General features: G+C 38.7%; 2 protein-coding genes across 3 annotated transcripts; one reads left to right on the top strand and one right to left on the bottom strand.

Moving 5' to 3' along the window:
- Positions 1 to 14,130: 14,130 nt before the first annotated feature.
- On the top strand, positions 14,131 to 94,814 carry caln1 (calneuron 1). Of its 2 annotated transcripts, none has more exons than XM_053507481.1 (6): positions 14,131 to 14,322; positions 19,198 to 19,322; positions 26,840 to 26,983; positions 45,601 to 45,713; positions 89,796 to 89,952; positions 94,621 to 94,814. In XM_053507481.1, the coding sequence occupies exons 2-6, from the start codon at positions 19,205 to 19,207 to the stop codon at positions 94,746 to 94,748; spliced, it is 660 nt and encodes a 219-aa protein (XP_053363456.1). In that variant the 5' UTR covers positions 14,131 to 14,322; positions 19,198 to 19,204; the 3' UTR covers positions 94,749 to 94,814. The 2 variants fall into 2 exon arrangements, with proteins under 2 accessions (XP_053363456.1, XP_053363455.1); XM_053507480.1 differs by lacking the exon at positions 14,131 to 14,322 and adding an exon at positions 15,430 to 15,532.
- Positions 94,815 to 100,322: 5,508 nt separating this feature from the next.
- Positions 100,323 to 111,539, bottom strand: galnt17 (polypeptide N-acetylgalactosaminyltransferase 17). Its single transcript, XM_053507430.1, has 12 exons — positions 111,041 to 111,539; positions 110,663 to 110,909; positions 110,401 to 110,584; positions 108,452 to 108,618; positions 106,939 to 107,113; positions 106,624 to 106,821; positions 105,595 to 105,712; positions 105,302 to 105,487; positions 105,045 to 105,182; positions 103,084 to 103,179; positions 102,499 to 102,660; positions 100,323 to 101,338 (listed from the first exon to the last, which is right to left on the bottom strand). The coding sequence occupies exons 1-12, from the start codon at positions 111,041 to 111,043 to the stop codon at positions 101,192 to 101,194; spliced, it is 1,821 nt and encodes a 606-aa protein (XP_053363405.1). The 5' UTR covers positions 111,044 to 111,539; the 3' UTR covers positions 100,323 to 101,191.
- Between the last annotated feature and the right edge of the window lie 16,357 nt (positions 111,540 to 127,896).

The raw sequence follows: 127,896 nt of genomic DNA, 5'->3' as shown, positions 1-127,896 counted from the left end.
TCACAAACAAAGTTGGTGATTTAGCGCTATCCTAACCCAGTTCCAATCATTTAAAATCTTAATAAAAATAGATTTCTTTTGTAAGTACTCTTATAAACAATTTATGCATAAATCGATTTCTATCCAGCTTGATAAATGTCTTAATTTAGAACCTTTAAAATAGCTTTTTTCCCCCTTCTATCAAAATACCACCAAAGAACTGAAATGAAGGTGATAAAGGACCACGTTCAACTGTGTGAACTATTAAGTGATAACATCAAGGCTTTCCCATCTGGCTTTTGGATCATGCCAAGCAGCCATAAGAGCATTAGTAAGCTCAGGCCTGGGGTGCAGTCAGAGATCAGCCATTTAGTTCCAGTGAAGGAAGATTGTATTGCTCCAGCAAACAAAGACATTGTGTACAGTTGTATGTGTTTGGGGAGGAACCACATATGGGTGTAATGGTTAAATATGTAGATATTTTTGGCAATATTATACCAATATTGGGATAATAGTGGAACCTCGAATTACGAGTAACGCGGTTTACGAGTGTTCCGCAAGACGAGCAAAGATTTTTAAAACATTTTTGGTTTACGAGTAGCATATATTACACATGCGCTTCTTGTTTTGACGCCGAGCGTCACGTGATCACAACTGAGCCAGCGGTTTTCCTTCTCTTGTGCTGCGGAATTTGTACGTAATCGTCTTCCCTTCTGGGTCCTAGTGCTCGTCTCTTACTGGTATAATCAACATTCGTGCACGTGTGTATTGTTTACTATAACACTGTAACCACCCGTGTGTGTGAAACATTTTATTTTGTGTTTGTAAGCGTGTTTGTGCACGCATATAAAGCAAAAGCAAGTCTTATTAAAGGGTAAAGATCAATTTTTTTTCTCTGTATCAGCCTGTCATGTTTTACTTTACAGACAGAGTGTGTGTGTTGAAAGCTGGGAGAAGGAGGAGGGGGTGGTAGGGGGGCTGTAAAGGCAAGAGAGAGAGTGTGTGTGTGTAATTTGACACCGCACTCCTTTACTCACAACACACAGCGCCTGCGTGCACAAACGGAAACACTTATCTGTCAGGATTTATTTTGACTTTTTTTAAAGTGCAGGTTAATTTTTTTTATTTTTAACTTTATATTTTGTATTAATTCTTTTTATGTATTTATTTTTTTCAGCTGTAGAACGAATAATTTGAGTTTCCATTATTTCTTATGGGACAATTACATTTGGTTTACAAGTGTTTTGGAATACGAGCCCGCTTCCGGAACGAATTATGCTTGTAATCCGAGGTTCCACTGTATACAGTGTATATCTGTATCCCTGATATTATATATAGTATTAAGAAAAATGTAGAGAGTTCACACAAGTCATTACTTCAAAGAATATGGAAGGTTAGTCACCCAAACAGAGTTATCTTTGTGTCTCAATTTTTTACTTTTATTTATTTTTTTTTTTATAAATGTAGTCCTGTCCAATTCTTTTTCCCCCGATTTTCTCCAGAAGTTTCCTCCGAACCACGTGACACCAGTCGACCTCTTTTTTTTCGAACTGCTTGCTCACGCATCGTTGGGGCGGCGTCACATACTCGGAGGTCAGTGATATTCGCTCCCTCCGCTTGTGCGAGCTTGCAGATGCCCCAAATAACATAGAGCCGTGCAATTTATGTGGGAGCACTAATACCTCTCATTCCTCCCCGCTGAGTGAGCTCAGCCAATTTAGCTCTCTCAAGGCCTCCGGCTGTGAAAGGTTACAGCATCACCTGGGAAGTGAACCAGCGATCTCCGGATGATAGGGTGAGCACTTTACCACTGCGCCACTCGGAGGCCTGTGTCTCAATTTTTATTTCAGCATGTCTATTATTCTCTCCTGAAAGATTTGGAACCAATCAATGGACGACACCATTTCTCAAGGCATAGCTGACCCCTGAAATATTTTACGAGGATTCTAAATGCTTATGTGTAGAATGCAAATACACATACATTACAGCTAATTGTACACTGTATATATGACATGTGACATTTGCAATGTAAAAATATTCATTAGCAATCGACCAAGTCATTACCTTACTTCCATATTTATAAGGGTCGATCTCTTTTAGTTGTTGTTTCAGTAATTTTTCAGCAGAACGATCAATCATAAAGGTGCTTTGCAATTTTATTATATAAATTTATCAACAAGATTGTTTGACAGTAGATTGGGCGTGAAATCAACAAATTCTAAATTCTTGCCATCACTGCTCCTGCTCCTGCTTGTGTCTACTCAAAATGCATGAGCACTTCATCTTTCTCAATTTTATTTCATCAGCCACACCCGCATTGCGCTTTACATGCTGTCGCACGCAGATCACGGACAGCCACTCCGGGACTACAGGACAGCTGGGAATTCTACATAATGGAAAAATGCTGAGTAGCATCCATTTAAATATTTTCATGAATTGAAATGAGGCAATGGGTTGTATTTGGCTCGCAGGCCTCAACTTTGACATGTGCGCCCTAAGGAATATTCTAAACAAATGCAAACAAACTGTCATTCTTCATGAAAGTATTTTAATTTATTTTGAGTTTCCAGGGAGTGGTTGTTGTTGTTGTTGTTGTTGTTGTTTAATCACTTAAGGTTGTTGTTGTTTAATCACTTAATCCTAAGTACATAAGCATTTAAAGCTACAAAATGCAACTTTTGAGAATCAAGCAAACTCTAACATGTAACTAAAATCCATTGAGTTTGCTTTGTCAAATCCTCTGTGTGCCCACTATGCACTGCTCTGGTCCACCCAGCACTTTACTCACCTCATTATGAACATGCCTGCACAAAATGTGACGTTACTGCCTTTTCCAACCGTTCAAAAGTGAAAAACGTCTTTGATAGGTTTTATAATGTTCAAAGAAAATATCCATGAATGCATGTAAGAAATGCATGGTGCATTAAGTTGCAGCTGTGTGTGTGTAATTTACAAGTATTGGGCCTAGGGAATGCCATGATATTGCAGCCGAAACCATAAATGGTCCACCCCCATGCTTCACTCTGGGCATGCAACAGTGGTACGCTTCTTTGGGCATTATTTGGCATTGGCACAAATGACCAAATGTTTGGTTATAGCAGCCTGGCCATGTACATTGACCCTGTGGAACTCTCGACGAACAGTTTTGGTGGAAACAGGAGAGTTGAGATGCACATTTAATTCTGCATTGAGTTGGGCAGCTGTGGTTTCATGTTTTTTGGATACAATCCGGGTTACCACCTGGGAATTCCTTTTAGACAGCTTCCTCTTGCGTCCACAGTTACTCCTGTTGGATGTGGTTCGTCCTTCTTGGTGGTATGCTGACATTTCCCTGGATAATGTGGCTCTTGATACATCACAAAGACTTGCTGTCTTGGTCACAGACGCGCCAGCATGATGCGCACCAACAAATTGTCCTCTTTTGAACTCTGATATGTCACCCAAAATGTTGTGTGCATTGCAATATTTTAAGCAACACTGTGCTATTACTCTGTTAATTAAACCTTTACACTCTGCTCGTACTGGTGGAATGTGCAATCAATTAAGATTGGCCACACACACACACACACACACACACACACAGTCAGCCAAAAAATGTATACTCTGCTTTTTCAATTTCATGAAAAATGTAGAATTTATTTGTATTCAGCTGCCTTCACTCTGGTACTTCTAACTAAAATCCTGTGAAACCAATTACCTTCAAAAGTCATCTAATTAATAAATAGAGTCCAACTGTGTTTAATATAATATATAATATAAATATAGCTGTTCTGTGAAGCCCTCAGAGGTTTATTAAAGAACATTAGTGTATAAACTGCATCATAAAGCCCAAGGAATACACTAGACAGATCAGGGATAATGTTGTGGAGAAGTTTAAAACCAGGTTAGGTTATAAAAAAGTAAAATAAAATAAATCTTCTATGCTTTGAACATCTCACAGGGCACTGTTCAATCCATCCTCTGAGTATGGCACAAAGAATATGACTTAGCCAGTTGGTTCCACTAGACTTTAGTTAGGGATATCAGAGTAAAAGTGATTGAATACAAATGCATGCCACACATTTTGGAATTTTGTTTATAATAATTGTTGAAAAGAATTTATAATTTTTCTTTCACTTCACAATTATGTGCCATTTTGTGTTGGTTTAAATAAAATCCCACTAAAATCCATTTATGTTTTGCGGTTGAATTGTGACAAAATGTGGAAAAGTTCAAGGGGTATGAATACTTTTGCCAGGCACTGTATGGGAATAGGATTACGAGCCTTGCCCAAGGGCCCAACAGTGGTAACCCACCAGTAGCATTGCTTGAACACCCAACCCTATAATTAGCAACCCAGAGCTTCAACTGCCTGAGCCACCACTACCCCAGCGGTGTCATTATATCACTATACAATATAATAAGATCATATAATAAAACATATAACATTATTACATACATTAAAGTTAGCATCTCTGCAGCTGTAGCAAATGCCAAACAAGTGACTGAAAGCTCCAGGCCCAGGGGAAACCAACAAGTTAGTGAAAACTAAAAGACATTCACTTAGTGGGGACTGAAATAGTGCAACTCATCAGACAGAAATTGATTCAGCCCTAGCAGCCTGGGTGGCTTGTGAATGAAGCTTGGTGTGGATGTAAATGGTTGGTAATCATAACAGAAAGTTAAATAATGCCACCTGAAGTCTTTCCACAGTAGGTCTGAAACTGTTCATGTATATATACACAACTGTGTAGTCTCACTCTCGACGGTGGCCTTCTGTGATTGGTTAGAGGGGTGAGCCTCACAAACAATCCTAAGGCAAGAACTCTACATTACTGCCAGGATGTTTGACGACTTTGGGTCACAGTACCTGTACCTCTCCACATTAAGATGATTTTTGGAGGCATATGAATATAACAAAAGAAGCGCTATTTGTATCGCTGGAGCTTCACAAAGCATCAGAAGAACATTTTAGTCATGCACACTGTTTGTTAACAAAAGCGGACTGAGGATGAACACCTGATACTCACATTTAGGAGATGGATCATGCCTTAGTGGCTAGTGGCTCAGGGACTCTTGTAACAATTGATGGCTTTCTGAATCATGCTTTGTACCAGGGATGTCATTTATCAAAGTGCACATAGAGCAAGTTCTAATTCCGTATATAAGAAATGAGAGCGTACACAAGAAAGCCAACATTTTTCACATACACGTACATAGAGGTGAACACAAGGAATGTTAAATGTTACCCTGCAGAGATCTATTTAAATTCCACTGGCTAAACAACATACACTGTATGGTTTCACTTCTGATTTCACTGTTGTAAGCACAACATTCACCAATTACTCTTTCATTAATGCTAATATCAATGAAAGGAAGGAAAAGGAAAATTCCTCCAGGTACTCCAGTTTCCTCCCACAGTCCAAAGATATGTAGATAAGGCTAATTGGTGTTCCTAAATTGCCCATAGTGTGTGAATAAGGGTGTGAGTGTGTGTACTGTATGTATGTGTGTGTGCCCTGCAATGGATTGGCACATGTTCAGGGTGTACCCCGCCATGTGCCATAAGCCTCCTGGGATAGGCTCCAGGTCCCTGCAACCCTGAATACAGGATAAAGCGGTATGGAAGATGAGTGAGTGAGTGAGTGAGTGAGAAATTCTGGCTCTTTTTAAACACAGTATGAAGAAATGAGGAGTGGATCAAGGTGTGTTTGCACAGTACTGTGCATATAACTTCTGCACAGTAATAACACACATTTTATGCATATAAACTTGTTTACAACACAGTAAAAAAAAAAAATTGCATATTTCAGCTTTTTAGGGTTAAAGCCAATGTACATAGACATTACATGCTGATATAAAGATATTGCAGCTGTATTACTATATGTCTTTCTTTCTTTTAAAGATATAGTGCCTGTTGTTCATAGTGGAGTGCATGAAAAACTTGACCTGTATGTATGATTTCCCATAGCTGTGAATCCAATGTTTCTTGACCTTGTGACAGAGTCGTGTTATCCTGAGGTTTCAGCTTATAGTGAAAAAGGGAAAGCTTTTAGTCGCATAAGCTTTTATCTGCACTCCACTTCTGATACACATGGACTTCACCTAAATATCAGAAAGATTCTTATCCATATACACTCAATGAGATGGACGAATGGTAGGTTACTTTAAAACAAATTTCATTTTTTCCTGCAAACCAAAATAGAGAGAAAATGTGGGTGACCTGTTCTCTTACAGGTTTCAGATTTTTTTGTAGGAAATCAGAAAATGATAGAACAGGCTAATATAAAGGAAATAAAAATGCCAAATTCAATATGCTTTATGTTTAAATGTAAATTATATATCAGTTTTAACATTATATAGGGTCAAAAACCATTGTTATAAAAATCTGAGTGTAAATTCTAAAATATATTAATTTATTATTAATTGGCTCACCGGAGGAAATAGATGTTAGGAGAAACAAATGAAGATGACAAATAATTTATCTTCAAGCCTTTATTATGTAGTAAAAAGTACTACTTTGTTAACAGGAGCTTGAGAACGAGCATCAAAATAATTTTTACATTCATTATAGTTTTATGGTACAAAAACTATATAAAACTGAAATTATTGCCTGTTCAGTTATGGATTCTTTTAGTAAAATCAGTCTTAGCAACACTAGTCCTTCAAAACAGAATAACCAGAGCCAGCTTCATGGTTTCTATGTAGTGCTATTCGCAGGAATCTCATGGTGATCTTTTAACCATCCATGTAGGACCAATCTTACAGTGAGTTATTCCATTTTCAAGAGGGTTTCCTGAGTAAGCTTGTGAACATCATTACCAAAAGGAGGGATCTGTCGCTGTGAGAATAGACTTCCTGTGGAGAGAACCCTGTGTACTATACCAGGTTGTTATTTTGTGTGTGTGTGTGTGTGCGTGTGTGTGTGTGTGTGTGTGTGTGTGTGTGCACGCTCTATGAGGATACGTTTCTGGCATGTTCAGGTAGTGATCCTGCCATCAGAGTATTCACACTGTTCCTCTCCGTCTGGTCTATGCAAAGCAGAATTGTATGTTATACAACTGTAGGTTTTAGCATTCAGGCTAAAAGATCACAAACATTCAGCTGTGTGAACACATGGGGCAGTTACGCCAGGCTTTGTTCCACAGATTTCAATAGAAAGGGTGCCAAAACCCGAACGCTGTCACCTGCCAACACTGAAATAGCCTAACTAAAGTAACTGCTTAATAGGAATATCTGGGCCAGCTGGACATAACCAATTACTTAAATGAGAATGGGATGAAGGCCAGACATTCTGCTTCTCCACACTGATGTCTAACTTCTTCTACTTTCTGACTGGACAGTGAGATGTGCTTTAGACACAGCTAACCTGGATGGAAAACTTTTACTTTCAGGCCCCAATAACGTAAACAAAAAAGAGCAGAATCTAGTTTCTGGGTATACACAGTAAGAATTATTGCTATGCCACCTGATAATTTAAACAATGTTGCACAACCTGTAAACAGAACTTGCCTAAAACAAGTTCTAGGTTTTAGTTATTAAACCTGATCACATCCATGACATAAGGAGTTGACTGGACTGAAACATATTCATTTCAATACCTAGTATCCATTTAGCAGATACCTTAATATCTCCAAATTGTCCAAATATATAATTTCGAAACTGATAGCCGTCCTCAACTTAAGAAAATAACAATGTTTCAGATAGCAATAGGAAAAGACTTGAGAAGTGTTTGTATCACACCAAAATCCTACCCATGTAGACCTGAACCACTGGGCAGCTACGTACCAGTTACTTTGGGCAAATTCTTAGGCCTAATGTTTAATCCATTACAACCCTGGGGTCCTATATGCTGTATCCCTACCCTTGAACCCCATTGGTTTCATATGTAGATACTGTATATCTGTATACTTGTCGTTCAATTTTACAGGAACACCTGTACACTAGCATATTTATGTAGCTCACCTGGCAGCAAATCATGTGGCAGCAATACAATTGCATAAAATACAAATGCATAAATGCAGATACAGGTGTAAAGCTTCAGTTAATGCTGACGTCAAACATCAGAATGAAAAAAAAAAACATAATCTGTGTGAATTTCACTGTGGCATGGTTGTTGGTGTCAGGTGGGCTGGTTTGGGTAGTACAGAAACTGTTGATCTTCAAGGATTTCATGCAACAGTCAGAGGAAAATTCCCAGATATAATTTATTTAATTATTTTTACAACCACGATAAGCAGAAATGCATCTCAGCATGCACATGACAAATAAGCCACAACTGCAGCAGACATCAGGTTGCACTCCTGTCAGCCAAGTGCAGCTATCTGATGATATAATGGGCTCAGACTCACCAAATCTTGTTCTGGGCTCATGGCGGGAAAAATCTGATGTTGTTATTTGCTGTTACTATTGCCCTGAACCCTAAACCCTCGCGCCTAAGCCCACCTCCCCCCACCGCCCCCCACCGCCCACACACACAAATATAATTAAATAAATAAATAAATAATAATTATCAAAAAAGTTTAAAACGCACCATGATCAGGTATATTCAGTTTGGGCTCCCTATCAAAAAAATAAATATATATATGGTCTATTACAGTATATGCAATTCAAGATTTAAGATTCAAAGAACTTTGAATGAAATGAGAAGGAAATTGCTTATTCTTGGGTACAGTTGCTCACAGTTGTAAATAACTACAAAAGTAATAAATAACTCCAAAAAAAAATTTAATAAATAGAGTCCTAAAACATGACTAAACGGAAGAATTTTCCCCATCACAAGAAAAAGTTCAATTACATTCCTCACTAGCCACTATGTAATTTATTTATTTTTGGTTAACAACTAGCTTTTTAAAGACTGAAAATGGTTGTTTAGTCTACTGTATACAGTATATTGTGTTTTCAGTTATGTTGGCTCCATATGGCTGCTAAACTTATTTAGAAACTTGCTGCCCTGATAATCTAAGCAACACCAGGCACATGCACATGATCCTAACAGCTTCTTATGAATCTTTTCATTTTTACAGAATCTACCATTATATTGTTTTCATGTGCACAGTCTCAACATGAATGTAATAATGTATTAAACATGTTAATATTTTAATCTTATTATTGTATTGTACATACAAAAGACAAGTTATGTAGATGGATGGTTAATGATGATGATGAAGTTTAAAAATCTGTTTATTTTGTTAAGTTTTCATCAGAAATAAAATAAGACCATAAGCAAAGAGTAATATAAAATGTTCCTTGGTTGAAACATGATTATACAAAATTATTTAATTAAAAAAAAGAAAGCCTAGCTGTGAGAACTAAACATTGGCTACATATCCTGTTTCAAAATTATAATGTCATAGTTTTATTGCAGTGCCAATGTAATTTTAAAAAACACCTCTTCTTAGTGGAGTTAAACGTTTTGGAAATAATACTTACGAGCAACAACTTTTTATGTTTCATAATTTTTGCCTGTCTCATCAGCTTACCATCAAGGTCCCTAGCACTGCTTTTTAGAGTTTTTTTTCTCCATCAAAACCCAAATTATGCCTGGAGCAGAGCTGTCTTTTAAAAAATACATTATGCTGTTGGCACCGGTTGTAATTCTCAGGGCAAGAGTGTTATGGCTGAGTAAATCAAGAGCCTAAGCATTGGCAGCTTGTAATGGATGACATTGCACCTGCCAATCGTCTGTGTTGCTTATCTTCTGTTTGGCAGATACCTTAAAACTTGTAAGTGTTCTCCATTCCCTTTTGTTTGTTAAGTAGTGTACAAATGAACTGCCATATTACTATAAGAGCATTTTTTCTGGTTCATATCTAATGTGATTGGGTGTACTGGTTTGACACTTTGCTAATAAGAATTAATGAATCCTCATTTTTCAATAATTCATTTATAGCACTCTTACTTTCATGCACTGTATACTAAACAGAATCAGAGTGCTAACATTGCCTCTCCAGTTTAGCGAAGTCCTTGTATTCACAGGAATTTGTTTTCGAAAATAGTACTGGAATATTTCACGAAGAAAGGTGACTGAATATATATATATATATATATATATATATATATATATATATATATATATATGAGAAATTGTTGCCTCTTTGTCCTTTGATAAGGCATTCTTAGGAGTGGATGGCCCCATCCCATATAATGGCATAATGTAAATCACTGAATGGTTTGATGAAAATTATGTAAATCATTACATTTTCATTTTCACAGTTACCAGATCTCAACCCTCCTGTTCCCTCCATGAATAGCCTAAAAATCTAGGTTGTGGATGACATTACTATGGATGGTACCACATACAGTATAAGTCATAATCAAAATCCTTGGATAGCATTATGACTAGAATTGCTAAGAACAGTCTGACCTTAAATTTGAATCACTGGATAGTTTGATACAATACGCATAAATGTAAAACTGCTTCCGCCAGTTTGTTTTCTGCCATTTGTTTCATGTATCCAGGGATCCACATGATGGAAAAGAAAACGGGATTCATCAGACCAGGCCACCTTCCTTCACTGGTATGTGGTTTAATTCTCACAATAACATGCCTATCTTAGCCACTTTCAGCGGTGTACAGGGGACAGCAAGGGTACTCCCACCAGTCTGCCTCTTTGCCGCCCATTTGCCCTTCCTTGGACTACTTTTGTCAAGCATATAAAACTGATCCCCGGGAACACCCCACAAAAGCTGCCACTTTTGGGACTCAGTTGACTAGCCATCACAAATTGCTATTAAAGTCATTTAGATCCTTACACTTGCCCATTTTTCCTGCTTTCATCACATCAACTTTGAGAATCAACTTTTCACTTGATGTTAGATACATCCATTCCTTGACATGTGCTCCTGTAATAAGATAGTCGATTGTATTCACTTCACTTGTTGGTATTTTTATGTAGATTATATAGAATTGACTGAAGGTTTTCAGTCCTATTTCAGTTTTCCACATTTTGCTGTTTCAATTAATTTAAATCCTTTATTTCTCATTATTCTACACATGATACAAAGTGAAAAAAACAAGTGTTTAGACTAAAATATTTCACATACGTAATTATTTAGAAACCTTCATTTAGTACTTAGTTAAAGCAGATAGTTATAAAATAAAATGTTCCTTAAGGTGCTCCCTACAATAGCTAGTAATCCATAGAACATATTTACCCTTATACACGGTGTACTTGTCCTCATCATCAGTTGTCAGACGGTTTTAGGACTGTATTTCGAGGTCAGCTGATTCGGTTCATCTCTGTGATTAAAGATATCTGAAGTACTTGTGTCAGTGGATGAGTGAGTGAGCAAATGAGTCAGCTGGTGGAAGCATTTAGAAGACACTGTGGCTGAGAAGTGAGGGGGATTCTAATTATCACATCATATCATCACACTGCTGTTCTGTGTGTATTAGTGATTGAGAGAATTATTCTTTGCACATTTCTGTGCAACTGGCTGATATGCTTAGAATGTTCTCTCCATGTCTTTGCTTGCCTTTTACTAATTGGTAAAAGCCTTCGCCATATTATCATATTGTACTGACAGGTAGTCCAACAAATGTTGTTTTGATAAGCTAATTAAGCTAAACAAATGAATAATATGTTTGAGCGATGTATAATAGAGTCTGGTGATTTATGAGCCTTTCTCGTATGAACAGGGTTTCTCAGGATGAATAAACACTAAGAAGAGAAATTACTCTTTAGATGGTGATGCATAGGGCTGGTGTACTTCTCTTTTAATGCTGATTAATGAATACATGCTGACCCACATTCAGATTTCAATAGAGTCTGTGCAATACTAGAACTGTGCATTTCACTTTGCTCAATTAAATGGCAATTAAGCACCTTTTTAAATTACCTTCATTTTTTGAATGAAATTCAATCTTTAGCCATCTCTCTCTCTCTCTCTCTCTCTCTCTCTCTCTCTTTCTCTCTTGCTTTGTGGCAGAGACAGATTCTATACATTATTGATGATAAATATTTTTGCAATTATGTAAAAAAAAACAATAAACAATTAGATATATGATTATATGATATATTCTGCAAGTTCACATATTATGAATGAAAACATTTCATTTAACAGTTTTTTGAGAGAAATAAGTAATACATTTTCTCCTCTTTGTTAGTTTAAAGTTAAAGAAACAATGAGCACACATCAGGAACACATCTGGGACCATCACCCCATCACAGGGCACCACAGACACACACATAGTGGTTGACCTTGAAAGAGCCATAAATACAGTACACTGTAGCTGCTGTATTACCGTGTCACTCTAATAGAATACCCTTTACTCATTCATTTATATTCATTTATATTCATTTATCTTCCGAACCCGGACCCTGGAGTGTTAACTTTTACGCCACCATGCTGCCCCAATAAAATACTATTGGTTTGTAAATGATAATTTTTTTTAAGTAAGTGGCCTACAGTCTATCTACTGTATGTAGCAAGTACCAAACAATCTTTTTTGCCTCTTCATTTCTTTGCTCTGGCTCTTCCTTTGTGGATACTTTCCTTTCCTTCCGTACCAAATTATTTGACATACTGTAGGTATACTACTGTACATACACAACAACTGATTGTACTAAATACAATACACAGATTTGTGGATACATACAGTAATCATCATCATACTCATGTTAGTTTTTTAAACACAAAGCTAAAAGCAAAAAACTGTATTGGATGTACAGTACAGCATTAATAGCTTTACTGGAACTAGGGGATTAATAGTTCCAGTATGCACCCTGTGCACAGAGTAAAAAAAATGTCCAAGACCTCTTTGTCCAACATCATCACCTTAACATTTTTTGGCAGGAGGGGCAAATCTTCCCAGCCACATTTCAAAATGTGCTCCAAAGCTCAATCTTTGCAGGTTATTATAGTTCTACTTTGCAAGCATGAAGATGGCCTGCATTTAATCCAAAAGTCTTTTACTTTGTGACTTATGGCTGCAATTACTCTGATTAGGCATGAACAGGTATATACCCAAATCTCTGTCAGTCTGCAGTAAATCACAACAAAGTGTACTTTATATTAAAGCAGCTGCACTGTTGACCTTATAGCACACATTTTTATTTCTTTAAAGCTGCTTTGTGACAATATCTAATGTTAACATTTCTGTACTAATAAAACTGAACTGAATTGAATTACTAGCAATTTCTGGAACTGGATGTTCAACAAGCATCCATGCATGTGATGGTCAGGTTCCCACACACTGTACTCACAGCATATACTGTAGTGTACTGTATTATTATCTTGTGTTGCTGTAGTAATGCGTAGTGGTGTAGTGGTTAGCACTGTCCCCCTGCACCTCCAGGGTCCGTGTTCAATTCCCTCCTGTGCTTGGCGGGTTTCCTCCGGGTACTCCGGTTTCCTCCTACAGTCCAAAGACATGCAGGTATTCTAAGTGTGGTTCCCAAATTGACTCATAGTGTGTGAATGTGAGTGTGTTTGCCCTGCGATGAATTGGCACCCCATCCAGGATGTACCCTACCTCAAGTCTCCTGGTGTCTCCCCCTGTCATAGTGTATATAGAAGAAAGCGTTATAGACGATGAGTGAGCTGTACTATTTAAGCACATCATTTTGACTGATACATGTCTACCTAATATGGGGTAAATTGACTGAATAGTACACCTCCACAGAATGTTGCATACTGTTTGAGGCTATGTTCTGTGCATTCATTAGGCATGGACTATAAATAGTGTACATATAGGGTACTGCTTCTTTTCTGTCTGCCTATGGACACGTAGGCAAGTCATTTCATATTAATGTAATCATTTTGCTAAGGGTGTGCGGTGGCGTAGTGTTGAAACCCATCATGTAGCCCGGTAATGCTGGTGTAAGAGCCAGGCATGGGTTAATGCTAGCTGTGAAGGTAACCGTGGGAAAGCAGCAGCAGCGCAGCGCGCGCGCATCCATAACGTTAGACAAAACTCCTGTGTGTGTGTGTGTGTGTGTGTTTATTGCTCGCAGTTTTCCCCTCCGCCGAGTTTTAGTAGTCACCTTTTTTTTTTGTTTGGTGAGAAGGACTTTCCTGAGACACCTTTCACCTGTCCACGGTCAAAGGGAGGAAACAACAACAACAACAACAAAACAACAACACCCGAGTCGCGCGCGCGGCTGATGAGGCGGTGATGATGGAGAGCCGCGGGAACTGACGCGAAGCTGATTAACCGATCGATTTGCGCTGACGCTCAGGAATTAGGACGCGTTTTGACTCATGCCGTCCGAACCAGTGGAATAGGCATTAAACCCACACACCACTGGACAGCTATCTCTCAGTCGTGCATTTTTTTTCTCTCCCACAGCTCAGTTAAATCGGATGTCGGAGCGGATTTGAGCGGGCATCACTTCCAAACCGTGCATATCACTCTTAAAGGTGAGCATTTAAAAGTTTGAATATAAATAAATACGTGCAATAAAATTTGTTTCATACAAAAAAAATCCCTAAAGTTCATGCACAGTGTTCAGAAACGCCTCTGTGGCAAAACCTTTCATTTGAGAGCTCCAGCACCTGTTGTGTGATTCATTTATGCTTACTGTAAATCCAAACCATAACGCACACTGGTTCACTTGTTCCTTTCTGAAACGCTTGATTCATTATGAATTTATCGATTTATTTAGTTCCAGAAAGAAATAATGCAAAATAAATAAATAATCAGTTCCTGTAACATTTTTTTAAAATCTAGGAATGCATCTTCATCATCATCGTCATCATCATCATCATCATGTCCAGGTTAAGATTTTCCTGTTTCATGGATGTATTTTAAAGTTTGGGGTTTATTCCTTATCTGTGTGGAAATACAAGGAATACATATTATTAAGGCATTCACTTGCAAGTGCACTACTCTGATTTCACCACATCAATATACATCACAGCTCAGACACATCAGACTGCTGATGAGTGCATCTTGTATATGTTGCAATCTGCAATCCAGAGTAGAAAAGAAAACGTTTTATAGCAATGTTTTCAGCAAACAACACTAAAAGTGTTATCCAGTTAAAGATATGTTGTCTCTAAGCCCCTGAAGGCTTTGTAAAAAAAAACAAAAAAAACAATGAAACATCTGTTAAATCCTATGTAAGGGTGAGGATGTGTCTTGAACCTCACGTGACGCTGATTCCCTTGATAGCCCTCTAGTAAGTGCAGCTGTCTGAAATGGTTATAGTGACTCAAGAGGCACTGTGTGCTGCATAAGTGCTTTATGGGAGCGCCTTGACTCGCAAATCACTACGGAGCTGCTCGTCTTGAGGCATTACTGCACCTACACTCTGAACCGCAGAGGATGATCTACTCTAATCACAGAGCTCGTCTAATGAACTCGCAGCTGCTGCAGTTTCATTTGAGCACAGACAAGTGACTACCTGCTGAAATACCAGCCTGGGATTTAACACTTGTGCTCCATGCTCCTTTGGGAGAGGAGCTGATACAGGAGGCGGTCGGGCTGAGCTGCCCGGTGCCTGCTTCTTTTCTGTTCAATGGAGGGCACCGATCCAGAGAGGGAAACAGAGGAGCAGCCGGAGGGAAATTGGAGCAGTGGAGAGGAGGACGGGACACTGCAGTACCCTGAGGAGTGCCATCAGAATGGGTAAGATGAAGCAGGGTGCAAGGGCTGAGCTTAAAAGATGCATTCACTATAGAGATGTTGATGCGAGGTGCTAGAAGACTTGAATTACTTTGCTTCTCTTGTTAGAATATTTTGTGCTGTTGTTATTGTATAATTTACCGATTTTCTTTTCTCCATAGAGCTTACTCAGTGTTTAATCGTCTGTTTTTATTTTATATGATTGTTTCTTAGTGGAAACATATCTCAGTTGTGTTTTTTATAACTGAGATATTTCTGTTTGATTTGTTTTTACATGTATGAGTTTTCCCACTTTGTTATCGAGCATGGAATTTTTTTTTCAAGAAGATTATATTTTATACTTTTAGATTTTATTTAGCCTGCACAATTGCTCTCACATCTGTTCCCAAAATTGAATACACTGCTGTTTCTTGTGAATGCTACTTTTGGATACTCAGGAATATTTTAACAGATTTAAATATTCTGTATTTTAGAGATATAATTTATAAGACAGCATGGGGAAGATTTTCTTTTGTTACCCAAAATCTTGTGCCTAGCTGGACAAAGTGCTTATAATCAAAGTTGCTGCCAGCTGTTTCGCCATGTATTTCACCTGTGCTTTATGATGCATGTAGAAGGTGTTCTCAGTGACCTTTTCTACTTAAAAATGTGATTTGAAAGGCTTTGCTCTTTAGCAGAACAGCAGTTGGATTAGTCATCCTCTTCTCAGCTCAAGGTGTTCTCAAGACACTGCACGGGGGGCTCGGCTCCAGTCTCCTCCAGTTTAGACACTATGGATTAAAACATATTAAGAAATAATTATACATTCTGAAACTACAGTACTGGGAAAAAGTCTTAATCTGATGCTTGTTTTTATTTTTTTCATATATTTTGCTTATAAAGAGCCAGACTTTCTTGAATTTTTAATGTAGACTTGAGGAATAGTTCTTCAGGCTTCCCGAAGGACGTTTGGCTCTCATTTTTGGCAAGTTTTTCACTTTCATTTTCAGTCCATCTCATGCACCTTACCATTTTTATAGGAATGTTTTTTGTTTGGTAAGCCACACACTGACCTATGAATTATTCAAGCACAAAATCGTCTAATTTAAGGCATGAACCAGAAAGAAACAGGTGCAGATGATGACATATGCTCAGGCAGGTGATTAGTATACTGGTGATCCTGAGTGGTTGGAACAGACGAGAGGGGAAATAAGGTTGCTGCTGAGATTGTTACATAACCAGACAATCTCAGAAATTTTTACAGTAAATGTATCTTTAGGCACTTGCCTAAACACATTTGTTCCAATTTCTTTAATTTAATCTACATCACATTCGGGCATTTGGCAGACACTCTTATCCAGAGCGACTTATTAAATTTTTATATACATTTTTATCTCATTATACATCTGAGCAGTTGAAGGTTAAGGGCCTTGCTCAAGGGCCCAACAGTGGCAACTTAGTGGTTGTAATCCAATGCCTTAACCACTGAGCTACCTCCGGCCCACATCATTAAATTAAATTAAATATGATGAAATTTGGTCAATCAATCAATGCTTTTGCAGAAAATAAATAAATTAATTAATAAACAGTCCCTGTAACATAAAAAAAAAAAAAAAAGAATGCATCATCATCATCATCATCCTGTAATTCATGTCCAGGATGCAGGATGTTTCATAGATGTATTTTGAAGTTTTGGATTTATTCCTTATCTGTGTGGAAATAAAATGAATAAATATTATTAAGGATAACACCTTATCCAAAGATAACACCTTATTATCCAAAGGATAACATTCGTGACAAGATTTGCAATTTGTAAGATACAAGAAACTACTCTATTATTCATCAGTCAAAATTTATAGACAGAAAAAAAATATTGTAATGCCTTGGCAAACTGGATGCCTCTAGATAATTAGCTTAATTAAATTTGTCAAACTGTACTGCTCATCTGGGCTGTCATATTTCCAGTATCATGATTTATTTTCTCCTCCATCTCTGTTTGCACAATGTGGTGGAGTTTATGGCCAGTGCAATGAACGTTAAAAAAAGAAAGCCTTGGATGCTCTCAATGTAAAGGTGCATTCATGTGGAAAATAAAGACAGGCCTTATGATTTAAAGTCCTGAGGCCTTAGTGGCTGCCAAGAACACTGTTATAGCCAGCCAAGCACCTGGCACCAGAGTTCATAGCAAAGAATAATGTAAATGGTTGCACACAGCTAGATATTAGTGACCATGGCCTTAAAGAATTGTTTTTGAAAACCTTCTGTTATGCTGCCACTGTGTTAACTGCCAGTTACAGCCAGTCAGTAGTGATTAAATGAATTGAGTATAATACACATTCTGTAATAAGGTTGAAGTAAATTTCTGATCGTTAATAAAAGACATATGGAGCACAAGCAGCTGGAAAATAAGCAGTCATATTACTGCATTATTAATAATACTGTAGGAATCATATTAAGCTCAATATCCAGACCCAGACCATGAGAATTTACTAGAATGAAAAGTCGTTTTTCACACCTCAGCAGAAAAACACCCCATCACACGCAGCTGATTTAATTTCACTCACTGATTTATAATAACCCATTTCATTACAGTTCACTTGGCTGGCTGTTGGGTTTATGACTGCTGGTCCCCCAGCAGCATCCATCTTTTACACTCAGCAGCCAGCAATCAGCCAATCGACCTTCAGAGGGCTGTAGTTTCAATCTGGCGTGGTGTATTGGCTGTGTTTTTCTCCTCTCTTTTACACCCAACTGTGACCCGGGCCCCTGTTGTGTATTCACACTGTTTATGGGCTCTGATCCCTAACCACATAGTCTATGATGACCTGATGGAATTTTTTATGCTGGTTTTTCATGAAAAGGTTGCAGTGCCTCATGCGTATAGAGTTGGCCAGGTTTTGGGTTACGGAGTCAAACTGAAATCTCATAGAATGGTGAGAATACTGTAGACACAGGCATGACAAAGAATAGACAAGTCATGATGAATTTTTGTTGCTAAATTTAATTTTTGTTTAATAAATTTATATCATGAAATTTTAATTAACAAATAATACAAGAATCCAATAGATACACTAGTTTAATTATTTTTTGTTTGTTTGTTTGCTTGCTTATACAACTTGTAACTATTCTGGACTGGAAGTTCTTTTTAAATAATTTTATTGAAATAATTACAGTGGAAGGCAGTACGATGGTGTAGTAGGAGTTTTTATGTTCTCCAAATGCTGGGTGCCTCTAAGTGCTCCGGTTTCCTTACAGAGTCTAAATACATGCAGATTAGGTTAACTGGTGTTTACAAATTTTCCTACTGTGTCCTTAGTGTGTGGCTGTGAGTGGCTGTGTGTGCCCCGTGATGAATTGGCACTCACAGGTTGTACCCTGCCTTGCGCCCTAAGTCTCCTGGAAAAGGCTCTAGGCCCCGTGACCTTGTACAGGATATAGACGATAGATGAATGAATGAATAAATGTATAAATTACATTGGAATTGTAATAGAACACTTGGCAAAATTCGTTTTCAGTTCTTTTCTTGGGTTCAGAGCAATGCATTGTTGCTAATAAACACTGGAATAAATAAATAAATAAATGATTGAATGTTGCCACATTTATAAAGCTTCTTTCTTTGCAGATTCTACTGCAAGTTTACTGCAAGCACAATCACTGAATATCAGTTTGTTTTTCTCCATCGTGGTTAGGGAGAAGATGCCCTTCCATCATGTGACGGCAGGGCTGCTGTATAAAGGCAACTATCTGAGCCGCTCTCTGTCTGAACAGAGCGATAGTGACCAGCTGGCTAGTATCTCTGCAGAGGAACTGGATGGTGAGCGAGAAGCATGACACACAAACACACACTCACACAATGGGGTATTTACTACAGCAATTTACGTTGATTTGTTCCATAAACAAGGACAATTTCATGATGGTATAATATTCAATGTGATTAATCTATCTAAAAAACTTCTGACATTTATATATGATCTAAGATCTAATATAGATAAGATACATCAGTCTCTGTCACTCAGTATGTATTTTCGAAAAAGATTTAATTTTTTAACTCAGAGAGGCAGCAAGTTTAAATTATTAATGTTAATATAGAGCACTACTGTATGTCTCCTGTGTCTCAACACTGGGTAAAATCTGAGGTACCATGCATTCCCAATTTTTATTAAATGAACAGCATGCATAGATTTTTGTAGTACCCTATACATCTAAAGGTACTGAACCTTATGCTGCTATAATAACCTCCACTCTTCTGATAGCCATCTTTCCAGTTCATCATAAGTGTTCAGTGGGGTTGAAGTCAGCGCTCTGCACTTTGTATTCCTACAGTACAGGGCCTACATTCCTACATTACCAAAATGTATTCCAAATAAATCTCGAGATTTTGGAAAATCCTGGGGAGATTGTCAAAGTTGCAAAAATGCAGAACTCCTATGATTGGCCGCTATTTAACCACAAAAATTCACAATTTGAAAAAAAGTCATGATAAGTCAAGAATGGCCATAGTTTCCTTACACATTCCTGCTATAAACATGAACAGTCTGGGAATGTGGGAAAGGCACCTTAGTTCCACTGACCACTGAGGATGAAATGTAATTCTACAACATACAAAGATGTTTTAGAAGATGCTTCCAACTTTTCAGATTGTTTTGTAGTATTCTGTATAATGTCCTATATTTCATATCAACATTATATTAGAGTTTTTTAATCAAGTCTGAAGCTACCTTTTTGATTATATAAAATAAAAGTGTTGAATCAGGATATTATAATGCCCAATTTCTATTCCATATTATCAGTTGGATATGGAGTCACATGTACTCAGCAATATAAAATATTTTGAATATAGTGTTGACCTGATATTTCTCATTGTTGGTTGAAGATTAAGAAACTGTATCTTGATCAGCCATACCATTAAAACTATTAACATTAAAACCATATAGGATTTTGGTTCCCCCTGTGCCACCTAAACAGCTCTGACCCCTCCGGTCCTCTGTGGGTGTGCTGTGGTGTCTGGCACCAGGATGTTAGCACCAAGTGCTGTAAGTTGCAAGGTGGGACAGAAATTTTGTTGATCTAAAGAATTTGGAGCCTGGATCAAAAACTCTTAGCCAGCTAATCCCCATACGTGGCAGGCTGTGATGCTCTGAGTGTTCTCAGTTAAGCCATCATTAACTTTTTTCTGCTATTTGTGCTACATTAACTATTCTGTGGGATCAGACTGGACAGGCTGGCCTTTGGTTTCTACAGGCTTAGGTGAGCATTGGGTGCTGCTTATGCACCATGATTATGTCACCAGTTTACTGGTATATAATTGTTAACCAGTATATAATCGATAACCAGTATTATTTAATTCACCTGGCAGTGGTGTTAGTTTTATGGCTGATCACTGTATATGAATCTACTTATTTCTAAAGATTTCTACATTTAGGACTGGATTTGTTTTATTTATTTGCCGATGCAGTTATGTAAAAAAAAATTGTGCCCTCACTTTTAATTCTTTGTTTTTTGTGTGTGTGTAAAAACATAATAAAAATCATCTGATCATAGCAGGTCTTAGGCAAATACAACCTCAGATGAACAACAAAATATAATTTTATTTACCTTGACTGTAAAAAACCCCTAAGTACTCCATTACTGCTCGAACAGGATTTAAGAGGGTAAGTTGCAGCCAGGAGCCGCTAATCATCAGCAGGTGTGTAGACCTCTATAAAACAAAAGTTTTGGCAGTTTGCTGGCCTGAAGCATTCAGCAGTACTATAAGCAGTGGTGATAGAGAAGCAATTGTTTCTGCACATCAATCTGAAAAAGGTTATAAGCCCATTTTCAAACAATTGGGAGTTTAACATTCTACAGACAGAAAGATTATCACCCAGGACAGTTGCCAATCTTTCCAAAAGTGGATGTGCTAGTATCTTCACCCCATGATCAAACCATACAATGTTTAAAGTAATACAAAAAACCCAAAATGTACATCTAAAACCATAGTATGTACTGAAAATGTTAAATGTTAGTCCATTACAGCACAATTAGAAGGTGATTAAAAAGTAGAGTTTGTTTAGGAGTGTTGCCAAGAGAAACCTCTTCTGCCTAAAAAAGACATGGAAGCACGGTTAAGGTTCACTAAAGGTGTCTAAACAGAAAAAAGGGTGCATTAACTTTTAAACATTGTTTAAAATAAAGACTTAAAATTAGAAAATCACCTCCCTATAGAACAGAACAATTTCAACCGTGAATTTAATACAGATATCTAAATAACCTCAAATTTGTTTCAGCATAATTTATAAACAAGAACCTCTACTTCTTTAATCCTAATTTAATTCCAGTATTCCACTACAAAAATATAAAAAACATAAAATGAAAAAGAATTTATGTAATAAAATATTATTTAGTTTTTATGTCTGTAAAAATGGGAATTTCAAAGAATATCATACACCTACATACTGTATACTGGTGTATTGCTATTCTTGTTATTGACTGTATTAAGATTAAGCACACATGCCATACACACACATATATTAAGAATTACAGATGTGCAACTGATTAACAAACATTACATAATCATAATCATAATAAATGTGCCTCCTATTTTCTTCTCCACTTCCACTGTCTTGAATCCATTGGCATCCCACAGAGATACTGTTATTTGTATGCTTTGTTTCTTACTTTTTAAGTTTTTAATCTTATAAAAATGTGCAGTGTCAGCCTGATGTCACATTACAGCGTAGCATTCACATATTGTAAAGCAGCTTTTATGGTGGAACTGCATTTGCAAAATGAGGGCTGTGTTCGGCTTAGTCTCAGACACAGACAGCCACTTAGTAGCCTGACTCATCCATGGAACTTATATATATTTATGAGCAGTTATACACAAAAATAAATCCAATGCCTTTGTGCAGACACACTTGTAGCTGATTTGCTGGTCACATTTAATCACTGCTTTTATATCAGAAAATAATGTCCAACCCCCCCCCCATGACTGATGAGTCCAGATTAACCCTAGGCTAGAGTGATGGGTGCGTCAGAGTAAGAAGGGAAGAGCATGAAGTGATGCACCCATCATGCATAGTGGCCACTGTACAAGCCTCTGTTATGATATTGGGTTGCTTCAGTTGGTCAGGTCTAGGGTAAGCAATGCTATGTGGCAATAAAATTAAGTCAGTTGATGACTTGAATATGCTGAAGGACATCAATGCATTTTTCCCCTCAAGGCATGAGCATGTTCCAGGACTCAAATTGTGAACGAGTGGTTCTGGTAGCATAAAGAATTTTTTCCCACATGAATTCGCTACATTAACAAAATATGGGCAAATATCCCACTTAAAATATGGGTTTCTTTTCCATGCTGGTTTGCCCTTCTTTCAACTTCTTCATTCATTTATGCATATTGCTCTTGCTATTGGTGTCATCTCTGTAAACATTATGATACATCATTGAATGAAACATTCAATTTGAGTGACTCATGTCAGTTAATAAAATGTCCACTTTTGCATGACTTTTGTTAGTTAAAGTAGATAGCACTTGGATTTTATTTATTTAAACCATTAAAACCTCACAATGTCCAAATAGACATATATTTTATTAGGTGTGTAAACTCCCAGGTCGAATGCCTCTTCAGCCAATTTTACATTCCCATAATTAATTTAGTAGGACTTCTGGAGATGTCTATCTGCTGTATTAATTTAGCAATAATATTATTAAAAACATTGTTTAATGGTTAAAGACTAAATATTAAAAACATGACATTAAGACTGACGATCTAGCTAGCTAACTAGCACCTTTTAAAGCCGTGTACGTGTGCTGTAGTTCATCATCATCCTGTGGTGTTCAGAGTCATTCATTATATGCTTTTGACCTTAAAATAAAGGAAGCGTTGGTGTTTAGAACAGTATAATTTCAAACCCACTCAGCCATGCCATTTAATCTGCCATTTTAAAATCCATTTCATTTTGTACCATCCATGAAACATCATTCAAAGAGATAAAAAAAAAGGAATTGGCATAAAACATATACAGTGGGGCAGGAATGTATTTAGTCAGCCACCAACTGTGCAAGTTCTCCCACTTAAAAAAAAGGTGAGAGAGGGCTGTAATTATGATCATAGGTATATCTCAACTATGAGAGACGAAATTAGAAAAAACATATCCAGAAAATCACGTTGTAGGATGTTTAAAGAATTTATTTGCAAATGATGGTGGAAAATAAGTATTTGTTCAATAACTAAATTTGATCTCAATACTTTGTTATATACGCTTCGGCACTGACAGAGGTCAAAGGTTTTCTGTAAGTCTTCTCAAGGTTTTTACACACTGTTGCTGATATTTTGGCCCATTCCTCCATGCAGATCTCCTCTAGAGCAGTGATGTTTTGGGGCTGTCGCTGGGCAACACGGACTTTCAACTCCCTCCAAAGATTTTATAAGGGGTTGAGATCTGGAGAATGGCTAGGCCACTCCAGGAACTTGAAATGCTGCTTATGAAGCCACTCCTTCGTTGCTTGGGTGGTGTGTTTGGGATCATTGTCATGCCGAAAGACCGAGCCATGTTTCATCATTAATGCTCTGCTGATGGAAGGAGGTTTTCACTTAAAATCTCACGATACATGGCCCCATTCATTTTTTTCCTTTACACGGATCAGTCGTACTGTCCCTTTGTAGAAAACCAGCCCCAAAGCATGATGCTTCCACCCCCATGCTTCACAGTAGGTATGCTGTTCTCTGGATGACCTCAGCATTCTTTCTCCTCCAAACACAAAGTTCTATTTTGGTTTTATCTGACCGTATGACATTCTCCCGATCCTCTTCTGGATCATCCAAATGCATTCTAGCAAACTTCAAATGGGCCTGGACATGTACTGGCTTAAGCAGGGGGACACATCTGGCACCGCAGGATTTGAGTCCCGGGCGGCGCAGTGTGTTACTAATGGTAGCCTTTTTACTTTGGTCCCCGCTGTCTGCAGGTCATTCACTAGGTCCCCCCGTGTGGTGCTGGGATTTTTGCTCACAGTTCTTGTGATCATTTTGACCCCATGGGGTGAGATCTTGCGTGAAGTCCAAGATTAAGGGAGATTATAAGTGGTCTTGTATGTCTTCCATTTTCTAATAATTGCTCCCACAGTTGATTTTTTTTACACCAAGCTGCTTATCTATTACTGATTCAGTCTTCCCAGCCTGGTGCAGGTCTACAGTTGTGTTTCTGGTGTCCTTTGACAGCTCTTTGGTCTTGGCCATAGTGGAGTTTGGAGTGTGACTGTTTGAGGTTGGGGACAGGTGTCTTTTATACTGATAACAGATGCCATTAATACAGGTAACGAGTAGAGGACAGTGAAGCCTCCTAAAGAAGAAATTACAGGTCTGTGAGCCAGAAATCTTGCTTGTTTGTAGGTGACCAAATACTCATTTTACAGAGGAATTTACCAATTAATTCATAAAAAAATCCTTAAATATGATTTTCAATGTGAAATAAGATTTTTAAAATTATTTTGTCTCTCATAGTTAAGGTATACTTATAATAAAAATTACAGGCCTCTCCTTTTTAAGTGGGAGAACTTGCACAATTGGTGGCTGACTATATACTTATTTGCCCCACTGTATAAAATAGAACAAAAAAGACAGAAATATGAAAACACTAATATTACTGTAATTATACAGTATTATATGCTTATTTTTATTAACTACTGGCTAACTTACTATTTAAATTTTGCATATTAGCCCGCTAGATTTTGGCACAACTTTTCCACTTTTAAGCTTGATTTACAGTAGGTTTTGCTATTAGGCACATTTAATGAGGCATGAGGCAACAGTGCTAACCACTCTCACTTACACATCTTCTATACTGCTTTATCCTGTATTCAGGGTCAGAAGGGGCCTGAAGCCTATCCCAGGAGGCTTAGGGCACGAGGCAGGATACACCCTGGAGCATGCCAATCCATCGCAGGGCACACACACATACTGTACACACACTCACACGCCCAGTGCTAACTACTGCAAAATAATATAACATGTAATGCCCCATTTTATATCAGTGCTAATGACAACATAACATAAACATTGAGACATGCATTGATTAACATATCATTAAAAGAAAATTCAAGTATACACAGCAAAATTTCTCAGTGTTGAATGCGTAAGTTTTGATGAGCCACTCCTCATTTTTTTATTTTTTGCTTCCAAATAGCCAAACTTTATACTGTTGTATTTTTTACTATTGCATAATGTAATCTTGAAAAATTATTCTCAAGCCTTTTTTGCCTGTCACAGTAAAACAATAGTTTCCATTTATTTAATCAAATTAAATTCAATTTAATTAAATTAAATTTATATGAAGAAATGAGGGGTGGCTCAAAACGTTTGCACAGTACAGTAGAACCCGTTACTGTAGATGCATGTGAACTCTAAAAGTGTTAAATCAGCTCCCTTTCAAATAAGAATAATTTTAAGAAGCTAAGAACCTGTGACTATATACTGTAAAGAAGACCTTAAATAAACATTGGACTATGTACTAAACACAGCCTAGGAGTTAACCACAACTGCATCTTAATAAACCTTATGTCGCTTGTTGCATCCTTGCTGATTGCTTTTGGCTTTTCTTTAGTCTATGAGTTCAATTTGCCATCAATTTTGGCACCACCTATTTTTTTTCTTCTTTTTAGCTGCTGCTGGCATCTCTGCTGCAAGACTACACTTACAGCAAAATGTGAAAATGCCACACAAATCATGGATTAATCCAGGGTTTTATTATTGGGCATAAGGCCACTTTTTGTTCGATTATATTTGTGACATTTACAGTGTGTTTGGGTTTAGATGTTGAGAGCCACTGTCATATATTCTGCTCTATTAACTCACAGCAATCAGCTGAAAACAGAAAATTCTCCTGATTACATCCTGAAAATCCCTCCTAATTACCACTTCAGCAAAGTTAATGGGACGTTTCGTATTTAAAGATGGTATTTAAAAAATCAAGCTGTTAGTGTAATGAATTGTTTTACAAGTGTTCTCCAATCCATAATGCAGACAAATGAAAGAGTACCATCATATGATGTAATGCTCATTTAAATTAAAAGCCTGATTTAGTTTAAAACATAGAGGTACACACACAAATACGCAAATATATAGGGAGAGAAAGAGAGAGAGAGATAAACAGAAATAAACATTGGCAACAGTGGGGCTGGTGGAGGCTCTGAGGTGCGAAACAGCAGGTGCAGCAGAATTGGTTGAATTAATTTTGTTAACTTGAGCCTGTGCCACTCAGTGTACGTCTCCAAAGCTAGGATAAGCTGGGAGGGATGATGGAAGCAAAGGAGAATTGTGGGAAATGCTGAGTCGTCTGTTTGTTTTGGCAGAAATCCGTGAAGCCTTTAGGGTGCTGGATCGCGATGGCAATGGCTTCATCTCCAAGCAGGAGCTTGGCATGGCCATGCGCTCACTCGGGTACATGCCCAGCGAAGTGGAGCTGGCCATCATCATGCAGAGACTGGACATGGATGGTGAGTTCTAATTCACATGTAAATAACATAGTATTTGGCTACCACCGACTTTATTTATATATTCCCAGAGGTGTTAAGTAACGAAGTACAAATACTTCGTTACCTTACTTAAGTAGAAATTTTGGGTATCTATACTTTACTGGAGTATTTCTTTTTCAGCCGACTTTTTACTTCTACTCCTTACATTTTCACGCAATTATCTGTACTTTCTACTTCTTACATTTAAAAAATAGCCTCGTTACTCCTGTTTTATTTCAGCTTGTCATTCAAAAAGCAAACAAACAAAAAAACATCCGGATGAAGCGAATTTGATTGTGGTTGGATGAGAAGTATAAACATACCATTCCGACACCCTATTGGTTGGTACGCGATCCATCGCACCTGCACATGACGTCACGTCACACACTCCAGCAAGGACGTTTAAATAAAATAAAATTTTTGGTTGCTAAGGTTGTGATAAGTAGACGAATATGTCCGTGATAGAGACTCAAGATTCGAGCGAAATGTCACAACCAAGCACCAGCGAGGAAGGTAACAGGAATGATAATTTTTTTTGATTAATCACTTGGATTTAATCATTCATTCTGACAGCACTCATGTTTATTCTAGACAACCATACAAGGGTAATTGTTACTAAGCCTGCGCTGGGTACACTAATTTTCTTGTATGTTGCACTCACAGATTCCTGCAGCTAAGCTTTGATGTACATTTACATTCCAATTAAGGCTACCGATGGCATGCCTCTGAAGGTTGACTTTTTGCACCATTAAAATACTTATAGGCAACTGGTTATCATAGCTTCTTCTCCATGAAACATGTTAATGCTCAGTAGTACACATATATGGTTCTTTAATGTATTTGCATTGTACTAAAATGCATTCTTTTCCAATTCTCATATACAGTATCCCAAATCACTATGGCCGTTAAAAAATACAACAAAAAACAACAACACATTTATGTTTTTTTTATGAGGTGTTAGTGCAGTATATACTGTAGGCCCGTGGCACAGCCTAAGCTTTTATCCTTAATGCTTTTTCCACCCTTTACGTTACTTTTACTTTTATACTTTAAGTAGTTTTGAAACCAGTACTTTTACACTTTTACTTGGGTGAAAAGCTTGAGTTGATAACTTCTAAAGAAGTCTTTTTAAACCCTAGTATCTACAGTATACGTCTACTCAAGTAATGAATGTGAATACTTTTGACACCACTGTATATTCCAATATCCAGTAAATCTATAAATTGCAGCAAGGGACATTGTCATGCTAGAACAGGTTTGGGCCCTTCAGTTTCAGTAAAGGAATATTCAAAAACTACAGAAAGTCTTAGAGCCTTCAATATTTATGTGTTAACGCAAGTGATTTATCTAAAAATTTTAACCTTTTTTTTTTAAAATAAAAATACATTTTATGACCAAGTTTGACTCTAATGGCTTCCCATAATTGCAGAATGGTATCCCAGCTTTGTATGATACTGGCCCATATAACACGGATAATAAGATGACTCAAGAAACATCACCAAGTGTACTGAACGCCAAGTAACAGCTTCTAGATGGAAGTTTGGATAAAACCAATCTCCCTTCAAGGGGAACTATTTTTACACTGACATTAAATGTAAGACAATAAAATCTATACCTGTGATTAACTAGATAAACTTTTCTATTGACAGCATTAATAAATAAATAAAGTACCACGAGTGAGAAGTCACAAACAAATTTATTTTATTAAGCCATAACAAAATGGCAGAATCATCTAACAAAACATGACAATAAAGAAAATAGGTAAAACTTACCTTTAGACAAAAAAGATTGCGTAGCTTTAGTTCTTAATATCATGTATCGCATCATGATGACATGCATTCTTTTGTAACTATTGTGCATGATGTCCTTAATTCTCTTAGCTGCTCATTCTTATTGGCAAACTCCCTCCAGTTCATGTAAATGTTTTGGTTGTCTTGCATGAACTGCATGTTTGAGATTTCCCAAAAGTGGCTTAATGATATTGAAGTTATTGTCGTTCCTGAGCTGCCAGTGATCCAGACTCCCTCTGACCTGTCTGACCCATCCTGGTGCCCCGCTTCTGGCTGAAGATCTCGTCCCGTGTGTCTCTCTGGGATGCGTCTGGTGTCTGGGGATGATTCTCTCTACCTAGAAAATGGTTCTGGCCTTGACTGGTGTTGGCAACTGTTTCTCTGGGGACTTGACAGTTCGATAGTTCATGACTGGAACTTCTTACAAGTCTACCTGGGTCTTCAATAACTACCTGGACTCCATATTAACATCAATTAACATCAGCTATTATAGCTGAACTGCCTCCCACCCTACACACTGTATAAATGCAGATCATTTACTGCTTTCTGTTTCACCCAAATGAGGATGGGTTCCCTGTTGAGTCTGGTTCCTCTCAAGGTTTCTTCCTATTACCATCTCAGGGAGTTTTTCCTTGCCACTGTCGCCCTCGGCTTGCTCACCAGGGACAAACTGACCATTTTGATTCATACAAATTCACATTTCATACAAACTTAAATAATTCTTTTGACTATGTAAAGCTGCTTTGCGGCAATGAAAATTGCTAAAAGCGCTATACAAATAAAATTGAATTGAATTGAATTGAAGTTAAGAGACTCTTCACGGCCTCTCCAGGTCCTTCACCTTTTCTGCTGTAGCAATTGGAGGGTCAACTTGGTCTTGTGCTTTGGATCATTGTCATGTTGGAACATGTGTCCCATGCGCAGTTTTTGTGCTGTAGAGTCCACACAACATCAATACATAAGAAATCCACCAGGGACGGTGCACTTTTTACCGTATGTCTTGTTGACTTCTTTGTGACTATAAAGTTAAATGTTGGTTTCATCACTCCAAGGGATTCTGTTCCAGAAGCTATAAGGCTTGTCTAGATGCTGTCTGGTGTACTCCAAGTGGGCCCTTTTGTGGCATGGGCGCAATAACGGCTTTCTCCTGGTAACTTGACCATACAGGTCATTTTAGTTCAAGTACTTCCTTATTGTGCTACTTGAAACAACACTAGGATTTTTTTTCCAGAGCAGGCTGTATTTCTCTTAAGGTTGTGTCTTAGCACCCCAAAAATTCTTTTGACTAAGGTGAAATCTTTTCTAAGGTGAAATCTTTCTTGGTATACCTGACCGTTGCTTAGTATCAACAGAACCTCTTATTTTCCACCTCTTTATTACAGTTTGAACAGTACTGGATGGCATTTTCATGTGTTGAGTTTTCTTTTCATATCCTTTTTCTGCTTTATAAAGTTCAACTACCTCAGTATGCAAGTCCATTGGCAGTTCTTTTGTCTTCCTCATTGTGCAGTATCCAGCCAAGTCAGTGCCCCACACGGAAAAAACCTATATAAAACATATATGTTTTAATATAGGTTTGATATAGGTTTTTAATATATGTGACATATATAAAATTGGCCGTTTTCCTATATTATATGTACATATATGTACATATATGCGTGCGTGCATATATGCGTGCATATATGTACCTATAGACATATATGTGACATATATAAAATTGGCCGTTTTCCTATATTATATGTACATATATGTACATATATGCGTGCGTGCATATATGCGTGCATATATGTACCTATAGACATATATGTGACATATAAAATTGGCCGTTTTCCTATATTATATGTACATATATATGTACATATATACGTACATATATACGTGCATATATGTACCTATGTGCATATATATGCACCTATATTTTTACCTAGATATTAGTAAAATTATTAAAATCTATAGCTGTTAGACAACATAAATAAAAGCCCAAAATGTAGAAATTTTATTTTTTAATTTTTTTAAGAACAATCAAATAGTAAAAGAACAAAAATAAGACAAAAAAACTCAACAGGAAGAAAACATATATATATTTTGAGGACCTTCTCAGCTTCGTGAGCTTTGAATTGATAGATGTGCCTGTCTGCCCTCGGGTGGCTGCCGGCCACTTCTTCAATGTAGCATCTAGAAAAGACAAAAATAATAAGACAGTATAATAATAATAAATGATTATTTATTAAAACGTTTATAAACATCTGTAAACTCCATAAGGCATTAGCTTAGCCACCGGGAAATATCATGTTTGTGCTACATACAGAAAGGCAGCATGTTAGCATGATTTACCTAAACTATGTAAATGACATTGAAAGCCAATGTGTCACACAAGCTGACAAGAGCTAGCTGAAGTGAGGAAAATATTTACTATTATTAGTTTAATATTATCAGAATAAGAGTTATATAAGACTTAATAACTTACCCAGTGTGTCCTCCTGGATTCTCTCTTCAAAATGCTCCCCGTTCGTCGTCAGGGCCACACAGTCTTCTTCTGAGGTAAATGTAAACTCCTCCCACTTTCCAGAACATTCTGAAGAGTTTCCTTGTCCGGGGGCGTGGCCTAGTATGTAAATTAGCCGGACTGATTTCCGTGTGATTGGCGTGTGGGCGTGTCCTGCCTCGGGTCATTAGCAGATAATGCGACAGAAATTCTAAAATGTGTTTTTTATTTAGTTAGTTCTTAGTTATTGCCTTGATAATAGAAATATGAGCGCATCATGTATGACAGTTGCCAAAGTGAGATATGAGCTAAAATGACCAGATCCTGCCATGAGCTATATAGGAGACATATCTTGTATGTACATATAGGGCTTATATGTGGATATAAAGAAGCAATACAGGAGACCTGTATGGCCTGTATATGCACATATATGCACCTCAATTTTGCCTATATGCAGCATATATATTATAATATATATGCATATATACTGCATATAGGCTTCATATATGCGCATATATCCCCATATAGGTGAGGATAAATGCGCATATATACTGCATATAGGCCTTCATATATGCGCATATATCCTCATATAGGTCAGGATATATGTGCATATATACTGCATATAGGTGAAGATATATGCGCATATATCCTCATATAGGTCAGGATATATGTGCATATATACTGCATATAGGTGAAGATATATGTGCATATATCCTCATATAGGTGAGGATATATGTGCATATATACTGCATATAGGTGAAGATATATGTGCATATATCCTCATATAGGTGAGGATATATGCGCATATATACTGCATATAGGTGAAGATATATGCGCATATATTCTCATATAGGTGAGGATATATGTGCATATATACTGCATATAGGTTTCATATATGCGCATATATCCTCATATAGGTTCTTTCCATGTGGGGCATCACCTCATGAGCTGAAAAATTAACTGACTATTTATGCACAGATACTAGTTACAAGTCACAGGTGTAGAAACTTTTCTTTAATAGTCATTTGAACCTGTGGGTCAACCTGTGTGTTTATAACATGTCCAAACATTCAAGGATATGTAAGCTTATGATATGATGATATTGTCATTAGGTTTAAAAAGGTCTCAAACAACTATGTGATAATTATTGACTTAACATTACCACTATCCTAAAATAAGTAAAGAGAAATCGGCATTATCAATTATATTTTCCAAATAAATGACAAAGTTTAACAATTTCTTTCAGAATAAATCAGAATTCTAAGATTAAAGTTAGATTTCTGTGTAAAAGGTTAGATTTCTGTGGAAAAAGTCTAATTCCTAAGAAGAAGTATTTTTATGGTGGTCCTAATCTTCTTCCGTACTGTGCAACTGTGGTTTTCAAGGATTGTGGCAAAGGGTGGGGAGGAACCACAGATGGGTGTGATGGGCAGGTGTCCCTATACTTTTGGCTATAAATTGTACACCATAAACTTCTAAAGAAGACTATAAAACCATTGAAGCCTTTCTTGTCCTGAGCTTGGTGGTCAATTTGAAGTACTCTTGCACAATGTTATTCTGTAATTATTACATGAACTTTCTAAAACATCAATCTCTAAAAACACCATCAGATCTATCAATTTTTTTTTAAACCAAATTGACATTCATTGGACAGGTGAAGTTTGCCAATCTATATAACTAAAACTAAGGCTTTGTCTGTACATTGATCAGAATAATCATTGATTATATCTTTACATTTCATACAGTACTGTATATTGGAGGACTCTAAACCAGTCCTTTTTGTCTGTATTTGTGTATGTCTGTATCTCTGTCTGGCCAGAGTTTGTTGCAGCAAAACTCTGGCTGTGCCATGCAGGAACTTAAAATGTTAAGAAGTGAAGTTTTGAGCATTATCTAGCCTTTTTAAAATAAATAAATAAATAGTGCTTTTTCCCTTGAAGTGGGCATGGCTATAAACGTCACTCAACAGAACCAATAAACACAATAGTTTACCATGTATCGACAGAGTATGCAGAAGACACAGAAACGACCGCAGTGTAGGTGCCCAAATCCTTATTAAAAACAAACTAAACCACAACACAGCATGGCTTACTCAAAAAAAAAAAAATGCAAGTATTCTATGAAAACTGAAACTTTAAAGATAAATGGACGGATCAATGTATGTTTATTCGTCCTGTGGGAAATTTAAAACCAGTTTGTTTCATTCATCTCGAAACAGTGGTGCCAATAAAAAGCAATATGTGAAACTCCACTATGAGATTAAAACACAGGTGTTTAAGTAAACAGTGTGAGGTGAGGGCGTCTATATAACTGAGATTAATCACCAGTGTTACAGTATGTCTTATCCTATTCATTGACTTTGATAGGTGACTTTGACAGATTTAATTATTTTACCATGTACTATCAACTATCACCTAATTATTAAATGTTTATTAAACTCATTAAATGAAACACTTACATAGCAATTAAATAAAGAATTGTAAATATTTATTTATGTGTACATTTTAAATTGGAATTAATTAATGGCATATTTTATTAATAAATTCCAATTTTAGTTATTTAATTATTTATGTATTTATTGATTTAATATTGTCAACTCCACCCCTCATAATCTACAGCACTCTGTTGCTGCTACATTGTTTTTCGTCATTTTAGCAATAAAATCTAATTTAGTGTACTACTACTGTCTAGTAGCTACAGTTGTTGGTGCTTTGTCATTATGGCATTTCTCTAAATATTAAAAAGTAATTACATATCATAATATTTTAATTAAAAATGTGTCATACCATAATAATAAAATTACATAACATAAATAGAATCATCTTGTTAGCTGTACTTTAGTCACAGTTATTTTTTAGGTGAAAAAGTGTAAAATTCCTGACTACTAAAGTGACTACTAGGTGAAAAGGTAGTGTGAGGAAACACTGATATGATAAATTTAAGTCATTACTTGCTAGAGATTATTAACTAGAAGACAGATTGTTTATTTTAGTAGACTGAGGCAAGACAATTGCATCAGGATATAGACTCTAAAAAGATATAATGTTAGGTCAGTCACCATCCAGATTTTTTTTCATATCATCACATACCTAATTTATGTTATGAACATTAGTCGATTTAGACACATTTAAACATCTGATTGATGCTTAGTTGGCAGCATTTGCTGTTGCTGGATTATTTAAAAAAAAAAATTGGTGCTTATTAAGGTAATTTGCATCTTAGTTTTAATCTAATCATTAAATGCATAATACATTTAGGATATAGTTTAGTCATTAGGTGATTGTTATTGTTTTTAACATTATGAAAATGCCTTTATTTCCTAAGCACAATAAAATTTAAATATAGATTTATAGAATTAAAAGAATTTTTTTTAGAAGTATTCATAGAATTTATATTGATTTTACTGTTAAAAATAATCATGGTTAAGGCTTTTTTTGGGTTCTAATAATATTTATGCAGACTTTCGTTGCTTATTCTACCATACATACTTTATCTATAACAATTTGATCAACAACGCTGATGCACAGTGACTTTATAACATTTAAATTTTAACAAAAAAAAAAGTTTTTAATAAAAACTAAATAATTTCTAAATTATTTATTTTAAGGATATTAATTACATAAAACTGTGCAGTATTCATATTTACTGTTATTAAAATTAATATTTAAAAGTACACATATTAGTATAGCTTGTAACATATATTTCCTGCTTTTAGCACAAGAAATATAAGATTTTTAATATTTGCATAAAATGCAAACATTTAAAACAAAAAACAAACCTTTTATATATATATATATATATATATATATATATATATATATATATAACAAAAAATGCACATATTTTATATATATATATTATGTGTGAAACGCTGAGAATGTTGAGGAGTTAATTATCCATATCTTTGTATTGCATAAATTGAAAGCATGCAGAAGAAGGAGAAAACATGCAGAAAGCCAATAGGTATGTTGACATGGACCCTAACCCTATTTCACTAATATTAGGAGTAGTATCCCAATTTGAGTAAAAATGCATCATGTAAACACCTTAATCAGATAAACCATTCAATAAGTGAATATTAACCATGTGATCTAATCATTTCTGTCTTGTTGGAATAAATCTATTCTTTCATACATGTATGCACCATGTGGAGTAATGTTTGATCATGTGATGCGTTTTCAGAAGGAAAACTTGCTTCCTGATCAGGGAACTCAGGGAACAGATCTTTATAAAACTTATTTATTATCTCAATAGTTTCCAGACTTTTATCTTCTGGGTCTCTGGCCGAGGAAGGTCACTGATTGGATGAAATTTGAACTACATGCATTACTGTATGTAGTAAAGCATCTAACCGATCATAAAAGAGGCTGAAATTTTATTTTATTTTTTATTTTTATTCAAACAAAAGGCAGGATTTATCAGAAAAGATGGGAAGCCTAACCTAAACTCAAAGCTGGAGGAAGAAAACCTTCTTCTTCTTCTTTAATCATACTTGTGGCTCCATTATGCTTCTCAGCAGGCAGAACCACTTTGCACATAGATCGGCATTTATGTAAACAGCTGAGTTGGAATTTGTAATCAGAATGATTGTAATCAGACTGAAGAAATGTTGTTCATGTAAACATAGCAAAGGAAAATATAGCCAGAATGACATAGAGTCCACAATCCACACAAAGACTGCAGCAAGCAACAAGCTATAAACAGAGATTATAAATATAACATGCATATGAAATTGTGTGGTTTACACTTGCAGTTCACTGTACACAGTACAGTATATGAACTTCATTTAATAGTTTTTTTTCCAATAAAGGTTAAAAACAAATTCTCACTTTATTTTCAATTAATGCAATTGAATTTACATACACTCTATGGATGAAAGTATTTGGGCAGGTTTATATTTTGACACTGTATCCAAATACATATACAGTACAGTACTTCAGTATAGAGTTGGTCCCAGTTTTGCAGCTATAACCGCTTCCACTCTTTTTGAAAGGCTGTCCACAAGATTTTGCAGTGTTTCTGTGGGAATTCATTCTGTAGAGCATTTATAAGATCAGGCACTGATACTGGACGAGAAGCTCTGGCTCGCAGTCTCCGTTACAGTTCATCCTAAACGTGCGTGATGGGGTTGAGGTCAGGACTCAGGTCTGTGCGGGCTAGTCATGTTCTTCCACACCAAACTCATCAAACCATGACTTTAAACTCATTGCTTTGTGCATAATAGAAAAGAAATAAAAAATGGCCTTCCTCAAACTGTTGCCACAAAGTTGGAAGCAAAGCATTGTTCAAGATGTCTTGGTATTCTGAAGCAATAATATTGGCCCTTCAGTGGCGATAAGTGGCCTAATTGAAACACCTCAGTTCAATAATTAACAGGTTTGGCCAAATACTTTTGTCCATATAGTGTATGTCAGTACATGCAAATGATCAAATTTGTGGTTTTAGACAAACACATGCTTAAGGGGCTGAAAGAAAAACTGCTTTCTTTGCAACAGTCTCTGTCCTGTCTGTTCTCGTGCTATTTTGTGGGAGAATTGAACACATGTGCGTGAGAGCTTTATCCTAGATAATTTGCTTTCCACAAGCTAACATTAAAAACTATTTTACACTTTTGCATTTTATAATAGGGTACAAAAACATGTGTAGTCTTAATGGATGTTTTAATGATGTTGAAATCATCTTTTGATGGTGTCAAGAACTAACCTGAGATGACCAGAAGACGTAGCTTTAGCGGTTAGCCCTTTGTAGCGTGAATGGTAAACCCAAACGCGGAAGAGCACGAGTAGGCAGGATAATCACGCTTTTAATCTAAGGACTCTCACAAATGGGGAGCAAGGGAAAGACACAATCTAACCCGCGTCCTATAAATACACACTCGATCAGGAATTGAAACCAAAAAGGTGAGTACTCACAGTTAGATGGAGGAATCCGACGTGGCATCGGCAAAACTCAATGACTGAGCGAGGTGCTATGGTTTGTTTACCTCTTTTATACTTCCTGGTTTGCGACCGCTTAACTCCTGGGTCCTAGTGCCGGTCGCGTTCCGAGTGTGCATGACAGTACCCCCCTGTCCAGGACCGGCTCCAGACGGTCCTGAGGTGGAGGATACCCTGTGACGGTAGTCCCGGATGAGCTCAGGGTCGAGGATGAACCGTGCTGGAACCCAAGACCGCTCCTCGGGGCCGTAGCCTTCCCAATCGACCAGGTACTGGGTGCCCCTGCCCCGAGGGCGCGAATCAAGGATTCGTCGCACGGTGTAGGCGGGACCGCCGTCAATGATTCGGGGAGGAGGAGCAGGGGGGGTGGGTGGAACCAGAGGTGACGTGATGAAGGGTTTTAGTTGTGAAGTATGGAAGACTGGATGTATCCGGAGCGCCGCAGGCAGCTGGAGCCGGTAGGTGACAGGGTTAATCCGTAAAGTGATGCGGTATGGTCCGATGAACCTTGGTGATAATTTTCTTGACTCAGTGTGCAGATGGAGGTTTTTTGTTGATAACCATACCTTGTCACCTACGTGGTACAAACGTCCCGGCGGGTGTCGGCGGCGATGCTGGGCGACGTAGCTGGTGTTGGCTCGCTGGATGGCGTGATTAGCTTGGTTCCATATCCGCCGACACCTACGGACCAACTGTTGGGCCGATGGTACGTCAACCTCCGGTTCTTGATGGTTGAACATGGGAGGATGGAAACCATGGCACACCTCAAATGGGCTTAGGTTGGTGGCTGAGGAGACGTGGAGGTTGTGGGACAGTTCGGCCCATTTGAGGTAGCGGGCCCAGGAGCGCTGGCGATCGGAAACGAAACATCTTAGATAGCGCTCCAGTTGTTGGTTGGTCCGTTCCGTCTGACCATTAGTCTGGGGGTGGTAGCCGGATGACAGACTACAGGTGGAATTGATCAGACGGCAGAAGGCCTTCCAGAACCGGGCTGTGAACTGGGGCCCTCTGTCCGAGACGATGTCCTTTGGGAACCCATGCAGTCGGACTACGTGTTCCAAAATCAATTCCGCTGTGTCCTTTGCTGAGGGGAGTCCGGCTAGGGCCACCAGGTGCACGGCCTTGGAGAACCGATCAACGATGGTTAATATGGTGTCCTTACCCTCAGAAACCGGCAGGCCCGTGATGAAATCCAGGGCGATGTGCGTCCAGGGCCGTCGAGGAACAGGGAGTGGTTGGAGTTCTCCTGGAGCTGGTTGATTTGTGTCCTTCGCCCTGGCGCACACCGGGCACGCCTGAACGAACTCGCGGACGTCTCTCCTCAAGGAGGGCCACCAGAATGCCCGTTGAATAAACGATAGGGTTCGTCGGGCCCCAGAATGTCCGGCGATGATGGACGAATGTCCCCATTGAAGAACCTCCGCTCGTAGATGTGGGGGCACGTGGAGTCGTCCAGGCGGCACACCTGCCGGTTCGGTCTCCGCCGCCTGTGCCTGGCGGACCCTGGTCTCCAAATCCCAGTGGAGGGGTGCGAGGATTCGAGATGGATGGATGACAGGCACGGGTTCCGCCCGGGGGAGATCGTCCTCATACTGGCGTGATAGGGCGTCGGCTTTGATGTTCTTCCAGGTGGCGGGAGTAAATGAGAATGTCGTCCAGGTAGACGAACACCCATCGGCCCAGCATGTCTCGGAGGACGTCATTTATGAATTGTTGGAAGGCCGAGGGTGCGTTGCAGAGTCCAAATGGTATGACCAGGCTCTCATAATGTCCGGTGGGTGTGATGAATGCAGTCTTCCACTCATCACCCTCTCTGATGCGCACCAAGTTGTAGGCGCTCCGGAGGTCCAACTTGGAGAACACGGTGGCACCAGAGAGGGCGTCCAGGGCGGAGTTGGTGAGTGGCAGTGGATGTCTGTTCTTGATGGTGATGTTGTTTAGCCCCCGATAGTCGACACATGGGCGAAGTTCGCCCCCTTTCTTCTTGACGAAGAAGAACCCTGCGGCGGCAGGCGAGGTGGAGGGCCGGATGGTTCCCTGACGGAGGGCGTTGGTGACGTATTCCTCCATCGCCTGCGTCTCCGAGGTGGATAAAGAGTAGAGATGGCCGCGGGGAGGGACGGAACCCGGCTGAAGTTCTATCGCCAGGTCGTATGGGCGATGAGGTGGGAGGTGGGTAGCTCGTCTCTTGCAGAAAACTTCAGCCAAGTCCCGATAGGCGACTGGAATGGCGTTGGTGTCGACGTCGGGGGCCTCGGACTCCCTGGAACACGTCCCAGTCCGTGCCTGTAGGCAGAGTTCGGCGCAGGTCGGCCCCCACTGGAGAATCCGGTTCTGGGTCCATGAGATGATTGGGTCGTGTTGTAGCAGCCAGGGATAGCCGAGGATGATGGGTGGTGATGAGATGGATGTTAAATGGAATTGGATCTGCTCCTGGTGCTGGTCTATGGCGAGCGTGATGGGTTGGGTCTGATGGGTGATAGGGCTGGATGATAAGGGCCGACCGTCGACCGAAGTGATTTTTACCGGCTGGGATAACGCCTCAGTCCTCACCCCCAAATCTTTGGCATAATTAGAGTCAATGAAGTTACCCGCGGCACCGGAGTCGATGAACGCGGTGCTTCGAACTCGTTTGTGGCCAATTTGAAGGTTTACCTGAACCGTGAAGCGTGAGATGGTGGCGTCGATTGTGGAGGAGAGGTGGAGGGGGCCCGGTGAGTCTCCTCTTTCACTCACCGGGGCTGCGCGTTTCCCGGGCGAATCGGACAGATAGCTCGGTGGTGCGCCGCCGACCCACAGTAGGCACACAGCCCCTCTCGGTACCGTCGTTCGCGTTCCGCCACGGTCAGGGAGGCGCGTCCTAATTGCATGGGTTCCCCGGCTCCGGTGTCAACCACGGCAGGAGGTGGAGATCCGACCGGTCCAGTAGTGGCGGTGGTGAAAGCAGTAGGTGGTCGTGGTGAGGTGTAGGAGAAGGTGGGTGCAGGCGGCAGGGTCCTAGGGGCTGGCTTCGGGCGAGAGAGGATGCGTTGATCAATACGGAGGGCGAGCTGGATCAATCCCTCCAGGGTAGCAGGAAGCTCTCGCCCGGCGAGCTCGTCTTTGATGCGTGGAGCCAGTCCCTCGTAGAAGGATGTCCGGAGTGCGGCATCTCCCCAGTCGGTCTGTACAGCGAGGGTCCGGAACTCAGCAGCGTACCGGCTCACGGACGATCCTCCCTGCCGCAGATGATAGAGTTTGGTGTCGGTCTCCACCTCGCCCGCTGGGTGTTCGAACGTGAGTCTGAGTTGGCGGGTGAACTCATTGTATGAGTGCGCAGTATCTGAATCCGCCCGGAGAACTGCCGTGGCCCACTCAGCTGCCTGCCCGGATAGCAATGAGACCAGAAGCGCGATGCGTAGCCGATCGGTGGAGTACCTGGTGGCATTAAACTCAAACACCAGATCAAGCGATGTTAAAAACACATTACACTTCCCGTCTGTGCCGTCCCATTTATCCGGGAGTGCCAAGAATACATCAGAAGGAGGGGGGGGGGGGTTGGTGCGGCGCCGCGGCCGCCGCGACGGGAGACCGGCTAGCCGCGCTATCTACAGCCGCCCGGAGATCCGCGTTCTCCTGCCGGAGCTCCGCGACCTCGCGGCGCAAGGCCGCAACGTCTTGGAGGTCCCGGCGCAGATTAGCGATCTCCCCGGTTAGCGTGTTGATAAGCTTGGCATGCTGATCAACCACATCGCAGAGGTGCGCGTAATCCGCTGGGTTCACCGCGGTAGGCTCAGTCATTCTGTCAAGAACTAACCTGAGATGACCAGAAGACGTAGCTTTAGCGGTTAGCCCTTTGTAGCGTGAATGGTAAACCCAAACGCGGAAGAGCACGAGTAGGCAGGATAATCACGCTTTTAATCTAAGGACTCTCACAAATGGGGAGCAAGGGAAAGACACAATCTAACCCGCGTCCTATAAATACACACTCGATCAGGAATTGAAACCAAAAAGGTGAGTACTCACAGTTAGATGGAGGAATCCGACGTGGCATCGGCAAAACTCAATGACTGAGCGAGGTGCTATGGTTTGTTTACCTCTTTTATACTTCCTGGTTTGCGACCGCTTAACTCCTGGGTCCTAGTGCCGGTCGCGTTCCGAGTGTGCATGACAGATGGTGGACATAACCAGGTCACAGGAGATTATCAGTGAATGCCTCATGAAGTTTTTCAGCAAAAACTGGTCTTTCTTTGTTTGTTACAGATTAAATAATGAAATTTGTTATGTTTATTTATCTTTAGACGTTGTAGTGTAATTATTTTAAAGTTGGGTGATATTGTTAAATCCTTGATTGTATTTCTGTCTGTTCTATCCACCAATTCTTGTGTCTATGTTAATGGAGGAATGGTGTATTCTTTCTCCTTCTTTTTCTGGCCAAACTTGTGCAACATGTCACATTCATGCTTCTATGTTCCGGCTATCACAACTCTTACACACTATGGAGCAGAACAGCTCAGTGGTTAGCACTGTTGCCTTGTACATTAATGGTTGGGGTTTGGAATCTCAATTTATTCTGTGTCCCTGGAGGTTGAAAGTTGTCCCAGTGCTTTATGGATTTCCTTCTAACAGTCAAAAGACATGCACTTTAGGCTTATTAGCATTTTTAAATTGTCCTTAGTTTATAAGTGGGTGTGACCATGTTGCAAGAAGAAGGCCAGGGGCCTCATGTACATAACTAACTCCTATAACAATGGCCTCTGGCATGAAGTCTAAGATCAGTAAAAACTAACCATCAAATTCAAATTAAATTCAAATTCAAATTTTATTTGTCACATACACAGTCATACACAGTACGATATGCAGTGAAATGCTTATACGACCGCCGGTGACCTTAAAAAGAAAATAAAAAATTATATATAAGGAATAAATATTAATAAAGAAATAAAATACAAAGGAAAATAAATGTAACTAGTAAAATTAACAACTGTACAAATAAGGGCATGTAAAAATATCACAAAAATAGAATATAGGAATCATTCAGCAGTGATGGCTTGTTTTAAAATTTAAAAGGAAAATTTTATTGATTATTTTTGACTGGTCTGCTTGTGAAGCCCTAACCACTTTTGATAAAAAAGAAAGACTTAAATACAAAGCAAACAAGCACTACTCACCAGCATCCAAGCAAAACAGCAAGATGAAAAGATCAAGCAGCACATGACACTTGTGTCAGCTTCAAAAATTGAGACCTAGAGTACTGAGCAATAGTCTTGAGCCACCCCTTATTTCTTCATATGAAATAAAATTGATTTAAGGAGCTTTGTTCCCATTTAAAAAATGGAAACAAAGGTTTTACTGTGACAGGCTGCAAAGATACAATTTAATAATTGGTTGTTAATGTAAGAACCTCAGCAACAACCTCATTTCCCCTCTCCTCTGTTACAACCACTAAGCATTCAACATCATCAGTATACTAATCACCGGTCTGATCATCTGTCATGATGACTTAAATTAGATGGTTTTTTAATGCTTGAATGATTCATAAGTCTGTGTGGCTTAACAAAAAAAAACAAACAAAAAAAAACATTATACCTGAGGTACAGGGACTGGACTGAAAATGAGAGCCAAAAACTCGCCAAAAATTAGAGCCAAAAATCTCTTATTTCTTAAGAATAGTTCTCCAGGCCAAGATTGCAATACAAATACAAGATTGTCTGGCTCTTTGAAAGCAAATCATGACAAAGTACTGTTTATGTCTGAAATTATTTGTCCTCTGAGATTATTCTTAGTTTATATTTGTGTCTGAGCTTCTCGGGGTTCCAGTGCTATTAATTCACTATTATGCTTAATTTTACCTCTAATAAATTGATTCAAGGTTGTTTCATGGTCATAGTGAACAATGCAAGGCAGTGTACCCTCACAGTTTAGTTTCTTATTAGCCTGCAGAAGCAGGAGAGTCAAACTCTGTGCTCTAGTGCAGGAATGTTTAACTACCCTAGCATATAATACAGCACATATAGTAAAATGTTACTAGAGATAATAGTTTATCTTTAGATAAATGAATACGTATACTGATATGTGTTGATAATGTAATGTAATTGATAAAGTAAACAATTCGACTTATGTGTCATTTTGCGTTGGAATTGATTTTAGTGTAGTTAGTTACTTATTAGTTGAACTGGCTAAATACCTTATGGTGGTATTTGGTGGACACACAAGTTGGATAACATCAAATTGCTGACAGATTTGAGCTATTTCTAGAATGGAGATCAAACTATACTTCTTGAGCTCCTCCTTTTTCTTATATATTGTACATGCTACCTATTGAACAGATTATTTTCACTCGTGATGGTCTCAGCTTTCATCTTTATGCTTTGGTTATTGTTAAACTGTACGTACAGTAAGTGGAAATTGATTCAGAATGATTAATCATTATTAATTAATGCCTTTTACAATTAAGTCTCCCACTGATCTGATCTTCCACCAATCATTCAAACAATACAGAATTATTTTAAATGATGATAAACATTAATTTATGCTCACAAAATCTAACTTTATATTTTCACCTTCATAACATTGTCCTCGCTTTTTTTTTATCAACAATGCAAAATAATTTGCCCATGTTTTTTTTGCTCTCATATTGATTATTTTAAAAGTCTTTTTATTTAACTCAGAATTTAAATTGAGAATAAATGTCAATACAGTAAAAACAGAGCTGCTAGAGCAGTAATGCAATCTACTCATACTGTATTACACCTGTGTTGTGTCAGGTACATTGGTTACAAAATAAGCTGCTTTTTATTACTTTATTACTTACAAAACCAAGTTTTTTTGAAGTTCCTCTTCCACATCTTGCTCCCTAATCCCTACCAGGCTTTTCTTTAGTGCCAAGACTACCAAACTGTAAGAGAGCCTAATCTATCAAAAAGCTACTATTGCTTCTTTAGCTGCAAAACTTCAAAATCTTCATTCTGCGTTACCTTTTCTTTTTCTCCTCTTTCCTCTTATTTTTAAATTGTGAAAGGCAAATATAAATGTTTTAGGGACGGAAAAACTTATATTAACCTGGTTTACATTATCATGCACACCTTTTTTTTATAATGAGTTACGTGACTTTGCTCAGAAGGAACTCATGTTCAAAGGTTCTTGCATAAACCTAGTATGAGAGGTATAAGAGCCTAGGCAAAGGCAGAGATCTAAATCCTTTCAAAAACCTGTAAAATAATTAGAAGTGATTGCCATTTGCAGTTTAAACAGAGCTGGATTATTGCATGGAAGAATGGAATCAAGTTGGCAAATTATGATGTTCTAAGTTGTTCGACACAAAAAAACAAAACTGAATTCCGCATTATAAGCCAAATGTACTAGTATTTTGATGGCTGTATCACATAAAAAATGGAGAAAGGTCTGACATAATGTATCTTGGTAAATAAATGAATGATTGAATGAATAAATGTATGAATGAACCAGATAAATAGATAGATGTGTAGCTTATATGAATAAGTATAATTGGTTATGAAACCACTATGATTGCTATCCAACCATTTAACAGGGGTAGCTCAGTGGTTAAGGCGTTGGAGTACGTCAATACAGGTTTAATCCCTACAACCACCAAGTTGCCACGGTTGGGCCCTTGAGCAAGTCCCTTAACCCCTTAACAGCTCAAATGTATAATGAGATAAAAATGTAAGATGCTCTGGATAAGGGCATCTGCCAAGTGTCTAAATGTAACAAATGAAATGGCTAGGTGTATTTGCCGATGGCTGGATGGTTGTCCTCTAAAGTGATTGTAAAATTTATGCTTACTTCTGTCCTGTTTTAGGTCTATAGACTTAACAGCCGATCGACTTATCTACCCAAACTCATAGCATTGTAGAAATAGTCAAAAGCATATACTATACTGCCAATCAGTCCAGTCAAATGTCTGAGCATTTCCAGCGCCTAACGGATTAAGTACAGTGCTGGAACGAAATCAAATTAAGTGCAATTGACTCATCCTTCAGGAAGTGAGAGCTGTGATTAGGCACCGGCGGCATTGTGCCAGTTTGGTTTGACCCAGTCTGCATTAAACGAGGTGGATACTTTAGTGACATTTAAGAAAGCAACTCACATTTATGTATTTTTCACTTTATAGACTTTTCTAGTGATGATTCATCAGACTGACACGAGACGTATAATGACTAGGGCAGAACTTAAAGGACTAATGCATCAAATCATTCTTGTCTATATGAATGTTAATATACACATTCATGTATGTGACCCTATAAAGCATACACATAAACCCTACAAAACAGAAAAACCTACCTGTATATCTACCTTTCTGGAATCTACAAACAGTCTGTACTTCCCTTTCTGCCTATATATCTATTAACGAATTATGGAGGAATACACTGACTGTGATTTTTTTTCTAGGGGATGGACAGGTGGATTTTGATGAATTCATGACGATACTGGGCCCAAAACTTCTATCCTCTGAAACACGTGAAGGCTTCCTTGGAAACACAATAGACAGCATATTTTGGCAGGTATGCACTCATTAGCTCTTAAGATTTTACTGATCTTATTTTCATGTTCTTGTTGTCCATAAATTCTAAATGTTTGTTATCCGAATGTGTCTTACATTTACTTGGTAACACAACTTGCAAAAGCGGTTTCAGATTCAGCACACATCGCTGGAGTGATGTCAAGTGATGGATGTGTTAAATAGAAGCATGCTGGGATTGCAGCCATGCTGAGGACAAGTAGGGTACTGAATTCGGCTGTAGCTTGAGCTTGATGCTATCTGTAAAGATAAAGTGAAGACATGTGTGACCTTGGTTGGTTGCAACAGCAGTGTCTACTTTCCTGATTTAAACAGCTGATAGCCTGCAGAGGACAGAATGACCTTCTTCACACATTTCTCTGAAAAAAAATAGAATGAATTTTGATCATTCCTTTTTTCTTCTTCTTCCTTTCACTCCTTTCTTCTTATTGTAGTGCAATAGCTGGCTGCATCTGCATCTTAGTTTGGACTGTGCGTTTTAAACAGTGTTAAATGTATCAGTAGTTTTCCTAACTACTGTAGCAGACAGCAACCTTTGTGCTTTTACTGCTGTGATCACCTTACATATTTAACATATCCGACAAATTTATTCCTTTAAATACAGATAACAATTCAAAATGATCATTTGTAATTAATATCTTCTCTGGCTTTAAGAAAAGGTGCTAGCAAGTCACATGGAGCACAGCAATTTCCACTGCGACTAAGTGCAGTGATTGACACTCTTCTTTGTGTTTCCTGTTAAGGGCATCTGACTCATCCAGTCCTTGTGCTAATGGCCAGTAGATTGTGCAGTGACTAATTTTCCCTTCCCTTTGAGCACTGAATACTTCACTATTCAATTCACATTCTCTGGTCATGGTGAGAACTTGATGGCAGCTTCTAAGATGGAATAGGTTCATTTCTCGTCTCTGTTTTCATTGTGCACCCCAAGGGCAGTCTCCAAAGACGGTGCAGTACATTCTTGAAATTAGAAGTTCGCTGGAGCTGATTATTCTCTCTGGTTCATAAGGACAAGGGGACACTACATTTCCTTCTTTTATGCAAGTGTTGTTAGATTGATAAAAACATGATGTACATACCATACATAAATCAGAAAAGTAAAGAATTACTGCACAGGCTGAAATGAAATAAACTTTCTGTTTATGACCAACAATTGTTTCTGCAGAGACTATATGAATATATATTAGAATACATTGCCTTTTATGAAGCACTCAACATGGAATCATTTTTTAAGCTTTGGCACAGTTGTCTATTCAAAACTGTCCACATGGCTGTCATGGGTTTAATTATGGATTATGAATGGATCCCTGAGTTCCTTAGAGGACATTGCAATAAAGTATTTGCATTACACCACATTATCCAGCCTGTTTTTTGTAACACTTTGAAAGAAAAAAGTCTAGGCAACCAGCCAAGACAGCTTGGTGGCCAGTGATTGCTTTTTTAAGCCTTGATGGGTAAGGAGTAAGGGTCTGTCCACGTGCCATTGGGCACATCAGGTGATGATTACTCCCCCAGAGTGATGTCTGTCTTTTCAGTTTCTTGCAGGGTCAGGTTGTCAGCCCTTTGCGTGGGTGAGACTAACATAAACATAATACAACTCACATATAAAAATTCAACATAATGGCCTCAAACCATATACAGATCTTGAGTTATGCAGACTTGCCAATATGTTTTAAGACACAGTATGTTTATTGGTTCCACTTTACCTGTCCCTACTATATTACAAAATCCTTTATTAAAAATACCTCACATATATCTCATGCAGCAATAAAGATGGTTATGATCCTTACCTTTCAAAGGCTATCATGAAATTTTATAGGTTTTAAATAATTTGTAGCAAGAAAAAAAAATGTTCTATCCATGATCTGAGTCAAATCATTAAATAATTCCAACATCTTTGAGAAGGCTCAATAGCACTATTTGGCCTGTTATAGGTGTCACGGTGGTTAGCAAGTTATTCAATTGTGGATTGTATTATTTTGTAGCAAATACATGCCTTTTCATGAGATGAAAATGCCTTTTCATAATAGATTATAGTGTCCAAAAACACCCTGAGTTCCTTGTTTAGTTTAGAACAGACATCTTCGAGCTGCCTAAAAAAGCACTCGCAAAAACCTCTCATACAGGGGGTGGAGCAAATCCAGTCAAATCGCTAAATCCAAATTTGTCAAAACAAATTGTAGCAATTCTTGCCACAGTTCTTGCTAAAATAATATGGGTTAAAAACAAATAGTAGCAGTTCTTGACAAGTCATGAAAATTCATATTAATTTGTAAAGTGTAGTACGTAACAGTCAGTAAGTAAATCATGACAATCGTAGGCGGTTCTTGATCATTCAGAGGAAGTGTGATAGAGACCATAGTGGATTCTTAGGTATAAATAAGTCTATCTTAACATTTCATAGCTAATGTGTGTAAAAACATATTTGTATGTGATTAGGCATTATTATGTCACAGAGACTAATGGAAAAGCTCACTTGCTACTACTTTAGGGATTTCTGGCCATTTCCCCTCATTTCCTATACATCCCTCCCTCTTTCCTTTCTTCAGTCCTTTTAAGCTCTTCCTGTGCATAGGCAGTACTTCTTATGGTCTGCATCTGGGTGGAAATCTACAGTATGCAATTTCATCTCCTTGAACTTAACCAGAACATGTTAATGCCTTGTTAATCTTTGATGTACTGTACTAGATGTGTGTAACACAAGGTGTTTGGCTCAGTCTGTCTTTGCTGTTAATAAATGAGAAAACATCAAACAAAAATCATGCATGCAGTATGTATGTGTGTTTGCTGCCTCTCATGGCCAGCGAGTTGAAGCCAGCCGTTACACATATCATGGTGCGGCAGACATTTCAAGCAATTCAGGAAATGTTCCCCTTGAGCTTTCGCAGCATTTGTGTGTGTGAATAATGATTGTCAAAATCACTAACTAAATACTTAATTTTATTTCGTATGTATTTTTGCTCGCTGTTTTTTATATGTGACGTAAATATGTATGCAACTACTGACATGCCCTATTCAAATGAACTGATTTCCCATTTCTCATGGCTTGACTTAACATTGTATTACAATCATTAAACAGAAAAGGAACAGCCCGCTGAACAAATTCCTTTTTTACACATGACAGAAGGACTCATTTTGAAAATCACATCTGCTGTGACTTTATACTGAGCAAGAAGCCTTGTTAAAAATCATTGTGATAGAACTCCTGTGGCACAGTTAACACAGGAAATATTCACCCTTTTTAGGAAAATAACCGACTGGGAATATGTAAAAAGCTTAAACATACAGTGTACAGATGTATTTTGGGCTTAAACATACAGTGTACAGATGCTGTATAGTTTACTGTAAACATAGTATATTTCGAAATTAAACATAAGGTTTTCTTAAATATTGCAATTTTTTTCTGTTAAATACAGAATTCAAAATCAGCAGCACTCACAAATAATTCTGAGTGGAGATAATCGCTGAGTCATTTATGTTTAACAAGGTTAAAGATGGTTGTAGAGGGTTCCTAAATCAATCCTAAAAAAAATAAAAATTTCAAGCTTCTTTAAACAGTATTCTTAGGTGCGAACAATATGTGTAGACTAAAATTTTATTCAGTTAACATGTTTAATGAGGTTTGCCATTTCTGTGTTGATCTGTTTACTTGATTTAGACTTAACCTCAGTATTTATAAGAGAATCTTCACCATGAAAACATCACTGACTCACTACCATATTTTTACAGTGTGTTAGGTGTGTTTCGATGTATGTCAGTGGTGTTTGGTTAAAAGTTTTTTGGGTTTCTTGATATTTATTTGACAGGATATTTGACAAAACAATTCCTAATGAGTTTCAGCAATTCCAACGTATCCCAGCATTCTTAGCTTTCCTAATCTTTCGGCAGTCTACCTTTGGAGGATTTAAACCTCTGCCAAGGTACAAAGAGTAAATCAAGGGCATATTATAAATCTTGGGCACATCGATGTGATTTAACCTACTGCCTCAGGCCAGGATTATTAATTGCTTTTATAAGACCATAGGAGACCAGGCCAAGCCTGGCTAATAAGACCACTATTTATATGTGATGGTTTCAGTGGATTGTCATGAGGAAATAAGGCACACCATGGAGGGGCATTGTTTGTATTATTAAATTGTACTAGAGAAGAGTGTGACATAGCCTTTAGGCTTTCTTGTGTGTGAGAGCTGTTTAACTCTTAACAATATAATATATAAAACATATTATAAAAATAGCAATCTCAAAAAATGCAAAAGGACATTTATCAGGTAGTGCCAAGGCTGCCCTATCTATTCCATGCATGTGTTAACATATTTGTTTCAGAATAAATTGCAACAAATTTGTTAGCACATGCATGAAATACAACATTTGTCATGTTTTAAAACTTGAATGGAAACCCTGCATTAATTTTTTTTAATTATTTGTCGCATAATATTAATAAGTTTTTGCAACACTATGTTTGGAGGATTCGCTCAGAAATCGTCATGTCATGTGATCAATGTTATTATAACATAATTTCATCAAAGTAATCCTGACATTCAAAAAGAAACTAATACCAATGTTCTCAATGACAGATCACACGAGAGGGAGTGCTGAACTACTGAATATCAGCATGCCCGAGTGTCAATAATATAACAGGCAGTCTGATAGTCAGCACAACAGCACAAGCATGAGTGTGATATGACCAACACTTAATGCAATTGTCGCAGGACGGACTCAGGGCAGGAGAATGCAGACGATTTTTATTTAAATTCTTCTCTCCTTTCAACTGGGGTTCCTCAGAGGTGAGGGAGATAGAGAAGTGCAGAAGAGGCAGCCTCCTCGGTCAGGAGAGGCAGTGTCCTGTGTCGCGTGCGGCGGTCGGCCACGTAGGTGAGCAGAGGAGGCTTGGGACTCACTGCGGCCGCTTCTCTGTGGTGCCGCGTTTGACCCCTTGGTAGTGTCGGAATGTGTGGAGAGAGAGAGAGGAGACAGGTGTTAGTAGTGTAGTCATCTGAATCCCACTCACCGGGGCCATCAGGGATGAGCCTTTTATCATGCACTCCGTTTTGCTTTCGAGTAAACAGCTGCGAGTTCATGTAAAGTGTGGGCTGTAACCCCGCCATCACAGCACCCCGCCCTCCAGACCCCCCAGGCTTTGAGCTCGTCAACGACAATGCGAAGAACGTATGACATCTGGAGAGGGCATCGGCGTTCCAGCGTGTAATGTGTGCGTTTGTATCCTTGGCTCTTGCCATCCACTGTAGAGGGGCGTGGTCAGTGATTAGAGTAAAATGTCGACTGGTTAGGTAATATCTGAGCTCGTCTATTGACCACTTAATGGCCAGGGCTTTCTGTTTTACAGTGGCATATTTTTGTTTAATGGCTGTAAGCTTCCTACTCACATATATGATGGGGTGCTGCTACAGAGGAGAAGTTATGCACAAATCTTCTATAGTAGTTGGCTAATCCCAAAAACACACGTACCTGTCTCTTTGTCTCGGGTCGTGGATAGTTCCGAACAGCCTCCACCTTTTCCTTCTGTGGTTTTAGTAAGCCGCGACCAATGCAATATCCCAGATGGCATTTTTTTGGGTTAGCAGTTAAGCCCGCCTTTCTCAGTTCTTCGAGTAAACCCTTTTGATGGTATAGGTGTTCCCCCCAGTCACACGAGTGTATGACCATGTGATAAATTTCAGTATGTTTCCATTTACCCGGCAGCTGTAGGCGGTAGTTCACTGGTCCTGTTTTCCACTACCTTGTAGGGGCCCTGCCAGCAGGCTAGGAACTTGCAGGTAGTGATGGGGAGTAATAAAAGTACGGTGTCTCGCTGGTCGCTCATATGTTCTTTTCTGTTCTGCTCGTTCCATATTTTCATGTATGATTGGCAGGACGCAGTCTGTTTTTTTTTTTAGCATCATTGGTTAAGGGTGGCAGAATAGTAGGTTTATGCACAACTGCAAGTCTCTGAGACATCCTACACCTTGAGGTTCGTGGGACTCCAGAGGCACCAGCAGCTTCAAATACCTGCTTTGTAATGGTCTTTTTTGCAGCTGTTCTCTTAATCCGATGAATTTGTCTAGCAGAAACCTTCCTTATTCTGACTTTATCTGCACGAACCCGTCTGTGCTTTGAATCAACCACAAATGTCTTTACAGTACGATGATCACGCTTAAGTTTTCGTGAAATATCTAATGTTTTCATACCTTGTCCAAGGTATTGCACTAATTGACGCTTTTCGGCAGCAGGGAGATCCTTTTTCTTTCCCATATTGCTTGAAACCTGTGGCCTGGTTAATAATGTGGAACAACCATTTTCAGTACTTTTCCTTTAATTGGGATCATCTGCCAAAGTAATTATCACAGGTGTCTGAGATTCATTTCAGTGATCCAAAGAGCTCTGAGACACAACACTATCCATGAGTTTAATTTAAAAACCAAACATTTAATGTTTATGACACTTACATCCAATTTGCATAATAATTTGGAACGTGGTGTAGTTTCGACATGAACGGGGTGCCTTGGTCTGTTAGGATCTCATTGGGCAGGCCGACTCTACTAAATAGCATGATTAGCTCCCTTGCGATGTTTTTTGACGTCACCTTTCTCAGCGGCACGGCTTCTGGGTAGCGCCTTGCATAATCCATTATGACCAGTATGTGTTCATGTCCTTTTGATGACCTGGGTAGTGGGCCACCTAGGTTCATTCCGATGTGCTCGAACAGGACGCTGATGATCGGTAGTGGTATTAATAGTGCTGGTTTTCGTGGTTCCGTTCTTTGACACTCGGGGCATCGCTGGCAGAACCTGCTCACCTCTGCTTCTAGCCCCGACCAGTGGAAGCGATCGCGGATTCTCTTCATGTTTGCTCCGAGGTGTCTTCCAAGAGGGTGTGCGTGGGCTAGATGCATGACCACTTCGGTTTTTCTCTGCGGAACCACGAGAAGATTGTGCAGCTCTCCTCATCTTTTGGCGGCGTAGTACAAGAGACCGTTTTTTAAAAAAAAAAAAACATTGTTGATTCCCCCGCACTTCCCATGTCAATCAGCGCTGGGAGTGGAGCTCCGCCGACCTTGACCCAGCGTGTAGGTGCTGGGGAGCTGTTATCAGTGTGGCTATCGGCCCAAAGCCCCTATGAGGAGGTATCTCTCCTTAGGCTCCGTTCAGTGGGCATGGGTTTGTCTTGTGGGGGCTCTGGGTGACGTGTCGGCAGGGCTGGTCCGCGATGGTGAGGCGGCAGATAGCGTGGAGGGCTCCTGTCTGGAAATCTTCGATTTTTGGGTGTTATTGAAAGTGTTGCTATGGCGCACTCTAATACCTCCGTTACGTCCCGCATAGAAGCATTCCTGCCTGCCCACTATAAAGCCCACAGCGAGCCATGATCTCTGCCTTCAGCCTGTTATATCCACCTTGTCAGTGGACGATCTGTTGTAGGGGCCAGGGGTAGCTCAGTGGTTAAGGCAGTGGACTACGGTTCAGAAGATCCCAGGTTCAAACCCCACAACGACCAAGTTGCTGCTGTTGGGCCCTTGAGCAAGGCCCTTAACCCTCAACTGCTCTGATGTGTAATGAAATAAAAAAAAATGTAAGTCACTCTGGATAAGAGCGTTTGCCAAATGCCTAAATGTAAAGGCTTGAGACTCGCTGCAGCTGCTTCTCTGTAGTGTCTTTTTCTTTCATCTCTGGGGAGGGAGCGCAGTACTTTGTCAATTGTGACGCGTTTGGCGACTTCTTTTGCTGACAGAAGGTCTGGCTGTAGCCAGCGCGTGGTGATCTTCATGAGACGGGGGGGGGGGCGGTCTGAGGGTCGTATGTCCACCGTTGAAACTCCCATGCTGCCTGCCCACTATAAAGCCCACAGCGAGCCATGATCTCTGCCTTCAGCCTGTTATATCCACCTCGTCAGTGGTGAGAGCATAGTATGCTCGTTGTGCCTCCCCAGTCAGTAATGGAACTAGGATTGTGCTCCAGTCTCCCTTTGCCCAGCCCTTGATCTCTGCGGTCCTTTCAAAGGTTTGCAGGAACGATTCGATGTTGTTGTGGGATGTCAGGAGTTGTTGTGCCTCCCTGTGGGGGTCAGGAAGGGGGGCGTCTCGTGATCACTGCTGCTGTATGTGCACTAACTCCTATTTGGCTGTCTGAAGTCCCTGGACGATCTGTTGTAGGGGGCGGGGGTAGCTCAGTGGCTAAGGCAGTGGACTACAGTTCGGAAGATCCCAGGTTCAAACCCCACAACCACCAAGTTGCCGCTGTTGGGCCCTTGAGCAAGGCCCTTAACCCTCAACTGCTCAGATGTGTAATGAGATAAAAAAAAAAAAAAATTGTAAGTCACTCTGGATAAGAGCATCTGCCAAATGCCTAAATGTAAAGGCTTGAGACTCGCTTTTCTGTAGTGTCTTTTGGCGCGTTTGACTCTCGGTAGTGTCGGAATTAAATTCAAATTCAATTTTATTTGTATAGCGCTTTTAGCAATTGTCATTGCCGCAAAGCAGCTTTACACAATCAAAAGAGTTATTTACTGTAAGTTTGTATGAAATGTGAATCTGTATGAATCAAAATGGTCAGTTTGTCCCTGGTGAGCAAGCCGAGGGCGACAGTGGCAAGGAAAAACTCCTTGAGATGGTAATAGGAAGAAACCTTGAGAGGAACCAGACTCAACTGGGAACCCATCCTCATTTGGGTGAAACAGAAAGCAGTAAGCGATCTGCATTTATACAGTGTGTTGGGTGACAGGCAGTCCAGCTATAATAGCTGATGTTAATTGATGTTAATATGGAGTCCAGGTTATTGAAGACTCAGGTAGATTTGTAGAAAGTTCCAGTCCTGAACTATCGAACAGTCAAGTCCTCAGAGAAACAGCTGCCAACACCAGTCGAGGCCAGAACCGTCTTCTAGGTAGAGAGAATCATCCCCAGACACGAGACGCATCCCAAAGAGACACACGGGGCATCCATGTGACGAGATCTTCAGCCAGAAGCGGGGGACCAGGATGGGTCAGACAGGTCCGGAGGGCAGAGGGAGTCTGGATCACTGGCAACTCAGGGACAACATGTGTAGCTCGACAGAGAGAGAGAAAGAGTGAAAGGGGGAGACAGGGGGAGAGAGGAAAGAGAAAGAGGGGGAGAAAGAGAAGAAGAGGAGAGATGGCAGTTGGGTATGGTCACAGTCACACAATGTATAATGTGAATGTATATTAACTGTAGAGTGCAAGCAGAGACTCCGGCAGGACTAACTATGACAGCATAACTAAAAGGGAGAGCCAGAAGGTAACACAAACATGAGGGCTCCCTGAGATGTAAAGCAACCAATCACCTCACCGTTAGCAAACCTGAGTGATCAGTGAGAGTGGGGAAGACAGCATCTAAACATACCAGTTCACCATAATACTCTACGTCCATGAGTCCCCCAGATCTGCTCCTTTACCTAAGGCAAATCTATTTATAAAAATGCTTGGCTAAATAAATAGGTTTTTAGTCTGGATTTAAACACTGAGACTGTGTTTGAGTCCCGAACACTAATTCGGGAATCTGTGGAGGGAGAGAGGAGACAGGTGTCAGTAGTGTAGTCATCTGAATCCCACTCACTGGGGCCTTCAGGGTTGAGCCTTTTATTATGCGTTGTAGATGATTACGAGCTGCTGGCCGTGGAGCATTTCGGCGTCCGCCCCTGAAACGCTGTCCGTGGTGCTGAATGCACTCCGTTTTGCTTTCGAGCAAAAAGCTGCGAGTTCATGTGAAGTGTGGGCTGTTACCCCACCGTCAAAGTAATTAACAGGGGTGAAAGTAGTTTTAAATTCTCACTAGTATTATGTAGCCAATAGGTGAAGAGATAAAAACATGGAGGAGGTGGACAGTCCTGTAAATCTCTTAATTTTCTCTTTATGTCATCACTTAATCAACTTTAGAATAGCCGCAGCAAACTAACTGTTCTGGGGTTAAATACTGTACCAAATCATGTAAAATGGAAAGCTGGTGTGCTATGTAGGGTGTATTGTACATGTCCACACACCAAGTAGTAAGATTGACCAGGGGTAAGCTGGAACACCAGTGTAGCGAAGTGGTACATTTAGTAACGTCCCAGTGCTTTTATACTCTATATCAGCATTTATAAAACACCTCTTTTCCAATGTAATTACTTTGGTCGGAACTAACTGTTGTATAACAGTTATACAACAGTTGTATAATATTTTTACATACACTATGTATAGTTACTTACAGTACACATACTTAATATACTTAAATGCACTGTAATGTCTTACAATTATACATGTGCAGTACAGATTGGGTACAATTGTAAAGAAAAAAAACATGCACATGTGCAAAATTGGTGACATTAGATGCAGCTTGGGTAACTTCCCCTAACATAACCAAGCTGGCAACATTGGGCCCTTGAGCAAGACCTGTAACCCTCAACTGTGCAGATCTGTTATGTCTCAGTTGCACGTCACTTTCGATAAAGTCTTGTTTTCCAAATTTGTCTTCTTTCCAAAATATAATTTCTATGTAAGAAGTAGATTCCCCTTTGGAGGAACGCTCAGGGGTTGTGGAACATTCTGTGAAATTTGGTGACCCTCAGGGCTATGGCACTGGAAACTTAATGCTCCTAAAAGTTCTATTGTTTGTGATTAGAATTAATGGGAGATGTTGAACAAAAAGTACTTCTTAAGGCTGGAACCAAGGTGCAAGGTAATGGATTATGCTGAGTTTTTCATGCTCTCCCTATATCTGCATGGGTTATCTGTTTGCTTGTCACCTCCAACAAATATGTGTAGGCAGGTTGACTATGAATTTCATGTCGTTTGAAAGCATCTAGCAGAATCTTTGGTGAGAGAGGAATATAATTCCTTCCTTCAGAATAATTCCCGTTTCACTATAGGAAAGCCATCAAATTAAAGTAGGAGGACCTTCATCCATTGATCATCACAAACAACTCTCCTAATTCAAAAACAGTTGCAGATACATTGACTGAAGTGAAAGTCCAAGCAAGGGAGGAGCTTAAAGAGATAAGAATAGATGGATAAAAAATTGGGTTGCGTCAAAGATGTTCAAGTAAATACTTCTCTGGAGGAGGAGATGATGCCATGACAAGCTCTGTTAAGTGCAGTAAGTCTGGGGGAGTGTTGACCTCTCCTGGGGATATTGTAAAGCAAACAAAAGAGCACTTTTAAGCAAGAAAGAGAAATAGAACTTTTAAGCACCTTAATCCATGCTGTCTGCTTGTCAGGGTGTCAGAAATCTCTCATGTTTTTTTTAAATCCATTTCAGCGGATGAGGTTACTGTATCAGTTAGAATCTCCCATTGCAGTAGAAATGCAGGGGTAGATGAGACTTAAGCCAAATCCCAATTCTATTTTCTACCCCTTCGTGAACGCGCCATACGGAGGGGTAGGGCTAAGTGTAGGGGTAAGGGGTAGAATTGGGATTGGGCTTAAGTCTGAGTTCTTAAAGTTAACCTGGACACAGTTGTGATTATGTAGGTAACACGACTTTTCAGTGGTACTGTATGTGTTGATTGTTGGATTTGGTCTGGCAATTTGGGGTGATGGTTTCTACTTTTAGTAAAGGGGTCCAGAATTTATATATGGACCTTATTATACACAGTATAAAAGCATAATTAGGTCCACATATATATGCTGTATAAGCATAATGACCTAGCATTCATTGAGTCTGTCGTCCATTGCAGAACCTCTAGCGCAAATTGATGTTCTTGCCATAGACTACAACAAACTCTAAGTTGTTCCAAATTAGGGTATAGGGATTGCAAAAAAGTGGCAGACATTACCGTCAAAGAAAATGTATAAGCGCAGTGTGTTCTACATTTAGGTTTAGATATACAGTAAGTAGTAAATTTATGTACATAAGTGGTTATGTACTGTACAGTATGTTAGTATAAAAACATAATGTTTCAGATTTTTTCTTTAACGCCCACAACATGGTTATAAATAACAGCAGTGCTTCCTTTTCTGTAAGGTAGACATGTAATGTGGTACATTGCTGTATTCAGGTGTGCTTGCTCTATTTAATGGTACGTACTGCTTAGGTCTACTCCACATTCTGTTAACCACAATACATTAAATCTTCGCTCAATAATAGTTTCATTCACATTAAGGGCTTTAGATGTAAGAGATCCTACTGTCATAGCAATAATAGTCTTAACAGTTCTAGCTTGTTTAGTATTTAGTATTAACAATATTTTGTTAATTATGTTAATAAAATCTTTCTTAAAAATCTTTCTGAAAAGGAGACACAGTGTTAATATGTTGGAATCTGAATGACGACTCAGTTCAGCTACCAGATGGACAGTTTAGCCTTTTGGTCTGCTGCCTAGCCTTGGCTCAGGCTGGCTGTTCTGAGATTATGAGCTGTGCTGCAACAAACAAGAGCAGCACCTTCCTGAATCTGATAGATACCTTCCCATTTTGAAAGTCTTCCAAACTACTCAAATTTTCCAAAAAGCCCACACTGCTTTTGGAGCCCCACAAAGACATCAAGCGGTTCAGCAACCATAACCTGCTGTAAGCCACATTGGGATGGAACATAATGCAGTTTCAGCAATACGTGTCTTAATACAACAGTTCCAGCCAAATAACCTGATTGGACAAGAGAGCCATTCCAGGAGCGGTGATATAGAGCATAACAGCACTGGTACATTTAACTATATCCATCACTCTTTGTAACAGGTGTTTAAATTGTTGTTAATTATACTAACTTTTGGTTGCAAGCATGGATGAAAGTACTGTCCGCAGTACTGAAAAGAGGGCAGAGCAGCTGCCTGCCAAAACTCACATTTAAAATGTGGGTTTCAGTCAAAACACATCTGATAAGATTGTCATCTTAAACAATACTTTGTCTCCTCAGTTATTGCTTCTGAATTGCTTTTGAACTGTCCATGTAGTTACATTCATGGTTCAAGTGAGCTGGAAATCTAATGGGTTTCTAAAACAAGGCTGAATCTAAAATTCACCCTATATTGCACAATAGCTTTTCTATTCATTTGGAGGTCAACCCTGGGACTACGGAGGTTTAACAAAGACGGAATGAGTAAAAATATAAAGAGAAACGTAGGACTCAGGATTTGGATACATAGTATAAGAATTTAAAACTACCTTCAGCCCGGTAATCACATTAACTGTCAGTTTTTATCAATACTAGTGCAGCTAGTTATGGAAGGACATGTGTTGACAGAGAAAAATAACTGGTTAAGTACACACAAAAATTATAAACTTGGTTGATAAAAGTGTACTGTATATCAGCATGGCTGTGATTTCTTTGGCAGTCGGTGATATTTGGTACAACAGTACTCCTTGTGTGATATTGCCTCCTAATAATAACAAGCTACTCTATTTGGCAGCTGGCTCCCACTGAACAGTGTGTTATAAACATGTATGATATGTACTCCATCTGACATTTCATTTTTAAAGATAAGCTATAAAATAAATAGATAAAGATAAAATATTGTTTTTATTTTACCTACTGTACCATTCTACCTGTTTATTCATGAAGCAGGTGCTATATATATCTAGTGAGTAAAGACAATCACTGATATTGTCTCCCTTATTATTCTGGAAGTTAAATCATGTCAATTGATCTTTCTTGCTCAGTAGATATGTTTCATCACAGATATGTTAGTACTTGTTTAGTACTACAGTATGTACTAAACTTGTACTATATACTAAACAAGTAGCTTCTCTAGTACAATGTAAGTTGGAATGTTCCTCATAATTAAGTCCTTCAAGGTCAAAGTACCCTAGTAAAGCCACTCCATGCCTTTATGGACTTCCCAAAGTACACAAAGCAGCAGTCCCCTCAGATCAATAGTCAGCAGTTTTAATTCTGTAACATACAGCATTGCTAAATACATGGCAACTACTCTGGCACCACTGGTGGGAAACACTGACCATCATATTCAGAATTCAGAACAATTGGCTTCCAAGATGAGGGGCCTAAAACTGGATGCAGAGGAAACCAGGTTGGTTCTTTACCAGCATCTCACCACTGATGAGCAAAGAGGTTGGAAGAGGACATCACCCTAACACTAAAAGTAGCCAGATCTGTTCTCTCCTGGACCTAGGTATCAACACCATCTACTCTACCTACAGAGGTGACAAATTGTGGACAGAGAGAAAAGATGGTTCGGGAAAGAGGCGAAAGTAGCCATCCATGTGCAGGTGAAAAATCCTTCTCTTAGCAGAGATGGCGGACTTTGACACAACCTGTCTCTTATTTTTCATTCTGTCCTGAGGAAGATGAAGACCTCTTCACACATCCACCAAGAAAGCCACACTTAGGGCCTGTCCACATGGAGACGCGTTTCGCTGTATACGTATACATATTTTATCGTATTGGCATTTCGTTCACACGGATCCGGAGTTTTAGGAGACTGAAACCGCTATTTTTTGAAACCGGGTCCCAAAGTGGATAAATCTGAAAACGACACCCTTGCGTCTTCGTGTGTACGGCCAATCCATATATTTTGTGAAACGATGATGTCATCACATCACGTGTCGGCTGCGTCACACGTAACAGCAACAACAATAATGGCGGACTACATGATTGTGTTCGTGTTGCTACAAAGCCTACTAGCTTTATTACAGCAAAATCTATTGCTTCTATGCAACTGTTATGAGCAAAAAGCGATAATGGACAACACCATCTTGGTTCGTATACAGCGTGCAAGGTTATGCGCATGCTCAAAGTCTTCTTCTCCGTGTATAGTGTATCTCTATGGCAAAATTACAGCGCCCCATACTGGTCTGGCATATATACTACACCGTCTTCAGTGGTTTCATGTGTACGCAGATATTTCTTGAGACGACGCCGTGTTCACGCAAAAAAAATGATCGGATAGGGAACGCACCGGCTTCGTGTGGACGGAGTCTTACTGTACTGTAAGGACTTCACTTACTCTCTTTGGTCGTTACACCTAACAGCTCTCCCTAATCTCTCTATCATCTTCCTAACTGCTCTCTCCCCATCATTACTCTCTAACGACCCTCCTGCCTATTCTTACCTTCTCCATTGTTCACATGAAAGGCCTTTTCTTTTTGACCTTGGAGGACTTAACTACGAGGAACTTCCAAACTTACAAGATTAGTGAAACGTATCTACTGAACAAGAAAAAAGTTCAGTTGACATGACTTAAATTTCAGAAATCCTCACATCTTGAAAATCTTTACAAACATTTCTCATATTAACTTCATCAACAAAGACCATTATACTGTACATCTCTTATCAATAACCAGTTGTCTTGTAATGTGTACCTATACTGTACTTCTTGGCAAAACAGATAAAACTACTAGTTAGTTAACTTTGTAGACATACACTTACTGCCCACTTGTTACTGTGTCAGCCCCCTTTTACTCTGTATATGGTAGTAAAGGACCATCAGAGTCCATCGAAGCTGTGGCCTATTCCCAGTACAGCAGACATTAATATGGAAGTGTGTGTGTGTGCTGCTGGAATGAATGCATCAGGTGCAGCAGGTTTGCTTGTGTTTTTAAACCTCTTTTTGTTGCTGGGTAAAATTTATTTAAAACTAAAAAATGGCACAAAAATAAAACCATTATTCAATGTCATTAGGTTTACGTGTAAAGAATGCAAGAGTTTACATGGCAGTGGCACCTCCCACTGTCACAGTGATTAAGCCTCAAAACCCTTTTTAGGTGCTTGTGAAGATTCCTAGTGATCCTTGTAATCTTTTGTGGTGACTACTTATAATATCAATGTCTTGTTTAAATACAATGGTTGGCTAGTTTGACAATCATATTTATTAATTTTTTTATTTTTTTATTTATTGCAGTGTACAGCAGTACTACCAAATATTTATCTAACGTCCTAATTTAAGTAAATTGGCAAACTTGCACAATCATTAATACCTATAATATCAGAGGAGTAAACATCACTGATATGATGCCAGTATAAGATCAATAAGTTGCATTCAGAAGGTTACATACACTGATCATGAACATGAATTTTATTTAGTGTCATTGAAATATTCCGTTTGCTATGAATTTTTGAGCTGATGATTCTCTTTGGGAGATAATTATAAGTTATAAAATATACATCCCTAATAAAAAAAAAAACAATATTTTTATTGGGGAAGTTGTAATTTCTATTGGGATTTCTGATATCAGACAGGGTTAATCAAAGACATTATACCTAATATTTTGGTTTCACCGTAGGTTGATGATTTTGGTAGCCATCACCATGCTACTGGCAGAATTCTTAGCAGAATTTGTAGTGCTTATCACTAGAAATGCCGAGTACCGGTCATTTGACCCCGATTTGGGAGGGGGGGGTGAACTACTTCACACTCGATCAAATTCCAGGACCCTCTTTTCATGACTTTTCCTAGATCTTTGAGCTTAATTACCCAGCATCCTTACATTTTCACATTTTCAAAATCGCACCAGTAAAAGCCAGTATTTTGCTCTTAGCTGACAGCTGCGCGCTGGTCATGCCGTTTCCTGCCTTTTCCAACTTGCGATTCTCATTTCTCTTAGGAGATGGCGCAAGGAATCGCGCATACTAGCGATGCGTCATTCAGTGTGTATATGTAACTATCTCAGGTATTATTCCATATATGCAGTTATATTTTTGGTTACCTGGCAGGTTCACCAATTTTGGGTAGGGTTGAGGCTTCAAAATCTTTATCCATTCCACAACAAGCTTTGAGGTCTTTTTGAGGTCATTGACCTGTTATAACAGTCTTCTTCCTCTTTATTTCCTCTTTATTTTAACAGTATGTATCTGTTCTTTTTTATGTATTTTAATCTAAAAACATGTCAGTTGGCAACAATAGAAATCTTGGATAACAGTAATGTTTCTGATATAGGTGCTCAGTGATCTATTGCAGTACTTACAGTACCTGTAATAAAATTTGGTTTTGTCTGTCTAATGCATTCTTAATATTTAGAACGATCATAGATCGCTTGTAATAATATTATTCAGCCTCAGGAGGAACTAATGACGCATAGAAACTGCTAACTGAAAGAGCTACAGTGGTATTGATGTGTGGCTTTAAACCTTTGAAGTTGTACAGTAACTCTCTTTAAAGGTCTGTCACAGTGCAGGATCTTTAGAAATGTGACAGATGATAGAGGACATGAAAGGCCAGTGCTGATTTTGAAGTGACATGTTCAAGGCATGACACTCAGAGTATATTGAGGGTGATGTGTACAGTTCTCCCCATACTTCCTATATTTTGGGACCCTAATTTAATATGATATCAAATGCTTATTTGGGGGTGCAATAAACTTTAAGTATTACATATAATATTTGAAATATGTTAGGCGGCATAGTAATGTAGTATTTGCACTGTGGCCTTAAACATCCAGGGTTGTTCGATTCCCACCTCTGGTCTGTGTGCATGGAGTTTTCATGTCCTCCCCGTGTTTGGTAGGTTTCCTCTGGGTGCTTGGGTTTCCCCAACAGACCACAGACATGACACTTAGGCTAATTGGTATTCCCAAATTGTCCATAGTGTGTGAGCATGCATGTGTGCCCCATATCAGAAACATTATTGTTATCCAAAATTTTTATTGTTGCCAACTGACATGTTTTTAGATTAAAATGGGTTGGCACCTTGTCCAGGGTGCACCCTGCCTCATGCTTTGAGTCTCCACAGATACGCTCCGGCTCTTATGTGACCCTGTACAGAATAGGTAGTAAAGAAAATTAATGAATGAACATAATTAACCTTTTTGTGTATGTTTGTTTGCACTGTTATAGCCATGGCAAGGTTAAATGTGTCAAATCCTCCTGCTGCAGTCTAAACCTAATAATATGCATATAATTGTGTGTCTAACATAACGTGTACAGTATGTGCATAATTATTACAGTATATGTGTATGGGTGTGGAAGACCAGTCGCAAATCAAGGTGCAAAGGCCAGGGTTCTTTAAATGGCTGCGTTCAAATAAAGTGTCTCAAATTCAATTTTTTATTCAAATGTGAGATTTTTTAGGATTATATGAACAATGTTTTTTAGATTGGATCTGAGTGACTTTTGTGTGCCACTGAATCAGATATATATCCAATATGCTGTCATGCAACTTGAATGAGAACGGTTAGATCGGAATTCACGCAACTTTTGTTTTGTTGCTGATGTCAGTCAACGCTAGCAGTGTGAGGATTTCATACCATTGTTAGCATACAGTGGTTAATCAATCGGAATGTAGGTCCTACCGTCGCCGCGCTCGGCGGTACCGTTTGGCTTTGTGCGTTTGCTGGCTTTTACCGTTGAGTGGCGCTATATAACTACAGGCTGACGCCTCATGCCTTAGTTCATTCTCTGCTGGATTAATGAGACACGGAGTTTTAGAACTGCACGTAGTAGCGGATAAAATCAAGTAAAACATTGTAGTTAAACAAATTTATAATCACAGAACTAAAATGACGATACAAATGTAAATTTAAATTAAATTAAATCTTATTAGGATCAAATTTAAACAAAATAAATGTTAACACAGTGAGCCTTTAAATTTTATCACGTGTAATTAGAAAAGACGCGTGTAGGGTTTTGTGTCGTCTTATATCTTGTGTTCTTTAAATTTATAGTAGATTTATTAACTGAAATAAATGACCATAAAATTATAACATTGTCAGGACGTTCTACTGCGTCAGCTGATGTTGGTCATTCAGCCCCGCTTGTGTTTGTACGTTATTATAAGAATGAAATGCAGTAGACTGTTATGATCTGTAAACGGGTTCGACCCATGTTGCACGGGCGGCACCATAAAGCACAGACACGAGGCGAGGTCTTACGGGAAAGGGGTAATTTATTTAGGCAAAATGGGGAAGGAAAGTGTTGAAGGAGGGAGAATGGAAAGAAAGGGATAAAGGTTGTGCATGTGCAGTTCCGGGGGCTGTGCCACACTGGCATGCGGGCACACAGCTGATGCTAAGTGTTGGTGCGCGGAGTGGCAGAACTGAGCACGCGGAGGCAGCGCTCCTGCACGCTCCCTCGTGACGGCGCTTCTCCCGCTGTCGATGGCCGGCGCGAGTTCTCGCTGACGCAAAAACCTAACCACACTTTTCCTCTTCGGCAGCGGGGCTGCGAGGGCGGGCACGGTGCGGGAGTGAAGATGCCGCGGGAGCTCACGCAGCTCTTTCTCGCGCTGTCCTCAGCGCGGAGATCAAAGGGCGGAATTCTAGTGTCCTTGTTTAAAGCGCCTGGGCCGCGTCACATCTCCCCACTGACATGCTTTTTTTATATTCTCCATCACATCACGTACTTCCCAGACCTCAGACAAACCTCCGCGCCTTGCTTTTATAAAGCGGAGCAAGCCCGAGATCATATTAACGTTAATTATCGCCAGCCGGCACAAATAGGCGGCTCCCGTCCCTTTGCCGCCTATTCAGGGAGCCTACGGAGTGAGGGAGTAGTTATAGTAGATTTGGGCGTACACCCATCACATGCGCACGCCGTGGCAGATCATCATAATTTTCCTAAACTTGTATTTCATAAGGTTTTCCGAGCGGTGGTACAGCGCAACGGGGGTCATTATTTACTATTAAACATTAAACGAATTTACAAAACTTAATGCGTGCAAATAAGCGCTGATTCTACGTAGGAAAGTAAAGAAGAGGATCCTGATGCTCAACATTCCGGAGACCAAACCCCATTTAAATTAAATTAACAAATATTGCAAGTAAATAACAATAGCCCACGTTTAAAAAAGCATTTTTATTTAGATTATAAAAAATAATCCTGCATCTGTTTTAGGTGTTCCAGCTGCCACTGTTCTAGAATTCAAATTAAATCAAATCTTCTTAGGATCAAATTTAAGCACAATAAATGTTAACACAGTGAGCCTTTTGATTTTATCACTTGTAATTAGAAAAAAAGCGTGTATGGATTTGTGTCATCTTATTTCTTGTGTTCTTTAAATTTATAGTAGATTTATTAACTGAAATAAATGACCATAAAATTAAAACAGTGTTAGGACGTTCTACTGCGTCAGCAGATGTCGGTCTTTCAGCCCCGCTTGTGTTTTTGCGTTATTATAAGAATGAAATGCAATAGACTGTTATGAATTGTAACGGGTTCGACCCATGTTACTCAAACAACTCAGTTCAGGTGTAAGTAAATGGATATAAAGTAAATGGCTGTGCTGGGGGAGGGAGGTGCTAATGATTTGGTCGGCTCTGTGTGTGTGTGTGTGTGTGAGAGAGAGAGAGGGGTGTCTCGGTCGTTTTCAGTGAAACAAAGGCTCAGCTGAAAAATGTTAGGCACATCAGTCACTTAACCCCCAATAAAAGGTATTTGAGTGTTATGATAGTTGTAATATAACAGATGCGCACTGAATACTAAACCTAAACCAGGCACGGAGATTAATGAACCAAGATAGCCCCCATAACCGTTTAAAAAATAAATAAAAAATACCAAAGAATATTATTGTGTATAGACTGATTAAAAACAATGCAATTTATGCTATCATAAGGAAAATAAGTTCTTCCATTCCAATGATTAAAAAAGGTAACAATGTCAACTTTAGAATCTAGAATCCAGGAGATTAAAATTACACAAATTGAAATCACTGAAAGTCTCCAGAAGAGCCTCAGATTCAAGAGGTTTTTAAAGTGGGGAGAAGTGCATTTCAGTTCCTCTGAATGTATAGGTGAGAAGAGCCGATTCACACCTGGGGAGGGTGAATAATTTGTATTTGAATGTTGTCTGGCATTGTAAAGCACTATAGTGACACTAAAAGAACAACCCAGGATTAATAGGAATTCTTATACTGCATAAACATTATTTAGCACAAAAAAATTCCTCGCGCTCGGGAAAACTATGCGTGCGGTTGAGCGCTTTTTAGACTATAGGAAATTAAATCGGAGGGTTTTTATTTAGACTATTAAAAAAATAACCTGCGTCTATTTTTAGGCGTGCCAGCTGCCACTTTTTAGTTAGAAGTTTTCAATACAAAGCTTATAATGCCCACATGACATGACGGAATAAGACACGGCTGGTGATGATTGGGGTTTGTTGGGTTACAGTGGATTTTACTACGCGGTGTGAGTGCAATGGCCATCCGTCTGCTCGCGCTGACTCTGCTCTCCGCGGATGGCCGTACCACCCCCCTCCCACCCCTTGCTCCTTTGAAGTTCTCGGGGCGCGTTCCATTTGCCTTGCTTGCATGCCGCACTTCCGCGTTGTTGCACGCGCGCTGCATACACAGCGCGTAGTAAAATCCACTGTAGCCCAACAAACCCCGAGTATTTTATAGCGCGGGGTGCAAGCCCGGGCAACGATAGTAACGATAGCTCACCAGTCATGTGTAATTCTGCGGTCCCGCTGCTTCGCATGTCTGAAGGGGAGGCCGCCTAACTAGTGAGCGAGGAGCGATATTGATTTGGGCGCACGCCGTGACAGGCTGAAAAAACTGTGTCAGATTAATGTGCAAAAACTATATAATAAAACTATATAAGACTACATGGCGTTATAAGACAACTTTTATTTAAGCGCACTCACAATAACGAAAAAACGTTGTGATTTTGTAAGTGTTGTAAGCTGCGCTGTTCTGTATTGTTTTTGGTGAACTTGAGCGCGTCAGAAAAAGAACGCAAAAGTTTTTTTAAATGGTCAGAGTCAGTCTGCTTACTGTTTTCCCGACGCGTTTATAATCATTAGTCTACTTCTGCCGGTGCGCTCTGGAAAACTCCATGCATGCGGCTGAGCGCTGATTAAAACTATGGAGTAAATTAAAGAGGAGAATCACGAGTCCTGAGCCCAAACCTCATTTAAATTAAATTAACAAATATTATAAGTAAAAAAAACAATAGCCCACGTTTAGAAACCGTTTATAAATTCTTTCCGACATGAGTTGGCCCGGTGTTATGCGCAGAGCGCCGGGAGATTTCCTGAAGCTCAGAAATCACTGGGCATGTTTTCTAAATAGCCGCTATCTTTAATAACTGATGGAGGTTTTGAGCTGTATACACACGCATTCCTGCCTAAACAACTCTTAAAACTACACCTGTAACACAATAAACAGTAATATTTCAAACATTCTGCAGGCTGATATTTGGAGAAAGGAAAGAATAATGAATAAACCAGTTGTTGGGTCAAAATAACCCAACCAGGTGTTCATTTGTAAACTACATCTCATATGAGCCAACATGAGCAACCCAACAATGTGTTTAAAGTACCTGAAATAATCCAGAACTTAAAAAACAATAAACCGATACAGAGATACGCTGTATAACGGTCACTGTTGTATTTACGGCAACGAGCGAAAATGTCACTTTGCGCCACCTGGCGGCCATTTTACGAATGACTTTGAAATGCAACTGATTTATTTTGGCCGCTGACGTTTTTACGCGGCGGTGAGCGCGACGGTAATAACCATTCCAATTGATCAACTACTGTAGCTGTTAAACCAGCAAAAGCAGGACATCTGGCTTTCTTCCTTTTTTCTAAACCTCAACAAAAACACCCAACTAACTGCTAGCCATCCTCCAGAGCAAAATCCCTTGCATATTTTTTTTGCTAAAATTGCGTTCATTGTTTGAAATTAATAAATGGTCACACAATCATGATGTGTTTTAGCCCAGGTGGTGGAAGCAAAGATGGGCTATTAATGTGTGCATGTGTGACGTTTCAGAGGACAGATGCATCTGCATTAGAGTCAGATAAATATCACTTGTAATTTTGAATGTGAACTGTCATAACATTAAAATCTAATTTGACCAAAAAAATTTAACTGAACGGAATTTAACAATGTGTAATCTTCTGCAACACCCCATTTATCTCTACTGCAAACTATAGATGCTCTTTCCTACCATGCTTTGATAGGTGTTGGTGTGCAAAGTGAATATCTGGTCAGCACTTTCTCTTGGTTTCTGATATTCTGCTTGTTTTTCTCTTGTTGTCTGTCTGCAGCATCTGAATAAAAGTTTTCACAAGGATTTTGCTTGCGACTGACAAGAAGTTGATTCCATGCCAGTTGTTTGCCTGCAGCAAACCTCAATATAATTTCCAAAATATGTTTAATCAAACATTATTTTATTATATCTTGTTATTATCAGCAAATACCTTCAACATTTCTTAGATGAAACTGAACTGAACAGAGAAAGTAAATTCTCCAGGTTTCTTCTGGTTTGTGCCTATTTATAATATTTAATTACCACTGGTGTCAATCCTCACAACATAACCTTGATAAAGATATGAAATATTTTGGAAGATATACAAGGTTTTTATACTGTACATTATGGAGATTTATTTTTAAACATACCTCACAATATAAAAAAAAATAATATTTACTTTCCCTTATGGGTGACATGAGCCAGGGGGCAATGTCAGGTTAGGTAACCAGGTTGATATGTGCAGTAATGGATGGAGTTCAGTTTGCCCTAATACAAAATATAAAAATGAAAAAAGGGCAAATTTAATTAAAATGTATGACTAAATATATTAGATGTACTCTAAGTAAGATAACATCATTAATTAGCTAAGCAGATAGAGGTTAGGAGCTTCACCTAACTATTATATTAAACAGTAGAAGGGGGAAAATGGGATTTCAGCTACTTGTACTATAGCATGGGAAGCTGCTGGTGCCAGGAGGGCTGGTTTGAGGTTTTCAGAAACTGCTGATCTCCTAGGATTTTCATGCAGAACAGTCTCAGAGTTTATACAGGATGGAATGGGGAGAAAAACATAAACAGCAAGTTCTGTAGCCAGAAACACTTTATTGAAAGTCAGGGGAGATGAGTCCAAGCTCACATGAGGACTACATTAACTCAAATAACACGCGTTGCAACAGACATGAGCAAAAAAGCAGTTCCAAAACCACATTACTCTGAACTTATGAGTGATGGACTGCAACACTGGATGGCTTCATCAGGTTCTGGCCTTTCAGCCTCCTGTCAGACAAGAACATATAGAAGGGGCGAAAATATTTTTTCACCTGGAAGGTCACGACTGGTCCTACCGCTCAAAGTCCTTACTTGTGATTGACTGATAATTAAAAGAACAGCTGAGCTTACCTTTCATGATATGGTGAGAATTTCTCCTAGTCAGCTCCCTCTAGATCTTTATTAGGAACAACCTACTCAATGGAGACTTCAGGGCTCAGGATGCACTAAAGTGATTACAACTCTTAGTTGGCTTAGGAATGTACCTGAAGAAGCTGGAATCTGTGTCTGGAAATAAGGAAGTATTGACTGACCTTATCCAATGGCTGCTAGTGTAAACCTTACCAGATAAATCAGAAGGAAAATTGCTAAATGAATTAACCACTTTAGTAAACTGGTGTCTCTCTAGACTAACAATTTTTTTTTTATCTAGAAAAAATATATATGTTACTTTAATTTTAATATGTAAACCTTTTTCGATTTTTAATACAATAAACTAGTATTATTTCAAATATTCTTTGACTTGTATCCTTGGTATTGATTCTAGAGCCATGATATTTCAACCCACTGTAAAACCATATTGATCAGAAAGGGAAATTATATGTGTGCTGTTTTTATATAATAAATCACATGTGTCAGAGCAGGAAGAGAATGTTTCATTCTGTAGCCAGAAGTATGACACCCGCTTCAACGGTATTGAATTTATCTGTACACCATACATTTATAGGTATACTGTAACACCATCTGTACAGTTTATGAAACCCTTAAGGATGGCTCAACATTAAAAGCCTGATGTATTTTTGTTGCTTGTGGAAATGTTGTGTGTGTGTTCCTTCAGTTAACCCAGAAAGTGTGAAATCTCAGAACATAAAATTTTTTCTGGTTCTACAAAGGTTTCAATGATTAAATAAAGCAGTTAAAGACACTATCCAGGGAAGTGTAGCTCTGACACCCTAACAGCAACCGTGTTCTTATTTTATTTCTATGCTACAAATGAGATTGCTTCTTATAAATAATCCTTTATACATTTTTCACGCTGGTTCTTTTGCACTGAGCTTCCTTCCATTCATCATTTCTTAACTAATAAATGTAATACACTGCTTTGTAGGTGTTGGAGAAAAGCTGAGGTTGTGATGGTTATGTAAATTATACTCTCTATTGCTGCTATAGGAAGTATTATTTAAGACGTATATGGATTTTTTTTCCATAGCTGAACAACAAGGGCCACACCTTATTTACATTTACATTTAGGCATTTGGCAGACGTTCCTATCCAGGGGTGCGTTTCCCGTACAACGATGTAGCTCTTTACTTAACCACCGTTGTACGATGCAACGTTGAAGAAAATAACTAACTAGTCACGAGTGTTTCCCAAAACCATAGTACCTGTGTCGCACTTCCATCGTTAGAACCATGTTGGTTTAATCTGTCGTTCTTCTTCTTCTTCGATACTATGGCGGAGTAGTGCCATAGGCACATATCGCCCCCTACTGTTAAGTGTTTTTTCTCTCTCTTCGGCTCCCATTCAATGCGCTTTCGCAATGACGTTACGTAGAAGTGGTGTAATAATGTCACGAACGCAACATTCATTATTTGTATAATAAAACATATATAGGCATACACAGTTTAAATGTGCTCTTTTCGAATAACAAAGTCTATAACTTTTAGTTATATTTCATTTGAACTCATTTTTATTTGGTATTGATACATAAGTACAATTAAAATAAAAAGAAATTATGGGTTTTGAAAATGCTGGGATTGTGTTGTGAACACCTGTTACCTATTTTGCTCAAGATCATTTCCCCTATATAAGTCCCTTTACATAAAGGCATATTTTAATGAGAGTTGATGTTAAATCAATCAAAATCTTGCTTTTCTCCAAATAAAAAAAAAAACACAGTTACAAATTCTGACAAAAAAAAAAAAAAACATGGAATGAAATCGCACAAAAAAATAATGCTTCTGGAAATGGGTATGAGAGAAGCCCAGAAAAAGTCAGAAACAAGTGGAGGGACTTTGCAAGTGTGACCAAACAAGCAAGTCCAGTGGTGGCCTGAAACTGAACCCCTCCAAAAGCTGCTATGTAATAGTTACTGCAATTCTCCACAATATTGCAGTCAAGGAAAATGTCCCGCTTTTTGATGAGGAAGAGGGGGTCTCTCTCTCTCTCTCTCTCTCTCTCTCTATATATATATATATATATATATATATATATATATATATATATATATAATTTTTTATTTTTTTAAACCTATGAATAGTCCATATTCTACTTCTACTTCTGGGAGCACAACAAAGATACTCACTTAAAAACACCTTTTCTTCGCACAAACGAAACGAAGGCTGTGTTCCAACCGGAACATAAATAATGCTTTCGTAGGGCACTTCAAAGGGAGAATAATTGCGATGGTACCGCTGTTATAGCGTTTTAAAGTAAAATTGTAATAAAAAAAAACGAAAAATTAATAACCTAATATCTGAGCACCAAAGCATTAAGTTTTCCAAATCGCTCAAAGTGGTTGGGAAAATTTTTAGAAACTAATAGAGCGTAGGGTCGTGAACTGTGAATAGAACACACCCAGCCGCGGCAGGGAACTATGCTCCTAACCACAGGTCGAAGGGTGTAGTTCCAACCACGTAAGTTTGCGACGCTGTTTGCGAATGTTCGTTTGAACTATGGTTTCGAGAAACACCGAATTGTTGAACTATGTTGGTAACGACGGAACTTGCGACCATAGTTGGCTAACGATGCTTTTGGGAAACGCACCCCAGAGCGACTTTTGAAAAGTTTACATCATTGGATACATACTTACTGTTTTTATTTATTGTCTTTATTTATTGTCTACTGTAAATCTATGAGCCAGATTTTGTCAAACTTTACCAAATGCATAATCAAAGAAAAATAGACTGACTCAGCAGTTTGTTGCGTGCCCCTACTGAATGTTGCACAGTTATAGTCCTTGTAATCTCTGTTCTGTTCTTGGACTTGGACCAGTGAATTTAAATAATGCACTTGGCTTAAGCAGAATGTTTTCTGGTCGAGTGCTCAGGTTGCCAATCGCACATTTAAAACATTAACATTTTTACTGTCCTTACCGGCACATCTTTTGCATTAAGATTTTGCACTTAATCCTAAATTCAAATTCAAATTCAAAATTCAAATTTTATTTGTCACATACACAGTCATACACAGTAATTCCCTTGCATTTGGATTTTTTATAACCTTTTCAATCTTCTATGCTGCTAACAGTAAAAGCAGTTTAGGTAAGTCTTCAAAACATTGACAAGAGCAACATAGTGGTTGTAAATGCTAACAATGCATCCCTTCATTCTTTATATATCTCTCTACCCAGATCAACAGGACTGCTTTGCATGCCTTTGGCATCTGTTAGACTACAACTGAACACAGTGACATATCATAGCAGTATGCTCGTGTTTGTGATTTTTCTAGTGTCAGTATGTTGGATATGACATGGCTGTATATTGGTCTATTAAAATGGCTGAAGAATTCAGTGACTCACCTTGTCTTTAAAGCCTGCAGTCTCAGTGGGCACACACCGACATGCAGTGACTGACACCTCACTCTTCAGCTCATGACAGCAGAGACCTAATTGTGCTGTGGGGGCGTTTAGGGGAAAAAAGGCTAGAATGAAAAAAAAATCTTTGTCGAACATTCCCTGAATATGAATGTTAAACATCATTGCCACTCCAGACAATGAAATCAGATGAGGCTTACTCAATGCTAAAGCTGGATTAGTAAGAAAACAATATCCGCCTGGTGGCTATTTACCAATTACTCAACCTAGTGAACAGGCTACCTACAGTAGCTTTTATTTCTTAAATAAATCATTGGTTTCATTAGCAAGTATTTTTTTCGGATGTAAATTTGTTTTAATGCAAGTCTCAAATTTAGGCTACATACTGTAGCTTGTATTATCCTGAGGTTTAAAAAATAGTGGTGTTCATTTTAAACCGGGACTAAAAATCAATTGATATTTATAGAATACTGAAAATCGATTAGTAACTTGTCACAGAAGAAATGCATCTGTCTGTGGGAACTGTACACACACATTCTATCTTGATTATATCCAAGCACTAGTTAAACACTGGGGTAAGTGCATTGGTGTAGCGGGGGATCATATTATTCATAAAGCATATTATATGTTATTCTGCACAATCAAAAGTCCCAGTTTGACTTAACACTCCTTGTTTTTTTGACAGATACTGTAGGTAAACGGTTACATGTTCAGGTAAATAGTTTAGTAATTGTTCGGAGGAACCAAATAATGAAAGCTGTAGGACATAAAAACGTTTTTTAAATATATTTTTATATTAAATTGTAAATAATTTTTTACTTCTTTCTGTTCATTTTTAAATACAGTACGTCTTTGTGTTTGTTAGGTTTTTTGATTTATCCTCACTGTCCCTGTGATTAATCTGCATTATTATTTAGTCATGTGGTCTACAGTATATACATCAAAAAGCATAGTCATGCTATTTAAACTTTAGTATGTTTTGCCTTTTGAGGTGCCTTTTGCTCATTACAGTTGTAAATAGTGGTAAATTGGGTTACTATAGGCTGCCCATAGCCTTGCTGTCAGCTTGGACCAGTGCGACCATTGTCCTCCCATCACTTATAAACAAGATATTTTTAAATAAATCCATAATAAATTAACTAAATTTCCTTATGTGATCATGTCAGTTATCTCTATGTGGTACAATACCAACATGTATACAGCAATCAGCCGTAACATTAAATCCACCTGTCTAATATTGTGTAGGTTGCCCTTGTTCCAGCAAAAACCATCAAGGCATGACACACCACAAGACCTCTGAATGTGTGCTGTGGTTACTAGCACCGAGATGTTAGCGGCAGATCCATTAAGTTCTGTAAAAGTTGCAAGGTGAGCTGCCCATGGATCAGTCTTGTTTGTCCAGGACATCCCACAGATGCTCAATCAGTCACTGGAATAAGAAAATACAGTTGCCATGACTGGTTGTACTTGGTCTAAAACAATGTTTAGGCATATGGAGCATGTCAAAGTAACAGCCACATGAATGCCAGGATTTGGGATGGATACCAAACCTTAAATTTTATGGCACTGACTGAATTTAACAAGTGTCAAAAAATTAAGTCATTTGGTGTCAAATTTCAACACCTATGGAGTAAATCTCATTAGCATCAGTGAGCCGATAAACATACAGCATGCTTATTAAAGTATACCAAGAGACAAGGATCATGTGTGTGTTGAATTTTGAGGGACTTAATTACACGGTTTATTGTGGCATAGTAGGTGTTAAAAAGTCTGCATGATCAAAAGTGTGACTCCATTTTTATCAGAACTGATATCATTAGCACATGATGCATATGTATATGCATGCAATGCACAGTATACAAAAATGACATTGCTCCTAAGACTGGCAACAGGATAAATAATGAAACAATTGAGTGTTTGTGGAACAAATTTAAGAGCAGAAAGCCATTTTTTTTCTCACTGCTCAAATTTAAATAATGAAAGATCACACTAGAACTTATTCAGGTAAAACATCTGGTATTGCTAATTAATTGCTGATAAATTCAATTGCTAATATTCTAAGAAGTTACCCATCTCTTTTTAGTCAGAGTAGTCAGAGATGGGGGGTAAACCATATGGGAATCAAAGTTGAAAAAAAAAAAAAAACTGTGCATTGCATATAGTGCATGGGGCATTATGGATCATTCCGCTTCCAGCAATTTTTTTAATGGCCAATGCTGGAAGAAGGAGGTTCCACACAGGGTACGGACTGTTCAATTCAAACTAGAACTTTTGCCTGTTTCGAAAAACAAAACGCAATGATGTAAGTAAAAAACAATTTTTTTCTCTATATAATCCTCTGCTTCACTAATTTCACTAGTTCTTGGATACCATCAATGTACAGTAGAAAGTTATTTTCTTCTATGATTCACAAAATTTCCAGCCTGTCATGCTGGCCTCCCAGGAACTCCTTTAATGTGACACTAGCTTGAGCGAGGTCAGGACTGTACAGGGAATGTGGCAGTAACTCACAGCAGAGTTCCTGTAATGTGCAAGTGATGAAGGTAAACGATTGTGTATACATTTAGATACATCGACAGATGCGTCTCTTCTGCAAGTTGGTGACAAGTTAGATATCTTTCGATTTTCAAGGATTAGGGGTTCCACTCATTTTTCATGGGAACGATTGTCAAGGATTAGACATTCCACTCAATTTTCATGGGAACGACTGCAGTTGGCCCTGAGCCACCTAAGGGATCGTCAGTCACGGACGTATGGCCTTCTTTAAAACTTTTGCACCATTCATTTGTTTTACACCGACTAAAAGTCTCGTTCACTGTACTTGAATGCTCTCATACAGTAAAAATGCTTTCTACTCTTTAGAAAAATTAAGAAATGAACATGAACAGATTTGTTTGTCATTTTAATTGATATGGTGTTTCCTTCTGGATTTTTTTTCCCACACAGCCACTTCATATATTCACTTCTATGTCTCAGTGTTTTTGAAAATTGTCAAAGGAAGAAACAATGTACAAATGTGTTTGGCTGTGCAAAGGCAGGAATCATATACAGATTGCAAAGGTGTTGAACTGATCCTTCAGCCTTGCATACACAGCAGCGCTGAAGCCTACTCTCCGTCTGTCCATGAGATGGACTGCAGATGAGGAGGTATAAATTTGCATGTGTCGGATGGTAATGTGCACTGTCTTTAGCATGCTCTCGGCAGGGTGCTTAGAGCTGATGCTCTGCACATAATGAAATGGGGGATCATAGGAATACCTACGTCGATTTTATTTTCAGATATGAAAATAGGCCAGAGCAAGAGTACTTCCCAATGCTTTCCTCTGATTGACTAAGCTATAAAGGCAATCTGTAGTGCAAAATCTACTGGATAGTCATGTTTAGGCATTCAGACATTCTCCAGTGTGTCTTTGTGAGAAAAAACATCAATTTTCGTGATGGTCGAGGTTTAAAGAAGCCAATAATTTTTTCCCCCTAACATGACCTCATATAAGAAGAGGTCTGTTGGTCCCCAGGTCAATTGTTCAGGTCTGCTGTTGTCTGGTAGTGATGGGTCCTTCATAACCGATTCATTCTTTTTTTTGAGACACGTTTATTCTTTAACGTGACTCAGAAGAACAAGTAGTCTCAGGGAGTGATTCGTTAATTTTCCACTGGGCGCGCATGCAAAGCATCACAAAATCTCCGTAAGTTATGTACAGATAACAGAAATGAGTAGTTACCTTTGAGTATTTTGATCTGAGTTGTTCGTTCTTTTGACACGTGACTCCCATAGACGCTATGCAGTGCAATAGATAAAATTTGTGCATGAAGACATGTTGGGGGTCTGTTTATTGAAAATGTAACATTTTATTTCATTTCTGAACTATAGAACAAAATGAACTAAATGACTCAAAAAAAGATTCATTTATTTTGATGAACGAGATTTAAAGAACCACGTCACTAAAATGATTCAAACTTTCCATCACTTTTGTGTTGGGGCATGGCTCATTTGCATAGACATGAAAAACAACACATTTGGTGAATAAGTAAAAGAAATATAGTTTGGGGTATAAAAATTGCGTTTCACAGCATAAAGCTGTACGGCATTAGGCATTTTTACATATGCTTTTTGATTCAGACAGGTTGTACAGCTGGTTTACAAAATCCATGTCAGCGAGATCTTGAAGTATTCAGTAAAAAAGCAGACCTGTTTCCTATTATAGAAAGCTGTGCACTGGAAAGGTCACATTGATTTGCAGTCTGGTAAGCACTGCTTCACAGGTAGCAATGGCGCTCCTTTGGATGTGTGAAAGAAATAAAGTAAAATTAAAAGAAAAGGTCAGAGGAGCATGGAGTGAGAGCCAGAGGAAACCATTCATGTGCTCATCCTGACACACACATCTGGGGTCCATTTAATATGACATCTTTGTCAGGTTTTACAGAACCGATACAATCCATCTGGCCGCTCGAGTTCCACACCACAACCACTGGTCACTGGTGTGCACAATGGACACAGCGAGGTCCGATATCCACTACAGCTACAGTATACTCACCAATCCTGTTCCTTCCAGGGATATTTTCATTATGGTTATAATGAGCTTTTCTCCACTTTCATATGGAAAATTTAAGTTGGTAACTTGATTCAAGACTGTTTATCAGTTTTGGTGAATTTTAATAGACAAGCTTTTGGCTTGTCATGGGACTAAGTGAGTGTAGATTTAAGGAGAGGATGAATGCCTTTAACTGCCCAAAAAGGCATTGTGACTTTTTTGCCCTAAAATAGAATAAAAATAGAAGATTTTGAAAACTGTATACACTAAAACACACATTAAAAGTTTGGGATCACATGCAAATTCCTTTGTTTTTGTTTGGTAATTTATTTTCTACATTCTGCAACAATACTGGGGATTTTAAAACAACAACAGTCAGTTTTTATTTTAAGACACATGGGTCAGCCTTTCCGGAATTGTTCTTGCAGGAAGTATTGTCAAGTGCATTTGCAAAACCCATCAAGCACCATGATGAAACTCCCATGCAAAACTCTCATGAAGCCCATCCCAGAAAAGCAAGACCAAAACTTACCTCTGCTGCAGAGGAGAAGTTCATATACTGTAGAGTTACCAGAGCATCAAAAATCACCAATTACAGTAATAGCAACTCAGATTATTATGAAGGCTTTACAGTGCATAGGTAGCAGATACATATCAATATTAGCTGTTTAAAGAGGATTATTGCATATTTTGGATGCCTTCAGCACTGGTTTACAATGTAGAAAGGACTAAAAATTCCCATGGAGTTAGAAAGTGATCCCAAACTTTTGAATGGTAGTGTATGCTGAAGTAATAAAATAATTAAGTTTAAAAAAGTACATTGAAAATACTGTGTTGAACCTGAACTGTATATATCTGTGTATATATCTGTGTTAAAGTTTATTAATCTGTTGTTTTCAGTTGGTTTTCATGGTTTTCAGAGTGTAATAAAGTTTCATGTCGTAGTAAATGTGTTATAAAGTTACATTTGCGTTTATGTTCTGCCTCAAACTTGTATTATAACAATTGGCAAGCTTATGATGAGTTGAAATTGGCAAGCTTATGGTGGGTTGAAACTAATGACTATACACTGATCAGCCAGAACAATAAAACTATTAACATTAAAACCACCTAGATTTTGGGTTCCCTTTGTGCCCCTGAGGTGTGTCTGGCCCCTCATGGCGTTGCTTTGCAGGGTCTCTGGTGGTGTGCTGTGGTGTCTGACACCAGGACATCAGCAGTGGATCCTTTGGGTGCTATGGATTGCATGGAGACTCCACCACGCAATACATAGCACCCAAAGCATCTACTGCCGATTAATTCCATTGGGTGCTATGGATTGCGTGGTGGAGTATTCATTGATCGGACTTGTTTGTCCAGCACATCCCATGCATCCTCATTTAGATTGGGATTCGGTGAGTTTGGCCGTGTTAAAGTCCTGGGCTCTTTGCCTGCTTGGCCTTGTGCGTGCCGGTCAGTGGTAGGATGCCCGCAGGCATGGGTGTGCCTGGAGTGCCCATTAACAGTGTTTGCTAGTGTATAATTGGTGATACACACTTTTTAAATTCACCTGGTGGTGGTGGTAGTGGTGATGTCATGTTTGTACTTGTGTAAACAACTTTCTGTCATTGACTCAAAAATTGCACATATTGATTAAGTTTCTGTAGTAGGGTAAAACTGCAGCCAGATTCTGTCCAGTAATCAAATTGTTTCCAAGGTTTCTAGCCGAGTAGAGCTGTGTGGTTTAATCAGTTATGTAAATTGATTGATCTTTTGTTGGTTGATTAAATTAATTGGTTCAATAAGTCAGGTTTTAATTAAAAAACAATGAATGCTTTTAACAGTATTTGGATAAACTTACAAATGTTAAATGCTCTAAAAAGGACAAATTACTTGAAAATATACCATAGTCCTTACAGAAGGTTTACAGAATTGCTTGCTTTTCCCATGATATCACCACCTACTGGACTGGAGTGTGGAGCAGAAGCTTGCCAGGAACAAGCGTTTATCACTTTATACAAAACAGGACAATTAAAGAATCAACAATACAAGTTACACAGCATTTCAATACTTGTTAGACACTTCTAGTAGTTTTTAAAACTTTTACATCCGTGAGAAATATAGCAATACTAAAAAATAAAATTGAATTCAATCAACAATTTACCCAGGATTCACTGCTCTAGCTCTGACACAGGCAGCAATTTAACAGGGTGAAATGCGATGTTATGCTGGAGTGGCTGGCTAATCTTACCACATCAATTTTAGCTAATGTCCAAAGTAAATACTTATGAAATTTACTAGTGTTAAGATTAATGGTTTACGCCATGACCCTATTCACTAATCATGGTTTGCTAGTTAAAATATTCTTACAACCTTTGTAAGAGCAGGTGTTTCTGTTGAGTAATGCACCCTGGGAGTTATCTGAAGTAACTGCCAGAACCCTTTATACCGGAACAAGGCTTTTCTTTGCGAAGTCCTTTTCTGTCAATCACTTTGGTACAGTCTTTGGTACATGGTCATAACCAACACTGACATTTTGTCATAAATCTCCTTTAATTTTAAAAAGGAAAAATAATATTAAAAAAACTTCAAACATAATGTTTATGATGCCTGAGTGCTGTTGTATAATGGATAAGTTTAAGTTGTAATATTGTGTTCAATATCGTCGCATAGCTGCTGTTTTATTAATATGTAATAAAATAGCAGGCCTGTCCCCCATCCCCCCCGATGGGGTAATAAGAGCTTAGCCAAGCAAACTGTCAGATCATAACCTGAACATTTAACATTGTTCTAAAGCTGTTTTTAAAGGGATGTTGCTATATTGAAGTACTCCATGTCCATAGTGTAAAACCATGAGCAATGTGCAGGGGTTGGACAATGAAACTGAAACCCTGGCCAATTTAGTGTTGGAGGTTGTATGGCTAAATTTGAACCTGGTGGCCAATATTTTTTGATTGCACATTCCACCAGTAAAAGTGTGAAGGTTTAATTAAAACTGTTGCATGCCCAGAGTGAAGCATGGGGTGGATCAGTGATGGTTTGGGCTGCAATATCATGGCATTCCCTATGGCCAATACTTGTGCTGGATGGGCGCGTCACTGCCAAGGACTACCGCACTATTCTGGAGGACCATGTGCATCCAATGGTTCAAACATTGTATCCTGAAGGTGCAGCGGTGTATCAGGATGATACAGTAATGCACCAATACACACAGCAAGACTGTTGACAGAGTGGTTTGATGAACATGAAAGTGAAGTCCTGATCTAAATCACCAGATCTAAATATTATGGAGCAACTTTGGAGTGTTTTGGAGGAGCGAGTCAGGAAACGTTTTCCTCCACCAGCATCACGTAGTGACCTGGCTAGTATTTTGCAAGACGAATGGCTCAAAATCCCTCTGGCCACTGTGTAGGACTTGTATCTGTCATTCCCAAGACGAATTGATGCTGTATTGGCCCTACACCATACTAATGAATTATTGTGGTCTAAAGCCAGGCACTGTATACTCAGTGTCCAAAAGATTCAAGAATTCATTGTGATATTAATTTGCATATAGACAAAGTCAGTGTCAGATAATTCAAGAATTAATATTATTAAAAGACAGAATGATTTGACTTTATGGACCACCCATATAATATTATATTTATCTGTCACATCTCCAAGGGTGTGAACTGTTTGATATGAGACTTTTACTCATTTTGGCAAATTATTTTCTTCTGGCATACAAGGTTGTCTACAATAAGTGTTTAACTAAAATCCCACTTGTATTTTAGAAGATTTAAATTTCCGCTTTGTTGGCAAACTACTACAAGGAGCGACTACATTACACAACAAAGTGCGACATATCCTGGATGACTTGTTTTACATGATCAGTGAAGCGAACCTGTCTTCTGTGCAGAATAGTGGCTGCTGTGAGTGAACTAAATATGTTCAGTGGATTTTTTGTGAATGTTGAATTTTAAAAAGACTCACACTCAGGAATTGCAACTCCAGCTTTCAGGAACTACTGGTATGTGTTGCTTAATGTCTGAAATAAGTTCTATGATATAGGATTTTGGGCAATTTGGATGTTGTGCAAGCACCATATTATATGCTTAACAAAAAAAAACACATTATTTAGTAATATGACTAACACTGTTTTTGCTCCATTTGGGAGCCATGATGCATATTTAAAAGAACGTTAAGCAGAAAACTATTCAATACATATGTGCTAGTGTTTTGCATTTGTTAATTCTGGTTATGTCTGCTCTGTGCTGTTCCCCATTGTGATTCATGAACTCTATTACAACTTAAGTGTATACGCAGGTTTTTTAGTGGAAGAATGCAAGAATAGTTTATTAGGACCCCTGTAGGTATGTGCACTATACCTACAGGAGTGCCATAAAGGATGGGTAAGTAGGCACAATTCTAGGTGACTCTGCATGACAGAAAGCCCCCCAAAAATGGCATGGCTATTGATAACGGTTGGCTTTTTTAAGGGTGAGGACCCAGTATACTAGGTTTATAAGACGCCTAAAACCTCTAATGCGGCTCCTGCACACAGTACCTGTTCTGTAATAAGGTGCTGTTGCCAGCTACTGAAGTGAGACTGAACCTTGTAGAGGTGGAGACTGATGATGCATTTATAATTTTTATTTTAGAGTATTTTTTTTATGTTTCTAGTAATCAGCAATCTTTGAAATTAAGGTATTATGTGCAACAAAACAAAACATCTTCTCTTGTTACAAGTTGCTGCATTTAAGTGTTACAATTTAGTGACTCACAAAAAGAGCTACAATTGAATTTTTTTTGTTGTTTTTGTTAAAACACAACCAATATATTATTAATATAAAAATTTCATACTTAATGTGCCACAATCACAACTACAGGCTGATTAATCCATTGTGACAAAACTCGGAGGGAAAGTTAATTTGATATAAGCACATAAATGTATGCGTTTTTCACCCTTATGGGTCACAGAATGCACAATATACTGTAGTCTCTACTTTATCTGACAATTTGGCTTAAATTGTTACAGTAGATAAATCCATATCTGTAAGCATCTCCAAGTTTTGCTGAGACTGCAGCTTGAGAAGGAAATTATTAGTGGACAACAACTTCCAAGGCTTGGCAGTGGCCTTGCTTATAAATGAAGAAAGTTTCTTGAGCCCATAACAGTATAGACTGTGTATGCTAACAAAAGTAGACTCCAGCCTGTGGTACTATTCATGCTAACAGAAGTAGACTCCCAAAAAAACAAATGCTGAACAAGCAACTCTCCTTCGGCAAACTTCAATTCAAACTGGCTCAACAGAATGATTTCACTTTCTGTGTTTGGCAGGATGTTAATATGGTACTGTCCACTAACCATGGTGACACTGAGAAAGAGTCAGTAAAGAGAAGGAGGCAAATATGCAGCCAGAATGAAGTTGTAATAGTAGAACTCTAGTTCTTAATGCCAGCAAAAACACATGAAAGGTGTAGATTCGCCAGATCAAATGGTTCCATATTATCTCTTCCAGCATCAGTTAAAGAAATGTTGGAGATGGATTTACTTTCACTTCTTGGCTGTCAGATGCTGCAGGATGTGCTGGAGGACATTCTCAGCCAGGAAAAAGAAATGCTAACAGGAGCTGCAAAAATGTTTTATATATAAATTCCTAAAGAACAAATAATAAAGGATTTCTATAGAAAAATAAATGAGTATACTGTATGGCATGAGTACGTCTCTGTGCTAGCTGGAGGCCAAACTATAAAAGTTGGAGTCTAGTTTAATCTTCAGGCTACATCACCTACTGGAAATTTCATCTTGCTATGTTGTTGGGTGTGAGAGCAGAAAGAGCAATGGCTTTACGTTTAATTTAATCACATACCAGCTTTTATTGTCAGTTAAAAAAAAAAAATTTAACATGATGACATAATGTGATGAAATGGTCTTACTGAACCAATCATGCTCATATTTGTAATGCCCACTTTGAGAACTAGGGGAAATTATGTTAGGTGATTTCTCTCATGACTCTCCAAGCATACCAGGATATCAGAAAAATATGTTGTACATGTTTAGGTACCATAAGGTAATATTTATATAGTACCATTGTTTGTATGTAACATTAATTAAATACCACAGTGAATGTTAAAACTAACATATATAATAGGATACAATATGTACAAACATACCAAAGTGGATACCTTCTGAGCCACTACTATACCTACCTACAGTACAGTACTTATGGTATTCACCAAATTACTGTTGTACATTCCATAGTACTAGCACAGTACATGCCACATTAACTATTCTGATACTCTATAAAGTCCTACGGTGCCTACCATTTTAATGTCAAAAGTACCATTTTTATGCTATTGTATATTATGATATGTATATAGTACAAACCACAGGAAAATTTCTTATGAGCCAGATAATAAGAATGGATGGATCTGCCAGATCAAATGGTTGCAAATTATTTCTTCCAAGATCAATCAAAGAAATAGTGGAGGAGGGTTTTCTTCCATTTCTTGGCTGTCATATTGGCTGATGCTACAATACTTAGATAGTTGCGAGTTGTGCTGGAAGCTCTAAAGATTCTGCAGTAGTGTCAGAGCGCGCATCCATTGTAAATGGTATAAGTCTGCAATTCTGGTCCCAGTGATTAATGCTCCTCCCAAAAAATGAATATTATTCTATAGAATTTCAGTTCTGTATAGGAAAATACAGAAATACAGTTCTGTAAAAAAAAAAAAAAAAAGGTTGGAATGTTTTTTTTTTGTTCCTAATATACAACTCTCTCCATTTACTAATACTTGAAACCAGCACACTAGCTTGTACATTTATTACCTGATCAGGAATCAAACCCTAGCCATAGCAATGAACCCACTAAAGACAAACCACTGTCTCCTTAAGAAGCTAGTATCTCTCCACCATAACTGCAGCATTATATAAGGATGGATTTGCTCCACAATCTAAGCTCTCTTGGGACGCAAATAGATAATTTAAGAGAATCTACTCGTTATCAAAAACTGAGTAACAATGGTTAGATTTTTGTAAAGGGGAGCTTTTGTGTGGACATTTTATGGCAGAGAATAAATAAGAAAAGTCTAAACAGTTGATGGGATTTAGTTTGAAAGGAAACATTCTATTTAAAAAGAAAGTAAAAGTTAAAAAGAGGCATGAATATCTTCTTGAGAAATTCTTTAAAGATCTATAGAAGTATGTTTTAATTCTGCAGATCATCAGTGTCATACAGTTTCAGTTAAATGATGATGACATACAGTAATTGTGTACAGTAAAAAATATATTATATTTTTACATAGTTATAGTTATTGCTTTACCAATAAAAATAAAAATATAGCAACTTTTTTTTGTTGTTGTTTACTGATTTAAAAAAATATATATAATTATTAATGAACATTAGCGAAATGGAATAAATTACAATAAAAACCACACATTTAAGCTCAAATGGTTTTATGTCAATGTTCTGCCTGCTTCAGAAGCTAAGAAATTGAGTGTTTTAGTGATCATTGGCAATTCTGCCAAGTTTTTTTTTCAAAAATGCTAAGGTTTTAGAATGCTTTATAGACGCCTTAGGTTTAAATGCAGTAATAGTCTTTTTTATGGGTCTAAATAAATGTGTTACCATTACAGAACCATTATATGCTCATTTACTATAGTTAAGACATTATACACTCAAACCACTTAAACCACCCTCAGAACTTTTTTCAGTTTTCTATCAGTCTTTCTCTACATAACAGTAAAAAGAGGTATGGTCTAGAAATCTCTTTTTTGGTTGTCTTTCTGGAACGAACTATCACAAACAGTCCAAGTGAAAGCCTGCAGTTTATTGTTTTTCTATCACAAAGGGCTCCAACTATAACTTTTTCTCTTTTTTTTAACAAATTGAAAAAGCAAAAAAAAAAAAAAAAGTCTTTGAAAGAAACATTTAAGAGCTATTAAATTTACATTTTATTTTATTATTGTTTATTTTCTTAAGATTGGGGTTCTTTAATGGCTGGGCTGTGTTCTGCCCCTCTATGACTGAAATAAGAGAATCCAGTTTTGTTTCATGACATTTAGAGGAAATAAGACTTTAAGACTTAAACTTATATATACTGCAGAATGATTTTTGTCACATAAAAAAGTAGTACTTAGTGAGAATTGTAAAATTGTAAAATGTTATATAAACTATCACTTTAGACAATGATCTGCTGTGGCCTTTTTAAGTTATATTTTGAATCATTGTATAAAGTATTTGACCAAATTGTCCAATGACCAAATGTTTTAATTTCAAAATGCAGCCACCAGGATTCAGCATTAAAAGTATTGCATTTCTGATTGGTGACATTTGCTGTAGATATTCAAGGAAATGTGATAATTTAACATTTTCAAACTTCTTTAATCTTCAACCTTTACATATGTAATACTATTGTCATGACAATGCTGTACACTCTATTTGTTGGACATTTCTGACTGAACCATGGTGCTTATTGCAACCATCTGAAGTTTAAAGTATACTGTACATAAAACAAAGTGTAGATTCCCCTGCTGATGGTTCTTTTCCTCTGTGTGACTTGGGATATTATCTGTCAGCTTAAAATAGATAAATAAATACAAACTGCTTGCTGGTAAATGTAACTGCAGCTGTAAAAAATACTGGTGCAATAAAATTACATTTAAAACAGTCCATATTTTTAAGAGTGAAAATGCCAATTTAGTATGAAAGTTTTTAATCATTTGTGTAATTAAAAGCAATAAAAAAAGAAATTGGAGTACAAATGAAACTGATTGCTAAGTCACTGTTTTATGACTGAATCATTCATTTGTGTAGTGTCTCTTTCACTCTCTTTTTCTCTCTCTCACTCACAAGCGCACACACACCCACTCTTTTGAGACTGGCCACCGCTCCAGTGCCCTGTAGTGGGTGCATGCTGGTAGGTTGTTAAGCGGACCAAAGCACAGCATGGAGGATGTATCAATAAACCTTTCACTGTTTTCCAGGGACAACTCAATGTAAGCCAATAAGAGTGGCCTTAATCCCACTATGCTCAGCATGCAGAACGGTCAATATTCTTCTGTCACATTTCATTAGTCCCGGGGTGAGACTCCTCACCTTTTAATGTCAGGCTATCCAATGCAGCCACTAACTGTTACCATTGTTGATTTTTATTGTAAAGACTTATGTACTGCACAAAAAGATATAATTTAAAATTAGCCAACACTTCTTAGGCAATGAAATGAAAAGAACTGAAATCCCACTTGTTTTTCTTGACTTAGAGCAGTGGAACTGTTTTGATGTAATAGATGATGATGGGTGTGTATCGGCATGTGGGCAGACATATAAACATGGTAATTCTCTTGTAGTACAAGGGAGTTAATAGATTTTTTTTCTTTGATTTACAGACACTCCTTTTGTGTGAACCTGGTGGAGTGCAGCGATAACTCTGAAAGCTGGTAGCTCAGTTCCAGGTCTAGCCCTCAAAGAACGCCTGAACAGGCTGATAATGTGGAAGCTTTAATCTTTGTGTTCTTCAGAGATTAAAATATAGAGTAGAGAACAGATAATAGTCCGGTGTGCATGTCTTTCCCTAAGTGGAAAAAATATATATAGGAAAAAAAGCACAGTGCTGAGAAGAATGTTTCTGCTTTCTGCTGCTCTTCAGCAGAAGTGATCGTGTACCAATGCAGCCAAGTAATGATGCTCCAGCTGTGGGTCAGCTGAAGGGCATGTTCAATCAGTGTTTATTATGTCTCTTGAAAAGCCTAGAACAATCATAACTCTTATCAGTAAGACTAGGCATGATTTATGGCATGGATCTCAAGAAATAGAAATAAACATAAAGCAGAAGAAAGGCAAACCAGCAGGCAAACAGGAAACTTTCATTACAGGGCTAATTTTGTCTGATTTCCTCTCAGGAAAGGCAGGTAAAGTGTCCAGGACTACAACGATGTAGCATATTCATGTAATGGCTTTTTTTAAGCTTATATGGACTAATGCTTATTTTGTATATGTTTTCGTCTAGTCAAAATGTGTTACAGTAAATTAGTGTGCATGCAGTGGGCAATCTTTATGTGTTCCTCTTTTAAACTTTATTGTTAAAGGAGCAATAAAGTAATACCAGTGGCAGCATGCATACTGTAGCAGTAATCATTCATAAGCTTGCCAACTACTCTAATGACCTGTTGTGTTTCTCTATGAGCCACATAAATAAGATGCTAACCCTGGCATCCATTTTCATTTTAAACAAGCTTGACATGAACCATTGTACAGTCCAAACAAGTTACTGTGAGTTACTAGAAGTGAGTTCTATTAACCAATAATTCCAACTTCTCTTTTTTTTCCAGAGGTTATTTTTTCTAACCACTAAGAGTTAAACCACTTCATGAACCTTTCTCCAGCACATGCTCAAGGCTTTCAGTAGGGTAAAGGTCAAGATGGTGTACTAGCCAATTCATGTAATAAAATAATTCCTCATTTCAAATCCCTGTTTACAGTTTATGCCTAATGAATCTTGGCACTGTTATCCTGGAATCTGCCTGTGCCATCAGGGAAGGAAAAATTCCATTGATTCAAATTCAAATTTAAATTTGAATCATTTGACCTGATAACCTAGTCATTCAGTACATTGTCTAAATTAATTTTATTGCCTCGTAACATTGCTCTGGAATTTGGTCAATGATGCTTTTCCATTGCTTTATGAATGCCAAATTGGGACCTTTTTCATGATTAGCCTCATTACAAGTGAAGTTATTATGGCCACATTGCTGTTTAGTCCCAATCCTGATCATGTCACATTTTGTGTGTTTGTGGAAATGCTTTACTTTCACCTTTAAATATAGCTCTAATTTCTACTGTCACTTTCTTTATATCACAATCTTTCATGTTATTAATAGATTAGACAGTACAGAATCAAGCTCTAGTAATTTCATCGATTCTCATAATTGCTGTCTTTGCTTGATGCAAGACCATAATTTGACCCTTTTGAAACATGACCTCGGGATATGTCTTCCAATATGTTTTTTTATATATATATATATATATATATATATATAAGAAGCCTCTCACTATACCAGTTATGGTTAAGAGTTGTTGCCAGCTGAAACATACTAATCAATGTAGTACCAGTATCCAATCATAGTACTTAATATTTGCTCATTTCAGTCCAAACAGTGACTTTTCTTGGCTAACCATTGCTGCTTTAAAAAAAATGAAAATTGCTTGGTAAAGTTATATAAATGAAAATGTATCAACACTTCATTAATCACGATTTTGGCATGGAAAAGTGTATGTGTACTGTGGTGAACCTCAGGCATGTGTCAACCTTGCTTTATATGTTTCCGGCAGGGCCAACCTTTAACAGACCTAAAAGTAGATGTTAAACAAAAAAATTGCTAGACAAAATCCTACAGACTCAAATATAGAATACAAAAATGTCAGACTTTTAAAAAGCCATAATGGTGATTTCGTTCCAAACCTTGTGTCGTAGTTTACTGAAAGCCATTCTGTGCAAGGTTAAGCCTACGTGGAGTATTTTTTAACTAATCATTTTATTCCATTTTTAAATCTAATTTTCTTTTGCTGAGTGCATTTGCTGCTAACTTAAATGACTTGCCACAACCCAGGAAAGTAGTGCAAAGCACTACTGATGTACCAATATGTCCTTTTGTGTTGCTTACAATAACATGATATTAGCAGAGATTTCTTGGATGAATGATTAACCGAGTATGCAAATTCTGTTTTATGCAAATTCCGAGTATGCAAAGTCATTTTAGGGGAAGGTCAAATTTTAGTATAACTCGTAATAAGGCACAATAGTACTGTTATTGGCAAAAAAAAAAATGCCCAATACGGCTTCTTTCAGAAAACCTTGCACAAAAGCAGTTAACATTCTGTTAGAGCTCACTCTAATTAAACTGCATGGGCAGAGCAGAAAGGTGATAACAGCCCCACTCTTTCATATCCCTGTGTAGTCTATCTTCATTCAACCTAAACATTGCAGCTTTTAAGCATTATCTTACTTCATTCTATACTGTACCCGAACACCATCTAAAAACCTAATGATTTTAAAACCAAAATGTAGTTTTTAAATATTTGTCTATACACAGTACAGTATGTGGCATTTTCCTATTCAACTGTAATGATTATTTTGACATAAATAAACAGTTCAGAATTAAGGTTTAATACGATCATTTTCATGATGTTAGTCTGTTTCTTTTTTGCAGTTTGACATGCAGCGAATAACATTAGAGGAACTCAAGCACATCCTGTTCCATGCCTTTCGGGATCACCTTACAATGAAGGACATCGAGAACATTATCATCAACGAGGAGGAGAGCCTGAATGAGAATTCAGGGAACTGCCATACAGAGTTTGAAGGAGGTAAGGTGGATCCGCGTTTGTGTGTGTGTGTGTGTGTGTGCATGTTGTTGCAACATGTTTCTAAATCAGCAAATAATTTGTCATTGCTTTTATTAGGGCTATATGAGACATTATTAAAAATTAAAATGCTTACAGTGAATAATTAAATGACATTAAAAACTTGTATGAATTTCCGTACCTGGCTTTTGAGGGAGTGTGATGGGTGAGACTATGAGCCAAGATGCACACAATTCCAAGTGCAGTGTTTACAAGCACCACAAACGAGGAGCTCCAGCTTTCAGGACTCATTCCTGGACTGATACAATGCAATTATCAACTGTCAACCAGTCCAAGGACAAGAGAGTGTGTCTGAGCTCGAGTGTGAGCAAGTTTCCATAGTATTACAGCCACTAGCATGAGCAGCTGTGGCAGCCAGGGTCTTGTTGGCCATTCCAGGTGCATGCTTCTATGTGAGAGACAGAGCAGAGCATGACCATTACTCTGATGCTCAAACAGATCAGGACATTTTTGACACTGTATTGAGGAGGTAGGAAGAAGGCCACTCTTAATTCTAGCAGGTAAACCAGTTCTGCCCTTCCATTGCTGGTCGATATGCTCTCTCTAGTGAGAGAGGTGACAATGGTGGGGTACACCCTGGACAGGGTGCCAATCCATTGCAGGGCACACATACTAGCACACTCATTCACACTACGGCAATTTGGGAACGCCAGTTTACCTAATTTGCAGGTCTTTAGACTGTGGGAGGAAACCCACCAAGCACGGAAAGAACATGCAAACTCCAGGAATCGAGCCTGGCTGGGAATCGAACCTGGATCCTGGAGGTGCAAGGTCACAGTGCTAACCATTACACCACTGTGTTGCCTCAGTCATGATTACAGCATCCTTAATAGGAGCCAGGTTCGCTTTCGTCATGCGATCAGGAACTGTAGGTCTGCAGTTGTCGAGGATACCTTAATGGTGCTCAATGGGCAGTGTTTTTAGCAATGAACAATCCCTTTGACAGCCTTTTTTCTTCATTGGCAGACTCTGTAGGCGGCGCTTTTGATGTGGGCAAGTGAGACATCCAGACCTGTGTGTTTGCTTTTATATGATGTTTAAAATATTTGCATCTTTGATTATCTCCTTAAGGACTTTTTGAGAACATAGGAGTGTTGGTTATTACCATATGGTTAGTCTATTTTATTCAGTCATATTCACTATTGCGAAGAATAAAATATCTTTTCTAGGACTTCTTTGACCACAGGCCAAAGAGCAGCCCAGGAATGCAGGACCGACTTTACAGCTTTAATTGTAAATGCTCCCATATTGTGCACTGTGCCAGCTCCTAATCTATCAGAATTGCTGTGCTTTAGGTCATGAGCCATAGTGTGTGGCTTTAGTCCTAACCTTTGAACTGATTTCAAGCCATTCATCAAGATTAGAAGGAAAGCCTAGATTAGTACGGTATATTTGCCAGTGCCATGCATCTGGAGGTTCAGGAGGTTCTGCCAATTGTCCTGACTTCAATCGATCCAGCAGCCAAGCAGTCCAAGTCTATACAGCAGGTTTTATAGCAAATGGAGGGAAACATTCAGTTTAGCACTGTGAGTGCCACCAGCACCATGGAGCAGCAGGCTCAGTCTACTAGTGTGACTGCAGCTGTCACTTTTAGTTAGCAGGATTCCAGGTAGCCACAGTCCTGAAAGCAAGGTTGAACAAACTCTCCAGGGTTATGAATGATTCTATCCTGTGAACCTAAATGAAACTGTGGTGCCAAGTCAGCAGCTCAGTGTTCGGAATGCAGAAGGTGGCACAATGGCAATAAGGGGACCTGCATGCTGGCCCCTTGGTAGTGCTGGTTGATTTGAGGTAATTGGAGGTACATAGATGCCCTTGTCCTCTGATCCAGAGTGAACTCAGAGTAAGTGGGGCATGGCAATTGAGGAGTGCAAATGCCCTGCCCATGTTCACAACAATAGCTTGAGTGGATTTAAAGGAAATAGATGGAGCTGCACAATCCTAATCTTAAGTAAATGTAAAACTTAAACTTAGAACTAAATGTAACTGTAATATAAACAGACAACGTACAATATGAGATGCTTTGGGATGGATCTGATGAAATATAGTATAAATGATTGTACATAATGCTTTCAGGTTTTATTACCATCTAGGATGTCATAGTAATATATGTTTTTTTATTGTCACAATGCCACAAACACTGTAACTTTTTCATGTGCTGTTTGTTTAATGGTGTATGTCCTTATAAAATGCTAAATGAACAGGCAACTCCACATCTTGAACATCCTGGCCCTTTCCCCATGTCATTAAAACAGAAGGAAGAAATTAAAGAATCCTTAAAGAAGACTTCTTTAGGCATGAAACTCTTCCATATTCATGAGTAAAAGGCTTTTCATTCTTTATGTCAAGCTTAAGGTCCCTCTAGACAAAAGTCATAAAATATTATTTTAATACATACAGTGGGGCAAAAAAGTATTTAGTCAGCCACCAATGCCCATTCCTCCATGCAGATCTCCTCTAGAGCAGTGATGTTTTGGGGCTGTTGCTGAGCAACACGGACTTTCAACTCCCTCCAAAGATTTTTTTATAGGGTTGAGATCTGGAGACTGGCTAGGCCACTCCAGGACCTTAAAATGCTTCTTACAAAGCCACTCCTTCGTTGCCCGGGCGGTGTGTTTGGGATCATTGTCATGCTAAAAGACCCAGCTACATTTCATCTTCAATACCCTTGCTAATGGAAAGAGGTTTTCACTCAAAATCTTATGATACATGGCCTCATTTATTCTTTCTTTTACACGGATCAATCATCCTGGTCCCTTTGCAGAAAACCAGCCCAAAAGCATGACGTTTCCACCCCCATGCTTCACAGTAGGTATGCTGTTCTTTGGATGCAACTCAGCATTCTTTCTCCTCCATACACAAAGTTTTATTTTGGTTTTATCTGACCATATGACATTCTCCCAATCCTCTTCTGGATCATCCAAATGCTCTCTAGCAAAATTCAGACAGGCCTGGACCATCATCCTGGACACGTACTGGCTTAAGCAGGGGGACACGTCTGGTACCGCAGGATTTGAGTCCCGGGCGGCGCAGTGTGTTACCGATGGTAGCCTTTGTTACTTTGGTCCCCGCTGTCTGCAGGTCATTCACTAGGTCCCCCCGTGTGGTGCTGGGATTTTTGCCCCCATGGGGTGAGATCTTGCGTGAAGTACAAGATTAAGGGAGATTATAAGTGGTCTTGTATGTCTTCCATTTTCTAATAATTGCTCCCACAGTTGATTTCTCTACACCAAGCTGCTTACCTATTGCAGATTCAGTCTTCCCAGCCTGGTGCAGGTCTACAGTTGTGTTTCTGGTGTCCTTTGACAGCTCTTTGGTCTTGGCCATAGTGGAGTTTGGAGTGTGACTGTTTGAGGTTTTGGACAGGTGTCTTTTATACTGATAACAGATGCCATTAATACAGGTAACGAGTGGAGGACAGAGGAGCCTCTTAAAGAAGAAATTACAGGTCTGTGAGAGACAGAAATCTTGCCTGTTTGTAGGTGACCAAATACTTATTTTCCACCATAATTTGCAAATAAATTCTTTAAAAATACTACAATGTCATTTTCTGGATTTTCTTTTTTTATTTTGTCTCTCATAGGTGAGGTATACCTATAATGATAATTACAGGCCTCTCTCATCTTTTTAAGTGGGAGAACTTACACAATTGGTGGCTGACTATATACTTTTTTACCCCACTGTAAGTGCACCTAAAGCAGTTATCAGTTTTACGCCTCTATTTACGGAAAGATTTCATCATAAATTCTCGTTTGACTTGAATTGTACTTATTGCGGTACATTACACACATGGTGATGTATTTATGGTAATTGTGGCTGTGCCATAGTGCTTTTGAATTCCTAATTTTATTGGACAACAGCAGATCAGACAAGAGTGCCCGCTGTGAATTGTAAAAAGACTAATAATAAAGTGACTGCAAAAGTTACCTAGGCAAGAAAAGGTTGCTATGATTGCTTTCATTGTGGAGCTGTTTATTTAATATTTGTGGCACCTCAAGTGTCAGCACTTTAGCAGTCAGAGTTGGAACTGTTCTTTTAAAGGAAAGCCCGAGGAGAGAGGAAAGTGTGCTTTGCGCATTCTCTGTAACAAGCTGCATGCACTTAGTACTGAAAGACTGTTTTAGCCGCTGTAATGTAAGCCATAAGAGTAAGCCACAATGTAAGTTATGTCATAAGATAAAGAATGACTGACTTTGGGAGATTACAGTGACTCCATTTTATAGATTTTTTTTCTATAACAGCAAACCCATGGTCTTTTATTCTATTTTCCAAATCTAGAATTTGTTGCCTATAAAGCGTTTGGTATTAATATGTGTATCAAAAGGTATTGTGTGACTTAGGCTACCCACACATTCATATCAGGCCAAAAAGTGCCTAAAATACAGGGGAGGAGGGGATGATTAAACGTGAGAAACCATATAGTTTGTTCCACTGTGTATTCCAGAGGTACATTAAAACATTTTCAATCTGAGGCACCTACATAGCCATAGTTTAAAGTAGATTATCATTTCTCCAACCCTGCTGTCATTTAATCGTATGTTTGTTCGCAGCCATCGCAGCTGTTCTGAGGCCAGAGTAAAACATGTCTCTTTGTTTCTTTCTTCACTTCAGTCCATCCAACAAAGAAGAACCGACAGACGTGTGTGCGCAAAAGCCTGATCTGCGCCTTTGCCATGGCCTTCATCATCAGCGTTATGCTTATTGCGGCCAATCAGATGCTGCGAAATGGAATGGAATAGCGACGCCACTGTGAGCAGGGGTGTGTGGGGCGGAACCTGCATGTGCATGTCCGTCAGAGACGTCATTCCCTTCTGCCTGAACACAAAAAAAAGCCTTCAACCTGCATCCTTCAGACTAAAGAAACCAAACACCTCAGAAAAAAAGGATGGTTTTCTGTCAGGAAGGACTGCCAGCAGGGTCCATGCTTTACTGAGTCTCTTCTCCACCTCACTGGCAGGGACTTTAAAGGGCTGACTTGTTCTCTTGTTTTTTTTTTCTTCTTCTCCTCCCATGCCATCTTTGTTTCCTCAGTGCAATAACCTGTAGAAGTCTGTCAGAACCTCTTTACCGTTCTATATCTGTCTCACATTTTCATCAGGGATGTGCTGAAGAGCTGCTTCTAGGCACAGACGTGCTTTTGACTATACCTGAAATATTCATCTTGACATTATTTTAACAGCTAATCAGTGCTTTAGCTCATGCCTTTCTGTTTTTCTTAATATCCTAAATTTGATGTTAGATTATCTTAAGGCCAGTATTATCTGGGATCGTTTACCAGTGCGCACCGATAGTTATTTCCAAAAGTGCAGAGAATTTGAACACATTTTAGGTATGCACATGCATTGGTTGTGCTCCTGATACTATGCTTCCATTCCAATCCACGTTCACTATAAACACACAAGATAAAGTCACTGTCACTGACTCCCAATTGGCTGCTGTCTCCTGCCACTTGCCATGTTGTCAGAGGTTCGAGTACAATGACGTTTGACATGAATTAGCTGGTTTGACGTATAAATAGAAATTGCACGCCAATTCCAGCCCCATACCCATGACAGTTCTATAAATAACTCCAACAGGATTATCATGACAACAGACAGCATTTTATATTAGAAAGTTCTTGTTTCTTGACTCAAAAAAAAAAAAAAAAAACTCTGCACTGTAGCTTTGATATATTATTTATTAAGGTTTCTCTAACTTTATTTCAAACTCTGGTTGAAGCTACATGCTTACAGTTGTGGACCTTCTACACACATCCTGTACCTGAGTGAAAGTAAAGATACTTTAGGTAAAATGTCACTAGCAGAAGATCTTCATTTAAATTTCAGTTTGATTGTACTTAAATATCAAGAGTAGTGACTTTGCATTAGCTCTATGTAGCCTTAAAGTTAACAGGTAACGATTAAAGATCAAATTATTTACAGTTAAACATTGCGAGCATAATTCGTTCCAGAAGTGTGCTTGTATATCAAGCACTCGTATATCAAAGACTTTCACCATAAGAAATGATGGAAACTCAGATGATTCGTTCCACAACCCAAAAATATTTATATAATAATTATTAATCTATCTATCAAATTAAAATCTATTAAATGTGTGTTTGCACTGAGACCGAGCATGGGAGACGATTACCCACAATCCCGAGAGAGTAGATGGCAAGTAATGTGAATGTAGCCTTAGTCTACAGGCAGTGATATTGCCTCTTCTGAATTAGTTTTCAAAAGAAAAATTACTTGACTTTTTAATAAGCCAAATTTAGGTTGATCATGCAAAGTATAACCAGAAACAATCACTTTCAACAGTAATGTATGTGAGTAAAAAAAAAAAGGAATTTCTTTACATTTGTAGCTGAGTAGAAACTAAAACCATTAGGCTAGTTGATAATCAGTTGAACTACAAAGGTGTCATTAATAATACTTAAGTATAGTAGAAAGTTACAAGTACTATACTGTACACCACTGCCCCAAAAGCAAATCACTTTTACCCAGGGTCAAACTGGTTGTTGCACATTTCAGAGCACCATTTACATGATTTCTGGTCCACAAACTGGTTTAAAATAGTCGTCAACAAAAAAATCCACACTCTTACCAAATAATGTAGCAAAAAGTGTGAAAATGCCCCCAGGTTCCAGCCTGCGGTGGTGGTTGACAGTGATGTAAAGCCTCCAGATCAAAGCCGTTCTATGAGCTTCTCCTTTCATCCCAATAAACCCACTGTAAGTATTATGTGATATTTCATTCCAGACAGACATATAAGGATGAATAACCTTTTTTGTGTTGACCCGTTTTTTTTCCTAATGGATGTAATTTTACCTTTATTATTATTATTTTTAAAAAAAATACTATTTATATATTGACAGCATTGCTCCAAATGTTTAAACTGCACAATGGCACTGTGGATTTTTTGGAGTCATCCACAATCACAAGCTTTTTCAACAATGAATCTGCTTGGGTTGACAACTGTTCTGTGCCTGATTCAGCTCTTTTATTTCTTGTTTCGTTGGTTCATAAGAATACCAGTATGTATTGTGTATGTGTAAGCAGCATGTCGTCCCCTTCCTTTGCTTCATCCTGCATGTGATCTTGAAAGCTGTGTATATAGACGTCTCATGTAGTTACCTGTGTAAGTGATATGTTAACGCATGACTGTGGACAGGTCAGTATTTTCTGCACAGACAGCGTCAGTGTGCACAGAGGAGGCAGCTAAACCCAATACCAATGCGCCAGCTCTCAGCTCCTCCAGTAGCCTCTGACTAAAGCCATATTAGTCTGGACAGATGTACTGGGAAACACACGTGTGCATTTTCTACACCTTTAACAGTGAAAACTGCTGATGTTTGTGTGTAGGAACACCATCCCTCTTTTGCACGGAAATGCTAATCCTCAAGGCAGGATGTGTCGAGTTCGAACAATTACAGTGGCTCCATCTGGTGGTTCATGTAAAAACTAATTTCTTATAACAGGATCAAATATTGTGTTTGTCTCAACCTTAGCTTGTAGCATTTGATATCTAAGAGCAGGGAGAGGAAATGGGACACTAAACCATATGTGTTTACATGAGTAGATTATTTTTATTACCACCGTTACGGAGTATGTGTGCAGACCTAGAGCTAGACTGTATTCAAGAGAGAATGGCATTCTGAATGTGATACATGTGCATTATATTTTGGAGTGAATGTTGTCATTATTTATAATGTTAGATTTAAGAATTTTAATAGGTCCTACACTGGAAATCAATTTAATTTGTGCTTTGGTGTGGATGTTTTTTTTTGTTTTTTTTACTAAACATGAATAACTGGATGGAGCCAATTACTACTATTATTATTACTATTATTATTATGGGGTTCATTTTTATTTTTTATAGAAATAAGTAGGTGGACATTATAACATATTGATTGAATGAATGGCTTCACAGCTTTAAAAGTTTATGTGTAGATTTATTATGGTTTCTTCTCTCCTCTCTGTACTCTAACTGATGCTTCCTCGACCTCATGTATCCACATCCCTAAGGAAACAAAAAAAGGTTAATTAAAACTGCCATCATTAGAGACCTACCGATTCATTACATGTGTTCAGAGAAATCGTGGAAATAGAAAGCTTTAAAATCGAACAATCAAAGGCCACATCGATTGCAAGTAAACGAGAATTGATTAATTTCAAATACCTACTGACTAATTAATTTTCATAATACACTTGTTGTAGTGGCATAAACATCAGTATGCCACTTATGTAGGAAATCTTATTTTCTAAAGTAAATTCTGTTTGTAATCATGTTGAGTACAGAACATTAATGTCATCACTTTAAAAAAGCGCTTCATTAACAAGGACATCTCATTAGGAAAATATCCTTTGCCATCAATTCCTCTGTCTACATTTCATCACTGCATCCTTTCCTCACATCCTTATTCTATAAAAATGAGGCAAAATGTGAGGAAGGGAAGCATAGACAGGAAACGAGGAAGCACAATTAGACACTAGAAGAGCCCTATACACAAGCCAAATACGCATGCAGAATATATATATATATATATATATATATATATATATATACTGTATATTCACATAGAATATAGATACCATAGTTATATGGTTATAAGATTCCCTAGACAATATTGTAAATATTAAAATCTGTTTAGAATAAGTGCATAGCAAGGATGCAATAAAAATGTTTTATACAATTTGAATTGTCTTTCTTATCGCTACTCATTTTATACACTGTCTATAAATCTGCAAAGCTTTTGAAGTTGTGCTTTAGCATTTAACATTAGTGATTTTACATCAGCTCTAAGCAAACGATGAGGTGATCAGCTGCAGACATTTATCCCTTCTTCAAACATTTAATAGTATGAGTAAGATTCTAAAGGTGTTTTGTACAGTCAGGGTCAGGGGATGGAATTCCACTTCTAGTCTCTCTGTGTGGAGTTAGCATTTTCTCCTTGTGCTCAGTGGGAATCACAAGTTCCTCTGATTGGTGGCTCCAAACTGCCTGTAGTGTGTGACTGAATGTGGTTTGGCATCCTGTCCAAGGTGTACCTCGTCTTGTGCTCTGAGCTCTCTGGGAATGGGCTCTAGGCTCAGCATAAATTGGATAGAAAAGGAATGGATGGGTAAGCTTCTCCTTTTGATAGCTAATTTAATTTACAGTAAGGATAATTTACGTTTACATTAGTTGTAATTTTATTTATTTGTGCAAGTAACATATTTATAGAATAAAATAGAATAGAATAGAATAGAATAGAATAGAATAGACATTAAATATAAAAGTCCACTTGGTGGAGCTACAACAGAATTTCTTTTAAATATCCGTACAGCTTTAACCTTATCAGGGTGATGTGTACACTTTTACACACCATTTGTTAATATAAAATAATAATAATAATAATAATAATAATAGTTGATAAAAAAAAAATGTGAATATGACCAAGACCTGACCAAAAGTGCACAACAGAGTTAATTACAAAATAAATAGCAACACAAGAAATGGAATGCTAGAAAAAACGCTCTACAAAAAAAGAAAAAACACAAGATAAAAACAGATATCATGAGACAGAAGACAGTGTCATAAACTATACAAAAAAAAAGAACAACTGGAAAAGTGGAAATGAATACTGTAGAGATGCAAAAAAAAACATGGGTGTAACATGTGAGGTGCTCATAAAAAATGTGCATCGAATTAATAAAATTACATCACCATAATGGTCAGACGTTTCACATGAACAGTGTAATTCAGTACTGGGGATTTTTCTGTTTGGGGTGGACGTGACAATGTCTAACTGAATTTTAAATAACAGGTGTCAGAAACTGTTTGGCCTTGTCTCAGCGCCATCCTTATTATGCATGCACAGTCCATGGCCTTCATGGTTAGGTCTTCTTCAGCATCACTGAACCAAGACTTGATGGAAACCTACATTTAATTCTGTGAATCTCAATATTGTATGACTGCACTGAGTTTAATTCATACTGTTCAGCAGTAATGACTAAAACTTCATGATGTGCATTAATGGGCACAGACCGAACTGCTCTATGGAGGCTTTTAGACCATAAGACCATGTAGGTAAGAAAATGTATCATGTTTTAGTTTGGAGGTTATGTGGGGGGAAGCATAATATCTGTCCTGTTATCAAAAGCGTTACAAGACATAGAGTAGAAAATAGTTTCAGTACATTAATGTATTCTATAAAGTAGTTAATTTATTACCTGGTTGTGCTTTGATGATACTCTGTTGAAATTGTAAATTGGCTCACTTATAATTTGCTTTTAAACATGAACGATTAATAGTCACCCCATATTTTAACCTGCACACATATAATTCAGTCATTTATGTTTTTAAAAATTTTATTTAAAAATCGAATTCAATTTTATGGAAGACAGCATGGGAGAATTTCCATCACCAAACCATTTGACCATGAGTACCAACAGCAGTAGTCTTATATTAATACAGGTCTTAATACACTTGCTCTATAATTAAAAAATAACTTACCTAATATATATTAATATACCTGCACTCACTGTACTTTCGAATTATGTCCCATTTGCATATTAAAAGGTCATGCTACTTACTGAGTCTTTAATTCACTAACAGTTTCTGATACTTACTTACAAAGGGAATGTTTATTATCACGGTTGAAGCTAGGGATAATCAATATCCACAAAAAGCAAATGAATGTGCACATCCATCATTAAAAAAGCTTGAAAATGACTGATTTCAACAGGAGTGAATGTGTTCAAGACAAATCAACATAATCACAGATTACTCCCATGTTAGCCAAAATACTAAATTTTCAATAGAAAAAAGACCACATAAAATGCAAAAGATCTAAATGTAGTTTGTAGCACCCCGAAAAAAGTTTACTTGAAATGAAATGACGTTATTATCATGTCTTGAACCTGTTTTGTTCCATAGCATGACTCAATATATTTTGGGTCCCTTTTTTAAGTAGTTAAAGTTTGTATTAGATGGCTACTCTTTTTGAGGAAAACAGAAATGTCTATCAAAAACTCTTGTGCTCTATAGGACTGTTGAGGAGTCGTCATGTATTGCACACTTCTCTAACGAGAATAGCACCCACCCAGTAAATATCAGATTCAGTGAGTTAGACCACAAATCTGAAATCAGACCCTTGCAGTTCCTTTCCAGACTTCTGGCTTGATGTGTGCACCAGTCTTATCTGATGAATCGGACTCACTCAGAGTCCCTGTTGCTGCCTCATCGTGTTTTTGATGTTCCACCTCTGGCCAGTGCAGGGCTGCAGAACCAGCGCGTAGCCGAAGGAGACGTTGGCCTTTACCACCTCTAGGCAGCGACCTGTGGCCCGGTTTACAATTGACTCATTCTGCAAGTACAATTTAAATATGTTTATGAGGAGTGGGATACTAGTGACTATATTAACAGCAATTAAATTAGTAATAGTTATTAGTACTATGGAGCTTAATAATGACTTTTCCCGCTACCCATATGATCCTATACTGTACATTAAAGTAGGACATTACTCTGACTGGGTTAAAAAAACAAAACAAAACAAAACAGAAAAAACGCATTTCCAGAAAGGTCAAAGTATTGGCGTGCAAAAGGGGACAAAAACAATTAAGGACAACTTAAGTACTGTTCAAGACATTAATAAAACCTAGTAGAATAGTGCTGGACTATTAACTTTGTGAACAAAATGCGTCTGGAAAGAAATAAAAAATCGACAGTAGAAATCAAAACTATGTTTAAAAATGAAAGTAAGAGCATTTTTACATACAATGTGAAAAGAACTCATAGACTAAACTGTTGTGTAAACCACTTGTTAGTGAGACTAATCAGAAATAATACTTTAGTTTGCTTGGAACCCTTAAGAAGAAGCAATAGGAAAAGGTCATGTGGTCTGATGAGTTTAGATTGTCCGTAGTCCAGAGTGATGGGTACGTCAGGGTAAGAGGGTAAACCCTCACCTATCATGCATAGTGCCCACTGTACAAGCCTCAGGACAGTGTTATGATCTGGGGTTGCTTGACTTGGTCAGGTCTGGTCTCAGCAACATCATGTGGCAATAAAATGTCAAAAGTCAGATGATGACCTGACTGTACTGAATGACCAGGTTATCATATCAGTGGAGTTTCTTCCCTGACATTACAGCCATATTTCAGAACTTATAAATTGTAAAAAGGTCATTCTGGGATCATAAAATATCATTCTCAAAAATAAATGAGGTAACACATTGCGAACTGTAATCAAATTAAATGTCTGATGACCTAAACATTAGAATTTGTGATGTTTTTTGGCTAGTAAATGTTTGTAACTATGGTTCAAGAACAAAGTGAAGGCCTGCTGGACCACTCTTGCCACTTGGTTGTCTTAAGGTAATGTTTTGTTTTGTAAAGTTTTTGGAGTATAAAATGTTTAAAGTTAAATGATTACAAACTAAATGTATGCATTTTATTCTTCTATGCAATGGATTCGGAAGTTACATCTTATGTAAGGCTAGAAGATTTGTCAAGTGCTTAGATTTACCTGTGCAAAGTTCCATGTCTTTTGGCCAATGTTGGAAAATTTGTCACAGTTGACAAGCTGAGGGAAGCTGCTGATCATATCATCAATCACACAGCAGGTGTCGTCTCCAGTGCTTCCCAAAGGTCCAACAAACAGGTATCCCTCCTTGGTATAGCGTCCAAGCTACCAAACACAAACAAAATAGTGATCTGTTTATGCTTCTAAAATTCTACCTGTTTTTAAAACTAAGGCCACATCTTTTTGTCCCAGATTGGACTGAATCCTGATTGTCTTTCTGGCTCTAACACGTAATTACAGAAAATATAACATTAAGCAACAATATGGAGGAATCTATTTATTTCAATAAAAATAACACTTATAGTCAGCAGTGAAAGTCCAAACTGTGAAGCCTTTTTCTTTTTCAACATGCATATTGTTGCTTAGCTACCAATGATCAAAATGAATATGTAAAAAAAAAAAAAAAACTGTGTCATGAGTAAAAAATAAAAATATAAAACAGCCCACAGGTGAAACCCATTTTAAAACTGCAGTCAGAATTGGTGTGTTTGAGGTCAGGTTTCTTGAGCACTAGAGCAGGGAGTATACCTGTGGGTTCCAACCATGGCAAGGGTGAAGGGTTGCTGTGTGGTTCTCCTTCACACCCTGATCCATACACAGATGGCTCACGTTGGAGTTGCGAATCTGCCATCCAAACAGACACACACACAAATAGACTCAGCTATGGCCTTTTTATCCTTTTTTTAAAAAAAAAAAAAAAAAAAAAAAAAATTTTAAGCTATTGCTGCCTCATGTCTCTCCTCTTTAACCTTTTATTTGCTGTTATTTTGCAAAAAATAAAGTGTGATGTCTGATCAAAACCATATCTCAGATGACTTATTACTGATACTTCAAGACTTCTATCCTGAAGTGATTAAAGCTTGAAAGTTGTGGAATTACTATAATATAATATATAATATAATAATGAGGGGTGTTCAAGTCAAACCACGACTTTTGATGGTGTAAAATAAAAGAACACAGTTATATAGTGAAACCTTGGATTGCGAGTAACGCGGTTAGCGAGTGTTCCACAAGACAGGCAAAGATTTTTAATAAATTTTGACTTTGAAAATAAACAAGTCTTGGTTTTACGAGTACCAAGTATCATGTATCATGCATGTGCTTCTTGTTTTCGTGCCGAGCGTCACGTGATCACAACTGAGTCAACGGTTTTTCACTCTCTTGCGCTGCGGAATTGTGGGTAATTGTCTTCCCTGCTGGGTGCTAGTGCGTGCCTCTCTCTGGTATAATCAACATCCGTGCACACGTGTACTGTTTACTATAACACTATGACCATGTGTGTGTGTGCGTAAAACATATTTTATTTTGTGTCTGTATGCGTGTGTGTGTACAGCACGTGTGTAAAGCAAAAGCAAGTCTCATCAGAGAGGTTAAAGATCCATTTTCTCTCTCTGCTCAGGGCTCAGCCTGCTCTTTGCGCGTGCGTAATTGGACACCATGCCACACACACACAGACACAGACGCCGCCTACTTTCGCCTTCACAGACACACAGACACACACACTTTTTTTCTCTGCTCTACACAGAAACACTGCTCTGTCGCGATTCTCTTCAAAGGTAAAGTGCAGGTTAATTTGTTTTATTTTTACTTTACAGCAGTGATTCCATAAGTGTGTCGCTCAATGAAGTGAGACACTCAAGAATGTCATTAGAGAGATTTCTTGTTTATTTTTCCCATAAAAGAGTGTTTCTTTTGTGTGTGTGCGTGTGTGTGAAAAAAGTGAAGGAAGGGTAACGAGAAGGGGGAGAGGGGAGCTTACTTTAGATTCACACACACACACACAGCGCCTGTGCGCACAAACGGAAACACTTATCTTTCGGGATTTATTTTTACTTTTTGTTTAAAGGTAAACTGCAGGTTCATTTATTTAATTGTTACTTTATATTTTTGTTGTTTATTTTTTTTATGATTTATTTTTTGGGACTGTGGATGAATAATTTGAGTTTCCATTATTTATTCTAGAAAAATTCGATTTGGTTTACGAGTGTTTTGAAATACAAGCCTGCTCGAATTATGCTCGTAATTCGAGGTTCCACTGTATATATGCATATTCTCTATATAATCCCCTGCTACACTAATTCACTAGTGTTTCACTTGTGCTTGAATACCATCAAGATAGTAGCCGGAGCCATGATCTCCCAGCCAAGTTTGAAAGTGTTCGTGAATCATTGTGCATACAGTTCCCACAGACAGATGCGTCTCTTCCACAAGATGGTGACAAGTTACCAAATTCCAATAAAAGGTGTCCATTTGCTGAATGTTCACAGGAATTAATGCAGTGGGCTTTCGAACTACTTCAACCAGGATCATCATTCATGAATGTACAGCCTTCTTTATAATAATTGAACCAATTAAATGTTTTACTGCGGCTAAGAGTCTCATCACGGTAATGTCAATTGGATTTACATCCTCATTCGCGGGAAATTTTATCAAGTCCCGTTGGACACGAACGCTCCTCATACTTATGCTAATTTTCATGGTTTACTCACTTCTCCATAAAACAGCGTGCTGTTGTATCGCCTCATCTCTGGGTAGATATTGTCAAGGTACCACTTAAAGTTTTTACACTGCAAACTTTTCCTTAGTGTCACTCGCTCTGAAATGTCCCCATAATCAATGCCATGGTTCTACATACAGAGACAGTGAAAAGATTCCGATTAAGCATGCAACATAATCTCAGTATTGACTTGTTGTTACTGAGGTTATTTTAATAGAGATATACTGAAGGTTTAAACCAGTTCCTCACCTCCATTGGAATGTTCCAGGCCAGATAGACAGTGGACTTGTACTCATCCAGCCATACTTCGGCCACCCGCAGTGCATTGCGTCTGGTATGAAATGCAATGTTGCTGTTGTATGGCTTCTTAGTCCTGGCGATGTGAGCCACCCGAGAACAAGGCAATACCTCCATACTGCCCCCACACAGCCAAACCTTGTGTCCACCCACCCACACACATAACATTGCTTATGCTTTTCCCCACTGATAAAACTTTATAGCAAACTTTTTAGGTAGTAGTAATATAAAGACATCATACTAACCCTAATTCCAAGTTCTATGTTTTCTCCACCGTAGACATCCATGCCTGGGTCCAGCAGACCCAACTCTCCAAAGAAATGCCGGTTTACCACAAATGAACAGCCTATCATAGCAGGAGTCCTGAAAGGCACAGTTTAAAAAAATTAGTACAAGTTTTGTTTTAGAGATACAGCACACATACAGTTGAGGCCAAAAGTTAAGGTTAACATCATACAAATTATGTAGAGCCATGTGGCCCAAAATGCTATAGTATCATTCAGGGAATACGCCCCTACTCCTAGACCAGCCTTAAAGAGCCAGACTACAGTTTGCAGGTGACCACCAGGCTTCTTGGGGGAGTGGATATCATGTGTTTGTTTTGCTAGAAAATAAACAGGTGTACACCATATATACTTGTGTGTAGGGCTGGGCTATAACATTTACTGTATAAAACAATAATAAAACTCCCTCATGAGGGAGGAGGATTAGAAATACAAATTTAGAAATACAGAAACTGAACCCCAAGGTATGTCAGAGACAACAAAAACAACAAAGTAGAATACCTACAAGCATGTAACCCAGTAGTGGGCATGGTGTGGACTAGAAATTATTTCATTTATTTCCTTATGTAGACTTTGCCCTATGTAAGTTATTTTAATTTCATACAGTTCCAGGCAAAGCAGTAATACCAGGTCAGGGCTACAGTGGTGCAATTATGTGAGGTGGCTTATTGCGTGAGGTCACAGATGCCCTTGATTTGCTAGTGTTCTGATGACCAATGTGTGAATAAGGGCATTGAATCCCTCCCCTTCAAAAGAACCCTGCCATTTACCTCTCTAGTAGATCCTTTAACCACCCTTACACATTCCCTATGCCTTTTAAAAGCGGAATGCAATTTCATTTCAATTTACTTTGAAATGAGACTTTAATCACCATGGTGACAACCTCACCCAAAAAGGATTTGAGGATAAAATGATATAGAATCATGTATATACCGAGGGACCTAGAGTACAGCCGCGGAATTGTTGGCAATCTGTTTCCTGAAAACCCACCTGATGGGTGCCACGGTGTCTCCTTCATCCCACCACTCTTTCGGTGGACTGATGTACATGCACCACAGCTCCCAATTGAAACCATGTGCTGAGTTCTCGTAGCGCTCCAAGACAAATGATTTATGTTTAATGTTGTCTATTGAGGGTAGGATGATCCTCTTGGGGTCCTGTTTAATTCTGGACAGAACTGGTTCAGCCCTAATGTGAGAGACAAAATGACACCATCATTAACACTAGATATAACGCTAGATATACTTTGCTGCCACCTCTAAACAGCCCATTCTGGGGCAGACAAACAAATAGCTTCCATCTTACCAAGAGGGAGTAAATTCCACATGGGCATCGAAAAAGCCTGTCACCTCTCCTGTGGCCATTTTCCAACCCTCAAGGCGAGCACGGATGAGGCCCTCTCGCTTCTGATTGCGCACGATTTTGACAAGACCTGGGTAACGCTTGTTGACATATTCTTCAAGAGGCCCTTTCAGTTGCTCTGTCGCACACATAGAAGCAAACAAATAGATGATGAACATCTAGTCAGGGGAAATCCTGAGTAACCAAAGTAAGCAAGAGTACCATGTTTGCCCCTGTCTTTGGTGTTTGCCTGAAAAATGAACCCCTCTCTCACTGAAAAAAACCTTTGCATTAAGTTGTCATCTACATACAGGCTGCTAGATATCATGCATCACTAGGATGATTAAAGCACAGAGGGCTGTGCTACTTGTTTGTGAGCCTTATCATTTGAACAAAAAGGATCGCTACCCCTCACTTTGATGGATTACTGGCCCTCTGCCACTGGCTCATGCCTAGAGTGTTCTTGAAATAGAACTGTCTCCTGGAGAAAGACTAGCACTCGTAGAATGATGGATCAGACACGGGCATCGTTATTCACAACATGAGCAAGGAACACTGTGAATACTTGGCCTAGTTCATCAGGGATGACATTCCCAGTCAGAAATGGGCCGGTGGACTGTCTCCCTGAGACTTATATCGGTTAAATCTGAATTGTAGCACAAATGGAAACCAGGTCCTGAATTCTAAAATGTAATCCTCCAGTTTCCAATGTGGCTGGTATAATTTGCAGTTCTAATGAAGATCATGCTTAGGTGGATTTGGTGTCTGTAATTAGGTTTAATATGATATGCTTTAATACCTGTACAAACCAGCAAAAAAAAAAAAAACACTAGACAGGCATTTTTTTTTACCAGACAGCAAGTCAACCAACTTAAGAAGTTGGTCACACAACCGTAGCAAATAATATATGACAATACATACCGCAGATATGAAAAGTACTTGGTGCTTGGTTGTACTAATTCCACTCTCATAACACCACACATACAAGGTTAAACATTCATCCCATAACATTTAATTCACCTCAGACTCACTAATGTGCCCTAGGCATCCTATCTTTGTTGAGTTAGTAAAAATCATTTTAGATTTTTATATGGTGTTACAGAAGAATCTTTGTATGTCAGTAAAGAAATGACATAATACATAATAGAGCACTTTTTAAGATAAAAAAAACAGAATGCAGGCTGCAGGTGTGAAAGTCACCAGGAGAACTGTGACAAATTCTGCAAGATGCTCAGCAAAACTTAGCAAATACTCAATTTATTTCTTCAGTTTATTACAGTTTTCTTCTCTTCATAATAATTTGTTGTATAAATGCATTTTTGCTTTAAAGGATTTCTTTGCTTGTGTGTCAGACTTTTGCACACTGTATACTTGTACATGCCCATACCCCTATTTACTACTAACTATGATGGTTGGTCTTTTTCAGAAACATACATAGCACATTGAAACACACATGATCCACCTCTTTGTTTCTCACCATCATCACTGTTATCATCTACTAGGATGATCTCCTTCAGGAGATGAGGCGGAGTATGATTGACAGCCGAGTGAACAGATCGCAGGATCACAGACAGAGCCTCGTTCACGAAGATGAAGATAAGGGAAATCTGGGGCAGGTCTTTGGGATAAAACATGTTTTTGCACCTTGAGAAACAAACAAAAAAAGGTGTCATTGTCACATTAAAAAAAATTACTTTTCCACATCATATGTTTGATATATGTACATGTAAGATTGAATGTACAGTTAAGTATTCTCCTGCAGGTTTGGTTTGCACACTTTAAGTCCCGGAACTTGTGGGAGGGATGTGAAAATGTGAAATCTATTTATAGTGTCTGTTTGGAAGACACTTGTTTTGGACTATGGTTTTGGTGGGCAAGGCTGCCTATGGTGTTGGGATTTGCATTTTCTCTCTCAGCCTGGCTGTAAAAATATGTCTGCGATGCTGCACCAGATATCTGAGCAAGAAATACCCTGATAAAGTCCTGTGGCATGGGAAGGCATCAAGGCCTTTCATAAAAGAATAATAACTTTAAAACCAAACTTTAAAAACCTACTTTAAAGCAGTAACTCTAGCACCTGCATGGTAATAACTGTCTGATGGCAAGACTATTTTTAAACATTTAGATTGGTCTCTTTTTTTCTTGGCTAGGGCTTAAACAAGCCAATTTCCTATTGTGACCTCATATGAGAAGATACTCTTTCCTGGCTTGTTTCTCAGCTCCACTCAGTTCTGTTGTTCTGTTGTGTGGAAGGGCATTTCTGTTGTGTCTGAGAGGTATTTCAGCAGAAGCATTAACAGACACACTTTGAAAGACATCTGAGACCTATGTTAAATCGTAAAAAAATTTGAAACCTTTAAAATATTGAAAATATTTTTTATCAAGTAGTATTAGTCTGACTTTCAAGTTCCCAGTACACTAACATGCATGCATTTATATACATGACCAGCTTTTGATACTAAATTAGAAGATGTTTATTGGTGGGATGTACTTTGCAATAATCGTTTAAACATTCAAAAGATTTTCTGCTTTTGAAAAAGATATAATGTAATTGCTTATAATTTAGAAAGAATAAACTTGTAGTTTAAAGAAAAGAATTGTCATAGTTGGTATCTATTTATAAATTTATTTTGCGGGCTGAAGCCAAAAATCTGAATATGCGATAATACAAAACAAAATTCACCTATTCCGCTGGCCCCTCCCTAATCAGCGCCATTAACGGCTTTTGTATTGTAAATCTAGGCTACGAAAGTCACTAAATCAACCACCTGACAGAAGCCACGTCATAAACGCAACCCTGCATTAAGTTTCAGTGCTATTAGTGTGTTCCGAGAAATTATCTAAAATACAAAAACCACATGGTGTGTGTGTGTGTGTGTGTGTGTGTGTGTGTGTGCGTGCATGTATCACATTCACATCTCATAAACACATATAGTTAAATAGTGCAATCTGTGTGAATTTATTTTGAATGGCATGTTAGTTGCAGAAGTACAGTTTAGGGATAAGTTTAAAATCTGACTTTTTGAATATGTGATGGCTTCAGTTGTATGTAACAGTGTATTTTCTTGCAAAACAAAACGCTGTTAATGACAGTTTGTGTGGAGATTAAGAGGAGGACTCTCCGAATTCTACTGTTAAGTTATACTAAGTAAATAATTATCATATCTGCCATTACAGTGGTTAATTTGGTTAAATTGGGACACAATATTTTAAAATTCTCTTACATTAAGGCAATAATGTACTGTATACAGCATATGAGAAGAGTTTACAGGCACTGGACATGACAAGCTACAGGAAGCCGGTGGAGGAAACGGAGAAGTGGGGGAGGGGGGGGGAGTTTACTATCACAGATCTTTGAATAAATGTTACATCAGTAAATACAGCTGCATCTCTGATCATGTAGGTAAAGAAAATAATCGTGCTTACTTGCTGGGCCGATAGTCTGGGATGGACCTGTCCAGGGAAATCTTGTCACTCAGGAATGCATTGTAGCCATACTTTTCCTGTAAGAATTTGGCTTGTTTTTCCTCCTCGGGAGTTAGTGTGGCAGGAATACCCTCTTTACCCTGGCCTTTGAAGCCCTCAATAAGACCAAGAGATTTGGACAAACCTGTAGAACATAAAAAAATGACCTTGCTTCTCAATATGGCATAGCAACACGAAGCTGGTCACAGACTGTTAAAATTACCATTTAGCTGTCTGTAGACTACATCTTCTAATGAGCCGAGCCTCTTCAGCAGGACCTCATGACTGATGCCTGGGTCTGAAGAAGATCCATTGAGGCGAGTGTAGCTGTTAACAATTTTGTTGGACCAAACATCACACTTGCCCCAAAAAGTGAAGAAGCCTGCGACTGCGAACACGTTCAGCACTACCAAGACCTTCCATCTTCTCATCATAAAAGCCATTAAGGACAACCGCAACCTGAATCGGATCTTGGATGAAGTAACACAGATGAATATCTAAGGCAAACTAAAAACACTTGAAAGAAATGTGTGATATCTCAAATTCAACTTAAAAACATCATACGGTTATGCTATATGATGAATTGTTTATAATGTCTTACCATTTCACACAGATGAGGTGCATCTTGTCCTCAGAAATAGATGAGTTTCTACATGGGCTTGTTAAGTTTAGCCAGAAAATGGCTTGGAAATGCTCCGATCCCATGTGTGCAATTACAAAACCAGTAAAGCTAGGGATTTCTGTTCAGTCATTTAAATGGAGATGAAGTCTGTGTGCCTAAAGACGACCTGAATGGTGTTGGGGTGTTGCAGGGGTCACGCAGAACAGCTCCACATGGACGCAGAGGTGATGATGATGATGATGATGAAGTAAAGGTGTGAGAGACGTCTGCTTGCCTCTGGGTTTAGAAAGAGCATCACACCGACTGTCCTCTGCAGACGCACTGGGAGGCAAAACGCGGAGCGCGAAATAAATAATCCACTTCAAATCACGTCATCATCTCTCCACGCAACAAGCTTTCTTCTCCAAACCTCTAGTTATTTCATATTCGTCATTCGCCCTGTGCTGGTAATAACATGACTGTGGAATCCGCCAGCTGGTCTCGGTCACACGGATGAACCCGCAGCCTCGGCTGGCAGGCTATGGCTCCGTCCCAAACCGCATACTGCCCTCCGAAATAGTGTGTCAACATTGTGCGCCTCCTGTGGTAACTATGGCAACCCATGGTGCTGGAGTGTAGACTCGCGCCTTGACGGAGCGTCCTACTTAGTGAAGCAGGGTGCAGGTTTAGACGCTGCGTTTATTTCAACACCTCGAAGTGAAAGTCTTCATTTGGTTTGTGCAAGTAGGACATCCAGGCAATACCAGAATTATTTAGGGGAATGAAGGAAAAACTACAACAATGTACAGTAAAGTACACAACGAGTTTTTTTTTTTTTTAATTGCATATTCCTTCTATCTTTTCAAAACACTTGAGCAAACAACACAACTGAACCTCTTTTCTGCCATGTTGAAGATATAAGTGCTACAATGCAAGCTGGTTTGGGGTCTAAATTATTTAACCGTTTGTTTAGTTGTTTATTTAAATACAGATGATACAGACCTTTTGTTAAAAAAAAGTATGTCCACATCTAATTTTCTGTGTTGATATACAGTATATATACTGTACATATATATACAGTATATATAAATATATGTATATATACACACACACACACACACATATATATATATATATATATATATATATATATATATATATATATATAATATTTTTATATAAAAAATAATTATCTATATAAAATATGTTTTAGTCAGGTATTTTAGACAGTTAACGTTATATAAGTGAGGTGTGTTTCCGCTTATCGTTATACTGAGGGGCGGCACGGTGGTGTAGTGGTTAGCACTGTCGCCTTGAACTTCAGGGTCCAGGTGTGATTCCCGGCCAGGCTCGATTCCCGTCTGGAGTTTGCATGTTCTCCCTGTGCTTCTTGGGTTTCCTCTGGGTACTCCGGTTTCCTTTCACAGTCCAAAGACATGCAGGTTAGGCTAATTGGAGTTCTCAAGTTGCCCGTAGTGTGTGTGTGTGTGTGTGTGTGTATGTGTGTGAGATGGATTGGCACCCTGTCCAGAGTGTACCCCACCTCGTGCCCTGGGATGGGCTCCATGCCACTCGCAACATAAACGATGAGTGAGGAAGTGAGTTATACTGGGGCACCCTGACATTACTGAGGTGAGCTTAGCTAACGGTAGGCTGTACAGGACCTAGGAAACTAAACTTTCAGTAACCATATCTATCTTTTTTCTCCACAGCCACAGCGTTCTGCTCCATCCCAGCACACACGGCCTGCAGGCGCTCAGCTAATGAAAGTCAGCCCCGTTAGTTAGAATAAACATTAAGCATGCAATAAGGCAGGTACTGTGAGTTCCATTTGCACCCACAATTACAATATATACAAATAGGAACATCAGAGCTAAAATGGTGTAAACAGAAGGGCGATACCACAGTGACACTGTATCATTACCCACATCAAAGAGACTCCTGATCACAAAAATAAACAGGAAATTACCACAATACAAGCACAGCTTGTCCTATAAAAATTGTGCCTGTTCCCTGAATAGTGAGAAAAAAGAATAAATTTGTTAAATTCACTCGAAACAATCTAATAACCAGAAAACCAGAAAAAGGCCAAATAGGTAAACAAAATCTATCTCTAAAGTTTGGACTTCTCAACATCAGATCCCTTGCGCCTAAGGCACTTATAGTGAATGAAATTATCTCAGATTATTGCCTTGATGCACTCTGCCTCACCAAAACCTGGCTTAGACCAAATGAATATATTGGTCTGAATGAGTCTACTCCGTCAGGATATTTTTATAAGCCCCGTCTAACTGGTCGCGGTGGTGGTGTTGCAACTATCTACAATGATGTACTCACTGTTACTCAGAAAACAAGGCCTATTTTAAAAAAATATATAAATAGAACAACTTTAATCATGCGCTAGATTTAATTATATCCCATGGTATAGATGTCTCTAATATAGAGATTTTATCTCAAAGTGATGATATCACAGATTATCACCTCCTGATATATACTCCACTTGTAAAACAGATTAGCTGTGTCTCCCCACGTTATCGATTTGGTAGAAATATGAATCCGACTACTAAAGACAGATTCACAAGTAATCTGCCAGATCTGTCCCAATTTCTTAATAGACCCCTAAATGCAGATGATCTGTGCTTCTTGGGTTTCCTCTGGGTACTCCGGTTTCCTTTCACAGTCCAAAGACATGCAGGTTAGGCTAATTAGGGTTCTCAAATTGCCCGTAGTGTGTGTGTGTGTGTGTGTGTATGTGTGTGAGATGGATTGGCACCCTGTCCAGAGTGTACCCCACCTCGTGCCCTGGGATGGGCTCCATGCCACTCGCAACATAAACGATGAGTGAGGAAGTGAGTTATACTGGGGCACCCTGACATTACTGAGGTGAGCTTAGCTAACGGTAGGCTGTACAGGACCTAGGAAACTAAACTTTCAGTAACCATATCTATCTTTTTTCCCCACAGCCACAGCGTTCTGCTCCATCCCAGCACACACGGTCTGCAAGCGCTCAGCTAATGAAAGTCAGCCCTGTTAGTTAGAATAAACATTAAGCATGCAATAAGGCAGGTACTGTGAGTTCCATTTGCACCCACAAATACAATATATACAAATAGGAACATCAGAGCTAAAATGGTGTAAACAGAAGGGCGATACCACAGTGACACTGTATCATTACCCACATCAAAGAGACTCCTGATCACAAAAATAAACAGGAAATTACCACAATAGGGCCATAAAGACTAAGCAAAGCAGTTAATCAGAAGTTGACAAGGCTGCATAATAAAAAATTGTCCTAAAATAGGTTATTTGCTTTAGACACACACCCTGTACCCATTAAATCATCTTGCTGCAATTTAGGAGATAAACATGATGTAAAGTTTTTCAAGTTGCCGTAGTAGAAGAAGCGAGTTGCTCGGTCTGTCCGCTGTGCTTCTGTAAGCTTTTCTGGTGCCAGGAGAGACTCAGTCAAACACACACACACGTTGTCTGTCAGAAAGGTCTCTGTTTATTAACAGCAAAAGATAGGGTTTTTATATGTTTGACCAAACGCCTGTGCCATCGACATATGTTACTACACAGAACATGAACCTTTGTAAATGCCCTGGTGAGATCCTGAAGAATCAAAGGAGAGGAAAATAGAGAGGTGTTTGTCCAGAGACGAATCACAAGGTGTAGGCTCGAGTTAGGGGGAGAGGGGGAAGGAGACATGAAGAGCTAGAGAGATATAGAGAGAGATAGAGAGAGACATATAGAGAGAATGGAAAAGCAAGCGTGGGAGCGTTCACACGCAGCAGGAAAGATTTAACACGTTAATATCAGATCTATGAGGTAGAGAGCAAGAGGATAGAAATAACAAATTCTAACACATGACTTTCAGGAAATTCTGTGGTTCCGCAGGCTTTAAGTTACAACCAGAACAGCACAAAAATATTTAACTTATTCACCCTATGCTCAAGAATTCTTTTCTGTCTAATCCAAATCACTACCGTCCAGGAGCTTTTCCTTCAATGCGTATAAATTGCCTATGGTTGCTGAGTTCATATGTGTGCAGAGAAATTCCAGAATATTTGCCCCTTTCTGTTTTGCTTATAGATGTAATAGATTTTCCCAATTATTTTCAATGGAAAGTAGCTAAAGCCTGATGGAAAGGTTGGCAGATGTTGCTACGTCACCAGTAATCACCCAGTATTTACATAGCATACATAACTGTGGATATAGTAAAAATGATCTAGTGATTCGAACATGGAAAAACTACTCTGTGTATCTTAAAGATACACAGGGGCATATAAGGTGGAATTGAGATCTTCCACTCCTACCATGGCACATAATGTGTCATGAAGCTTGTCTTGTGCACAGACATGTTGTCATCTTGGAACAGATTTCAGGAAATTGGGACGAAGATACACATTGCATGGGGTGCAGGGACATTTTAGTCCTCTCAGTCACTCACTTAGAATCTGGAGCAGTTCTAGGAACACTGGAAATGCGGACGAGATGGTCTTCTGTCCGCGTACACCACCAGTCAAAAGTTCGGACAGACCTTCTATTTCCATGGTCTTTCCTGATCATCGTATCTGGAATGCTCTCCACCATCTGATTGGCGGTAAGTCAACCTTAGATTCCAGTCATATTAGCCACATTGCAGCTCACCATACTGATAGATGCGCACAGCTTGTCCTATAAAAATTGTGCCTGTTCCCTGAATAGTGAGAAAAAAGAATAAATTTGTTAAATTCACTCGAAACAATCTAATAACCAGAAAACCAGAAAAAGGCCAAATAGGTAAACAAAATCTATCTCTAAAGTTTGGACTTCTCAACATCAGATCCCTTGCGCCTAAGGCACTTATAGTGAATGAAATTATCTCAGATTATTGCCTTGATGCACTCTGCCTCACCAAAACCTGGCTTAGACCAAATGAATATATTGGTCTGAATGAGTCTACTCCGTCAGGATATTTTTATAAGCCCCGTCTAACTGGTCGCGGTGGTGGTGTTGCAACTATCTACAATGATGTACTCACTGTTACTCAGAAAACAAGGCCTATTTTAAAAAAATATATAAATAGAACAACTTTAATCATGCGCTAGATTTAATTATATCCCATGGTATAGATGTCTCTAATATAGAGATTTTATCTCAAAGTGATGATATCACAGATTATCACCTCCTGATATATACTCCACTTGTAAAACAGATTAGCTGTGTCTCCCCACGTTATCGATTTGGTAGAAATATGAATCCGACTACTAAAGACAGATTCACAAGTAATCTGCCAGATCTGTCCCAATTTCTTAATAGACCCCTAAATGCAGATGATCTGTGCTTCTTGGGTTTCCTCTGGGTACTCCGGTTTCCTTTCACAGTCCAAAGACATGCAGGTTAGGCTAATTAGGGTTCTCAAATTGCCCGTAGTGTGTGTGTGTGTGTGTGTGTATGTGTGTGAGATGGATTGGCACCCTGTCCAGAGTGTACCCCACCTCGTGCCCTGGGATGGGCTCCATGCCACTCGCAACATAAACGATGAGTGAGGAAGTGAGTTATACTGGGGCACCCTGACATTACTGAGGTGAGCTTAGCTAACGGTAGGCTGTACAGGACCTAGGAAACTAAACTTTCAGTAACCATATCTATCTTTTTTCCCCACAGCCACAGCGTTCTGCTCCATCCCAGCACACACGGCCTGCAAGCGCTCAGCTAATGAAAGTCAGCCCTGTTAGTTAGAATAAACATTAAGCATGCAATAAGGCAGGTACTGTGAGTTCCATTTGCACCCACAAATACAATATATACAAATAGGAACATCAGAGCTAAAATGGTGTAAACAGAAGGGCGATACCACAGTGACACTGTATCATTACCCACATCAAAGAGACTCCTGATCACAAAAATAAACAGTAAATTACCACAATAGGGCCATAAAGACTAAGCAAAGCAGTTAATCAGAAGTTGACAAGGCTGCATAATAAAAAATTGTCCTAAAATAGGTTATTTGCTTTAGACACACACCCTGTACCCATTAAATCATCTTGCTGCAATTTAGGAGATAAACATGATGTAAAGTTTTTCAAGTTGCCGTAGTAGAAGAAGCGAGTTGCTCGGTCTGTCCGCTGTGCTTCTGTAAGCTTTTCTGGTGCCAGGAGAGACTCAGTCAAACACACACACACGTTGTCTGTCAGAAAGGTCTCTGTTTATTAACAGCAAAAGATAGGGTTTTTATATGTTTGACCAAACGCCTGTGCCATCGACATATGTTACTACACAGAACATGAACCTTTGTAAATGCCCTGGTGAGATCCTGAAGAATCAAAGGAGAGGAAAATAGAGAGGTGTTTGTCCAGAGACGAATCACAAGGTGTAGGCTCGAGTTAGGGGGAGAGGGGGAAGGAGACATGAAGAGCTAGAGAGATATAGAGAGAGATAGAGAGAGACATATAGAGAGAATGGAAAAGCAAGCGTGGGAGCGTTCACACGCAGCAGGAAAGATTTAACACGTTAATATCAGATCTATGAGGTAGAGAGCAAGAGGATAGAAATAACAAATTCTAACACATGACTTTCAGGAAATTCTGTGGTTCCGCAGGCTTTAAGTTACAACCAGAACAGCACAAAAATATTTAACTTATTCACCCTATGCTCAAGAATTCTTTTCTGTCTAATCCAAATCACTACCGTCCAGGAGCTTTTCCTTCAATGCGTATAAATTGCCTATGGTTGCTGAGTTCATATGTGTGCAGAGAAATTCCAGAATATTTGCCCCTTTCTGTTTTGCTTATAGATGTAATAGATTTTCCCAATTATTTTCAATGGAAAGTAGCTAAAGCCTGATGGAAAGGTTGGCAGATGTTGCTACGTCACCAGTAATTACCCAGTATTTACATAGCATACATAACTGTGGATATAGTAAAAATGATCTAGTGATTCGAACATGGAAAAACTACTCTGTGTATCTTAAAGATACACAGGGGCATATAAGGTGGAATTGAGATCTTCCACTCCTACCATGGCACATAATGTGTCATGAAGCTTGTCTTGTGCACAGACATGTTGTCATCTTGGAACAGATTTTAGGAAATTGGGACGAAGATACACATTGCATGGGGTGCAGGGACATTTTAGTCCTCTCAGTCACTCACTTAGAATCTGGAGCAGTTCTAGGAACACTGGAAATGCGGACGAGATGGTCTTCTGTCCGCGTACACCACCAGTCAAAAGTTCGGACAGACCTTCTATTTCCATGGTCTTTCCTGATCATCGTATCTGGAATGCTCTCCACCATCTGATTGGCGGTAAGTCAACCTTAGATTCCAGTCATATTAGCCACATTGCAGCTCACCATACTGATAGATGCGCACAGCTTGTCCTATAAAAATTGTGCCTGTTCCCTGAATAGTGAGAAAAAAGAATAAATTTGTTAAATTCACTCGAAACAATCTAATAACCAGAAAACCAGAAAAAGGCCAAATAGGTAAACAAAATCTATCTCTAAAGTTTGGACTTCTCAACATCAGATCCCTTGCGCCTAAGGCACTTATAGTGAATGAAATTATCTCAGATTATTGCCTTGATGCACTCTGCCTCACCAAAACCTGGCTTAGACCAAATGAATATATTGGTCTGAATGAGTCTACTCCGTCAGGATATTTTTATAAGCCCCGTCTAACTGGTCGCGGTGGTGGTGTTGCAACTATCTACAATGATGTACTCACTGTTACTCAGAAAACAAGGCCTATTTTAAAAAAATATATAAATAGAACAACTTTAATCATGCGCTAGATTTAATTATATCCCATGGTATAGATGTCTCTAATATAGAGATTTTATCTCAAAGTGATGATATCACAGATTATCACCTCCTGATATATACTCCACTTGTAAAACAGATTAGCTGTGTCTCCCCACGTTATCGATTTGGTAGAAATATGAATCCGACTACTAAAGACAGATTCACAAGTAATCTGCCAGATCTGTCCCAATTTCTTAATAGACCCCTAAATGCAGATGATCTGTGCTTCTTGGGTTTCCTCTGGGTACTCCGGTTTCCTTTCACAGTCCAAAGACATGCAGGTTAGGCTAATTAGGGTTCTCAAATTGCCCGTAGTGTGTGTGTGTGTGTGTGTGTATGTGTGTGAGATGGATTGGCACCCTGTCCAGAGTGTACCCCACCTCGTGCCCTGGGATGGGCTCCATGCCACTCGCAACATAAACGATGAGTGAGGAAGTGAGTTATACTGGGGCACCCTGACATTACTGAGGTGAGCTTAGCTAACGGTAGGCTGTACAGGACCTAGGAAACTAAACTTTCAGTAACCATATCTATCTTTTTTCCCCACAGCCACAGCGTTCTGCTCCATCCCAGCACACACGGCCTGCAAGCGCTCAGCTAATGAAAGTCAGCCCTGTTAGTTAGAATAAACATTAAGCATGCAATAAGGCAGGTACTGTGAGTTCCATTTGCACCCACAAATACAATATATACAAATAGGAACATCAGAGCTAAAATGGTGTAAACAGAAGGGCGATACCACAGTGACACTGTATCATTACCCACATCAAAGAGACTCCTGATCACAAAAATAAACAGTAAATTACCACAATAGGGCCATAAAGACTAAGCAAAGCAGTTAATCAGAAGTTGACAAGGCTGCATAATAAAAAATTGTCCTAAAATAGGTTATTTGCTTTAGACACACACCCTGTACCCATTAAATCATCTTGCTGCAATTTAGGAGATAAACATGATGTAAAGTTTTTCAAGTTGCCGTAGTAGAAGAAGCGAGTTGCTCGGTCTGTCCGCTGTGCTTCTGTAAGCTTTTCTGGTGCCAGGAGAGACTCAGTCAAACACACACACACGTTGTCTGTCAGAAAGGTCTCTGTTTATTAACAGCAAAAGATAGGGTTTTTATATGTTTGACCAAACGCCTGTGCCATCGACATATGTTACTACACAGAACATGAACCTTTGTAAATGCCCTGGTGAGATCCTGAAGAATCAAAGGAGAGGAAAATAGAGAGGTGTTTGTCCAGAGACGAATCACAAGGTGTAGGCTCGAGTTAGGGGGAGAGGGGGAAGGAGACATGAAGAGCTAGAGAGATATAGAGAGAGATAGAGAGAGACATATAGAGAGAATGGAAAAGCAAGCGTGGGAGCGTTCACACGCAGCAGGAAAGATTTAACACGTTAATATCAGATCTATGAGGTAGAGAGCAAGAGGATAGAAATAACAAATTCTAACACATGACTTTTAGGAAATTCTGTGGTTCCGCAGGCTTTAAGTTACAACCAGAACAGCACAAAAATATTTAACTTATTCACCCTATGCTCAAGAATTCTTTTCTGTCTAATCCAAATCACTACCGTCCAGGAGCTTTTCCTTCAATGCGTATAAATTGCCTATGGTTGCTGAGTTCATATGTGTGCAGAGAAATTCCAGAATATTTGCCCCTTTCTGTTTTGCTTATAGATGTAATAGATTTTCCCAATTATTTTCAATGGAAAGTAGCTAAAGCCTGATGGAAAGGTTGGCAGATGTTGCTACGTCACCAGTAATCACCCAGTATTTACATAGCATACATAACTGTGGATATAGTAAAAATGATCTAGTGATTCGAACATGGAAAAACTACTCTGTGTATCTTAAAGATACACAGGGGCATATAAGGTGGAATTGAGATCTTCCACTCCTACCATGGCACATAATGTGTCATGAAGCTTGTCTTGTGCACAGACATGTTGTCATCTTGGAACAGATTTCAGGAAATTGGGACGAAGATACACATTGCATGGGGTGCAGGGACATTTTAGTCCTCTCAGTCACTCACTTAGAATCTGGAGCAGTTCTAGGAACACTGGAAATGCGGACGAGATGGTCTTCTGTCCGCGTACACCACCAGTCAAAAGTTCGGACAGACCTTCTATTTCCATGGTCTTTCCTGATCATCGTATCTGGAATGCTCTCCACCATCTGATTGGCGGTAAGTCAACCTTAGATTCCAGTCATATTAGCCACATTGCAGCTCACCATACTGATAGATGCGCACAGCTTGTCCTATAAAAATTGTGCCTGTTCCCTGAATAGTGAGAAAAAAGAATAAATTTGTTAAATTCACTCGAAACAATCTAATAACCAGAAAACCAGAAAAAGGCCAAATAGGTAAACAAAATCTATCTCTAAAGTTTGGACTTCTCAACATCAGATCCCTTGCGCCTAAGGCACTTATAGTGAATGAAATTATCTCAGATTATTGCCTTGATGCACTCTGCCTCACCAAAACCTGGCTTAGACCAAATGAATATATTGGTCTGAATGAGTCTACTCCGCCAGGATATTTTTATAGGCACGAGCCCCGTCTAACTGGTCGCGGTGGTGGTGTTGCAACTATCTACAATGATGTACTCACTGTTACTCTATATAAATAGAACAACTTTAATCATGCGCTAGATTTAATTATATCCCATGGCATAGATGTCTCTAATATAGAGATTTTACCTCAAAGTGATGATATCACAGATTATCACCTCCTGATATATACTCCACTTGTAAAACAGATTAGCTGTGTCTCCCCACGTTATCGATTTGGTAGAAATATGAATCCGACTACTAAAGACAGATTCACAAGTAATCTGCCAGATCTGTCCCAATTTCTTAATAGACCCCTAAATGCAGATACTAGATGAAGTAACTAATAGCATGGGCACTATTTTCACCAGTACATTAGACACTGTTACTCCCATTAGGTTAAAAAAAGTTAGAGATAAAACACTTGCACCATAGTACAATAATCATACACGCGCCCTAAAGAGAGCAACCCGTAACCTCGAGCGAAAGTGGAGAAAATCTAAATTAGAAGTTTTTTGAATTGCGTGTTTCATCAAAATTGCAGATTTTTAAGAGAAGTAATGCATACGAATGGAGAGCCACTTCTAAACATTATTCATTCTTCATTGAAGTTGGGAGTTATTAAGCCTCTTCTTAAAAAAATCTAATTTAGACCCGAATGAAATAACAAATTACAGACCGATTTCAAACCTTCCGTTTATATAAAAAATATTAGAAAAGGTAGTATCAGCTCAAATATGCACATTCTTGCAGGAAAACAATACCCTTGAGGAATTTCAGTCAGGTTTCAGGCCCCATCATAGTACAGAAACTGCACAAGTTAAAATTGCAAATAAGTTGTTTTTAGCTTCGGACCAAGGCTGCATCTCAATACTAGTCTTACTTGATCTTAGTGCTGCATTCGACACCATAGATCATAATATTCTCATAGATCACTTACAAAATCACATAGGTATTTAGGAACAGTAATTAAAATGGTTTAGATTATACCTGACTGATCGATTACTAAATTCAGATAAGACAGAGATATTATTTAGTGGCCCAAAAATCAGTACACAACAGTTCTCACAATTCAGCCTGCGTTTAGAAGGATGTACTATTACTACCAGCTCGACAGTGAGAGACCAGACGTAATATTAGACAGTAAATTATCTTTTGAAAATCATATCTCCAATATCACAAAAACAGGCTTTTTCCACCTTAGAAATATTGCCAAGCTTAGGAACATCTTATCTGCATTTGATGCAGAAAAGCTATGCATTCATGACCTCCAGACTGGACTATTGACATTCAGGGTAAAATGTTGCAAAAAAAACGTATAGGATACAAAAAACTGGGCAATACAGATATTCTGGGTAAAACTAAAATAGATATTCAAGGTAACACAGTGCAAGATAAAAAAAAAAAGCAAAAACAGACATTCAAAGCAAAATGTTGGAAACAGGAACAGTCCAAGATATAATGGGTGTATGGTTTCTACAGTCAAATCTTTCTGTACCACTTTATTGTTTTGTGCTGTGCAGTGTAGTATTGTAACAGCTGATGAAACAGGTCAACATCCCCCATGCTCTGGTTGTATGTAGTCACAGGTGTCTCCTGTATAAGCAGAATGGATGGTAGAAAAAACAGAACCTTCTTGTGTGTCCATCCACTTTACAAATACAAGAGGTCCATCCCGGATCCACCTGACAAATTAAGTTGTTTTTCCCTGTGTGAGCAATAAGTAAGAACAAAGAACTTGAAGCCCCACCTAGTTGGCTTGTCTTTGTCATCATCATGACCTGTGTTTGCTTTGCATGCCACTATTTTCTTATCCACAGCAATATTTCTTCTAAGATAATAACTAGCTTTGCAAGCATGACAGATATGTCCATAAGAGATCTAATCCTAAACAGATGATCATGTTTGGGTGTGCCTCTCTTCTTGACACTCTCCTTGTCTGCATCTGGGTGACTCAAGCCCACATTCCAAGAGATCATTCGGTATCTGTCCCTTGACATACAGCAAAGGGCATTGTCAAAATACTGCTCTGTCTCTAGTAGTGTGTGATGGAGGGCAACTTCACCATGGCCATGTAAAATATTATTCCAATGTAGCAGTACATCTCGGTGAGAGCTGACATCTGTCCATCTATATTTGGGTCCCTTCACAGTTGCCTTGGCAGCCTGAGCATTGATGTTGTGGCACAGAGTCTACACAGCGCTCTTTGAAAAAACAGTTTGATTAGACTTATAGTAGAATGTGAGACAGGAGACACCAGTTGTGGTCCAGGTTTCTGTGCGGGCAGGAATCGCTGTGGAACCATGTCATCATCAGTCTGCGTTTTCCCTGACATTGTCTGCATCTTGCTTGCTTGCCTTAGCTTTTTTGCTCACAACTATTATAAAAAAATTAATAAATAAATCAAGAGCATATATGTAGATATATACATACATACATATATGTGCACTTACTCAGTATAATACTCGATTGCACTCAAAACTGAACAACACCTGCATGGATGCTGGTGAAGGCAAGGGTGATACATTTACATTTACATTTAGGCATTTGGCAGACGCTCTTATCCAGAGCGACTTACAAAAAGTGCTTTAATGTTTACAACATTGGATACATACTTACACTGGGTTAACTAGGTTAATAACTAAGTACCATTAGTCCAACACAACTGAGGTTTTTTTTTTTTTTTTTTTTTCGGGGGGAGGGGGGTTAGTCCAAGTACTGGAGAAACAGATGCGTCTTGAGTCGTCGTTTAAAGATAGTCAAAGTCTCTGATGTACGGACATCTAGAGGAAGTTCATTCCACCATCTAGGTGCCAGAACAGAAAAGAGCCTGGATGAATGCCGCCCTCGATCCCTGAGAGATGGTGGGATGAGGCGAGCAGTGCTGGAGGATCGGAGGCAACGTGGTGCAGTGCGTGGTGTAATTAGCGCAGAGAGGTAAGTGGGTGCTGGGCCATTTTTGGCTTTGTAGGCAAGCATCAGTGTTTTGAATTTGATGCGGGCAGCTACAGGAAGCCAGTGCAGGGAGCGGAGGAGTGGGGTGGTGTGGGAGAACTTGGGAAGGTTAAAAACGAGTCGTGCTGCTGCATTCTGGATCAGTTGCAGAGGACGAATCGTGGACAGAGGCAGGCCTGCCAGGAGTGAGTTGCAGTAGTCCAGTCTTGAAATAACAAGGGACTGAACAAGCACCTGAGTAGCCTGTGAAGAAAGAAATGGGCGAATTCTTCTGATATTGTAAAGAAGAAATCGACAAGAGCGAGTAAGGTTAGCGATGTGTGGGGAAAATGACAGATGATTGTCCACGGTTACCCCAAGATTGCGGGCGGTGGTTGAGGGAGTGATTTGGTTGTTGTCCATGGATATCACAAGGTCTTGACCTGGAGATGAGTCACAAGGGATAAACAACAGTTCGGTTTTACTGAGATTGAGCTTCAGCTGATGAGCAGCCATCCAAAATGAGATGTCTGCCAGACATGCTGAGATCCGGGTGGAAACCTGGGTGTCAGAGGGAGGAAAGGAGAGGACAAGTTGGGTGTCGTCTGCATAACAGTGGTATGAGAATCCATGCGATGATATGACCTTACCAAGAGACCGGGTATAGAGGGAGAACAGAAGAGGACCAAGTACTGAGCCCTGCGGGACACCAGTAGAGAGTCTACGTGGGGCAGATGTAGATCCCCTCCATGTTACCTCATATGACCTATCTTTAAGGTAAGAAGCAAACCATTGCCACGCTGTTCCACAAATTCCAAGGCTTGTAAGGATAGATAATAGAATCTTGTGGTTCACGGTGTCAAATGCAGCTGACAGGTCCAGGAGGATGAGGACAGATGAAAGTTTAGCAGATCTAGCAGCATGGAGCTTCTCAGTGACTGACAGAAGGGCAGTCTCTGTGGAATGTGCCACTTTGAATCCAGATTGGTTTGGGTCATTAAGGTTGTTCTGTGAGAGATAAAGAGACATTTGATTATAAACCGTTCTTTCAAGAATTTTGGAAATAAAAGAGAGCAGTGATACCGGGCGATAGTTGTTAACTTCTGATGGGTCCAGGCAGGGTTTCTTGAGGATGGGAATAACCCTTGCCTTCTTAAAAGCGGCAGGAACATGACCAGATGATATGGATTGGTTGATGATGGCTGTGGTGAAGGGAAGGAGGTCTCGTGAGATGGCCTGGAGCATTGTGGAAGGGATTGGGTCTAATGAACAGGTGGTGGGGTTAGATGACGAGATGATCTGTTGAATCTCGTCAGATGACAAGTTGGAAAATTCTGCTAAAGGAGGGAAGGAAAGGTCCTGAGGTTCTGCCGTAGGACTTTGGCTTGTGATGCAGACACATTCCTAAAACAAATAAATAAAACATTGTTAGCCTAGAGCGTACAATTAGTGCGCACAATATATACAGAAAGGGCCCCCAAAAAATGTATACACACTTCAACATGAAAAATATACACCTCTGTGACGTTCACATCACACCTTCAAAAGAAACATACTGTAATACTACACATTGCTGCTATAATTCAATTTGAGTTTTTAAAAAAGGCCAAAGATAACAACTGTCAAATTGTGTACAGTACAAATTGTGTATATCTTTGTGTTCTTCTGTATTTGTTGATGGGCAATAGGCCAGACAAATATCTGTTGATGGGCCATGGACCATGTAGTGCATCTCAAACATTTACACCCTAGACATTAGTGATGGGAAGTTTGAATCATTTTATTAACTTGTTTCTTTGAATGTCTTTGAAAATGAACAAAACTTTTTTGAGTCATTTAGTTCATTTCGTTCTTTTGATCAGAAAAAAACTTTGGCTATAGTTCCATTAATTATATTACAGTGCAGCATAGCGTCTATGGGAATCACGTGACAAAAGCACAAACTGTTTCCTTTTGTGATGCTTTGTGCATGGGCGCCCAGTAGAAAATGAACAAATCACTCTCCAAGACTACTCTGGGCAATACAATATGGATATTTATGTACATCTCTTAGCTACATAAGGTAGCAATAACGATAGCAATGTCATAAGTTAAGCAAAAACTGAGCCACATATGTATATATTAGCTATCGTAATCTAAAGCTATCCAAAATGGGGTGAAATACATTAAAACATTCACAAACATCTGTAAGCTCCATAAGGCATTAGATTAGCCACTAGGAGCTGTTATGCGCTAAAATGCCACGGATTGCCCCCCCGCATAATTTCTATCAAATATTATATTAGGACATACATTCATAGGTTTATTATTATCAAATATATTAATACTATTATGATTAACTCTAGGCACGTGACAGCAATCGAGACGATTAATACAAATTCCTTAAATAACGTTTATTTTATGGCACATTTATTTTAAAGTGGGTAGTCATGTAATTCAATTCAATTCAATTCAATTTTATTTATATAGCGTATTTTATTTATAAAAACGATTTTTATTATAAAATAAGCAATATGAAATTTTTTTTTTATATTACTTATTTTATAATCAAATTCGTTTGGTGTAATTTCTAAGTTGTAAACCATAAACCTATGAATTTATGTTCTAATAAAGTATTTGAAAGAGATTATGTAGGGGGGGGGGCAATCCGTGGCAGGGGGGCATTTTAGAGTATAACACTCGTCTCCGGGGGCGTGGCCTTGTATGTAGATTACCATTAAAATTCTGTGGCTCTCCTTGGTTTTATATGGATTACATAAACTGAGAATGTTTTCGTTGCAACTTTAAACGTAAACCCTTTAAGCTTTCTATATATTGCATATATTTATAATCGCGTAATATTTCGCGAAAACTGAGACTTTTTTTCCTTTATTTTACAAAAGCACAATGTTTTGTAGATACTGTGTCTGTAAATAAAAGTAGGTCCTTTACAGATTAAAATGTTGTATGATACTTATGTGTTTGATAAAAAAATGATTTTCTTTTTCATACACATTTTAAATTATTTTCACGCTTACCAGAAAAAAATGGGTCCGCCGACTCCTAAAGATTTTAAATGATCTCCATTAGTGTTTTTTCCTGATCACATTCTTTCCATGAAGTTGACTGGTCCGCCCTTTCCTTCCAGGTTTTAGCAATGCACTGAACAGTTATTCACATAGTTCTAGCAAATCTTCATATCTTGTTAGTTGTTTTCTTTGCTCGATCCAGGTCAATAATTTTACCCTTCTAAAGTTGTGATTTCTTCTTTAGCCAGATGGTGTAGGTGTGCAGGCAGATTTGGTGGCAAATGCAACCTCTTGTGGGCATGAGGAGATCATGAATATGTCATCAACAGCTGTGCTGAAGCCTTACCCATGACTGCTATCTGAATACTACAGTTTCTGCAGACCAGATTCTTGAGGATGATGAAAGACGTACAGGTTTTTTTTTTTTTTTTTTGACAGACGTGTAAACTTTTTTTTTTCAAAAGTCAATGCAACAACCAACACCTGTTTTGATGATTACATGATTACCATCAAAGTATAAAGCCATTAGCTTATTACCCCATTATTTTTAATGGGAATTAACCAAAATTATAAA

The sequence above is a fragment of the Clarias gariepinus genome, chromosome 11 (assembly GCF_024256425.1).
Source record: "Clarias gariepinus isolate MV-2021 ecotype Netherlands chromosome 11, CGAR_prim_01v2, whole genome shotgun sequence".
Classification (NCBI taxonomy): domain Eukaryota; kingdom Metazoa; phylum Chordata; class Actinopteri; order Siluriformes; family Clariidae; genus Clarias; species Clarias gariepinus.
Note: the sequence above shows the minus strand (reverse complement) of the source record. Positions and strands in the feature narration are given on the sequence as shown.

What these genes read in the sequence shown, in the direction of transcription:
- caln1 (XM_053507481.1), top strand. Translation starts at nt 19,205, where the DNA reads ATGCCCTTCCATCATGTGACGGCAGGGCTGCTGTATAAAGGCAACTAT. An exon ending in CTCTGCAGAGGAACTGGATG is followed by an intron (nt 19,323 to 26,839) that starts GTGAGCGAGAAG and finishes TTGTTTTGGCAG; the next exon opens with AAATCCGTGAAGCCTTTAGG. An exon ending in CCATACAGAGTTTGAAGGAG is followed by an intron (nt 89,953 to 94,620) that starts GTAAGGTGGATC and finishes TCTTCACTTCAG; the next exon opens with TCCATCCAACAAAGAAGAAC.
- galnt17 (XM_053507430.1), bottom strand. An exon ending in GTGGAATTTACTCCCTCTTG is followed by an intron (nt 106,822 to 106,938) that starts GTAAGATGGAAG and finishes CTCTCACATTAG; the next exon opens with GGCTGAACCAGTTCTGTCCA. An exon ending in AGACATGGAACTTTGCACAG is followed by an intron (nt 101,339 to 102,498) that starts GTAAATCTAAGC and finishes TTGTACTTGCAG; the next exon opens with AATGAGTCAATTGTAAACCG.